This window comes from Somniosus microcephalus, chromosome 28 (genome assembly GCF_052327205.1).
Source record: "Somniosus microcephalus isolate GS21.2 chromosome 28, FLI_Smic_1.0, whole genome shotgun sequence".
Classification (NCBI taxonomy): Eukaryota; Metazoa; Chordata; class Chondrichthyes; order Squaliformes; family Somniosidae; genus Somniosus; species Somniosus microcephalus.
The window spans coordinates 24,481,078-24,608,228 of NC_141014.1; the positions used below are offsets into that span (position 1 = coordinate 24,481,078).

General features: G+C 49.2%; 1 protein-coding gene across 1 annotated transcript; it reads right to left on the reverse strand.

Annotated features, from left to right (window-relative positions):
- Positions 1–5,641: 5,641 nt before the first annotated feature.
- On the reverse strand, positions 5,642–102,774 carry tmprss6 (transmembrane serine protease 6). Its single transcript, XM_085969620.1, has 18 exons — positions 102,463–102,774; positions 92,289–92,403; positions 76,042–76,184; positions 74,747–74,814; positions 71,868–72,028; positions 52,694–52,735; positions 48,940–49,144; positions 47,205–47,341; positions 45,597–45,709; positions 43,344–43,453; positions 39,658–39,800; positions 37,610–37,708; positions 28,920–29,033; positions 25,406–25,522; positions 20,767–20,932; positions 18,251–18,522; positions 16,527–16,663; positions 5,642–6,021 (listed from the first exon to the last, which is right to left on the reverse strand). Exons 1-18 carry the CDS (start codon positions 102,547–102,549, stop codon positions 5,863–5,865), a joined length of 2,388 nt encoding a protein of 795 aa, XP_085825746.1. The 5' UTR covers positions 102,550–102,774; the 3' UTR covers positions 5,642–5,862.
- Between the last annotated feature and the right edge of the window lie 24,377 nt (positions 102,775–127,151).

Sequence of the window (127,151 nt, forward strand, 5' to 3'; positions counted from 1 at the left end):
TAGAAGGTTAAGGGGTGATTTGGGAAGTTTTCAAGATATTAAGGGGAACTGATAGGGTAGATAGAGAGAAACTATTTCCGCTGGTTGGGGAGTCCAGGACTAGCGGGGGGAGCATAGTCTAAAAATTAGAGCCAGACCTTTCGGGAGTGAAGTTCGGAAACACTTCTACACACAAAGGATGGTAGAAGTTTGGGACTTCTTTTCGCAAATGGCAATTGATGCTAGATCAATTGTTAATTTTACATCGGAGATTGGCAGCTTTTTGTTAACCAGAGGTATTGAGGGATATGGGCCAAAGGTGGGTGTATGGAGTTAGGTGGCAGATCAGCCATGATCTCATTGAATGGCGGAACAGGCTCGAGGGGCTGAGTGGCCTCCTCCTGTTCCTATGTCCTCCATACCGCTCCACCCACATTAAATTGGGGCCAACGCCTTTCTAAGATCTTCCCGCAGCTTCGCTCTGCAATCATCGAGTCTTATACCGCGAGGGAACCCCCCCCCCCCCACAAGGCATTTCACAATATGATCTCCAGTCACAATAAAAAGACCAAAACTCAGTCATTCTACAATTCCTTTTATACAAAATATACAGCAGCAGCTGCTTCAAGTATCGCAGCATCACTAAACACAGCAGCTTCAAAGGAACACAGATATTGCATTGAATCCCAGCACTGGAAGAGTTTCGAAAAGCTTTAAACTGTCAGCAAAATAATCCAATTTGGTGGGGGCTCCATCGGAGCGCAGGTTTCCAAGGTTTGCGGGACTGTACAGCAATATGCTGGGTTTTCCTCTTTCGTGCTCACCCTAGGGAAAGGACTGACACTCAACATCAGCAGGTCAGATCCAGAGCAGAGCTCCCTCTTACTCTCCTCCAACAACGCGCTTGAACCTCAATCTCAAAAGAGCGCTCCCTGCTGCAGTAGTTCCAACATTTCCATTTCCCGCACCAGCCACTCTGACTCAGATTGCCGGTATGCTGCCAAATGACACGCTGCAACCCGTGCCCGCTGGGAACTGGACTGAGACTACCTCAAACCCAGCTTGCCGACAACCCTGAAAGAAATTCTTGCACTTAAAAGAACACCTTGGGGTAGAATTTCTGTGGAGGGCGGGGGGAGGTTCTCCTGTCGTAACTTTGGCGGAAGATTGGTGCAAATTCCGGAGAACCGACTAAGAGTTACGGTGGGAGATCGGGAGAACCCACACGGAAATTCTGCTCCCTATCACCAAAATGTCCTGCAATGTGTTTGGAGTAAGTATACTTTTACTATGTAGGCAAGCGACTGCGGAGAGGGGCAAGACTTTCATCCCCATCTATCTGGGTTGGATTTAACCCAGGTCTTGGAGGTGCTCACACTCCACCAACCAGACCAGTAACATCATCTTTGGAAAAAAGAAAATAAGTGATTTCATATTTCTAGTCCCATAACAGGCAGCAGTGGGAGTCTGTACAGTTTTGGCCTCCTTACCTAAGGAAGGATGTACTTGCCTTAGAAGATTGACTAGACTGATTCCTGGGATGGGGAGATTGTCTTTTGAGGAGAGATTGAGTACAGAAGGCCTAGAGTTTAGAAGAATGAGAGGTGATCTCATTGAAGCTTGACAGGGTAGATGTTTTCCCTGGCTGGAGAGTCTAGAACTCGGGGGTCACAGTTTCAGAATAAGGGGTCGGCCATTTAGGACTGAGAGGAGGAGAAATTTCTTCACTCAAAGGGTTGTGAATCTTCGGAATTCTCTAACCCGGAGAGCTGTGGATGCTCAGTCGTTGAGTATATTCAAGGCTGAGATCGATAGAACGTGACAAGGATTGAAGAATTAACACCAGTCATACAAACAATCTTCAAAAATTGATAGATTTTTGGATGCTAAAGAAATCAAGGGATATGGGGATAGTCCGGGAAGGTGGCGATAAGGTAGAAGATCAGCCATGATCTTATTGAATGGCAGAGCAGGTTTGAAGGGCTGAAAGGCCTACTCCTGCTCCTACTTTTTATGTTATGTTCTGCGAGGTTAGTAAAAAGAGTTCTTTCTCTGAGCTGGATCAGTGTTTCCTTGTGATTTTTTTCTTGTATTACAGTAAGTAAGTGGACCATGTGCTGAGGAACTGGTCCATCCAATTAATCATCTACTCATCATTCAAAGTACCTGTAGCTTTATTTGCTTAAAAAAATGGAATTATCTAATACATTGAATGAAACAACTTTGAATTGATTGTAGACCTATGGAGATCCTCGGTCAGCTGACCTCAACTGAACTAACCTCAACAGTTAGCCTCAGTACCCCCGAGCTGGGGAGGGAAAAAGGCCAACCAAGATTCCTGGTCCTGCTCACCCTCGTGACCTGTGCTGGTAATGGTGTGCGTTGCTGTGATGACAGGTGTAATGTTCCTAATGGCTGAGTACACAGCCAACAATCACCATGTTGATCGGTATTCCTCAGAAAATCATCCAGCTCAATCCAAACTTCAGGTACATCATCGGTGTCCAAGAGAGTTAGGAAATAGCAACAAAAAAACTCACTTATTTTCCAAAACTTCTTTTTGGAGCATAGGAATGGGACCGTTGTGATCCATCTGCCTGATCTCAACAATTGCCAGACTATACTTTATCTCACACCCATAGTGACGTTCATGCCAACAAACTATCCAGCTCCCCATTGAATTTACTGACACTGTCTGCCTCCACTGTCTCCCCCGATAGCCTGTTGCACACACTCACCACCCTCTGTGTGAAGTAATTAAATCTAAACTCTGCATTTCGCTCTTACAAGCTTGACCTCCTTCCCCTGGTTTGAGTTTGTGGTAATGCAAAATCATTTTTTTCCATAAGGGTCCCTTGCTAAGCAGCAGTCGGCAGGAGCATTATCTAATTTAAACAAAGCCTCTCCAGTTCAAACAGACATGGAACTTAGGCTGGTCCAAATATCATTTTTACAAAACATTAAATCATTTGAGATGATCCTGCATGTTTTTTGATTAAAAAAAAACGGTACCAGGGATGAGGGACTTCAGTTACGTGGAGAAGCTGAGATTGTTCCCCCTTAGAGCAGAGAAGGTTAAGGAGAGATTTAATAGAGGTGGTCAAAATCATGGAAAAAGGAAAGAAAAGAAAGACTTGCATTTCTATAGCGCCTTTCATGACCTCAGGACGTCCCAAAGCGCTTTACAGCCAATGAAGTACTTTTTGAAGTGTAGTCACTGTTGTAATGCAGGAAATGTAATGAAGGGTTTTGATCGAGAAAAGAAGAAACTGTCTCCAGTGGCAGCAGGGTCGGTAACCTGAGGACGTGGATTTAAGGTAATTGGCATGGGAAGCAGCGGGAAGATGAGAATATATTTTCCGCAGCGAGTTGTTGTGATGTGGAATGCGCTGCCTGAAAGGGCGGTGGAAGCAGGTTCAACAGTAACTTTCAAATCGGAATTGGATAAATAGTGAAGGGGAAAAACTCGCCGGGCTATGGGGAAAGAATAGGGGAGCGGGACTAATTGGATCGCTCTTTCAAAGAGCAGGCACGGGCAAGATGGGCTGAATGGCCTCCTTCTGTGCGGTATGATTCTAGAGGGCAACTACAATTGAAATACAAGTGGCCTCAGTGGCAGAACACATTGGAGCATCAATGCATAGCCCTACCATGGAGACACGATAATCAAAAACCATGCACCTCTGGGGGTGCAGTGGGAAAAACCATATGTTTATATCGTGTCTTTCAGGACGTCTTAAAGCGCTTTACAGCCAGTGAAGTACTTTTGAAGTGTATTCACGTTTGTAATGTAGGAAGTACATCTGCCAATTTGCGCACCGCAAGTTCCCACAAACAGCAATGTGATAATGACCAGATAATTGAAGGATAAATATTGGCCAGGACGAACTCCCCTGCTTTTCTTTGAAATAGTGCTATAGGATCTTTTACGTCCACCTGAGAGGGCAGACGGGGCCTCGGGGTTTAACGTCTTATCCGAAAGACAACACCTCCGACAGTGCAGCACTCCCTCAGTACTGCACTGGAGTGACAGCCTACATTTTGTGGTCAAGGCTCTGGAGGGGGGGGGGTCTATGAACCCAGGACCTTGTGACTCAGAGGCGGGCGTGCTACCCACTGAGCTACAGCTGATACACTTCCTAGCATCTGGCTCCCAGCAACACTGGTAGAGGCCCATCCTCTCACTCGTAGAAGCAGTGTGGTCTGCAGAGATTGGGGCAATGGGCGGGGGATGAAAGAATTCAACATCAAGCTGGCTTGCATCATTTGATGAAAATAATTAGCCTGTGTTGCAGCAGCTGCTGTGTTCTCATTGGTCCTCCACCCGATCCCTCTCATCAGCCAAATCCCTCATCAGCCAGGATCTTGCCTCATTCTTTCTCACTCTATCTGAAATGACTAGCGAGAGGATCCCGGACACAAAACTGCCCCAAATTTCACAATATATGTCTGCTTCACTCAAAAGACCACAGAATAGAGACGATTCAGGGCTGATCTAATTGAGGTGTTTAAGATGATTAAAGAATTTGATTGGGTAGATCGAGAGAAGCTATTTCCTCTGGTAGGGGGGAGTCCAGAACATGGGAGCATAATCTTAAAATTAGAGCCTGGCCGTTCAGGGGTGATGTCAGGAAACTTTCTTCACAAAATGGCAGTGGAAATCTGTTGAGGCTGGGGGGTCAATTGAAAATTTCTAAACTGAGATTAGTAGATTTTTGTTAGGCAAGTTGTTTTAAGGGTTACGGAACCAAGGCGGGTAGATGGGGTTAAGACACAGATCAGCCATGATGTAATACCTGAACCGGTGAAGGCCCCGGAGCTCCATCTACCCACCCCCCCCTCCCTCCCCCGTCCACGCACTTACCATGGGCCCGGCGGGCGGCCTCAGCGCCACTCGGTGTACCCGCCGGTTTCCAGGTGTCGGCCGGTGGGATATTAACAAAGCCCAGCCATTAACGCTGGCTGAGGTTTGCAGTTCGCTAGCCCACTTTCCCGACCAGCCGTTAAAATCCCTACCAAGGTTGTCTGATATTGAAATCACGGCGAAGAGACGCGAGGTGTTCGGCGCCTTCCCCGGATGCTTCTCCTCCACTTTGTGCGGTCTTGGGCCAGGGATTCCCAGGTGTCGCTGGGGATGTTGCACTTTTTCAAGGAGGCTTTGGAGGGTGCCCTTGAAAGCATTTCCTCTGCCCACCTGGGGCTCTCTTGCCGTGTCGGAGCTCCGAGTAGAGCGCTTGCTTTGGGAGTTTCGTATCGGGCATGCGGACGACGTGACCCGTCCCTCGGAGCTGATCGAGCGTGGTCAGCGGAGGAGAAGCATCCGAACACCTCGAGTATCTTCGCCGGGAGCAAGCGGATGCCAAGCGCAAGCAGCGGAAGGACCGCACGTCAACCCAAGCACCGTACCCACCCGACCCTTCAGCCACCGTCTGCCCCACCTGTGACAGAGACTGTAGGTCCCGCATTGGACTCATCAGTCACCTGAGAACTCATTTTGAGTGCGGAAGCAAGTCATCCTCAGTACCGAGGGACTGCTAAGATATAGAAATGGTTCCTAATGTCCTTTGCCCTGAATAGTGCAAACCTCCCAAAAATACAGTAAGAATAAAACTGCTAAAACCGTCGCCGCCCCCCCCCCCCCCCCACCCTTCTAAACGTCCACCCAGTCAGCTTAGGCAACTCGGGTGTAGTTGGCTCATTAGGCTGCATAGCCTATTTACAGAGGAGATCACATCGCCATCTCAATGGTTGGCCACGAGGCTGGCGTCGTCAAAAGCTGCCGAAAACCCCGGTTTACCGATTTGACACGAGGCAGTCCCGTGGGAGCATGGGCCACGACGCTCCCAGAGTTCTCCGCTGTGGCACGTAGGCGATTCTCTTTGGTTACGAAACGGTGGTGTGAATCCAACCGATTAGTCTGGTCACCCGCGTGTAGACGCCGTAGGCGTCTGATTGGGCACAGCCGCTACCAAAGCTGACGATTCCGGCCAGGAACCACCTCCCGCTAGACTCTTCACACACGAGCGGCCCACCAGAGTCACCCTGTACAGAAAGGGAATTCACAAGTTGAATATATCGCTGCATTCATTTTTAAACAGTATTACTTGCTGATAGGGTGAGATGAAGAAGGGGCGGGAGGAGGCTGGTGTGGAGCATAAACGCCGGCACGGACCAGTTGGGCCGAATGGCCTGTTTCTGTGCTATACTTTCTATGTACCTTATTGCTTTTTCACTTTTTTATCCTTCTACAGTGTCTCTTTTTATTTCTTCTTCCTCTCAATGCATGTGGCTAATGCGAGCTTACAATTCTACATTTTTTATTTCTTTAGCTTCCCACCCGACCCCAACCCCTCCCCCCCCCCCCCCCCCCAATGGCCCTCTGATATCTCATCTGAGTCTCATGTTCTTCATGGGTGAGATACAAGGCCACCCGAATTTCTACCCCATACAGGGCTCATGACAGCCGAGTCTGATTCTGCCTTACCCGACATCCCCACGCACACACATTCCAGTGCAGCACTGAGGGAGTGCTGCACTGTCAGCAGTGCCGTCTTTCGGATGAGGCGCCAAAACCGAGGCCCCATCTGCTCTCTCAGAAGGACGTAAAAGATTCCATGCCACTATTTGAAAAAGAGCAGGGAAGTTCTCCCTGGTGTCCTGGCCAATATTTATCCCTCAACCAACATCGCTAAAAACAGATGATCTGGTCATTACCACATTGCTGTTTGTGGAAGCTTGCTGTGCACAAATTGGCTGCTGCGTTTCCTACATTACAACAGTGACTACACTTCAAAAAGTACTTCATTGTCTGTTAAGCGCTGTGGGATGTCCTGAGGCCATGAAAGGCGCTATATAAATGCAAGTCTTTCTTTCTAGTAGCAGCCACCAGATAGCGATCAGAGACAAAAGCCCTGGCCAATCCTCCTTCTTTCTATCCCAGGGGGGCAAGGCCCATTTTTATGCCCATCCCACCCGATGATAAGCTAACTTAACATAGATTGGAGTTTCACCGGAGATGTCGTTAGTTTGGCTCAGACTGGCTCTCCAGAATTCAGCATCCTCACACTCCATCATTCACTGTCAGTGTTTAATGAGCAAATGGGACCTTGTCACCCTGACTAAGCTCACTTAAATGGTCTTAAAAAATTATTATTGAAGAAAGAGGGGGATGCTGAGGGAAAATACTGCATTTTTCAGCTCAGTCCATTCAAAGGCTGACCGTGGAGTGGGCGACTGGCCCATTGGCTGAGGGATGTCCTGCTGTTCCAGAGATTGCAGGAGACTTTTAACCCCAAAAAACAGGTGGGTTGGGGTCGGGTGTGAATTCTGACCCCAACCCACCCACTTCCGGGTTTAACGGAGGCGGGATGGGATGGCGGGTGGAGCGGGCAGCCAACCCACTCCCAGGAGGCGGGTTGGCATTTTAAATATTGTGTAGAATGGGCCTATACTCTCTGGAGTTTAGAAGAATGAGAGGTGATCTCATTGAAACATACAAGATTCTGAGGGGGATTGACAGGGTAGATGCTGAGAGGATGTTTCCCCCTGGCTGGAGTGTCTAGAACCAGGGGTCACAGTCTTAGGAAGAGGAATTTCTTCACTCGGAGGGTTGTGAATCTTTGGAATTCTCTGCCCCAGAGGGCTGTGCATGCTGAGTCTTTGAGTATATTTAAGACTGAGAGCGATAGATTTTTGGACTCTAGGGGAATCAAGGGATATGGAGATCAGGCGGGAAAGTGGAGTTGAGGTCGATGATCAGCCATGATCTTATTGAATGGCGGAGCAGGCTCGAGGGGCCGTATGGCCTACGCCTGCTCTTATCTCTTATGTGATAAGGCTGGAAGCCTCTGCTTTCACCTGCTGTGCTGGTTTATAACTGTGGCTGGCCAGGGGGCCTGGAACAAAAAGCTTCAATTCCGGCCAAGTTGCCACAGACAAGGGAATAGAGAATCAGAATGTGTGTGAGTGAAAGCAATGTAACGAGACCACCCAGAACAGGGGTATGAAAGGGATAGAGTGAGTTAGACATTAATCTTTCACTGATGGGATGGCTTAGTTTCAGATTAATAGAATGATGCAGCACAGAAGGAGGCCATTTGGCCCATCGTGCCTGTGCCGGCTCTTTGAAAGAGCAATGATATTAGTCCCACTCTTCTGCTCTTTCCCCATATCCCTGCAAATTGTCCCTTTTCTAGTATTTATCCAATTCCCTTTTGAAAGTTACTATTGAATCTGCTTCCACCGCCCTTTCAGCCAATGCATTCCCGATCATAACACCTTGCTGCGTAAAAAAATTATCTTAATCTCCCGTCTGGTTCTTTTGCCAATTATCTTAAATCTAGGTCCTCGAATTATCGACCCTCCTGCCACTGGAAACAGTTTCTCCCTATTTACTCTCATCAAAACCCTTCATCATTTTGAACACCTCTACTAAAAATCCCCTTAACCTTCTCTGCTTATTTAAGGAGGGATATTCTTGCATTGGAGGCAGTTCAGAGAAGGTTCACGAGGTTGATTCTGGAGATGAGGGGGCTGACTTATGAAGAAAGGTTGAGCAGGTTGGGCCTATACTCATTGGAGTTTAGAAGAATGAGAGGTGATCTTATTGAAACATATAAGATACTGAGGTAGATGCAGAGAAGATGTTTCCCCTCATGGGGGAATCTAGAACTAGGGGACATAGTTTCAGAATAAGGGGTCGTCCATTTAAAACTGAGATGAGGAGGAATTTCTTCTCTCAGAGGGTCGTAAATCTGTGGAATTCTCTGCCCCAGAGAGCTGTGGAGGCTGGGTCATTGAATACATTTAAAGGTGGAGATAGACAGATTTTTGAACAATATGGCAGTGAAGGGTTATGGGGAGTGGGCAGGGAAATGGCGCTGAGGCCAAGATCAGATCAGCCATGATCTCATTAAATGGTGGAGCAGGCTCGAGGGGCCGAATGGCCGACTCCTGCTCCTATTTCTTATGTTCTTAAGGAGAACAATCCCAGCTTCTCCAGCCTCTCCACATAACAGAAGTCCCTCATCTCTGGTACAATTCAACAACAACAACAATGATTTATTTATATAGCGCCTTTAATGTAGTAAAACATCCCAAGGCGCTTCACAGGACTACCATAAGACAAAAAATTTGACACCGAGCTGCATAAGGAGATATTAGGGCAGGTGACCAAAAGCTTGGTCAAAGAGGTAGGTTTTAATGAGCGTCTTAAAGGAGGAGAGAGAGGTGGAGAGGTGGAGAGGTTTAGGGAGGGAATTCCAGAGCTGAGGGCCCAGGCAGCTGAAGGCTCGGCCGCCAATGGTGGAGCGATGAAAATAGGAGATGGGCAAGAGGCCAGAATTGGAGGAGCGCAGAGATCTCGGAGGGTTGTAGGTAACAGACACGATGGGCCGAATGGCCTCCTTCTGTGCTGTAAATTTCTATGATTCCAACGTTCCCTTTAAGCCGCGCGGCCAGTAAGCCGACTTTTAAATAGGAAAACCGCGCCTGCGCAGAATTCTGAATGGCCCACGCAGCCCGTCAAAGGAGCCGGGCAGGCCAAAGAAAAATTAGAGGGAACATTGGTTGTATGGCTGGAAGAGGCGACAGAGATAGGGAGGGGCGAGGCCATGGAGGGATTTGAACACACGAACAATAATTTTAAAATCGAGGCGTTGCCAGATCGGGAGCCAGCGTAGGTCGGAACGCACAGGGGTGATGGGTGAACGGGACTTTGTGAGAGTGTGTGTGAGTTGCCAGAATGAGGCAGGAGAGGAAGGGAGAAAGTGGAAGAAGAAAAAGCCCAGAGTTACTGATCTGCACATGTTAAATATCAGTAATGCAAGAATTCTTTCCAAACTGTGTGTGTGTGGGGTGGGGTGGGGGGAGGTCAGTGTTATAACAGTAAACAGTGCTTTCAAGGTTAACTGATTATCCAAGTGATCGAAAGTGCAACAGGCAACTGTATACTGCCACACAGCTCATGTCTGAGAGCGTCTGCACTCATTCAAAGGGGCAAATATGCCCAAACAGAGACAATTGTACTTAATTTTCTGTCAAATTCTCTTGATCTTTGCATGACGGTTTTTTAAGCTGTGGTTTTTGCCTATCTTGATCTAACATCTATTTCTGTGCCTGTTCTATCACTTCTCTCCAATCTCCCTCTCTCGGGCTCGCTCCCCACCCCAGCCCCCCCCCCCCACCCACCATCTGGTTAATTTTAACTTTTATGCTCACCAATCTGAGGGATGTTAGTGGAGGAACCTTTTCCATTTCAGGGGGAGCCAATCTCCGCGCCAAGCACTCCCGGGTCAGAGGTAAGCAGCGTTTCCAGCCAAGCTGCGCCAGGCCCCCACACAGGCCGCTCACCGACTTTCACATTGAAGGAACCGCGCGCGCGGGCAGCCAATTAAAGGGCCCACGCAGCCAGTTAAAGGGCCCATGCAGCCAGTTAAAGGGCCCACGCAGCCAGTTAAAGGGCCCACGCAGGGAATAAAAAATTAGAGGGAACATTGGCTATAAGACAGCTAAATGCAAGGTAAAGCTCCCTCCCAAACCGCAGTAGTGTCACCCATACTCCACCAATGTGACACTGCCCACACAAGCCTTCCTATGACTTCTAAGTAAGATCACTAATTAGTATTGAATTAGGGGCAGTTTTAAGCTATGGGCCCATCCCCACTGGATTGAAACTTCCCAAATTCTCTTCACAAAGGACCCCATCGCCAATTGGAAGAGGAGACCTTTAGCCCATTAGTCTAGGCTGGGTGCTAAACCTTGACATAAGTAACTGGTTGGGCCTCAGCTGGAGTATTCTGGGCACCACATTATAGGAAGGATGTCAAGGCCTTGGAGAGGGTGCAGAGGAGATTTTCAAGATGGCTCCTGGGCTGACAGCTCCTTTCTGAGCTGCTCTTCAACTGTATCCATGGTCATCCATCGCCAACTTTTGCATCTCCCCCCAACCTCCTCTCTTCCATGGCTTAAGATAACCTGGCTCTGACAGTAAAGGCATTTCAGCCCAAACTCCAAGTCTCCGGTTTCCTCCCACAGTCCAAAGATGTGCGGGTTAGGTTGATTGGCTATGATAAATTGACCCTTAGTGCTAGGGGGATTAAATACGTGGGGTTACGGGGATAGGGTGGGATATGTGTTGGTGTAGGGGTTACGGGGATCGGGCGGGATATGCGTCGGTGCAGGCTCGATGGGCCGAAATGGCCTCTATCTGCACTGTGGGGTTTCTGTGATCCTGTGATTTAAAGCTCCCCCTGCAGAGTCCACTGCCCACCCCCCGGCATGTCTTTGTTCTCACTGAGCTCCTTCAACTGCCGGAACTCTGCTGAAACTTGACCTCCATCACTGGATTCCTCGCGGACAGGACTTGGTTGACTACATGGTTTGACTCCGTGGCTGTGGCGCTGCTCTGCTTTTCGGTCGCTTCAAGTCTTATGCTGCTGAATTCTTTTGTCAAATTGGTTTCCGATCTCCTGGACCTCTCTGGACATCTAGACTACGTTTCTGCTTTGAACTACGCTGGATTACACTGTAAGACTTACCTGTATCGACCTTGGTTAGACCACACTTAGAGTACTGCGTACAGTTCTGGTCACCATGTTATAAAAAGGATATAGAGGCACTGGAGAGGGTGCAGAGAAGATTTACAAGGATGGTACCAGAAATGCGAGGGTATACATATCAGGAAAGGATGAACAGGCTTGAAAAAAGATGGATGAGGGGTGACCTAATAGAGGTCTTTAAAATTATGAAAGGTTTTGATAGAGTGGATACAGAGAGAATGTTTCCACTTGTGGGGAAGAGCGTAACTAGAGGCCATCAATATAAGATAGTCACCAAGAAATCCAATAGGGAATTCAGAAGAAACTTCTTTACCCAGAGAGTGGTGAGAATGTGGAACTCACTACCACAGGGAGTGGTTGAAGCGAATAGTATAGATGCATTTAAGGAGAGGCTGGACAAGCATATGCGGGAGAAGGGAATAGAGGGTTACGCTGATAGAGTTAGATGAGGAAAGACAGGAGGAGGCTCGAGTGGAGCATAAACACCGGCATGGACTGGTTGGGCCGAATGGCCTGTTTCTGTGCCCTATAGCCTATGTAATGTAATCCTATGTACCTGCTGTGTCTCTATCTTTGCTGCTAAAAGATTTTTACCTTTTAAACTATGGCTGTGTCTCTGCTGAACTGGTTCTACTGGTTTTTCAGCTCTGCTGCTTCACTTGCTGTCCGGTGACTCGCTCTACTGGTTTTCAGCTTTGCTGGTCGCTGGCTTGTGGTTTTACTTTTCCTCCGCCGCTTTGATCTACGGTGACCTCCAACTTGCGTCGATTTAGCCATCATCTTTCTGCATCGCTACCGGCTCTCATTCCTACGGCAACAACCTCCATCCTCGAACTCTCTACCATTCAAATAGCTTCTGGACTTCACTCGCCTGCTTTGGACAGCGGTTCGTCGATGCTTCATGCTGGCCCCATCCTGCTCATGTCGGCTTGTCCTGCCATGGGACCTCTGACTTTGACCCTGGTCTCCTGACTATTGTCTCCAACTTATTCCCTGCTACCAGGAAATATGTATCCCTTTAATTACTACATTTAACCAGACCTATGTAATCTGAGCTTTTCCCGTGTCCATTCGCGTGCGCACTTTGGCTGCTGCTCTGGACCCGAGCCATTCAATACTTTTCCACTTTTCCCCCCTCTTTTCCTTTTCTCTCTATCCCTCCCTGACCACTCTCTCCTGTCGTCATGCCTCCTTTCATCTCCTCTCTCGGATACTCTGCCCTCCCGAATACCTGCCTCAATCCTTCAATACTCTTCGACCGTCCTACTCCTGCCACCGTCCCAGGCTTGATTCCCTCTTAGATAAGCCCACAGCTTCCCTCTGTGCCTCTCTTGGCATCCTACGAAGGGCCCATCGAGGCACCCGTCGCTGCCTCCTTACGAACAGCAACCCCAACTGTCCCATCCTACTCGATCGCCGACCTTCTCACCCAGCGCACCCACTGGGGGGCAAATCTTGCCAATCTCCTCCCCATCCAACTCATCATCCCCAGCGCTGACCCTGTGAACGCTGGCATTGGGGCAGCCACCACCGACCCTCTCCGCATCTCCCTCCGGAATATCCGTTCACTTGCGAACAAGGCCCTTGCCATCCATGAGCTTATCGTGGATGACTGCATCGATATCATGGCCCTGACGGAAACTTGGTTGAGGGGTGATGACACCTTACCCTTAAATGAAGCCTCCCCGTCCCCGCTCAGACCGCCGTGGTGGTGGTGTGGCTCTCATCACCAAATAACACCTTGGTCTGTCCCCCTACTCCTCCGGCACATTCTCTTACTTTGAGCATCTCTCATTATTCCACCCCTCTCACCTCTCATTTAAAATTCTCATTCTCTACGGCCCACCCAAGTACCATAAAAATTTTATTACCAAGATATCTTCACTGCTTTCTTCTCTCAGCGTCTGCACTGAGTGACTTCTCATCCTCGGTGATTTCAACCTCCATCTCAATTCATCATGCTCTCTCTCCTCTGAGTTCACTACCCTCCTGTCCTCCCTTAATCTCTCTGTCCATGTAAACTCCCCAACCCATATTCACGGCCACCCCCTCGATCTTGCCATTTTTCATGGCCTCACTACTCCCATCATGTCAATCGCAGATGAGGCCATCTCTGACCACTTCCTCGTATCGCTCTCCACCCACATCCCCCTCCATCCCCCCACCCCCCAACCCTACTTCCTTCTGTGTTCACCCCTGCGAAAAACTCTCTCCCAACTCACTTACAACTGCACTTATGAAATCCCAACTGTCCAGCCTTTGGCCCGCCATTCACCACGACATTTCTGCAGCTACCGATCTGCTCAACCACTCCCTCACCACCACCGTTGATGCCCTAGTCCCTATTAAAACCATTACTCTCTCTCACCCTGGCCATTCCCCCTGGTACGGCCCTCATCTTCACTCCCTGAAGTCCAAGGGACGCAGACTTGAACGGATATGGCGGACAACTGGTTTAGCCATTCACCGCCAGATCTGGCTGGACCACATAAACCATTATCGGGTCCTGCTCTCGTCTGCCAAAACTGCTCAATATTCTAGGATCATTCTGGAATGCAAAGATAAACCCCGGCTTTTATTCTCCATTGCTAACCGTCTTCTTAAACCCCTCCCCCCTGTTTCCTCCACCCTCACCTCCGACAACAAATGTGAGGAGCTCATGGACTTCTTTGTCTCTAAGATTGAGACCATCCATTCAGCTGCCTCTGCCACTTCCCTTCCTTCCCCTAGCCCACCGGGCCAAACTTCCTCTAAGGTTCCCCCCTGCCCTAGCCCTGAACTCACATCTTTCTCCAGTTTCTCTCCGATCTCCCCTCAAAACCTCTCCATGCTCATCTTGTCCATGAGACCCACTTCCTGCTCCCTCGACCCTATTCCCACCTAACTGCTGACCACCCAACTTCCTTTTCTGACTCCCATGTTAGTGAACATTGTTAATGGTTCTCTCTCCTCAGGTACTGTCCCCCCTCCCTCAAATCTGCCGTCATCACCCCTCTCCTCAAAAAACCAACCCTTGACCCCTCCGTCCTTGCAAACAACCACCCCACCTCCAACCTCCCTTTCCTCTCCAAAGTCCTTGAATTTGTTGTTGCCTCCCAAATCCGTGCCCATCTTTCCCGCAATTCCATGTTTGAATCCCTCCAATCAGGTTTCCGTCCTTGCCACAGTACCGAAACGGCTCTCATCAAAGTCACAACTGACATCCTTTGTGACTGTGACAAAGGTAAACTATCCTTTCTCGACCTGTCTGCAGCCTTTGACACGGTTGACCACTCCATCCTCCTCCAATGCCTCTCCACCGTTGTCCAGCTGGGTGGGACTGCACTCGCCTGGTTCCATTCTTATTTATCTAATCGTAGCCAGTTTCTCATCCCGCTCCTACATCGTTACCTCTGGTGTCCCCCAAGGATCTATCCTTAGCCCCTCCTATTTCTCATCTACATGTTGCCCCTTGGTGACATCATCCGGAAACACAGCATCAGTTTCCACATGTACGCTGACAACACCCAGCTCTACCTCACTACCACTTCTCTCGACCCCTCCACAGTCTCTAAATTGTCAGACTGCTTGTCCGACATACAGTTCTGGATGAGCTGAAATTTTCTCTAATTAAATATTGGGAAGACCGAAGCCATTGTTTTCGGTCCCTGCCACAAACTCTGTTCCCTCGCCATTGACTCCATCCCTCTCCCTAACATCTGTCTGAGGCTGAACCACTCTGTTCGCAACCTTGGTGTCAAATTAGCTTCCGACCACATATCCGCAGCATAACTAAGACCGCATATTTCCACCTCCGTAACATCGCCCGTCTCCGCCATTGCCTCAGCTCATCCGCTGCTGAAACCCTCATCCATACCTTTGTTACCTCTAGACTTGACTATTCCAACACACTCCTGGCTGGCCTCCCACATTCTATCCTACGTAAACGTGAGGTGATCCAAAACTCGGCTGCCCGTGTCCTAACTCGCACCAAGTCCCATTCACCCATCACCCCTGTGCTCGCTGACCTACATTGGCTCCTGGTTAAGCTACGCCTCGATTTCAAAATTCTCATAATTGTTTTCAAATCCCTCCGTGGCAATGATACTTTGAGAAAAGTTACCACAAAAAATAAGTTTTGTATCCCAGATTTCCCTCCCCTCCTCCTCTCTGAAAAACGTCAAGCCCTGCTGGGGATCGGGTCAGTGGGCACCAGGCGGCCTCCAGCACCTTCCCAAAGTGGTCATTCTTCGTGTGCAAGCCTGGATAGTGAATGTCAGCCGGGTTTCTACCGCAGGTGTAGTACAGTCGAGCCCAATGCCTCGCCCAATATCCACACTTTGCAGCAGAGCTCATTCGACAGTATTCAGCAGCAAGAAACGTGGCTGAGTTCCCCCTCTCTAACCCAGAGAGATCGAGACCTATTCTGGTGCTGCAACAACCACCCTGACTGAGTTTGGTGAGCTTAGAATCGTATAGTGCAGAAAGGGGCCATTCGGCCCTTCGTGCCTGCAGTGGCTCTTTGAAAGAGCTCTCCAATTAGACCCACTCCCTGCTCTTTCCCCATAGCCCTGCAAATTGTTCCTTTTTAAGTATGTAGCCAATTCCCTTTTGAAAGCTTCCACCATCCATTCAGGCAGCGCATTCCAGATCATAATAACTCGCTGCATAAATGTAATTCTCCTCACCTCCCCTCTGGCTCTTTTGCCAATTATTTTAAATCTGTGTCCTCAGGTTACCGACCCTCCTGCCAGTGGAAACAGTTTCTCCTCATCTACTCTCTCAAAACCCTTCATAATTTCGATCACCTCTATTAGCTCTCCCCTTTATCTTCTCTGCTCTAAGGAGAACAGCCCCCAGCTTCTCCAGTCTCTCCACAGACCAGAGGCTGAATTGGGAATGTACGGACCTGTAACACACTTCCTTTACCAACTCAGGTCTTCAATGAAGCCAGAAAGCTGCCTTTACAATGTTTTACTTTTTTTGTAACACAGAACCACCGCACAATACCTGACAGGAATCCTTCTTCCCCTCGGCGTAGCCAGCACACAGCATTCTGGGAGTAATGGAGTAGGAATACACTTTATTGCAAGTAGACTGATCAACCAGTTTGACGTCTACTTTCTGAAGAACATTTGCAGCGGAACCTAAAAGGAATGAATAAACGAATGAATGGTCACCTTTGATTCCTTCCACACTTATTGTTCAGTACAGGCTCCCGTCTCCCCTGTGTTTGCAGTGATCCTACATCACGGCCAGTGCCATAATGATCAAAAAAGTTATGAATCAGGAACATAGGAGCAGGAGCAGGCCATTCAACCCCTCGAGCCTGCTCTGCTGTTCAATTCAATCAGATCAGGGCTGATCTGTAAAACAAACTATCCGGTCGTTATCACGTTGCTGTTTGTGGGTTAGCTGCTGCGTTTCCTACATTAAAACAGTGACCACTTATCAAAAAGTGCTCCATTGGCTGTAAAGCGCTTTGGGATGTCCTGAGGTCGTGAAAAGCGCTATACAAATGCAAGTTCTTTCTTATTTTGTTTAATTCTAGCCCATGTGAATTCAACATAGCCAGATACTTGCATTGGAGGCAGTTCAGAGAAGGTTCACCAGGTTGATTCCTGGGATGAAGGGGTTGACGTATGACGAAAGGTTGAGCAGGTTGGGCCTATACTCAATGGAGTTTAGAAGAATGAGAGGGGATCTTATTGAAACATTGTTGCCTCACAGCGCCAGGGACCCGGGTTCGAATCCGGCCTCGGGTGACTGTCTGTGTGGAGTTTGCACATTCTCCCCGTGTTTGCGTGGGTTTCCTCCGGGTGCTCCGGTTTCCTCCCACAGTCCAAAGATGTGCGGGTTAGGTTGATTGGCTATGATAAATGGACCCTTAGTGTTAGGGGGATTAAATACGTGGGGTTACGGGGATAGGGTGGGATATGTGTTGATGTAGGGGTTACGGGGATCGGGTGGGATATGTGTCGGTGCAGGCTCGATGGGCCGAAATGGCCTCTATCTGCACTGTGGGGTTTCTGTGATTCTGTGATTCTGAGGGGGATTGACAGGGTGGATGCTGAGAGGATGTTTCCCCTCATGGGGGAATCGAGAACTAAGGGGCAAAGCTTCAGGATAAGGGGTCGCCTATTTAAGACGGCGATGAGGAGGAATTCCTTCTCTCAGAGGGTCGTGAATCTTTGGAATTCTCTACCCCAGCGAGCAGTGGAGGCGGAGTCAGTGAATATATTCAAGGCGGAGATTGACAGACATTTGAACTCCAAGAGAGTCAAGGGGTGTGGGGAGCGGGCGGGAAAGTGGAGTTGAGGCCAAGATTGGATCAGCCATGTTCTTATTGAATGGCGGAGCAGGCTCGAGGGGCCGATTGGCCGACTGCTGCTCCTGTTTCTTATGTTCTTATATGTGAAGGGCACTAATGAAGTAACACTGCGCGAGTGCAGGACTGAGTGAAAATGGGATATGCAGAGCCAGGGCCCGTTATAGACTTGGGCCTGTCTGACTTGTCCTAATTATTTTGCACCCACTGCCAACCCCTTCCTTTTTACTCGGAGGTCACGTCTTTGCAAGCTGGCCTTACAGTGAGTGTAGCCCGATAGATACTGGAGCAGTTATACTGACAGCGCACAATCCATTGGGGGGGGGGGGGCGGCAGTTTCAATGGAGTAGGAAGTGGCGCACAAAGCTAAGGCTGCAGTGAAGGTCTGGCCTCCAGTGTCACTTACCATCTTCCTCGGTTAGTCCCCAGCCTGTGACCCAACATACTTTGTCTGTTTCGAAGATGTGCGTCTTGGCGGGCAGGCAGATGGGATACGAGGATGGCACTATGGGTACAGGCTGGTCTAACTGGAGCAGAGCAATGTCATAGTCAAAGGTGTTCTGGTCATAGTATGGGTGAGAGATGATTTTTAACACCTTGAAGGTGAGCTCATTTTTGCTGATGACGTTTAGCTTGAACTTGCCGAGGTAGACGGTCCAAGAACCTGGTGGGGCATAACTGTAAGGAAACACGGAAAGTAATTTTAAATTATGACGGGTCCTGAAAATCCACAGGCCTTTAGTCCCGGCCTGAATGCCAGGACCTCACGAAGTAGTACGGTGTAGGGCGCAACTTATGTCCATAAAATTAGGAAGGCAAATGACATGTTGGCCTTTATTGCAAGGGGGTTGGAGTATAAGAGTGAGGAAACCTTACTACAATTGTACAGGGCTTTGGTGAGACCACACCTGGAGTACTATGCACAGTTTTGGTCTCCTTATCTGAGGAAGGGTATACATAGATACATAGATACATAGAAGATAGGAGCAGGAGTAGGCCATTCGGCCCTTCGAGCCTGCTCCGCCATTCAATGAGATCATGGCTGATCATCCAAATTCAGTACCCAGTCCCTGCTTTCTCCCCATATCCCTTGATCCCTTTAGCCTTAAGAAATATATCCAACTCTTTCTTGAATATACTTAATGAACTGGCCTCCACCGCCCTCTGTGGCAGAGAATTCCACAGGTTCACCACTCTCTGGGTGAAGAAATTCCTCCTCATTTCAGTCCTAAATGGCTTACCCCTTATCCTTAGACTATGACCCCTGGTTCTGGACTCCCCGGCCATCAGAAACATCCTTCCTGCATCTAGTCTGTCCAGGCCTGACAGAATTTTATAGGTTTCGATGAGATCCCCTCTCAATCTTCTAAACTCCAGTGAGTATAAGCCCAATCGACCCAATCTCTCCTCATACGTCATTCCTGCCATCCCAGGTATCAGCCTGGTGAATCTTCGCTGCACTCCTTCCATGGCAAGAACGTCCTTCCTCAGGTAAGGCGACCAAAACTGCACACAATACTCAAGGTGTGGTCTCACCAAGGCCCTGTACAACTGTAGCAAGACATCCTTGTTCTTGTACTCGAACCCTCTTGCTACGAAGGCCAACATACCATTTGCCTTCTTAACCGCCTGCTGCACCTGCATGCTTACCTTCAGCGACTGGTGTACAAGAACACCCAGGTCTCTTTGCACTTCCCCTTCTCCCAAACTATTACCATTCAAATAATAATCTGCCTTCCTGTTTTTGCCACCAAAGTGGATAACCTCACATTTATCCACATTATAGTGCATTTGCCATGTTTCTGCCCAATCACCCAACCTGTCCAAATCGTGCTGGAGTTTCACGACATCCTCCTCACAGCATACCCTCCCCCCCAGCTTTGTGTCGTCTGCAAATTTGGAGATATTACATCCAATTCCCTCGTCCAGATCATTAATATATATTGTGAACAGCTGGGGTCCTAGGACCGATCCTTGCGGTACCCCACTAGTCACTGCCTGCCACTCGGAAAACGACCCGTTTATTCCAACTCTTTGCTTTCTGTCCGCCAACCAGTTCTCTATCCAAGTCAATACCTTGCCCCCAATCCCATGTGCCTTAATTTTGCACGCTAATCTCTTATGCGGGACCTTATCGAAAGCCTTCTGAAAGTCCAAATACACCACATCCACTGGTTCTCCCTTATCTATTTTACCAGTTACATCCTCAAAAAATTCCAGTAGATTAGTCAAGCATGATTTACCTTTTGTAAATCCATGTTGACTTTGTCCGATCCAGTCACTGCTTTCCAAGTGCTCTGCTATTACATCTTTTATAATGGACTCTAGCATTTTCCCCACTACCGATGTCAAGCTTACCGGTCTATAATTCCCCACCTTTTCTCTACCACCTTTTTTGAATAGTGGGGTAACATTAGCTACCCGCCAATCCATGGGTACCGTTCCAGAGTCTATCGAGTTCTCTTGCCTTGGAGTCTATACTTGCCTTGGAGGCGGTGCAATGAAGGTTCACTATATTGATTCCTGGGATGAGTGGGTTGTCCGAATGAGGAGAGATTGAGCAGATTGGGCCTATACTCTCTGGAGTTTAGAAGAATGAGAGGTGATCTCATTGAAACATAGAAGATTCTGAGGGGGATTGACAGGGTAGATGCTGAGAGGTTGTTTCCCCCTGGCTGGAGAGTCTAGACCTAGGAGTCACAGTCTCAGGATAAGGGGTTGGCCATTTAGGACTGAGATGAGGAGGAATTTCTTCACTCAGAGGGCGGTGAATCTTTGGAATTCTCCACCCCAGAGGGCTGTGGATGCTGAGTCGTTGAGTATATTCAAGGCCGAGATCGATAGAATGTGACAAGGATTGAAGAATTAACACCAGTCGTATAAACAATCTTTTCAACAATTTGACATTTTTTTTGTACCTACCTGCTAGTGAAACAGTGAGCTGCAGAGAGCACCCAGTGCTCATTGATGAGCATACCTCCGCAAATATGCTGGGAGCTAACTTGTAGACTGGCCTGCCATGGCCACTCGCCCGCGGTGGAATTGGTTCCACCCACGATTCTGTTCGTGGAGGTCTGCAAGCCACAATCTAAAAGAAGAACAGGCAACTCGTTAATCAGAAGAGTCCTGGTTTACAGCGTGTTAGGAGCTAGAGCAGGCCAGCAGACCTCACTCGTTGGTGCTGGATTTGAGACTGGCCCAGAGCGACGAGGCACAAGTCTCCCATTTTATTTCTTTATTTATTTTGAGTAGGCGGAAGGATCTAGAACAGAGTGCGTTTGGAGCAGCCTCGATCCAGCCCCTCGGACACGAGTCCACCTACAACCCCCCCTGCCCTCAACTTGGCAGAAACTGGCAGTCTCACTCAGAGATGCCTTACGATGACTTGTGCAAGAGATGGAAATATCACACTGGTGCAGTTGCTCTTGTTGGGTTAAGGCACACTGTTGAGCCAGTGCAGAGGGAGCAATGTTTGCTGAGGGCAGGGGGGGAAGGGAGAGGGTGGGTGGGCGGTGCTTGATGTTTACAGGGTTGCCCAACGTGACATCAACTTACACAAAAAGAAAATACTGCGGATGCTGGAAATCTGAAATAAAAACAGAAAATGCTGGAGATACTCAGCAGGTCAGGCAGTATCTGTGAAGAGAGAAACAGTTAACGTTTTAGGTTCTGACGAAAGGTCATCGACCTGAAACGTTAACTCTGTTTCTCTCTTCACAGATACTGCCTGACCTGCTGAGTACCTCCAGCATTTTCTGTTTTTAGTTGTGACATCAACTTAGATGAGGACCAAATTCACTTTCCCAAAATAAGACCCTTCTCGTTTATTATTGCTAAACCACAGCATAAACATTCTGGCCCCCAAAAACGCACAAAGTGCCCGGTGAGCTCCTGCCACAGCCCCCGGGGGGAGGCTGGGCTTGGGGCCCAGATATGCTTCTTTTGGGAGTTTCTGGGATGAGAGGGTGGAGGGAGGGGGGTGGCCTTGTCTGGGGCAGAATCTCCGTCTGTCCCAAACATGGTCCGCCACATCAACTGGGTTGGGACCGGGGGTGGAAGGACTCCCTTATGCTGGGAGTTCCTGCGTCCCTGGCCTCAGCGGGACCCAGTGTAAGTGTCGATGGAGGCCAGTACTCCCAGTGAGATTCAGCCTCCGAAGAGAAGCAGCCTGACACCATTTGAGAAAGGATGAATTTTTAATTAAAAATAAATAAATGATTAGCCTCTTTTTAAAGGGGCTGCAAAGGCCAACCCATTGTTTTCCGGAGGGGAAGCGGACGGGCAATTTCCACCCACCCTCCTCTCTCACCCCCTGCCCTCTCCTCTCCCACCGCATGCCAGGAAGGCGCTGGAGTTTCTAGCTGGGGACTGAGAGGCAGATGGAGGGTGTGAGTGCCTAACTCACAGTGGCCCATGGAAAGGACCCACCCTCCCGCTGACTCTGGGTACTTTGGTAGGGTTGGCGCTGAAAGTCATCAGTGGGCATGATCCTGGCACATCAGGACCCCACGCAAAATTTGCGGCCTCCAAGCCCCCTTTTATATCAGGTCGAGATCAGATAATTCAACATTATTCCATTTGTGATCCAGATTGGCCTCAACCAGATTGTGGACTCAAGTGCCCGTCACCCAGACTCTGCCAGTGGCTCAGTGGGCACATCGATGGCATGTTGGGGTACAGAGTTTTACTACCAGCTAGGTCCCAGGTGTGATCACTGGCCAATACTGAGTTAACTGAACTTAGCTGTGTTGCCAGTGGCTTCGACAGCACCTCCCAAACAAAGGGCAGCAGACGCACGGGAACACCACCACGTCCCAGTTCCCCTCCGAGGCACACGCATCATCCGGACTTGGACACCATACAATCCTAGAAATTTACAGCACAGAAGGAGGCCATTCGGCCCATCTTGTCCGCACCGGCCGACAAAGAGCTATCCAGCCTAATCCCACTTTCCAGCTCTTGGTCCGTAGCCCTGTAGGTTACGGCACTTCAAGTGCATATCCAGGTACTTCTTAAATGTGATGAGGGTCTCTGCCTCTACCACCCTTTCAGGCAGTGAGTTCCAGACCCCCACCACCCTCTGGGTGAAAAGATTTCTCCTCAAATCCCCTCTAAACCTCCGACCAATTACTTTAAATCTATGCCCCCTGGCTATCGACCCCTCTGCTAAGGGAAATAGGTCCTTCCTATCCACTCTGTCTAGGCCCCTCATAATTTTATACACCTCAATAAGGTCTCCCCTCAGCTTCCTCTATTCCAAAGAAAACAACCCCAGCCTATCCAATCTTTCCTCTTAGCTAAAATTCCCCAGCCCAGGCAACATCTTTGTAAATCTCCTCTGCACCCTCTCTAGCGGAATCACATCCTTCCTGTAATGTGGTGACCAGAACTGCACGCAGTACTCCAGCTGCGGCCTAACTAGTATATTTTATATAGTTTAAGCATAACCTCCCTGCTCTTATATTCTACGCCTCAGCTAATAAAGGCAAGTTTCCCGTATGCCTTCTTAACCACCTTATCTACCTGTCCTGCTACCTTCAGGGATCTGTGGACATGCACTCCCTCTGATCCTCTACACTACTCAGTGTCCTACCATTTATAGTGTATTCCCTTGCCTTGTTAGCCCTCCCCAAATGCATTACCTCACACTTCTCCGGATATATGTCGGCCATTCCTTCATGGTCGCTGGGTCAAATTCCTGGAACTCCCTACCAATGTTCCCTGTAGGCTGCGTGGCCTCGTGGCCGCACAGTGCTCCAGGGAACCCGCGCAGCCAGCTTTTCAATAGAAAAGCTGTGCATGTGCCGTATTTTGAATGGCCCACGCATCCCCTTAAAGGGGCCGCGCAGGGTCAAACAATATTAGAAGGAACATTGCTCCCTCCCTAGCAGCACTGTGGGAGCACCTTCACCACATGGACTGCAGCGGTTCAAGAAGGCGGCTCACCACCACCACCTCAAGGACAATTAGGGATGGCCAATAAATGCCGGCCTCGCCAGCGATGCCCACATCCCCAGAATGCATTAAAAATAAGTGGGTGACAGAGGGGAAAATTAATCAGAAGCGACAATCCTTGCTGTTATCTAGTGACTTCGCTGGAATGTGCGGGCTGGCCGTGGGGAAGGATCAGTTCAGCCCTGGTGGTTCTCCATGTCGAATATCCCGCTGACTGTCACTGCTTGGGCTCGCACGAGGCGCGGATGGGCTGCTAACTGTGGGACCATCCAGGAGAGGAGGAGTAAGAGAAGGTAACGGGGTCAAAAAAAAAGGTCCCCACACTTGGACTGCACGAGCCAGTTGCCAGGGCGGCAACAGAAGGGGGCGATTTTGCCAGCCCTGGGGAGGCGGGACTGCGGGGAAAATGGCAGAATCTGGGGGCGGGTACCTTTCCCGCCCCCAACCCGCCTCCGTGCCAACTTCCCAGGAGGCGGGCACCCGACCCACACTGGGAGCCGCCTCCTCAAGGCGGGAAGGGGATTAGTGCCAATTAACTGCCTGTTAACAGGCAGTTTTTTGGAGTATCCCTATTTTCAGCCCTGAAGTGTGGGCTTCCTGACGGCTCCGAACCTTGCCAGGGTCAGCGAGGCGGGCCGTGGGTCTGCGGGGTCGAGATGTCCAGTGTGCAGGTGAGTGATGAGTGCAAGTGTGGAGAGGTAAGTGTGTGAGGTGAGTGTAAAGTGTTTGAATAAGAATGACTTAACTTTACTTCTTCCTGCAGGCTTCATCCCTTCAGGTCTCGGGAGTCCCGCATCTCACCGGCACAGAAAGCAGAATGGCTGCTGAGCTGTCAAAAGCTGCAGCCTCTGCTTTCTGCTCAGGAGAGATCTCTAAGTGAGCCTGAGTGGAAGGGCTCAACTTAGAGGGCAGATTGTCAGTGTTTGACAGCTTCACAGAGCCGTCTTCTGATTCTGATTCCACAATATCTGGGAAATGTCACCGAGTTCAGAATGCCTTAACATCTACACGTGAGATTTAGGCCTTTATTTTAGGGGCTGCTGTTGTGTCTTCAACCATCGGGCTCCATTAGCCAGCGAAGATTACTTCATATTTTCGGTTCTACATCGGATATACGGCCCAGAAACAGGCCATTCGGCCCAACCAGTCCATGCCGGTGTTTATGCTCCACTCGAGCCTCCTCCCGTCTTTCCTCATCTAACTCTATCAATGTAACCCTCGATTCCCTTCTCCCTCATATGCTTATCTAGTCGCCCCTTAAATGCATCTATACTATTCGCTTCAACCACTCCCTGTGGTAGCGACTTCCACATTCTCACCACTCTCTGGGTAAAGAGGTTTCTCCTGAATTCCCTATTGGATTTCTTGGTGACTATCTTATCTTCATGGCCCCTAGTTTTGCTCTTCCCCACAAGTGGAAACATTCTCTCTGTATCCACTCTATCAAAACCTTTCATAATCTTAAAGACCTCTATTAGGTCACCCCTCAGCCTTCTCTTTTCAAGAGAAAGGAGACCCAGCCTGTTCATCCTTTCCAGAGATGTATACCCTCGCATTTCTGGTATCATCCTTGTAAATCTTCTCTGCACCCTCTCCAGGTTCTTACCACAATTTTTCTCGTCAGTTCCATCTTGACAATCTGACTCGTAGTCACACTGAGGGTTCGCTTTCTTCACACAGGAGCCATCGCTGCACTTATAGGTGAACAGGTCACACGGCACAGCTGCAGATGGAATACAGAATAACACACAATTATACAAAAACAACATTAAATCTCACAGCTGAACACACACACACACGCACACACACACAGGATATACACACACACACACACAGGATATACACACGCACACAGGATATACACACACGCACACAGGATATACACACACACACACACACAGGATATACACACGCACACAGGATATACACACGCACACAGGATATACACACACACACACACACAGGATACACACACACACACAGGATATACACACACACACACACACAGGATATACACACGCACACAGGATATACACACATGCACACAGGATATACACACACACACAGGATATACACACACACACACAGGATATACACACACACACAGGATATACACACGCACACAGGATATACACACACACACACACAGGATATACACACACACACACAGGATATACACACACACACACAGGATATACACACACACACACACAGGATATACACACACACACACAGGATATACACACGCACACAAATATACACACACGCACACACAGGATATACACACACACAGGATATACACACACACACACAGGATGTACACACATACAGGATATACACACACACACACACAGGATATACACACACACACACACACACAGGATATACACACACGCACACACAGGATATACACACACACACACAGGATATACACACACACACACACAGGATATACTCACACACACACAGGATATACTCACACACACACACAGGATATACACACACGCACACACAGGATATACACACACACGCACACACAGGATATACACACGCACGCAAATATACACACACGCACACACAGGATATACACACACACACACAGGATATACACACACACACACAGGATGTACACACACACACACACACACACAGGATATACACACACACACACACAGGATATACACACACACACACACACAGGATATACTCACACACACACACAGGATACACACACACACACACACACAGGATATACACACACACACAGGATATACACACACACACACACAGGATATACTCACACACACACACAGGATACACACACACACACACACACACAGGATATACACACACACACACACACAGGATATACACACACACACACAGGATATACACACACACACACAGGATATACTCACACACACAGGATATACTCACACACACACAGGATATACACACACACACACAGGATATACTCACACACACACACAGGATATACACACACACACAGGATATACTCACACACACACACAGGATATACTCACACACACAGGATATACACACACACACACACAGGATATACACACACACACACAGGATATACTCACACACACACACAGGATATACTCACACACACACAGGATATACACACACACACACAGGATATACTCACACACACACACAGGATATACACACACACACACACACAGGATATACTCACACACACACAGGATATACACACACACACAGGATATACTCACACACACACACAGGATATACTCACACACACACAGGATATACACACACACACACAGGATATACACACACCCACAGGATATACACACACACACAGGATATACACACACACACAGGATATACTCACACACACAGGATATACTCACACACACACACACAGGATATACACACACACACACACACAGGATATACTCACACACACACACACAGGATATACACACACACACACACAGGATACACACACAGGATATACACACACACACATATACAGGATATACACACACACACGGGATATACACACACACACACAGGATATACACACACACACACACAGGATATACACACACACACAGGATATACACACACACACACACACAGGATATACACACACACACACACAGGATATACACACACACACACACACACACACACAGGATATATGCCCACACACACACACAGGATATACACACACACACACACACACAGGATATACTCACACACACACACACACAGGATATACACACACACACACAGGATATACTCACACACACACACACAGGATATACACACACACACACAGGATATACACACACACACACACACACAGGATACACACACACACACACACAGGATATACACACACACACACAGGATATACTCACACACACACACACAGGATATACACACACACACACAGGATATACACACACACACACACAGGATACACACACACACACACACAGGATATACACACACACACACAGGATATACACACACACACACACACACACACAGGATATACACACACACACACACAGGATATACACACACACACACACAGGATATACTCACACACACGCACACAGGATATACACACACACACACACACAGGATATACACACACACACAGGATATACTGACACACACACACACAGGATATACACACACACACACAGGATATACACACACACACACAGGATATATACACACACACAGGATATACACACACACACACAGGATATACACACACACACACACAGGATATACACACACACACACACAGGATATACACACACACACAGGATATACACACACACACACACACAGGATATACACACACACACAAGGGATATACACACACACACAGGATATACACACACACACACAGGATATACACACACACACACACACACAGGATATACACACACACACAGGATATACTCACACACACACACACAGGATATACACACACACACACACAGGATATACTCACACACACACACAGGATATACACACACACACACACAGGATATATACACACACACACAGGATATACACACACACACACAGGATATACACACACACACACACACAGGATATACACACACACACAGGATATACTCACACACACACAGGATACTCACACACACACACAGGATATACACACACACACACACACAGGATATACACACACACACATAGGATATACACACACACAGGATATACACACACACACACACACAGGATATACTCACACACACACAGGATATACACACACACACACACACACAGGATATACTCACACACACACACAGGATATACACACACACACACAGGATATACTCACACACACACACAGGATATACACACACACACACACACAGGATATACACACACACACACATCAAAAAATAAATTGAGCAAAATGCATCAACCTGAGCTACAGGCTTGGCTCTAGATTCACCGATGCGCTAACTGAATTTTTGAAGCCACATGTTTGAAGAAAATGATGTCCTTTAGAAAAATAATGGTTGAAGCGCGCTAACAATCCGGCCGAGTGCTGTTGAAGCTGGTTCTTCACATACCCTCATCGCAGTTCTCCTCATCGTCCCCTGCCTCGCAGTCATCGTCCTGATTGCAGACCTTGTGAAGTGATAGACAGGTGGTTCCGTTGGTACACTGAAACTGTGCAGGGCAAACTAGGGAAGGAGAGAGAGAGAGAGGGAGGGAGGATGAAAGAGGGAGCAAGCACGAGAGAGATGGATCTTGATAGAGAAACAACAACAACTTGTATTTATATAGCACCTTTAACGTAAAACGTCCCAAGGCGCTTCACAGGAGCGATTATCAAACAAAATGTGACACATAGGGAGATATTAGGGCAGGTGACCAAAAGCTTGGTCCAAGAGGTAGGTTTTAAGGAGCGTCTTAAAGGAGAAGAGAGAGAGGCAGAGAGGTTGAGGGAGGGAATTCCAGAGCTTAGGACCCAGGCAACAGAAGGCACGGCCACCAATGGTGGAACGATGGAAATTGGGGATGCGCATGAGGCCAGAATTGGAGGAGCGCCGAGATCTCGGAGGATTGTTGTGGGGCTGGAGCAGGTTACAGAGATAGGGAGGGGCGAGGGCCATGGAGGGATTTGAAAACAAGGATGAGAATTTTAAAATTGATTTTAAAAGATGGAGCATGAGAGTAATCGAAAGGAAGCTTGGGAGAGAGATCCCAAGTGCACGTGGAACAGAAAGAAGGAACAAAAGGAAGAAAAACATTGAAAGCAACCAGTTAAGAGGTTGAAAAAGGGGAGTGAGAGAAAGAACAAAGTACCGAAGACAGGTTCAGAGAGTAGGTTCGACATCGGAAGATAATCACACCAGCAAATCATCATTGTCCAACACTTCAAATCAAATCAAATCAAATCAACTTTTATTGTCATTGTTAGTGCACAAGTGCAGTACAACGAAATGTAGGCTTGCGGCTCCCGAGAGTGTACATTTAGATTAAGACATTTAAACATTCAACATACATTTGGCTTGTAATACATTAACATAAACATAACCATAATAAAGTGCATTGGCAGATGTGCAGGCTTTAGAGTTTATTTGTGGAGTTCAGTAGGATGACAGCCCTGGGAAAGAAGCTGTTCCTAAATCTGGTCGTACGGGTGCGAATGCATCTGTAGCGTCTCCCAGATGGCAGGAGGGCGAACAGACTGTGGCTGGGGTGGGTAGGGTCTTTGATGATGGACCGTGACCTCCGTAAACAGCGTTTCTGGTATATGTGCTCTGGTCAACATTTTATCAACATTTACCCCCATAAAACTGAGGGAATACTGGATTTACCATAACTCTCCTATAACCGTGAATTCCTTATTTTGAAATAGTTGCCATACAAAGTTTATTTAGAGGACTGAGAGAGATGTGATGGACGAGAACCATATGGATTTTATGGTAATGTATGGAGCGAGGCACACAGCCGTGACCAAGCAAGGCAGAGCGAGACAAACCTGCGGTGAGCTTTCATGTATCTACCTTTTTTTCATTCGTTCATGGGATGTAGGCGCCGCCGGCAAGACCAGCATTTATTGCCCGTCCCTAATTGCCCCTCGAGACCGACTGTCTGCAGTGACCCAGCCACCATTTTGATTTTCTCACCCAGCACAGCTTGAAGTGGCCCCTAGCCGACTGAACTCAAGGGGCGCGATTTTGCCAGCCCTGGGGAGGCGGGTATGGAGGCGGAACCGCTGGGAAAATGGCAGAATCTGGGAGCGGGTACCCATCCCGCCCCCAACCTGCCTCCGTGCCATCTTCCCAGGAGGCGGGTACCCGACCCGCACTGGGAGCCGCCTCCTCGAGGCGGGAAGGGGATTAGTGCCAATTAACTGCCTGTTAACAGGTAGTTAACAGGCAGTTTTTTGGATAATTCCTATTTTGCCACCTAAAGTGTGGGCTTCCCGATGGCTCCGAATCTCGCCAGGGTCAGCGAGGCGGGCCGGGGGTCGGAGGGGCCGAGATGTCCGGTGTACAGGTGAGTGATGGGTGCATGTGTGCAGAGGTAAGTGTGTGAGGTGAGTGTTGAGTGTTTTAAAAGCTTTACTTACCTTTGCTTCTTCCTCCAGGCTTCATCCTGTGGAATTCCCTGCCACAGAGGGCTGTGAAGGCTAATTCAATAAATATTTTCAAGAGAGAATTGGATATATTTCTGAAGGCTAAGGGGATTAAGGGTTACGGAGAAAAGGCGGGGACGGGGTACTGAACTGGTAAGATCAGCTATGATCTCAGACGAAGATCAGCCATGATCTCATTGAATGGCGGAGCAGGCTCGAAGGGCCGAATGGCCTACTCCTGTTCCTATCTCTATGTTTCTATGTTTCTATCCCTTCAGGTCTTGGGAGTCCCTCATCTCACTGGCAGAGAAAGCAGAATGGCTGCTGAAATGTCAAAAGCTGCAGCCTTCTGCTTTCTGCTCAGGAGAGTTCTCTAAGTGAACCTGTGTCCCAGGTCTCAACTTAGAAGACAGATTGTCAGTGTTTGACAGCTTCACAGAGCTCTCAAACGATGACAATTCATCTGTCAAAAGCTCTTGACAGATGAAACGTCACTCGCTGACGTCACCAGTAACCGGCTTTCCCTTAATTGGCCTGTTGAGTCCGCTGGGTGGGCTCAACAAGGTCAATCAAGGGAAAATAGCGTGGGTTGGCCGGACGTTGATGGAGGCGGGACTAAAACCCGACAAGCAGCAGTCCCGCCTCCATCACATCCCCATTGGCAAAATCACCCCCCAAGAGTAGAACCCGACCCTCTGAATCACTACAGCGGAATCGAGAGTCAGCTGAACTCAAAGTTCTTTGTCAGCTGGGTTGAGCTCTATTAAAGATCAAGAACTCTGCAGAGGTTGGCCTTGCTGGGCAGTTGGATGAGGCTGATGCTGTATCGAAGGTGAGGAGTGGGTAGCACCATGGCCCTGAGTGCGAGAGGCAATGAGTCACAGTCAATTCCAACACTGCTCAGTACCTGATCGAAAAGTGCCAAGTGGGAAGAGTCTGGGTGACTTCTCCTTGTCGGGTGAAGGGAACACTGGAGGAAGAAATCATTCTTCCTTTCGGCAGGCGCATAGGAACACCATCTCCTCCGAGTTCCCCTCCAAGTCACACACCATCCCGGCTCGGACATATATCGGCCGATCCTTCATCGTCGCTGGGTCAAAATCCTGGAACTCCCTCCCTAACAGCACTGTGGGAGCACCTTCACCGCACGGAATGCAGCAGTTCAAGAAGATGGCTCACCACCACCTTCTCGTGGGGCAACTAGGGATGGGCAATAAATGCCGGCCTTGCCAGAGACGTCCACATCCCAAGAATGAATTAAGACAAACATGTACGGTCCCTCGCATCTCGTCAGTGGACACGGGCTAAGATCAGGCCGAAAATACGCCCCTTGGCAGGAGAGATGTCAAGGCCGGGTTGGCTACATCATACCCGAAGAAAATTCAAAAATGACGATTATGAAGTGGCAGCAGCTGGGTTGCTCCACAAGCCCGCACCTGCTGCTTGCAGACCACAGACTGGTACTGATCGCAACTCCAGAATGCATGATGTTGGTAGAACCAAAAATGGGGCGGAGGGGTGGTGGGGGAGGTGAAGGGCAGGGGTGGGTGCAAAACAATTAGGACAAATTGGACAGGCCCCAGTCTATAATGAGCTCTGGCCTTGCAAGTCCCATTTTCACCCTCAGTCCTGCACTGAAGCAGTTTTACTTCATTTGTGTCCTTCACATATCTGGCTGTGTTGAATTCACACGGTCCAGAATGAAACATAATAACAACAACAACCTGCATTTCTATAGCGCCTTTAACATAGTAAAACGTCCCAAGGCGCTGCACAGGAGTATTTTAAGACAAAAAATTTGACACCGATCCACATAAGGATAAATTAGGGCAAAAGTTTGGTCAAAGAGGTAGGTTTTAAGGAGCGTCTTAAAGGAGGAAAGAGAGGTAGGGAGGCGGACAGGTTTAGGCAGGGAATTCCAGAGCTTAGGGTAGAGTAGGAAACGCGGCAGCCAATTTTGGCACAGCAAGATCCCACAAACAGCAATGTGATACATAGACTGACCTAGACTTTTACAGAACAGGCCATTCGGGTGTTTATGCTCCACATGAGCCTCCTCCCACTGCTCTTCCTCTCCGCCATTTATATATCTAGCTGAGGGTTACTCACTAACCCCGATTAACACATGATTCGTGGGCTTGTAGCGGGAGCCTCCAGTGACTTGAAGGCTGGCAAAGATAAAATGGCGCCAGGCGGCAATGGAGGTAAAATCGTCCCTCGTGCTTCTGTTAGAAGACGGGCCCAGTATGATGGTGCTTCACGCTCTTGCCTTCTCTACCCTTCTTAGCATCGCTGCACTGTGCACAAGAGGCACAGCACAGGAAAGGCAGTTGCAGCCGTCGGCCTCGGGCTTTCAGGCTCTCCCTACTCTGGTTATGTGTCCTTTGTAAAGTCCCAATATTTACAGACAACTGAATAAATATAAGATGATCGTCACTATGTTGTAGCGTGGAACAAAAGGTCAGAGTCTCCTCATTGGAGCACACTGGGATGGCTAGAGCTTACAGAATGATGACTTTGATATTCCAGTGCAGTACTGAGGGAGTGCTGCACTGTCGGTGGTGCCGTCTTTCGGATGTGATGTTAAACCGAGGCCCCGTCTGCTCTCTCAGGTGGACGTAAAAGATCCCTTGGCGCTATTTTGAAGAAGAGCAGGGGAGTTCTCCTCGGTGTCCTGGCCAATATTTATCCCTCAATCAAAATCACAAAAAAAACCCAGATTATCTGGTCATTATCTCATTGCTGTTTGTGGGACCTTGCTGTGCGCAAATTTGGCTGCCGCGTTTCCCACATTACAACAGTGACTACACTTCCAAAAGTACTTCATTGGCTGTAAAGTGCTTTGGGACGTCCTGAGGGTGTGAAAGGTGCTATAGAAATGCAGGTCTTTCTTTTTACTGCTGTCTCCAAAACAACAATGACTACACTCCATAAATCATACGAACAACACTGGACAGGTAAAGACCCTCTGGTCCACCCAGCCTGTCCCACACGATTGCGATACCTTGTGTATCACAACATATACACACTCCCCGCTCCACCCAGAACCATGTGACCTCCTGGGAGAGGCGGAAAAAAAACCCAGGACAATTTGGGGGGGAAAAATCTGGGAAATTCCTCTCTGACCCTCCTCAGCGATCAAATCTAGTCCAGGAGATAAGTCTGGCCCTGATAATTCTACGCAGTACCTACCTTGAGGCGCTTTGGATGTTCTGAGGATGTGAAAATTGCTATATCAATGCAAGTTTTTTACTCATTCATTATTCTCCTGTACACACATCTGATGGTAAACATAGAAAAATAGGAGCAGGAGTAGGCCATTCGGCCCTTCGAGCCTGCTCCGCCATTCAATATGATCATGGCTGATCCTCTATCTCAATACCATATTCCCGCTCTCTCCCCATACCCCTTTGTCGCCTTTTGTGTCTAGAAATCTATCTATCGCCTTCTTAAATATATTCAGTGACTTGGCCTCCACAGCCTTCTGTGGTAGAGAATTCCACAGGTTCACCACCCTCTGAGTGAAGAAATTTCTCCTCATCTCAGTCCTAAATGTTCTACCCCGTATCCTGAGACTGTGACCCCTCATTCTAGACCCCCCAGCCAGGGGAAATATCCTCCCTGCATCCAATCTGTCCAGCCCTGTCAGAATTTTACATGTTTCAATGAGATCCCCTCTCATTCTTCTAAACTCTAGTGAATACAGGCCTAGTCGACCCAATCTCTCCTCATACAACAGTCCTGCCATCCCAGGAATCAGTTTGATGAACCTTCGCTGCACTCCCTCTATGGCAAGTATATCCTTTCTTAGGTAAGGAGGCCAAAACTGCACACAGTACTCCAGGTGCGGTCTCACCAAGGCCCTGTATAACTGTAGTAAGACATCCTTGCTCCTGTACTCGAATCCTCTTGCAATGAAGGCCAACATACCATTTGCCTTCCTAACTGCTTGCTGCACCTGCATGTTTGCTTTCAGTGACTGGTGTACAAGGACACCCAGGTCCCTCTGTACATCAACATTTCCCAATCTATCACCATTTAAATAACACTCTGCCTTTCTGTTTTTCCTACCAAAGTGGATAACTTCACATTTATCCACGTTATACTGCATCTGCCATGTATTTGCCCACTCACTCAACTTGTCTAAATTGTCTTGAAGCCTCTTTGTATCCTCCTCCCAACTCACAATCCCACCTAGTTTCGTGTCGTCAGCAAACTTGGAAATACTACATTTATTCCCTCATCCAAATCATTGATGTACATTGTGAATAGCTGGGGACCAAGCACTGTAAAGTTCCCTTCACTGTGGGAAAGGTGCTCTCTAAATCCTCTCTTGGAAAAGACGAGGGGCAGGATTTTCATTGGGTCGTGGAGGCGGGATTGGAGGCATGTGGGGGGTTAAAATCCCGAAATCGGGGGGCACGAACCCATCCCGCACCCAACCTGCCTCCATGCCAGTTTCAAAGGAGGCGGGTACCCGACCCGCGCTGGGAGCCGCCTCCCCGAGGCGGGTAAGGGGATTAGTGCCAATTAACTGCCTGTTACCAGGTAGTTAACAGGTGGTTTTTAGCCTAATCCCTATTTTTAATGTTGAAGTGTGGGATTCCCGACGGCTCCAAACCACGCCAAGTTAGAGGAGGCGGACCGTCGGGATGAAGGGCTTGGAGGGGTCGAGATGTCCGGTGTTCAGGTGAGTGATGGGTGCATGAGTGCAAAGGTAAGTGTGTTTGGTGTGTGTAAAGTGTTTAAATAAGTTGTACTGTACTTACGTTTACATACCTTTACAGCCTTCCTTCCTTCAGGTCTCGGGAGTCCCTCATCTCACCGGCACAGAAAGCAGAATGGCTGCGAGCTGTCAAAAATTGCAGCATTCAGCTTTCTGTTCCGGGGAGATCTCTAAATCAGCCTGAGAGGAAGGAATTAACTTGGAGTACAGATTGTCAGTGTTTGACAGCTTCCGACAGCTGTGAAACGCTGATATTTCATCTGTCAAAAGGTCTTGACAGATGAAATTTCAATCTGTGACGTCACCTGTTGCCGGGTGGCCCTTAATTGGCCTGCTGAGCCCGCTCAACAAGGTCAATCAAGTCAAAATTGCGTGGGTTGGCTAGAACTCGATGGAGGCGGGACTACAACCCCGAAAGTTGTAGTCCCGCCTCCTGCCCGACTCCTCAATGAAAATCCAGCCCGAGAGACTTGATCGACGTTGGACTTACGACGGCAGCTCAGCATCTTGCAGTTGCAGCTCCAGCTCCAGATTCCGGCCTCCTCCAACATTCCTCACTCTCAATATATTCATTTTCTCCAGCTGTCAGTGAAATTGGACTTGGGCAGGTCACAAAACAAGCAGAATCGCAATTGCCGCCCGATCTACGTCAAGGTCAGTGGAATATGAATATGGGGCAGAGCGCACAACGGGGGACTGATGCGATTCTGCCTGTCTTGCCAAGTCCAATTTCGCCCCCAACGTTTCACATTAGAACATAATCCCGTGATAGAGTGTCGAAACAGTGCCGTGGAATCTTTTACGTCCACCTGAGAAGGCAGACGGGGCCTCGGTTTAACGTCTCATCCGATGGCACCTCCGGCAGTGCAGAATTCCCTCGTTACTGGCAATGGAGTGTCAGCCTAGATTTTTGTGCTCAAGTCTGGAGTGGGACTCGAACCCACAACCTTCTGACTCAGAGGCGAGAGTGTTACCCACTCAGCCACGGTTGGTCACATTATTCCCTCATGTCAAAAGATTCAGGGTTTGAGCTCCACACCAGAGATTAGACCTAATCTAGGGCTGACACTCCAGTGCAGTACTGAATGTTGGAGGTGCCACCTTTTTGATGAGATGTTCGACACAACTCCTGATGTTTGAAGTGGATGTCCACTGTTTGAAAAAGAGCAGGGTGTTTCTCGCAGTGACCAACACTACTCCCTCACACAACATGACTAGAAACCTCCCACATTAAGAGGCCGTTCATCTCACTGTTTGTGTGACATTTCCGGGACCGAACGTCCACCATGTTATTCTCAACAGTAGCCCTACAGGCCAAAAAGGTCATCGATTGGGCAAAACACTGGGAGACATTTTGACATTAAAGGTGTGATGTAAATGGTAGGATTATTATTTTAAACTGCGTTGCCTATACTAAGAGAATTTTCAAGCTAATCTTTTACTTAACAACAGCAACTTATATTTACACAGTGCCTTTAACATAGTAAAACCTCCCAAGGTGCAACACAGGAGCGTTAGCAGAGAAAATTTGTCACCGAGCCACATAAGGAGATAGTAGGTGACCAAAAGCTTGGTCAAAGATGTAGGTTTTAAGGAGAGTTTTCAAGGAGGAAAAAGAGAGGCGGAGAGGTTTAGGGAGGGAATTTCAGAGCTTAGGGCCCAGGCAGCTGATGGCACGGCCACCAATGGTGGAGCGAAGAAAATCGGGGATGGACAAGAGGCCAGAATTGGAGGAGCGCAGATATCTCGTAGGGTTGTAGGGCTGGAGGAGATTACAATGCTAGGGAGGGGCGAGGCCACGGAGGGATTTGAACACTAGGCTGAGAATTTTAAAATCGTGGTGCAGTTTGGACATTAGCACGCACGTTATCTGACAGTGTCACCGACAGTGCTCGAGAATCACAATGACTCCCCCTACTTAACAATAGAAAGTTAACTTTTTTTACCACAATTTTTCTCGTCCACTCCATTGGTGCAGTCCTTCAAACCGTCACATTCTGGGACACACAGGCCAGATACGGAACATAAGACCTCGTCGGGGCAGGCTGCAACAGAGGGAATAGAGCAGTCAGTGGGATGATGCTGTGCAGTTACACACACAGCCAACTGACTGACCAATATGCATTATCGTAAAAAAGATTCACCCCCTTCCTGATGGTGCTGACCTCTCGCTGAATTTCAGGTTCCATTTTGACTGCTCTGGCCCCCACAAGGTAACCACAAGTCTCCCCCTGCCCTGGGCTTGCCCCTCTCTCCCCCCCTCCCCCACCTGCTATTAGCCTCCCTGAGCCCTCCGATCCACACACCACACTGAGGACCATTCCCCCCCGGATCCCCAGTTAGAGCCTCCAAGCTGTCTGATTTTAACTGGCAGAAAACCTAGGTTTGCCAAACTCTGGTTCAAGCTATCCCTGGAGGTGTCACCACGTGACCTCTTGCTGACCAACCGCCCCACCCCCCACGGTAGAAGGGTACAAGATTATGACGGGTTTGGATAGGCTAAACGGGGAAAGGCTGTTCCCACTAGTTGATGGTACAAGGGCTAGGGGACACAGATTTAAGGTTTTGGGCAAGAGATACAGGGGGAACGTGAGGAAAAACTTTTTTACGCAGCGAGTGTTGAGGACCTGGAACTCGCTGCCGACGGAAGTGGTGGAAGCGGAGACACTCAATGTTTTCAAGGGGAGACTGGATAGGCACTTGAGGGAAATAAACTTGCAGGGCTACGGGGATAGAGCAGGGGAATGGGACTGACTGGATTGCTCTACAGAGAGCCGGCACGGACTCGATGGGCCGAATGGCCTCCTTCTGTGCCGTTATGACTCCCGCCATTGGTCGCTCGACATGTCCACCCTCACAGTGCCCCGCCTTCCCTCACCAAAACCCAATTGGTTGATGCTTGACTCAGTCAAACAGCCTTTTTTCCCCCACGTCTAATATTTTTATAACTAAGTAAACAGAAGTGATTTTACTCCCGGGTGTTGCCCGAGAATGTCACACAAACAGTGGGACTAGACAGACTCGATGCAGGAAGGATGTTCCCGATGGCGGGGGCGTCCAGAACCAGGGGTCACAGTCTAAAGATAAGGGGTAAGCCATTTAGGGCAAAGATGAGGAATTTCTTCACCCAGAGAGTGGTGAACCTGTGGAATTATCTGCCACACAAGGCAGTTGAGGCCAATTCATTAAATATATTCAAGAAGGAGTTGGATATATTTTTTAAGGCTAAAGGGATCAAGGGATATGGGGAGAAAGCAGGGACAGGGTAATGAATTTGGATGATCAGCCATGATCTCATTAAATGGCGGAGCAGGCTCGAGGGGCCAAATGGCCTACTCCTGCTCCTACCTTCTATGTTTCATTCACGGGATGTGGGCGTCGCTGGCAAGGCCAGCATTTATTGCCCATCCTAATTGCCCTTGAGAAGGTGGGGGTGAGCCGCCGTCTTGAACCGCTGCAGTCCGTGTGGTGAAGGTACTCCCATAGTGCTGTTAGGGAGGGAGTTCCGGGATTTTGACCCAGCAATGATGAAGGATCGGCGATCTATGTCCATGTCAGGATGGTGTGTGACTTGGAGGGGAACTTGGAGGTGGTGGTGTTCCCATACGCCTGCTGCCCTTGTCCTAGCTGGAAGAGGTCGCGGGTTTGGTAGGTGCTACCAAAGAAGCCTTGGCAAGTTGCTGCAGTGCATCTTGTAGATGGTACACACTGCAGCCACGGTGCACTGGTGGTGGAGGGAGTGAATGTTTAAGGTGGTGAATGGGGTGCCAATCAAGCGGGCTGCTTTGTCCTGGATGGTGTTGAGCTTCCTGAGTGTTGTGAAGAATGGGAACTTGGTCAAGGTGCTAGAGCTTGGCCAGCGCCCATGGAACACCTCTCTTCTACACATCAGGAAGGGTGAAAGGCATTTCACAGTGTGATCAGGTACCATCTCACCCCCCGCCCCCCCCCCACCCCCAGTCCCCCGACAGGACAAAAAAGGATTCAGACGTACGGTCCGATTGGTTGAAGAGGCTGTAGTAGAACTGGATTCCAGGCCCCGTGAGGATCACCTCGGAGGTAAAGGTCACCGTTGTGCTGAGCGACACGGCAAAGATTCTCTGTATGTACGGCTGCAGCACTCTCCTTCCACACAGCCTGAGAAGAGAGGAGAAGCAGTGAGGGGGCGATATTACAGCGCAGTCAGGGGCAGGCCTCACTTGGGCCTGGTGGTGTTTAAAAAAGTATGTCTCTCCTGAAGGCAGTGACACATGTCGTTTCGTGGGCGCTGGCCACGCTCAAGCACTTTGACCAAGTGCCCATTCGTTACAGGCGAGTGTGAGCAGATTGTTCAACCGAGGGGGGCATCACAACTGAGCTCGATTCCGCCTCCACCGCAGGCGTGCCCCAAAACGGTTCAACACCCTAGCTGATTTTCTCCACTTTGGCCTGGGCAACTGAGGTCAATTAAGGCAACCCTGGCTGACGTCAGCGAACTCCGCACAGGTCGAGCAGTGAACCTGGAGGGGGCTTCCTTTGTTTCTAGGGCTCAGTACCATGCCACATGGTCCATTTTTGTTTTATTCGTTCACGGGATGTGGGCGTCGCAGGCAAGGCCGGCATTTACTGCCCCTCCCCTATCTCCTGACAGCCACCTGGAAGCCCTTTGGAATTGGGACGCGACACATTGCATTCTGGTGATTAACCTGGAGTGACCATATTGAGGCGCTGGAGGAGATCTGGATGCTTAAAGTTACTAGGGAGGACATTTGTGTTCTGAGAAAATCACTGGGGTCCAGTGAGGCTACACAGGACTGGAAGCAAGCAAATGTAATGCCAATATTTTAAAAAAGGGGACAAATCTGATCTAGGTAACTACATGTTAATTAGCTTATCAACAGCAATAGCAATCGTTCCAAGGATTAGCTTGGAGGAAAATATAACAATTTGTTTTAGCAAAACTAGAGGTTATCAATAGCAAAACTAGAGGCCATCAATATAAGATAGTCACTAATAAATCCAATAGGGAATTCAGGAGAAACTTCTTTACCCAGAGAGTGGTGAGAATGTGGAACTCGCTACCACAGGGAGTGGTTGAAGCGAATAGTATAGATGCATTTAAGGGGAGGCTGGACAAGCATATGAGGGAGAAGGGAATAGAGGGTTATGCTGATAGATTTAGATGAGGAAAGACGGGAGGAGGCTCGAGTGGAGCATAAACGCCGGCATGGACTGGTTGGGCCGAATGGCCTGTTTCTGTGCCGTATATCCTATGTAATTCTATGTAAAACTCCCCAGCTTTTATATAGAATATATATCATTTTATATTGCCACGAGAGACTGGGTGCAATAATCCAGCACTTGTTCTGAAATATTGTTGTCCCGTCATGTTCAAGTTCTTTCTAACTCTGTGTGGAGAGGTTGGTATAGTTAGACCTGTTCTCCTTGGAACAGGGAAGGTTAAGAGGTGACCTAATAGAGGTTTTCAAGATGATGAGAGGTTTTGATAGAGACGACAGAGAAAAACGATTCCCTCTGGCGAGTGGGTCAATAACCAGAGGTCACAGATTCAAAATCAATGGCAAAAGATCTCGAGGGGAGATGAGGAGACATTTTTTCACTCGGAGAGTTGTCGGGATCTGGAACGCTCGACCTGAAAAGCTGGTGGAAGCTTATTCCATCAATGATTTTAAAAGGGAGTTGGACGGGTTCTAGAGGATGAGGAACTGACAGGGTTACGGACAAAAAGCGGGGGCTGTGGGACTGAGCACGACTGCTCTTTCAAAGATCTAGCACAGGCACGATGGGCCGAATGGCCTCCTTCTGTGCTGTGAGTTTCTATGAATCTATGGAGGTTTTTAAGTAAACTTCGCTTTCGTTTCTCCTTAGGAAAAATGTAGCATGGAAAGCTAATTCTTTGAAGATATTACATAGAAGGTTTGGGGGCCAGATATTCCTACTCCCACCGCAGGATGGTAGGTTTGTGCCCACTTCCCCAACCCTGCTGTGATTCTGGCCCAGTTTTAGCCCCCTGGCTTGTTTAAGCACCGAGGGCTTCAACAGCGGAGGCACTGGGGCCATTATGGAGGGAGAGGAGGCTGTTCCTCGGCCCTCCAACTGATGAAGTAGGGGAGCCTAGCTGCTGGACAACATTCCCATGCTTTCTTTACGTCCGCTTTTAATTCAGCTCCCTGTTCTACTCTGCGTTCTTGTGGCTTACCCGGTCTGGCCTATGTGTGACTCCAATCCCACACCAATGTAGTTGACCCTTGATTGCCCTCAGAAGTGGCCGAGCAAACCACTCCGTTGTCCCACCACCACCTTCTCAGAGCAAAAAGGGATGGGCAATAAATGCCGGCCTTGCCAACCCGAGAATGAATAAAAAACAAGAAAGCGAAAGAGAAAAAAATATAGAGAAAAGGACTAACTAATTAGCATTTATATAGCGCCTTTCCTGACATCTCAAAAATGCTTCACAGCTAATGAAGTACTGTTGAAGTATAGTCACTGTTGTAATGTAGGAAAACGTGGTAGCTAATCTGTGCACAGCAAGATCCCACAAACAGCAATAAAATAAATGATCAGATAATCTGTTTTGGTCATGTTGATTGAGCGACAACTGTTGGCCAGGACACTGGGAGAACTTCCCTGCCCTTCCTCAAATGGTGCCACGGGATCTTTCACACCAACCTAAGAGGGCAAAAAGGACCTCAGTTGAACATCTCATCTCAAAGACAGCAAAGCTGACAGTGCAGCACTCCCTCAGTACTGCACTGGGAGTGTCAGCCCAGATTATGGGCTCATGTCTCTGGAGTGGGACTTGAACCCACAACCTTCGAACAGGCGAGGTTACCACTGAGCCAAGTCTGACACCTCAGTATACAGTCCTGGACATTTTCTCTTTTACGCTCTTTATGATCTTAGGGCCATTTTAGAATTTCCCAATTTTCTTTGTGGAGGAAGTTGGGCGCCATGCATGGATCAGCAAGATGCCAGTCCAGCTCTAGAGCTTGGGTTGGGAGCTATTTCTGATTGACAGGATGGAAGTCTCCCCTCTGCTAGCTGAACGGCTCCTACATGGGATGAGTTGGGAATTCTCAATCCAGTTCGTATTATTGGTCTACACTGCGCCAGCTGTGGCTCAGTGGGTAACACTCTCGCCTTTGGGTCAGAAGGTTGTGGGTTCAAGTCCCACTCCAGAGACTTGAGCACAAAATATAGGCCGACACTCCCAGTGCAGTACTGAAGGAGTGCTGCACTGTCGGAGGTGCCGTCTTTCGGATGAGACGTTAAACCGAGGCCCCGTCTGCTCTCACAGGTGGACGTCAAAGCTCCCATGGCGCTATTTCGAAGAAGAGCAGGGGGAGTTCTCCTCGGTGTCTTGGCCAACATTTACCCCTCAATCAACATCACATTGCTGTTTGTGGGAGCTTGCTGTGCGCAAAGTTGCTGCGTTTCCTACATTACAACAGCGACTACACTTCAAAAGCACATCATTGGTTATGAAGCGCCGTGGGACGTCCTGATGTTGTGAAAGGTGCTATAGTCGTTCCTTAATGTCCATAATTTGGCACGAATTTGACTGCCTCACTTACTAAGGACTCGGAAATGATTAAGGAAGATACTGGAAGGAGGGAGTGGGGAAAAAATAAGAATTGTACGAAGAATATAAATTATATTTAAGAAAGATATTGAACTTACTTTCTGTTCTGTACCATCCATTTGCCTTGGGAACAGGGTTGTGTGTAGGTTGGCGTATCCAGTTCATAACCATCAAACCACAGAGCAATTCCATAGTCAAGGGATGGCACCTGTGTATGAGATAGGAAACAGTGTAGAAAGGTGTAATGAAATCTGTTTGTCTTGATCCTGTATTCGTTTTGCACTCATGTATATTACCCTCCCCCACTGTGTATAGTTTCACTTCCTCTTTCCCGACTAACCTGGGAGGTTCCAGGTCTTGGCCCCTGACTTCTCTTACATAAAGATCCCAGGATCTGTATGACTCATTCCTGTGAACCAGTCGGCGTGTTGAGATGTTAGCTCTGATCTTAGTGATTAAAAGCCAACTTGTTTAAGTCTATAAATTCTAGTTTTGTGGTTATTGAAGGCCCATCAAAAGGTAAATCGGAACGCTTCAAGTTGGGCTCGACAAGGTAGATGCAGAGAGGTTGTTTCCCCTTGTGGGGAAATCTAGAACTCGGAGGTCATAGTTTCAGAATTAAGGGTCGCCCTTTTAGAAATGAGATGGGGAGGAATTTCTTCTCTCAGAGGGTCGTATATCTGTGGAATTCTCTGCCCCAGAGAGCCGTGGAGGCTGGGTCATTAAATACATTTAAGGTGGAGATAGACAGATTTTTGCAAGATAAGGGAGTGAAGGGTTATGGGGAGCGGGCAGGGAAGTGGCTTTGAGCCCGAGATCAGCCATGATCTTATTGAATGGCGGAGCAGGCTCGAGGGGCCAAGTGGCCTATTCCTGCTCCTATTTCTTATCTTCTTATGTAAGTTTAAATGGATCTTTTAGGTCCACCTGAGAGAGCAGACGGGGCCTCAGTTTAATGTCTCATCCACAAAACGGCACCTCCGACAGTGCGGCACTCCCTCAGCACTGCACTGGGAGTGTCAGCCTAGATTTTTGTGCTCAAGTCTTTGGAGTGAGACTTGAACCCACAACAATTCAGAGGCGAGAGTGCTACCCACTGACCTGGGCTGATTGATGTCCGTGCAAAGTTAAAGCACATGGGATTGGGGTAAGGTACTGTCTTGGATAGAGAACTGGTTGGCAGACAGGAAGCAAAAAGTTGGAATAAACGGGTCTTTTTCCGAGTGGCAGGCTGTGACTAGTGGGGTACCGCAGGGATCGGTCCTTGGACCCTAGCTATTCACAATATATATTAATGATCTAGACGAGGGAACTAGATGTAATATCTCCAAGTTTGCAGACGACACAAAGCTGGGTGGGTGTGTGTACTGTGAGGAGGATGCCGAGAAACTCCAGTATGATTTGGACAGGTTGGGTGATTGGGCAGATGCAGTATAATGTGGATAAATGCGAGGTTATCCACTTCGGTGGCAGAAACAGGAAGACAGATTATTATCTGAACAGCAATAGATTGGGAAAAGGGGAAGTGCAACGAGACCTGGGTGTCCTTGTGCACCAGTCACTGAAGGTAAGCATGCAGGTGCAGCAGGCGGTTAAGAAGGCAAATGGTATGTTGGCCTTCATAGTGAGAGGATTCGAGTACAGGAGCAAGGATATCTTGCTGCAGTTGTACAGGGCCTTGGTGAGACCACACCTTGAGTATTGAGCGCAGTTTTGGTCGCCTTATCTGAGGAAGGATGTTCTTGCCATGGAGAGAGTGCAGCGAAGATTCACCAGACTGATACCTGGGATGGCAGGAATGACATATGAGGAGAGGTTGGGTCGATTAGGCTTATATTCGCCAGAGTTTAGAAAAATGAGAGGGGATCTCATTGAAACTTATAAAATTCTAAAAGGACTCGACAGACTAGATGCAGGAAGGATGTTCCCGATGGCGGGGGAGTCCAGAACCAGGGGTCACAGTCTAAGGATAAGGGGTAAGCCATTTAGGACTAAGATGAGGAGGCATTTCTTCACCCAGAGAGTGGTGAACCTGTGGAATTCTCCGCCACACAGGGCAGTTGAGACCAATTCATTTAATATACATTCAAGAAGGAGTTGGATATATTTCTTGAGGCTAAAGGGATCAAGGGATATGGGGAGAAAGCAGGGACAGGGTACTGAATTTGGATGATCAGCCATGATCTCATTAAATGGTGGAACAGGCTCGAGGGGCCGAATGGCCTACTCCTGCTCCTATCTTCTATGTTTCTATGTGCTCATCATCGTACTTGTATTGGATACTGTGAGAAACAAAATCTGTTGTAAACTTAGGAGAGGACATGCCGTTCGTTAACATGCACTGTACTTACAGTAAAATGCCAGGTGCAGTCTGTGTTGGGTGGGTAGTAGCTAGGGAAGTAGGGGGTGCTTGCATTCCCTTGGATCTCCCATCCTTCTGTCAGAGTAATATTAGCGGAGCAATCTGGAAATAAAAGCAACAAGAATTTAAATTGCACACAGCTCTTTTCCTAATTAGGATAGACGATTGCAGCACAGAAGGAGGCCATTTGGCCCATCATGTCCATTACCTCTAGACTTGACTATTCCAATGTCCTCCTGGTTGCACTCTCCATAAAATTCAGCTCATCCAAAACTCTGCTGCCCGCACCCTGACTCGCACCAAGTCCCGTTCACCCATCACCCCTGTGCTCGCTGACCTACATTGGCTCCTTGGCCTCGCTCACTGCCTATCTCTGTAACCTCCTCCAGCCCTCCGAGATCTCGGCACTCCTCCAATTCTGGCCGCTTGCCCATCCCCTATTTTAAAATCGCTCCACCATTGGTGGCCGTGCCTTCAGCCGCCTTGGCCCGAAGCTCTGGAATTCCCTCCCTTCAACCTCTCCGCCTCACTCTCCTCCTTGAAGATGCACCTTAAAACGTATCTCTTTGACCAAGCTTTTGGTCAACTGTCCTAATATCTCCTTATGTGGCTCGGGGTCAAATTTTGTCTGATATCGTTTCTGTGAAGCGCCTTGGGATGTTTTACTACATTAGAGGCGCTGTATAAATGCAAGTTGTTGTTGTTGCTGACTCTTTACTGGAACCACAGCCTTACTCTCTCCCGGTACGCTCGAATCTTCCCCTGCTTCCAATAGTCATCAAGTTTTCCTTGAAAAGATGCAATGGTCTCTGGCCCAAACGCTCCCTGTGGCAAAACATCCCACCCTCCAACAATATTCCACGCAAAGAACTTCCTCTTAACTTTCTACTCACTCACAGTTACAATTTTACATTTTTTGAGCTGTTACTAACTTCCCAACCAGAGGATATAATGGCCCAGAAACTGGACCATTTCTCAGGCATTACGCGACCTACTAAGCCCTCCTAATGGCGGGCAGGATGCGGGCGCACCCTTCTAGGCTGGACCACCACATTGGATAAAGACAAACAGGAGGCGTCCTTTACCCATGCCTGAACCAGGTGTTGGGACCTTTGCATATTCAACGCCTGTTTCAGGTCCCCCGCTCCTACACTGGTTTGCCCTGAGGCAGCCAGCGCCATCGAGGGCTGCCCTCGGGGAAGCCCGCACGAGGGATTGGCCAACATCCAAATCTGCAGATTGTGCAGCAGGGGACACTGGTTAAGGACCAGGAGTGGAGACCCTGGCTGACACGGGAACATCACCACAGCCAAGTACCCCTCCAAGTCACACACCATCCTGACTTGGATATATCTCGGCCGTTCCTTCATCGTTGCTGGGTCAAAATCCTGAAACTCCCTCCCTAACAGCACTGTGGGAGTACCTTCACCTCACCGACTGCAGCAGTTCAAGGCGGCGGCTCACCACCACCTTCTCAAGGGCAATTAGGGATGGGCAATAAATGCTGGCCTTGCCAGCGACGCCCACATCCCATGAATGAATAAAAGAAAACTCTCCGAGTATTGGGTGTCAAGGTGATGTGCACTGATTCTCTTACCGAGCATTGGCAGGACCTGTGCAGTTAGCTCAAACGGGTCGTAGTAACTGTACTGTCCCTGTTTCCAAATGATCGCCATCGCATTGGCAGATGAGAAGATCTCCACCATTGGTTCCTGCCAGCTGCACTTGTAGAGCCTGGACCGAGAGAGAGAGAATAGAGTCCATGAAACCGGCAGAGGGAAAGACATAGGAACAGGAGGAAGCCATTCATGCCTCGAGCCTGTTCCGCCATTCATTAAGATCATGACTGATCTGTATCTTAACTGCATCTACCCGCCTTGGTTCCGTAACCCTTAATATCCTTACCCAACAAAAATCTCAGTTTTGACATTTTCATTTGACCCCCCAGCCTCAACAGCTTTTTGGGGGAGAGAGTTCCAGATTTCCACTACCCTTTGTGTGAAGAAGTGTTTCCTGACATCACCCCTGAATGGCCGAGGTCTAATTTTAAGGTTGTGCCCCTTTGTTCTGGGTCCCCCCACCAGAGGAAATAGTTTCTCTCTATATATCCTATCGAACCCTTTGAACACCTCAATTAGATCACCCCTTAATCTTCTATACGCAAGGGAAAAGAAGCCTAGACTGTGCAATCTGTCCTCATAATTTAACCCTTTTAGCAAGACCTGTTCTAATGTTAAATAAACATGATTGGCAGATATTGGTGTTGGTGCTCCAATGCGATGCATCAGAAACACTGCCTAAGTGTGTGGGGATCAGAAATATGATGTTGATGGTACAAGGACCAGGGGACACAGATTTAAAGGCTTTGGGCAAGAGATACAGGGGGGATGTGAGGAAAAACTTTTTTACGCAGCGAGTGGTGAGGACCTGGAACTCGCTGCCGACGGAAGTGGTGGAAGCGGAGACACTCAATGTTTTCAAGGGGAGACTGGATAGGCACTTGAGGGAAATAAAGTTGCTGGGCTACGGGGATAGAGCGGGGGAATGGGACTGACTGGATTGCTCTGCAGAGAGCCGGCATGGACTCGGTGGGCCGAATGGCCTCCTTCTGTGCTGTTATGACTCTATGGGGGAAAAATGGAGTCGTGCCCCCTTTGGGGCACTGACTTTGCTGGGGTGCTACTTTTAGCACCCGAACAAATTAGTGCCCCCGCGGCCAAAATTCATCGGCAGCGCCACAAGAGGGAAGCTACTGGAAGCGCCCCACCTCCCTCTTGGGGTGCTGCGAGGGAATATCACGGCGCTACATGCTGTGGCATGTCACGCCGCAGTATTGCAGACCTTCCTCCCCTTCTTAAAGGGGAGGGGCCTTGCGTGCGCGACCCGGGGTCTAGCTGGGCCACCGGGGATCGGGAGTGTTGGCAAAAGAGCCCGGCACTCAAGAGAAGTGCCGGGCTCATGGAGAGCAGCCGCAGTGGGGGGGGGGGGGGCGGGTCAGAAGGCCGGGGACGGCAGCGGGAGCATGGCCGCCTGGCGCCCTGCCTTTAATTAGCGCCGCCCCGGCCGCAGGTAGGCCCCCCCCCCCTGACCCCGTTGTACATAGCGTCCGGCGGTAAGTCAGGGGGCGCTACTGAAGATCGCGCCCTCTAACGGGAGGCGCAAAGCAACCGACTTTTTCCCCCAATGACTATGATGTGCAACCTGTCCTCATAATTTAACCCTTTTATCCCCGGTGTATCAGAAGGGAGCGATTTATCAAGAACTGGCTTTATGGCCTTGCCTCACATAGCAACAAGAAGTAGTAAATGGGAGAACAATTCCGAACTACTCACGAAGTTAAGAGTGTGCGGTCAGTGGCCGTAACCTCGTTGTACACCACGATCCGGTCTCTGCAGCCCTTGTGTAGCCATTCCAGTCGCAGTTGAATCAACAGGCCCGCTGGGCCCTGCAGGTGCCAGAAGCAGCTCTTGGAATTTGATTTGGGTCCGTCCAGCGTGATTCTTCGGCCGGGGTCGATGAACTTGTAACTGTGGCACTCTAAAGGCAATGAAACAGAAAGAAACGGCGAGTTCAGGAGGAGAATAAAGCATCAATCCCACGATTTTTCAGCGGGCTCATAAAATTGAGTGGGTAGGCCTCAAGCCTATTTCGGGCCTGATTCCTCCCATTAATTTCCAATTCCAAGAGGGTTGTGCTTTCATGCCTTTAAGACCCTAGAATTTACTTAAAACCTGTAAAGTAATCCTTGACACAATTTGTAGTCTTTTTGTTGCCACTGTTGCCTTCTAAAAGAAAGCCTTTCATGACCACCAGACGTCTCAAAGCGCTTTACAGCCAATGAAGTACTTTTGAAGTGCAGTCACTGTTGTAATGTGGGAAACGCGGCAGCCAAATTGTGCACAGCAAGCTCCCACAAACAACAACATGATAATGACCAGATAATCTGTTTTGTTTGTTATGTTGATTGAGGCAGAAATATTGGCCAGGGCACCGGGGATAACTCCCCTGCTCTTCTTCGAAATAGTGCCATGGGATCTTTTACATCCACCTGAGAGAGCAGACAGGGCCTCGGTTTAACGTCTCATCTGAAAGACGGCACCCCCGACAGCGCAGCACTCCTTCAGCACTGCACTGGGAGTGTCAGCCTATCGGAGTGGGACTTGAACCCACAACCTTCTGAGTCAGGGGCAAATATGCTACCAACTGATCCACAGCTGACACTGAACGGACTTAAGGCGGAGCTCCGTATGCAGCGGAACTCTTGAGGATTTTTATGGGTTTTTGCACCTGCCTCAACCAATGCTACATCCTCAAGCTTCCTCTGGGACTTGTCTGCCTGTGCTAGCTGTCGGTGAGAAGGGTGCGTGGTGCAGTCTTGCTCTGGGCGACTGGTAGTGACAGCAGGCCGCATTTCTACAAAAAGGGAAAGATGTTGCAATGCCGGGTACGGTAGCATAGTGGTTATGTTACTGGACGGGGAAAAGCTGTTCCCACTAGTCAGTGGTACAAGGACTAGGGGATGCAGATTTAAGGTTTTGGGCAAGAGATACAGGGGTGATGTGAGGAAAATCTTTTTTACGTAGCGAGTGGTGAGGACCGGAAATTCGCTGCACAGCAAGCTCCCACAAACAGCAATGTGATAATGACAAGATAATCTGTTTTTAGTGATGCTGTTTGAGGGATAAATATTGGCCGGGAAATCGGGGAGAACACCCCTGCTCTTCTTCGAAATAGTACTGACATGAATCAGTCATTCATGAAAGAAAGACTTAGGAAATAATACTGAGCGGCCTACGGGTGGCGCTGTCCAGGGAGAGTATAAATACTCGGGCACGGGCCCAGCTTGCGCAGGACATTCTTAACAGGATCTAGTGAAGGACACAACTAGACCTTCATGTTGTAAAACAGTTGATTAAAGCTTTGTTTAACGCTTAGACCGAGTGCCTAGTAGTTTTCTTACTTCAAGTACCGTGGGATCTTTTACGTCCACTTGAGCGGGCATGCGGGGCCTCGGTTTAACGTCTCATCTGCAAGACGGCACCTCCGACAGTGCAGCACTCCCTCAGCACTGCACTGGAAGACACGGCATTGGTCACATAATCCATTGCGTGGCTCCATGTGGGTTTTTTTTAAATTTTGTTATCTCTTACCCTCACCCCTCTCCCAAACAGCCTTGGCAAAAACTGCCACAAATATAAAAATCCATTTGCGTCATTATGAACAAGGTTTGCCTCATACACAGCAAATTATCTTGAAAGGATCACATCCATTTAAATTTGACCCTCATCCTTTAAAGGTTGCAGTCCTGTGGGATTTTTCCATGCCCCCAGCCCCCGTACTCCCCAACCCCCGCATCCTAGATTGAGCCCCCGCCTGCAGGTACAGGCTAGGTCAGGCACTCATATTTAAATTGCCTGACCCTGGAAAATAGCAGCAAGTGATACGGTAATTCAGCAAACATTGCGTGCGCCGATTACCCAGGCTTCACTTCGCTGGGACCAGAAAATCTACTCTTCCAGTCCAAATATTTGCTAATCCTCTAAATACGTGGTTATCACTCTGCTTCATACTGTGCAGGGCTCCCCGTCGTTCACTCAAAAATATTCTTGAATATGATGACTTACATCGAATTTACAGCAGAGAAACAGGTCATTCGACCCAACTGGTCTATGCCGGTGTTTATGCTCCACACGAGCCTCCTCCCACCCAATTTCATCTCATCCCATCAACATAACCTTCTATTTCTTTCTCCCTCATGTGTTTATCGAGCTTCCCCTTAAATGTATCTGTGCTGTTCGCCTCAACTACTCCCTGTGGTAGCGAGTTCCACATTCTCACCACTCTCTGGGTAAAGAGGTTTCCCTTGAATTCCTTGTTGGGTTTATTAGTGACTGTCTTATATTTGTGACCCATAGTTCTGGTCTCCCCCACAAGTGGAAATATCTTCTCTACGTCTACCCTATCAAACCCTTTCATTATCTTAAAGACCTCTATCAGGTCTTCGTCCACCTAGAAGGACAAGGGCAGCAGGCGCATGGGAACACCACCACCTCCACGTTCCCCTCCAAGTCACACACCATCCTGACTTAGAAATATATCGCCGATCCTTCATCGTCGCTGGGTCAAAATCCTGGAACTCCCTGCCTAACAGCACTGTGGGAGTACCTTCTACCACCACCTTCTCAAGGGCAATTAGGGATGGGCAAGAAATGCTGGCCTTGCCAGCGACGCCCACATCCCATAAACGAATAAAAAAAAGGCCACCCCTCAGCCTTTTCTTTTCTAGAAAAAAGAACCCCAGCCTGTTCACTCGTTCCTGATAAGTATATCCTCTCATTTAGTATGGGTTTAGTGAGGGCTGAGTAACAGATCATGGCAACACACCATGGGTAGATTTTATGAATTTTCACTCCAGACCTCAAAGCCTTTGCACGCTGGCAGCTCATAATCAGAAAAGCCCACAGGATTTTTCACCCATGCCTCCCCCTCACACCATTGATCAAGCAGCCTGTTCTGGGCTCCTGGAAGTAGAATAGCCACCCAGTGATGTACCAGAGAGCTGCCCCATGTTTTCAAATCGCTCCACGGCCTCACTCCTCCCTAGCTCTGTAACCTCCTCCAGCCCCACAACCCTCCAAGATCTCCGTGCTCCTCCAACTCTGGCCTCTTGCGTATCCACGATTTTAATCGCTCCACCATTGGTGGCCGTACCTTCAGCAGCCAAGGCCCTAAGCGTCCCTCCCTAAACCTTTCCGCCTCTCTTTCCTCCTTTAAGACGCTCCTTAAAACCTACCTCTTTGACCAAGTCACCTGCCCTAATATCTCCTTATGTGGCTCGGTGTCAAATTTTGTTTGATAATCGTGCCTGTGAAGCGCCTTGGGATGTTTTGTTACGTTAAAGGCGCTATATAAATGCAAGTTGTTGTTGACTGGTGAGGCCCATGGAACCATATCTGAGCTTGCGCCGCCATTGACAGATGAAGAGGGGAAGACAGTTGTAAAGAACTTTTCTGAAGTTGAGTTGCTGGCTTGTAATTCAGCCCCAGCTTTCAAAACTGACCCAACAAGGACTCTTGCATCCGTTACCTGCTGCTGCTGCCAAGATTTTCAGGTCCTTTTTCGATACTTCTGTAAAAGCAAAAAAAACCAGAAAGAGCTGATTAAAGTCAGTGGCATTTTGTTGCAGGGGGAGCAACAAAAGGGTAAACCCTGGTGTCGGAGAGAAGAGCTATCTATGAGCGACTACTTGTAGATGAGCCACTTTGAGAACCTACGTGTTCTCCATTACTGCTTCCCATCACCGATTAACCTCGAGATGTCTCAATTAATTAGAAATTACATTTATATAGTGTAGTGTATGTACCTTTAAGAGGAACTATGTTTTTGAAGCCCCTGTATACTGTAGTACCAGTAGTGACCACTCGGGTATATAAGCCTGTATAGCGTCTTGTGTAGTTTAGTTCACCTCCAGATTTTTTCAGTAAACACTTGTTAAAACAACTCCTGCATTCCGTGTCTCCATTAACACACGGATCTAACAGTGGCGACGATTTAGAAACGAACTTACCTGCAATTCGGCAGCACCTCAAGGGGATCGATTCCTCAGACGAAGGTCGAAGCCAGAAGCAAGAAAAAAAAAACTGGTTTCACCAGCTAAACGGGCTGGTGGCAGGTAGTGCACTGATCCTTCCTGGGCTGCGGCGGGCTAGAGCTCGATCGGGTGGCTCTGCAACGGGGCCGGGCAGCGAGTCGGGAAGCAAAAGCAAAGAAAGACAGAGGGTGGAGCACTCAGGGGGCGGCCGGTGCTGCAAAGCAGGTCGGCGTTCGGAACGAGTAGAGGGAGGGGAAAGTCCCAGAGGGTCTGCTCCACGACGGGAACGGTTCTCCAAGTAACGGAGAAACTATTGAAGAGATATATAAAAAAAAATAAAAAAAATAGAAATACCGCGAAAAGCTGCAGGTCGCAACGGGAACCGCGGAGAACAGCGTTGGCAGCAGCGGCAGCGGCGGGAAAGCGTGGGAGGCGCCATCTTAAGAACATAAGAACATAAGAAATAGGAGCAGGAGTAGGCCAATCGGCCCCTCGAGCCTGCTCCACCATTCAATAAGATCATGGCTGATCTGATCCTAACCTCAAATCTTCTATCACTGTGCATCCACCCGAACCCATGTGATCTCCCGGGAGAGGCGAAAAACCAGATAAAGACCCAATGGCCAATTTGGGAGAAAAAAATCTGGGAAATTCCTCTCCGACCCATCTAGGCGATCGAAATTCTTCCAGGAGATCACTCTGTCCCTATATTTTCTACAGTACTTACCTTCTGTAAAGGCGATCTCCACCCCAGCCAGGAACAGGAATAAAACCATCTCCTGAAATCTAACACAGAATTAGAACACAGTAGGAGCAGAACCAGGCTACACGGCCCCTGGGCCCACTCTACTACCCACAGGGCCATGACCATTCCGAACCTAGACTCATGTCCAATTTCCTGCCCGCTCCCCGTAACCCTTAATTCCCTTTACTTCTAGGAAACTATCTATTTCTGTTTTAAATTTATTTAATGATGTAGCTTCCACAGCTTTCTGGGGCAGCAAATTCCACAAACCTACCACCCTCTGAGTGAAGAAGTTTCTCCTCATCTCAGTTTTGAAAGAGCAGCCCCTTATTTTAAGATTATGCCCCCTAGTTCTAGTTTCACCCATCATTGGGAACATCCTCACCGCATCCACCCGATCAAGCCCCTTCACAATCTTATATGTTTCAATAAGATCGCCTCTCATTCTTCTGAACTCCAATGAGTAGAGTCCCAATCTACTCAACCTCTCCTCATATGACCACCCCCTCATCCCCGGGATTAACCGAGTGAACCTTCTTTGTACTGACTCGAGAGCAAGTATGTCTTTTCTTAAGTATGGACACCAAAACTGTATGCAGTATTCCAGGTGCGGTCTCACCAATACCTTGTACAACTGCAGCAATACCTCCCTGTTTTTATATTCCATCCCCCTAGCAATAAAAGCCAACATTCCATTGGCCTTCTTGATCACTTGCTGCACCTGCATACTAACTTTTTGAGTTTCGTGCACCAGGACCCCCAGATCCCTTTGTACTACAGTACTTTCCAGTTTCTTGCCATTAAGATAATAACTTGCTCTATGATTTTTCCTGCCAAAGTGCATAACTCGGCGGGGAAGAAAGAAAAGCGCTGGAGGCGCCATTTTGATCCATCGGGGACGGAGGAAAAGCGCGGGAAACGTCATTTTAGATTTTCAAGATGCCTAAGACTGGCAATATTACTGCTTTCGATAGTGTTATAGAAGATTGGACCACATATGTGGAAAGAGTGGAGGTATATTGCAAGGCGAATGAAGTAGCGGATGATAAAAAGGCATCGATACTTCTAAATCTGATGGGCGCAAGGGCATACGGGCTGTTACGAAACTTGATCACTCCAGCCAAACCGATGGACAAGAATTTTAAGGAGATTGTTGATACCTTACAGGAACACTTAAACCCAACACCGCTGCTGATAGCGGAACGATTCAAATTCTTCAGGAGGAATCAGCACAAGAATGAAAGTAACGCTGATTACCTCACCAAATTACGAAAGCTGTCAAAGCACTGCCAATTCGGGGCAGGACTGGCAGATTCTCTACGAGACAAATTCGTCTGCGGTCTCCTAAGCGAAGGAACACAGAAGAGACTACTTTCTGAGAAAGATTTGACACTGGACAAGGCTTTCAGTGTGGCTGTATCATACGAAGCAGCAGCAAGAGGAGCTGCAGAGATACAGCAAAAGCCACAGGACTTCGGCACCCATGAAATGACACGGGGTTTCGAGAGATGTTATCGCTGCGGCAGATCCACCCATGACCAGAAGGACTGCTGGTTCAAGGACAAAGCATGCAGGCAATGCGGAAAGATGGGATACATTGCACGTGTATGCAGATCTGGAAAAAAATCCGCTGACAGTAAAAAGGTCAATAAGGAAAAGTACAGAAAGGTACAAATGATGACGGACAGTAGCTCCGAAGACCAGAAGAGCGATAGCGACTCCGGAAACAAGAGACTAAGCTGTCTCAAATTACATAATGTAATTGCCAAAGAAGATTACCAGACCATTTGGGTTACCCTCACGACAGCGGGGTCCCCAGTCAAAATGGAGCTAGATACAGGATCAGCTCTGACCGCCATGAGTCGACGGGATTACGAGCGGCTATTTCCGCATATACCTTTGAAAGACACATCCATTGTCTTGAAGACATATACGGGGCAGAAAGTATACCCCAGAGGGAAAATAAGGGTGCCTGTTGTATACAACGGCAAGGAATACAGAAGTTGTATTTATACGTTCTGCAAGATGGTGGTCCACCGTTGTTGGGACGTGAATGGATCAGAAAGATACGTTTAGACTGGCACTCCATTCAGGCACTGACGGTGACCAGTAAGAAAAAAAATGATGATGACGTCATACCTGGACGATTAAAAGAAATCTTGGCTAACGCCAAAGAAGTGTTTCAACAGGAACTAGGAACCCTGAAAGGCGCCACCGCCTCAATAAAAGTGGAAGATGCGGCAATTCCCAAGTTTTTTAAGGCAAGGCCGGTGCCATACGCAATTCGTCCAGCCGTCGAGGCAGAGCTGGAGAATTTGGAAAGGACAGGCGTGTTATCCAAGGTAGATTGGAGCGAGTGGGCAACACCCATCATCCCGGTCATGAAGAAAACGTTGAATAATGATAAATCTGAAGAACAGAGAAAAATTTGCATCTGTGGGGACTTCAAGGTGACTGTAAACCCGGTTCTTCACACGGTACAGTATCCTCTTCCGAGGATAGAAGATATTTTCGCCTCACTATCCGGAGGGAAACGTTTCACCAAAATTGACTTAGCACAGGCATATCTACAGATGGAGGTTGAGGAGGCCTCTAAAAAGTATCTCACGATAAACACACACAAAGGCCTGTACCAGTACAATCGACTGGTTTTCGGAGTGGCATCAGCTCCGGCTATCTGGCAAAGAGCTATGGAGCAAGTCCTGCAAGGGATTCCGGGGACTCAATGCTACCTAGACAACATCCTTGTAACAGGAGAAAACGACAACGAGCACCTTGCCAACTTGGAGCAGGTGCTCACGAGGCTGAGAGAACGGGGCCTACGAGCAAATCGCCCCATGTGCGAATTTTTCCAGAAAACAAATATCATATTGTGGCCATGTCATTAACGAAGAAGGGTTGCATAAGTCACCTGAAAAAATTGAAGCGGTCGTAAAGGCCCCAGCGCCTGAAAATGTCTCACAATTAAGGTCGTTCCTGGGATTAATAAATTATTATCATAAATTTTTGCCAAACTTGTCTACGGTTCTGCACCCTCTTAACGCACTGCTACAAACGGGAGTAGTTTGGAAATGGAGCGAAGACTGTAAACGTGCCTTCCATAAATGCAAAGGCTTGATCACGTCCAGGGAAGTGTTGGCTCATTACAACCCATCACTGCCAATCAGACTGGCGTGCGATGCATCCCCTTACGGCGTGGGAGCGGTATTATTGCGTAGATTCCCTGATGGCTCGGAGCGGCCGATAGCTTTTGCGTCACGCTCATTGAACTCAGCTGAGCGTAACTATGCCCAGATCGACAGGGAGGCACTCAGCCTGGTGTGGGGGGTGAAGAAATTCAACCATTACCTACACGGACAAAAATTTACCTTGTTGACTGACCATCAACCCCTCGTCTCCATATTCAACCCTAAAAAGGGCGTTCCCATTATGACAGCGCAAAGGCTACAGAGGTGGTCCCTTTTCCTAGGAGCACACCAATATGACATAGAATACAAAGGAACAAAACAGCATGGGAATGCTGACGGGTTATCGCGCCTACCGTTGCCAACGGTAGAAGAGGCGCCTACAGTGGACCCAGTGGAGATGTTCCACTCGACCATAGTGGAATGTCTACCGGTGACAAATTCTACCATTGAAAAGGAAACGCGAAATGACCCGACTCTCTCACGAGTCTGCGATTTAACGGTGAAGGGATGGCCAGCACATGGCGAACCACTGTTGCCAGCATTCTCGCAAAGAAGAGAACAGCTGTCAGTGTGCCGAGGAACCTTGATGTGTGGATCCAGAGTGGTGATTCCACCCAAACTCAAGGATAAAGTGCTAAAGGAGCTTCACGAGGGGCATCTGGGTGGAGTGAAAATGAAGAACTTAGCCAGAGTGTTTGTGTGGTGGCCAGGTATCGATGGAGACATCGAAGAAATGACCAAGAGCTGTCTAGGATGCCAGAAGGTCCAAAACGCCCCACCACAAGCCCCTCTACATCCATGGGAATGGCCCTCATCTCCATGGCAAAGGGTACATATCGACTTTGCTGGTCCATTTATGGACTCAATGTTCTTAATCGCGGTGGATGCACACTCCAAGTGGCCGGAGGTAATAAAGATGTCCTCCACCACCACGGAAAAAACCATCACAGTATTAAGGACCATATTCGCCAGGAATGGGCTGCCTGAACAGATCTGTTCTGATAATGGACCGCAATTTGTATCCGAAGAATTCAGGAAGTTCTTAAAAAACAATGGGGTTAAGCACTACACGTCCGCCCCATACCATCCCGCCACCAATGGATTAGCTGAAAGGTTTGTCCAGACCTTCAAGAAGGCCATAAAGGCCATGGGTAATGAAGACATAAATCTACAACATAAGGTAGATAACTTCTTGTTTGCGTACAGGAATGCAACACATGTGGTTACAAACCAAACCCCCGCCATGATGTTTTTCAATAGAAGACTAAGATGCCGGCTGGATTTGGTCAAGCCAAACGTCAGAAGGGACGTAGAGAACCGGCAATTTCAAAGCATGAATGAAAGGCCAACTAGAACCTTCCAGATAGGTCAACCAGTTTTGGCCCGGGACTACCGTACCGAGAAATGGCAGCCTGGAACTATTTGCACACGACTAGGACCGCTGATGTATACCGTGGACATTGGTGAAAGCATAATAAGGCGCCATGCTGACCAGATCATAGAGTCATCCGAAAAGGGACAACCTACACCACAACTCTATACGCCTAATGATGAAGCAGAGATACCCATAGTATCTACCTCCGATCCGGTGATACTGGAACCAGATGAACCCGACACTGGCATTGAAGCCGAATCGACCTTGCCAAAAGAACCTACTACACCACCGAAACCTACTACACCACCGAGGCGTTATCCAGACCGAGTCAGGAAGCCTCCAGAGAGACTGAATTTGTAATTGATTAACTTCAGCAAATGTGTAGATTATTGTTCTTGTAAAAATGTTATTTAATGATTACTTAAAATGTTATGTACTATTTATCTAAAAGGGGAGGAATTGTAGTGTATGTACCTTTAAGAGGAACTATGTTTTTGAAGCCCCTGTATACTGTAGTACCAGTAGTGACCACTCGGGTATATAAGCCTGTGTAGCGTCTTGTGTAGTTTAGTTCACCTCCAGACTTTGTTCAGTAAACACTTGTTAAAACAACTCCTGCATTCCGTGTCTCCATTAACACACGGACCTAACATATAGCGCCTTTGAACTGGTAAAAACATCCCAAGGTGCTTCGCAGGCGAGTTAACAGTCAAAAAAAAAGAATTGACACAGAACCACCAAAGAAGGAGATATTAGGACAGGTGACAAAAAGCCTAGGTGTTAAGGAGCGGCTTACAGGAGGAGAGAGAGATGGCAAGGCAGAGAGGTTTAGGGAGGGAAGTCCAGAGCTAAGGGCATAGACGGCTGAAGGCACGGCCGCCAATGGTGGGGCAGCACCATTTAGATAGATAAAATACATATAATGGGATAGAACAAGTTGACCCAAGACATTACTTTCAGATACAAAAGGAAGAGAGGTCCCGGGTTCAGTGTGGGAAGAACACATGTAGGAATGACCTTGGTTAGCATTCTTTACTGAGAGGATGATTAATGGCTGGAACAGGTTATTAGGGAGAGCGGTTGAGTAGTTCAGGACACTGAACTCATTTGAACTTTACATAAGAACATAAGACGTAGGAGTAGGTCATTCGGCCCATCAAGCCTGCTCCGCCATTCAATATCATGGCTGGCCTGATCTTGGCCTCAACTCCACTTCCCTGCCCGCTCCCCATAACCCTCGACTCCCTTACCTTTCAAAAATCTGTCTATCTCCATCTTAAATATATTCAATGACCCAGCCTCCACAGCTCTCTGGGGAAGAGAATTCCAAAGATTCACGACCCTCTGAGAGAAGAAATTCCTCATTTCCGATTTAAAAGGGTTTCCCCTTATTCTGAAATTATGCCCCCTAGTTCTAGATTCCCCCACGAGGGGAAACATCTTCTCTGCATCTATCCTGTCAAGCCCCGTTAGAATCTTATATGTTTCAATAAAATCCCCTCTCATTCTTCTAAACTCCAATGAGTATAGGCCCAACCTGCTCAACCTTTCCTCATAAGACAACCCCTTCATCTCCGGAATCAACCTCGTGAACCTTCTCTGAACTGCCTCCAATGCAAGTATATCCTTCCTTAAGTAAGGAGACCAAAACTGTACGCAGTACTCCAGGTGTGGTCTCACCAACGCCCTGTACAGTTGAAACAGGACTTCTTTACTTTTATACTCCATTCCCTTTGCAATAAAGGCCAACACTCCATTTGCCTTCCTAATTACTTGCTGTAACTGCATGCTAACTTTTTGTGATTCATGTACAAGGACCCCCAGATCCCTCTGTACCTCAGCATTTTGTAATCTCTCCCTATTTAAATAATGATTTTCTTTTCTTTTTTCCTACCAAAGTGGATAACCTCGCATTTTCCCACATTTGAAAAACAACTAGCTGTTGTAATGGGAAGAAAGTAGGGATGGTGTTCTGGAAGGATGAAATCAAATGGGCTTGAAGGTCCTTTTCACCCAAAACAATTGTACAATTTCAAAGTAGGATAAAGGCAATGTAGAATGAAGTGACCAGGCTCGTAGCAGTCTCGTAGGTTGAAACCTTGCAGTGCGTTATAAGTAATAAGCACGCCTATTGCTATTTTAGTGAAGCATAAACCCCTTTAGAAACATAGAAGAATAGGAGCAGGAGTAGGCCATTCGGCCCTTCGAGCCTGCTCCGCCATTCAATATGATCATGGCTAATCCTCTATCTCAATACCATATTCCCGCTCTCTCCCCAGACCCCTTGATGCCTTTTGTGTCTAGAAATCTATCTATCACCTTCTTAAATATATTCAGTGACTTGGCCTCCACAGCCTTCTGTGGTAGAGAATTCCACAGGTTCACCACCCTCTGAGTGAAGAAATTTCTCCTCATCTCAGTCCTAAATGTCCTACCCCGTATCCTGAGACTGTGACCCCTCGTTCTAGACCCCGCCCCCAGCCAGGGGAAACATCCTCCCTGCATCCAGTCTGTCTAGCCCTGTCAGAATTTTATACGTTTCAATGAGATCCCCTCTCATTCTTCTAAACTCTAGTGAATACAGGCCTAGTCGACTCAATCTCTCCTCATACGACAGTCCTGCTCTCCCAGGAATCAGTCTGGTGAACCTTCGCTGCACTCCCTCTATGGCAAGTATATCCTTTCTTGGGTAAGTATATGGCAAGTATATCCTTTTTTATTTTTATTAAAAAGCGGAGAGGAATTTCATACTGACGTGTTTGTTACTAGCACCGTACAGCAGGATTTCAACCACCTTTCTTCCTTCCATGTGGTGCTGTAGGCCGTGCGTGCTTTCATCACAAGGCTTGCATTGCTCTCCTTTATGGTGCAGGTGCCATGGGGGAGGATTGTACACAGTGGGGAAATGGACAATACACCAGGAAAGAGGCAATGTCACCTTCCCGGAGGGTTTTCCAGGATGGAGAATAGGAACATAGGAACAGGAATAAGCCATTCATCCCCTCGAGCCTGTTCCTCCATTCAGTGGCTGATCTGTGACCTAACTCCATATACCCGCCTTTGGCCCATATCCCTTAATAACTTTGGTTAATAGCTGTCAATCTCCGATTTAAATTTAACAGTTGATCTCGCATCAATTGCCGTTTGTGGTAGAGAGTTCCAAACTTCGACCACCCTTTCTGTGTAGAAGTGTTTCCAAATTTCACTCCTGAAAGGTCTGGCTCTAATTTTTAGACTCAGCCCCCTCGTCCTAGAATCCCCAACCAGCGGAAATAGTTTCTCTCTATCTACCCTGTCTGTTCCCCTTAATATCTTGAAAACTTCAATCAGATCATCCCTTAACCTTCTAAATTCTAGGGAATACAGCCCTAATTTGTGTAATCTCTCCTCGTAACTTAACGAGGTAACTTAATGAAGTCCGGGTATCATTCTGGTAAATCTACGCTGCACTCCCACCAAGGCCAATATATCCTTCCTAAGGTGTGGTGCCCAGAACTGCTCACAGTGCTCCAGGTGTGGTCTAACCAGGGTTTTGTATAGCTGCAGCATAACTTCTGCCCCCTTGTGTTCTAGTCCTCTAGATATAAAGGCCAGCATCCCATTAGCCTTTTTGATTATTTTCTGTACCCGTTCATGACATTTTAATGATCAGTGTACCTGGACCCCCAAGTCTCTTTGGACCTCCACTGTTCTTAGCTTTTTACCATTTAGAAAGGACCCTGTTCTATCCTTTTTAGGTCCAAAGTGGATGACCTCACATTTGCCTACATTGAAATCCATTTGCCACAGTTTTGCCCATTCACTTAATCTGTCGATATTCCCGTGTAATTTTATGCTTTCATCTGCACTGCCCACAATGCCGCCTATCTTTGTGTCATCGGTAATTTGGATATGTGGCTTTCTATGCCATCATCTTAAGTCGTTAAAAAATACTGTGAATAGTTGAGGCCCAACACAGATCCCTGCGGGACACCACTAGTCACATCCTGCCAATTAGAGTGCCTGCCCATTATCCCTACTCTCTGTCTCCTGCCGCTCAGCCAATTTCCGAACCAGGTCAATAGTTTGCCTTCAATTCCATGGGCTTCAACCTTAGTTAACAGTCTCTTATGCGTCACTTTATCAAATGCCTTCTGGAAGTCCATATAAATAACATCCATAGACATTCCCCTGTCCAACAGACAACTTCTTCTTCTTCTTAGGCAGTCCCTCGGAACCGAGGATGACTTGCTTCCACATTAAAAATGAGTTCACAGGTGACTGATGAGTCCAATGCGGGACCTACAGTCTCTGTCACAGGTGGGGCAGATAGTGGTTGAAGGGGCGGGTGGGTGGGGTGCTTGGGTTGACGTCGCTCCTTGCGCTGCCTGCGCTTGGCTTCCGCTTGCTCCCGGTGAAGAGACTCGAGGTGTTCGGCGCCTTCCCGGATGCTTCTCCTCAACTTTGTGCGGGCTTGGGCCAGGGATTCTCAGGTGTCGGTGGGGATGTTGCACTTTTTCAAGGAGGCTTTGAGGGTGTCCTTGAAGCGTTTCCTCTGCCCACCTGGGGCTCTCTTGCCATGCCGGAGCTCCGAGTAGAGCGCTTGTTTTGGGAGTCTCGTATCGGGCATGCAGACAATGTGATCCGTCCATCAGAGCTGATCGAGCATGGTCAAAGCTTCGATGCTGGGGATGTTGGCCTGAGCAAGAACACGGACGTTGGTGCGCCTATCCTGCCAATGGATTTGCAGGATCTTGCAGAGGCAGCGTTGGTGGTACCTCGCCAGTGCTTTGAGGTGCCTACTGTACATGGCCCATGTCTCTGAGGCATACAGCAGGGCGGGTATCACTGCTGCTCTGTAGACCATGAGCTTAGTGCCAGGTTTGAGGTCCTGGTCTTCAAACACTCTCTTCCTCAGGCGACCGAAGGCTGCACTGGCACACTGAAGGCGGTGTTGGACTTCGTCGTTGACGTCTGCCCTTGTTGACAGTAGGCTCTCGAGGTATGGAAAATGGTCCACGTTCAAGGCCTTGTCGTGGATTTTGATAATTGGGGGGCTGTACTGTGTGGTGGGGGCAGGTTGGTAGAGGACCTTTGTTTTACGGATGTTTAGTGTAAGGCCCATGCTCTCGTACGCTCAGTGAAGGTGTTGACAACAGCGAGGTCGAGCGGACCACAATGCATCCTATGAAACCCAGGCAGAGAGGACCTGCGGGAAGGAGGGAGGAGGACAGAAGCATTATGTGTGTGTGTGCTGGGCCGTTGTAGCAGAGCCTGGTCTCCAATCGTCTTGGATCCCCTTGCCATTGGACCAAGACCTTGCTTTGTCGAGCCCGTGTGGTAGCTGGTGTGCAACGGCCACCCCACGTTAAAAGAATTCATGCACAGGCATCTTCCACCCTTTAAAATGAAGTTCGGGACCTGGAACGTCAGGACCCTCATGGACAACCCCAACAGTGACAGACCGGAACGCCGTATTGCTATCGTTGCCCGAGAGTGATGTGCCTTCTACGAAAAAAATCCCAGGCACCTTTTTAAAGCTTTGGGATTGTGTGGCAGGGGCAGTTCCTTTAGGGGGCGTAATCGGTCAGGGTCCGGTCCAATTACCCCATCTTCCACCACACAGCCGAGGATACAGAGACGGGTTGTGTTGAAGACACATTTGTCTTCGTTGTAGGTTAGATTCAGCTTTAGGGCAGTTTTTAAAAATCTCGCAAGATTTAGATCGTGGTCTTGCTGGTTGTGCCCGCAGATAGTGACATTGTCCAGATAGGGGTAGGTAGCTTGTAGTTTATTCTCGTCAACCATGCGGTCCATCTCACGTTGGAAGAGCGAGACCCCATTTGTTACCCCGAAGGGCACTCTGAGAAAATGGAAGAGGTGTCCGTTCGCCTCAAAGGCGGTGTATGGGCGGTCCTCCGTTCTAATGGGGAGCTGGTGATACGCGGATTTGAGGTCAATAGTCGAGAAGACTCGGTATTGCGCAATCTGGTTGACCATTTCTGATATGCGGGGTAAAGGGTAGGCGTCCAGCTGGGTATAAATATTAACAGTCTGGCTGTAGTCAATTACCATCCGTTTCTTTTCGCTATTTTTAACTATGACTACTTGGGCACGCCACGGACTGGTACTGCATTCAATAATGCCTTCCCGCAGGAGTCTGTCCACTTCCGCCTTGATAAAGTGTCTGTCTTCCAGACTGTACCGTCTACCTTTGGTCGCTATGGGCCTACAGTTCGGAGCGAGATTAGCGAATAAAGAGGGCGGGCTGATTTTTAAAGTTGATAGGCCACAGACTGTGAGTGGCGGCTGGGACCCGCCATATGCTAGCGTGACACTTTCGTGGTGGCACTGGAAGTCCAGGCCCAAGATTACATTAACACAGAGTTCTAGCATCACGAGGAGTTTAAAATCCTTGTAGTCCGTGCCTTTTACAGTTAGTGTTACCACACAGTAGCCCAAAATGTCCGAAGTGTGGGGCTTAGCAGCCATAGCAATTCTGCTCCGTGTAGGGGTTACCGTTAATGAGTGCCGCCGTACCAGGCTAGGGTGGATAAAACTCTCGGTACTCCCACAGTCAATTAAACATTTCGTTAAATTCCCGTTTACCTGTATGTCCATCATGGATTTTGTCAACGGGTGTGGCCTGGATTGATCCACCGTGATCGAAGCCACTGTTGGGCCCTGGGCGGCCGTTGAGTCGGGAAAAGATGGCGGATCCCAAGATGGCAGCCCGCACGGCACGCACGAGGCGGTGACGGAGTTGGAAATCGGATTCCCCCTGCAGACTTTGCTAAAATGTCCCTTTTTCTTACATTTGAAGCATGTAGCGTCCTTCGCTGGGCATCGTTGTCTGGGGTGCTTGGCCTGGCCGCAGAAGTAGCATTTCGGGCCTCGAGACATTGCCGCTGTAGTAGGCCTCCTGGGTGAACTTCTGTGTGGGGACTCCGGCGGTGTAGAGCTGGTCTGAGACCTGGATGGGGAAGATGGCTGATTCCAAGATGGCGGCCCGCTCGGCGCGCACGAGGCGGTGAGGGCCGCATGGCCGGAAGAATAAGAGTCAGAGTTTTTCTGGGCCACGTCCAGCGATCGCGCAGTGGCCACTGCCTTTTTTAAGTCCAGGACCTCCTTCTCCAGCAGTCTCTGCCGGATATAATTCGATTTGAGGCCCGTGATGAAGTAATCGCGGACCAATTCGTCAGAGTACACGTTGGCCGTCACGGCCTTGCAGTTACAGTCCCGGACCAAGTCCTTTAGGCCCTGTAAGAAATCGTCCATTGATTCCTCAGGTCGCTGCCTGCGTGTAGCCAGCAGATGTCTGGTGTACACTTCGTTTACTGGCCTCTGGTATTGGGCCTTCAGGATAGTGATGGCCTCCGTGTAAGAGGTGGCGTCCCGGATGAACGAATAAATCCGATGACTAACGCGAGTAGTCAGTAGACTCAGTTTATCTACCTCGCTAGCCGATGAGGCCCTCGCGAAGAGTTCGAAGCATTTGAGCCAGTGTCCAAATTGATTTGATGCTTCAGCAGAATGTGGATCCAAGTCCAGACGCTCTGGTTTTAGGAGTCGATCCATCCTAGTATTCTTTAGTGATTAAAATTGATGTGCCTTCAATAACCACAAAACTAGAAGTTAATGGGCTAGATTTTCAGTATAGACAGTTTTGGGGCGCTAACCTTAGCGCCCGCCCGAAGTTAGCGCCCGCCCCAAAGTAGCGCCCCGTTGCCGGAAATTCAGTGGCTTCGCCCTAAGAGGTTGGTGGAGCGCTAAAAGAGGCGTTCCACTACTATCTTTAGGCGCTAAGCCGGCGGTGCAGAGCGCAACACCCGCGCTCGGGCGCAGCGCACAGCAGACACTCTGGTGCCAGTGAGCTCTTAAAGGGGAAGGGTGCATGTGTTTTTTTCAAAGGCAGAGTCTGGGGGGAAAAGAGGAGGAGGAGGAGGAGGAGGTGGTGGTGGTCGGAAACATAAATAAACCGTTCACAACAACACACTGGATCCTTCCACACAACACATGCAGACTGCCTTTTATAGTGCAGGAGGAGTGCCCTTTAATTTGCGCTCCCCAGGGTGTGTTGCGTTCCATTTTACAAACGCTCTGGACGCCAGCCGCACAATCGGGCGGTCCGACTGAAGTTTGGATTCGGGGCGGCCAAAGGGCGTTGCACGAGGATGTGACGTCATTTTCTGCGTGCGCATCCGGGCGGCCGCTAAACTTTGCGCCGGCGCTAACGGGCAACTTAATTTGGGGCGGGGCGCAAACTGCGCTGCGCCCGGGCGCTACACGCATAGTGCCCGAAAATCACTTCTCTTAAGGCGCTAACTGCTGGCGCAAGCAACTGAAAATCTAGCCCGTTGGCTTTTAATCACTAAGATCAGAGCTAACATCTCAACACACCGACTGGCTCACAGGAATGAGTCATACAGATCCTGGAATCTTTATGTAAGAGAAGTCAGGGGCGGAGCCAAGAGCCAAGACCTGGAACCTTCCAGGTTAGTCAGGAAAGAGGAAGTGAAACTATACACAGTGTGGGGGAGGGTAATATACATGAGTGCAAAACGAATACAGGCAAGACAAACAGATTTCATTACAGAGAGCTCAGACGTTTTGACATTGACATCGCTGCCCTAAGTGAGACCCGGCGGGCAGGGGAAGGCCAGCTCAAGGAGCAAGGTGGTGGCTACACCTTCTTCTGGAAAGGCAAACCTGAAGAAGAATGTCGCCTCCATGGGGTAGGCTTTGCCATAAAAAATGAGCTAGTTGGGCGTCTCAGAGACTGTCCTAGCAGTATAAACGAGCGCCTCATGACTCTTCGGCTCACCCTAGTCCGGAACCAGTGCGCTACAGTCATCAGTGCGTATGCCCCAACACTGGAAGCCACAGACGAGACCAAAGAGGAATTCTACTCCAGCCTCGAACAATCCCTGTCCCAAGTCCCAACGGGCGACAAGCTGATCCCCCTTGGCGACTTTAACGCCAGAGTTGGAAAGGACACAGACCTCTGGGGAGGTGTGATCGGCAGAGAGGGGGTAGGGAAAGCCAACTCCAACGGTACCCTCCTCCTGTCGAAATGCTTAGAACATGGCCTTGTCATAACCAACACCTTTTCCGTCAGAGGGACAAGTACAAGGCTTCATGGCAGCACCCTCGCGCCAAGCACTGGCATCTGCTGGACTACGTCATCGTCCGAGCGAGGGACCGCAAGGACGTCCGCATCACCCGTGCCATGACAGGCGCTGACGGCTGCTGGACAGACCACCACCTAATCCGCTCTGTCATCTCCATCAATGTAGCCCCAAAACAGCGGCAGCAACAGAAACAGTGCCGCAGGAAAATTAATGCTGGAGCACTCAAAGACCCCGTTAAGAAAGCCCTATTCAGCCTGCGCCTCACAAACAACCTGACGACTCCCAGTGATGCAGAGACACAGAGTGCCCACAGCGCCTGGCCTGCACACAAGGCCTCCATAATCAGCACCTGTGAAGAGACACTCGGTCACTTGACCAGGAAACACCAAGACTGGTTCGACGAGAACAACCAGGAGACCCAGGAGCTAATAAACCGCAAGCGCAAGGCATTCCTGATCTGGAAACAGCAACAGAACTCGAGAGCAAGAAAGCAGCTCTACAGACGCCTGAAGGCCAAGGTCCAACAAAAAACTCGCGACCTAAAGAACAGATGGTGGGTGGAGAAATTGCAGGAGATCCAGCAGCTAGCCGACAACCACGACATGTGTGGATTCTTTAGCGCAGTCAAGACCATCTACGGCCCAAGCACCCAAGGCACTATCCCACTGAGGGCCAAGAATGGAGAGGTACTCATCAAGGACAGAGAGGCAGTCAGTGGCCGCTGGAAGGAGCACTTCGAAGATCTCCTTAACCGTGACTCTGTCTTCGACACGAGTGTCCTCAACTCCATCCCACAGCATGCTACCCGCCACCGTCTCAGCACAACCCCAGCCCAGCATGAGGTTGAAAAGGCCATCCGACAACTGAAGAACAACAAGGCCTCAGGAGCAGATGGAATCCCTGCTGAGGCACTAAAGCATGGTGGAGAAGCACTACTGGCGCGAATTCATGAACTCATTTCTCTTATCTGGAAGGAGGAGAGCATGCGAGGGGATCTCAGAGACGCTGTAATTGTGACCATCTTCAAGACAGCTGACAAGTCCGATTGCAGTAATTACAGAGGAGTTTCCCTGCTGCCTGCCACAGGGAAAGTCATCGCAAGAATCCTCCTCAATCGCCTTCTCCCAGTGGCCGAAGAGCTCCTCCCAGAGTCGCAATGCGAATTCCGCCCACTAAGGGGCACAATGGACATGATCTTCACCGCACGTCAATTACAAGAGAAATGCAGGGAACAGCACCAACCGCTGTACATGGCCTTCTTTGACCTCACAAAGGCCTTCGAAGCTGTCAACCGTGAGGGATTATGGAGTGTCCTCCTCAAATTCGGCTGCCCTCAAAAGTTTGTCACCATCCTCCGCCTGCTTCACGACGACATACAAGCCGTGATCCTGACCAACGGTTCCACCACAGACCCAATTCACGTACGAACCGGGGTCAAGCAAGGCTGTATCATCGCACCAACGCTCTTCTCAATCTTCCTTGCTGCAATGCCCCATCTCACCCTCAGTAAGCTCCCCACTGGAGTGGAGCTAATTTACAGAACAAACGGGAAACTGTTCAACCTCCGTCGCCTCCAGTCCAGATCCAAGGTCGTCTCATCCTCTGTCGTCGAATTACAGTATGCAGACGACGCTTGCATCTGTGCTCACTCGGAGGTCGAACTCCAAACAGACAACATGGGAACGGTAGCATAGTGGTTATTGTTACTGGACTAGTAATTCAGAGGCGTGGAGAAATGATCCGGAGGCATGTGTTCAAATCCCACCATGGATGCTTTATAATTAAATAAATCTGGAATTAAAAGTTAGTATCATTAATGGTGACCATGAAACTATTTGATTGTTGTAAAAACTGGTTCACCAATGTCCTTTAGGGAAGGAAATCTGCTGTCTTTACCCAGTCTGGCCTATATGTGACTCCAGACCCACAGCAATGTGATTGACTCTTAACTGCCCTCTGAAATGGCCTAGCAAGCCGTTCAGATGTACCAAACCGCTAGGAAAAACACCACACGGACTGCAGTGGTTCAAGAAGGCGGCTCACCACCACCTTCTCAAGCGCAATTAAGGATAGGCAATAAATGCTGGCCTTGCCAGCGACGCCCACATCCCATGAATGAATAAAGAAAATAAAAAGAAAGCAGATGGAATCCACGTATCCTGAGGAAACCCCACCACGATATTAATTTGAGAAGAGTTGGAAAATGTAACAAACACCAGTGAAGCATTTTTACGATGGTTGTTATTAGTCTGAATTCTCCCTTATTCCTTCGTGCTCTCCTCAATGTGTGTACACCATCCTCCCACCCCCACATCATTGTCGGGATCACTGACTGACTTCCGAAGCACGGACAGTACAATAGAACTGAAAACTAGTCAGAGGATGAATTCACTTCCAGGTTTGGTTGAGCTAAAAAAATCAAAGAGAGTTGCCACTTTGTGCATCTCTCCTCCATCCAATGTTCTCTTTCTCTGATCCTTCAGAGCTTGCTGTAGTTTCAACAAATCCCAGCATGCTTGCTGAACCATGGTCCCATTTTATTCAAGCTCAAGGTAACAATATTATGATGAGTGACTATTAATTGGGTTGAGGTCAGGAACTGACCTACTGAAGGTGGAACTGTGGCCCAGTTCCAGCACACTCTGCCATTCTACACAGGTTGGCTTAGACTGTTATAGGAGGCAGGTGGGATGAAGGCCCATTACTGACAGTTGAGCCAGAAAAAGGGGGCATAACCTTAAAATTAGAGCTAGGCCATTCAGGGATGATGTCAGGAAGCACTTCTTCACACAAAGGGTAGTGGAAATCTGGAACACTCTCCCCCAAAAAGCTGTTGAGGCTGGGGGGTCAAATGAAAATTTTAAAACTGAGATTGATTAGATTTTTGTTAGGCAAGGGTATTAAGGGTTACGGAACCAAGGCAGGTAGATGGAGTAAAGGTACAGATCAGCCATGATCTAATTGAATGACGGAATAGACTCGAAGAGCTGAATGGTCTCCTCCTGTTCCTATGTGTTTATGTTCCTTCCTATGATTCAATGTTCCTTCCTATGTTCCTTTCGATGTTTCTATGTTTCTTTCCATGTTCTTCCTACATTTCAGTTTCTTCCTATGTTCCTATGTTCTTTCCTATGCTCCTTTCGATGTTCCTATGCTCCATCCGATGTTCCTATGTTCCTTCCTAAGTTCCTATGAATGCAATAAGAGCATAAGAAATAGGAGGAGGAGTAGGCCATTTGGCCCCTCGAGCCTGCTCCGCCATTTAATAAGATCATGGCTGACCTGATCTTGGCCTCAACTCCACTTTCCCGCCCGCTCCCCATAACCCTTGACTCCCCTGTAGCTCAAATATCTGTCAATCTCCGCCTTGAATATATTCAGTGACTCCGCCCCCACAGCTCTCTGGGGTAGAGAATTCCTAAGATTCACGACCCTGTGAGAGAATTAAAAGCAATGTTTCTCCTCACAGAAACTAAAGTGGTTAACGGTGAATCAATCGACACTTTTATAGAAAAGCTGGGAAAGTAACTGATTAAGATCTAGATTGACGGTTAGAATAAATGTAAACCGAGATAATTCTAAACTGCGCGGAATATGCTGGGAGTGTTGCTTCAAAGAAGGGAAGTGGTGAAGGATCAATAACGTAGGGCGTCAGGTTAGAGAGACATTCTGGAGTTTGGCTTGACCTGCCCCTGGAAGGTCCTGAACAAAACTTGCAGAATCTTTCCGAAGGAGATAATTCCCGGCTTGACTCAAACCTTCAATGGAGTAGATTGTAAATGGCCATTGGGCAGAAGACCTTTTACGAGCCAAATGCCCTTTTTCTCATTCTGTACTTTGTGTTTTTACGAGTCACTCTGGAGGCCACTCTCTGGGCTTCCAAGACACCGGTTTCGCAGTAACGTTGACAGAGGCATGGAAGGAGGTGTCTATCTCCTCAGAAGAGGACTCTGGATTTGGGAACCTAAAAGGAGCGGGGAGAGAAATGGAAATTTGAAGAATAAGAGAAGGGTAAAATGAAAAAGTCAGTAAGAGGGAAACACAAGAAAAACAAGAACAGCAGGAGGCCATTCAGCCCCTTGAGCCTATTCCACCATTCAGTTAGCTCATGGCTGATCTGTATCTTAACTCCATCTACCCGCCTTGGTTCCGTAACCCTTAATACTTAATATCCTTAATGCTTTTAATACCCTTGCCGAACAGGAAAGTATCTGAAAACACATTTTAATACAATGATGTGAAACTACTGACTGGTTATAACGGTGGATTCTGGCTGTATCTGGTAGTCCGTCGATTCATCAGCATCAAAGTTCTTGTTGAGCGACGACTTCACCAAATCCTCGGTCAGCTTTTTCCGTTCTGCTGCTGTTACTCGAAAATCCACCCAGAAATAGGACAGGAGGCTACCTTTACTGTGAGAACAGAGGTCTATTTGAGAGAGGCTTGACTTGTGAGCAACATTAAATAGTAAAAGTTTCATTTTTGATCCTGTGCATTCCTTGCCCCGGAAGTAATCAACTCAAGGTATGAACTTTAAAGAAAAGAAAGACTTGTTGTTATATAATACGAACAACAACTTGTATTTATATAGCGCCTTTGATGTAGTAAAATGCCCCAAGGTGCTTCACAGAAGCGTTATCAGACAAAATTTGACATCGAGCCACATAAGGAGACATTAGGACAGGTGACCAAAAGCTTGGTCAAAGAGGTAGGTTTTAAGGAGCATCTTGAAGGAGGAGAGAGAGAGGTAGAGAGGCGGCGAGGTTTAGGGAGGGAATTCCAGAGCTTATGGCCCAGGCAGCTGAAGGCACGGTCGCCAATGGTGGAGCAAGGAAAATCGGGGATGTGCAAGAGGCCAGAGTTGGAGGAGCGCAAAGATCTCGGGGGATTGTAGGGCTGGAGGAGGTTACAGAGATAAGGAGGGGGGTGCGGGGGGCGAGGCCATGGAGGGATTTGCAAACAAAAATGAGAATTTTAAAATCGAGGCGTTGCCAGAGCAGGAGCCACTGTAGGTCAGCGAGCACAGGGGTGATGGGTGAACGGGACTTGGTATGAGTTAGGAAACGGGTGGCAGAGTTTTGCATGAGCTCAAGTGTCAGTGGGCAGCACCCTCACCTCGGAGTCAGAAGGTTGTGGGTCCAAATCCTACTCCAGAGACTTGAAGCACAAAAAATTTAGGCTGACAGTCCAGTGCAGTGCTGAGGGATTTCTGCACTGTTGGAGGTGCCGTGTTTCAGATGAGACATTAAACCGAGGCCCCGCCTGCCCTCTCTCAAGTGGACATAAAAGATCCCATGGGGCTATTTTGAAGAAGAGCAGGGGAATTCTCCTCCTGGGGCCAATATTTATTCCTCAACCAGCATCACTAAAACGGATTATCTGGTCATGATCACATTGCTGTTTGTGGGAGCTTACTGTGCGCAAATTGGCTGCCGCGTTTCCTTCACTACAACAGTGACTGCACTTTGAAAAGTACTTCATTGGCTGTACAGCGCTTTGGGACGTCCGGTGGTGGTGAAAGGCGCTATACAAATGCAAGACTTTCTTTCTATGGAGGGTGCAAGGTGAGAAGTCGGCCAGGAGAGTATTGGAACAGCCGAGCGCAGAGATGACGAAAGCATGGATGAGGGTTTCAGCAGCAGATGAGTTGAGGCGCACCTGATCACCTCTCTCAGGGAGACCCGTTGACCAGGGCACCAGGAGAACTCTGTGCTCATCTTCAAACAGGTGCATCTTTAACATCTACCTGAACATCCAGATGGAATCTCAGTTTAATGTCTGTTCCTCAACGCTGCACTGGGGGATCAGCCTAGATTATGTTCTCAAACTCTAGAGTGGGGAACCCACAGCCTGCGAACTGAGCCAAGCTGACACATCACATTTACCACAATGCACTGGTGAGCTGAGGTGTAGAGTCATCTGTTGACTTAAAAAACTAAGATGTTTAAAAGTTGTAAAATCACAACTATTCCCAACAAAGAAATATGTCATTATTCCCCATGGGACCATAACATAACAGGCATAACGCAGAGAGAAGACTGAGCTTGAATGAATCTTCCTCCTCTTCTTCTAAAGCTTGCGTCACATCATGGGGTGAAGCTCCACAGACACCATAAGCCCTTCCGTGCCTAGTCTAAGCAGCCATTCCTCAGATAGTGATTGTCGACAGGCTATTGGAGAGAGGAGAGCGTCGAGATGAACCTGTCCTCAGACTCCTCACATAAGAACATAAGAAATAGGAGCAGGAGTAGGCCATTCGGCCCCTCGCGCCTGCTCCGCCACTCAGTAAGATCATGGCTGATCATCGATCTCAATCCACTTTCCCGCCCGATCCCCATATCCCTTGATTCCCCGAGAGTCCAAAAATCTATCTATCTCAGCCTTGAATATACTCAAAGTCTCAGCAGCCACAGCCCTCTGGGGCAGAGAATTCCAAAGATTCACAACCCTCTGCGTGAAGAAATTCCTCCTCTCCTCGGTCTTAAATGGCCTACCCCTTATTCTGAGACTATGCCCCCTAGTTCTAGACACTCCAGCCAGGGGAAACAGCATCTACCCTGTCAATCCCCTTCAGAATCTTCTTTGTTTCAATGAGATCACCTCTCATTCTTCGAAACACCAGAGAGAATAGGCCCATTCTACACAATCTCTCATCATAGGACAGCCCTCTCATCCCAGGAACCAGTCTAGTGAACCTTCGTTGCATCGCCTCCAAGGCAAGTATATCCTTCCTTAGATAAGGAGACCAAAACTGTGCACAGTACTCCAGGTGTGGTCTCACCAAGGCCCTGTACAATTGTAGCAAGACTTTCTCACTCTTATACTCCAACACCAGCCCCCCCCCCCGCCCCCCGCCTTGCAATAAAGGCCAACATGCCATGCCATACCCAATATCCACATGGGCACTTTACAACAGGAGTCAAAGGATGATGATTCGAAGCCGGGACCCTCCCTAACCCGAGTATTGTGTTGTCGTGCCCGCGAGATCACCCAACTCACTGAGGACCAGGCTTTTCCTGATCTGTAGGGTTGACAAGCACCACACCAGACGGTTTGAGCCTAGCCACACTGTGGCTTCAGTACTAAATGGGGGGAAGAGAGGAAATGTAAGAAATAAAAGCCTTTCTTACCCAAAAGTGAAGACCATCGATTTATTGTAATACGATTTGATGTCTGAAGCGGTGAAGGCTTCTTTGATCTAAAAAAGAGAAACATTTGCAGCAACTCAGCCAGTCACTTTTTTCGTTGCAGGTTTCCTTCATGTTTGTCATCCCAATCAGGACTGATGGAGCAGCCCGCAGTCACGGGGGGGGGGGGGGGGGGAAAGAAATTCGACTCACGGCTGTCCGACTTGCGCCTGATAGGTGGACGGCCAGGAGTTGAAAATCGAGGCTCAGTTAATACTGGTTCTCAATCGTGGACACGTGGGGGGAAAAAAAACAACAGCACCCAACTAAGTAGAAATACTCAAGACAGAGACCGATAGATTTTTGGCTACTAAGGGAATCTTCTCTTCTTAGACAGTCCCTCGGAACCGAGGATGACTTGCTTCCACACTAAAAATGAGTTCGCAGGTGACTGATGAGCCCAATGTGGGACCTACAGTCTCTGTCACAGGTGGGGCAGACGGTGGTTGAAGGGGCGGGTGGGTGGGGTGCTTGGGTTGACGTGCCCTCCTTGCGCTTGGCTTCCGCTTGCTCCCGGCGAAGAGACTCGAGGTGTTCGGCACCTTCCCGGATGCTTCTCCTCCACTTTGTGCGGTCTCGGGCCAGGGATTCCCAGGTGTCGGTGGGGATGTTACACTTTTTCAAGGAGGCTTTGAGGGTGTCCTTGAAGTGTTTCCTCTGAGGGAATCAAGGGAAATGGGGATAGGGCGGCAAGGTAGAGTTGAGGTCGAAGATCAGCCATGATCCTGTTGAATGGCGGAGCAAACTCAAATGCCTTGCTCCTGCTCCTATTTCTTAAGTTCTTAGAAATAGGAAAGAATTTGGAGAAAAAAAAACCCCCACACAAGTTTAAAAGGTTCAAAAATAGCCAAGGATTGCTGCTATATATCACATGACAGCACGCCCTAGCAGGCCCAGGTGCCATTTTATATGGGCGGGAATGTTGTACTGCCGCCAAATGCCCGCAAATCCCTGCAAACTTCGAAACGATGTGGGCAGGGCCTCATTTTAATATAATTAACTGACAGGTGCTTCTGGGGGGGGGGAGCGACACCAAATGGTCTGAACCCTGATGTGAGGGATCAACCCCCATTTTTCCGATGGATCCAGGCGACCCTAATCGCCAAAACCGTTCCGATAACCTACCCTCCAATTCCATTCGGCAGACTTCGCTTGACAGCGGCCTTTAAACTTCTGAAACAGGTGAAATATCAGTTGGAAAAAAAAAATCAAAATCAACGTATTTTTTGTAACCTCACCGTTTTACCGATATCCTTAGTTTCCGTTTTAAACATTTCAGACTTTTGGTCCTTATGCTGGTCGCCAAAATCTTTGTTCAAGATGTGCAGGCGACCCACGTACTGCACTCCGAATTTCGGGTTGTCGATCTTTGGCTTCTCAACTGAGAAAGAGATTTCCAAAAAAAAAGCTTTTGTTAGGCTATCATTGGACTGGGCCAGATATCTTGGTTGGTTCAAGGCTGCCCCACAATGTTGGTGAACTTTTGCCCTGGGGCAATGTCATACACAGGAGCAGTCTTCCTGCAATATAGAGCCTCAAGCACCAATGTACTGTTTTAAAATGAAAACACAGAAATATTTGAGGGGAGATTTGATGGAGGTGTTCAAAATTGTGAGGGTTTTAGGCAGAGGAAAAACGGTTTCCAGTGGCAGGAGGGGCGGTAACCAGAGGACACAGATTTAAGATAATTGGTAAAAAGCCCAGGGGGAAAAATGAGGAGAATTCTTTTTCCAAGCGAGCTGTTATGATCTGGAATGCACTGCCTGAAAGGGTGGTGGAAGCAGATTCAATGGTAACTTCCAAAAGGGAATTGGATAAATACTTGAAAAAGAGAAGTTTGCAGGGCTATGGACAAAGAGCGGGGGAGTGGGACTAATGGGATTGCTCTTTCAAAGAGCCGGCAGAGGCACAATAGGCCGAATGGCCTCCTTCTGTGCTGTATAATTGTATGACTTATCGCAACTAGGTGTCAACCATGCCTCAGTCTGTAGCACTCTCTCACCTCTGAGTCAGAAGGTTGTGGGTTAAAATCCCACTCTGGAGACTTGAGCACAAAATCTAGGCTGACACTCCCAGTGCAGTGCTGAGGGAGTGCTGCACTGTCGGAGGTGCGGTCTTTCGGATGAGACTGTTAAGCCGAGGCCCCGTCTGCTCTCTCAGGTGGATGTAAAAGATCCCACGGCCGCTATTTCGAAGAAGAGCAGGGGGGGTTCTCCCTGGTGTCCTGGCCAATATTTATCCCTCAAACAACAGATTATTTGGTCATTATCACGTTGCCGTTTGTGGGAGCTTGCTGTGCGCAAATTGGCTGCCGCGTTTCCTACATTACAACAGTGACTACACTTCAGAAATTACTTCATTGGCTGTAAAGCGCTTTGGGGTGTCCTGAGGTTGTGAAAGGCGCTATATAAATGCACATTGCTTTCTCCTGGTGTTGCCGGAAGATACTTTTTTATTTTTGATTCTGAGAAAAATCAATTTTTTTAAATGACCGTGCGGTTCTAGTGACTGTTGGGTGAATGAAGGCAACTGTCGAGACCTTGACCGCTGTCCACTGACTCCCTGCGGGAAAGGGTGCTAATGTTGCCGTAAGGACAGGATTGAGCTTGGTTGTGATACTCTTTGCGTAATCTTGATGACACTCAGGGTCTGAAATTCGTCTGAGACTACGCTGATAAATTGATGGATTGCTTACTCTGCAAATGTACTTTTTCCTTCTTTAACCCAGCATAATGTGGGCAAGGTGGGTGTGGAATATCGGGCGGAGGGACATTCCCTCGGCTCCCTGCCCCCTGACACCATTTCCGCGATTTTCCACTTCAAGCACTAACTTCCAAATGTGGGCAAGTGTATTATAATGAGATGCAAATGACTGTAATACGGGCAACGATGCCTCTCATCTCATTTGTACCTTGGCAACACTGGGCCCATAGACAGCCAGTGTATCGCTGGTGCCCAGTGTTGCTATGGGCCGTCTTGCCTAGTGCCATTGATCGCAAGGCATCTCTAATCTTCAACCGGCTTAACATAGAACATAGAAAAAGAGGAGCAGGGGTAGGCCATTTGGCCCTTCGAGCCTGCTCTGCCATTCAATATGATCATGGCTGGTCCTCTATCTAAATACCATATTCCCGCTCTCTCCCCATACCCCGTGACACCTTTTGTGTCTAGAAATCTACCTATCTCCTTCTTAAATATATTCAGTGACTTGGCCTCCACAGCCTTCTGTGGTAGAGAATTCCACAGGTTCACCACCCTCTGAGTGAAGAAATTTTTCCTCATCTCACTTAACTATTCGACCATGCAGCCCTCACACTCCCTATCACTGTGATGCAATGACAACAACTTACAACACACAGGGAGGGCCCTTTGTCTCCTTCTAAGCATCTATGCTATGGATTCTCTACACTCCTTCATTCTCACTCAAACTCCACTTGTGTCCCTCATTGCAGGAAAAGAGAGCCCACAGTAAGAGGGAAAGAGCGAGGACAGGGGAAGGGCCACCCTCAGTAGCCCAGCTCACCACCTCTGGAAATCGCCAGTGTCGAGAACGATTTGCAAGTGGGAGATGGACAGACGGGCGCATCACAGCAAGCTGGTGACAGAATAGTTTGACATCCCTCTCATTGACATTGCATGAGTGACTGATAATGATTCTGATGCTCTAACAGATTGACTTATGATCATCTGCATAATTCAATGTGCGTGGAACTTTTACCTCACATCTCTAACTCTTTCCTTTACTCCCCCACAGGACCATCGAAAGCCCCATTCCCACAGTCCAGGAGGAACTGCCTGAGCATCAAGACTCCTCAGAGGAAGCTGCAACCTCTGAGGGCGCAGCGTCAGCAGAATTCAGCGCACCCAGCACCATCGCAGACACTCACACCTCAGTGGGACCTTCGTGAGATAGAGTAGTGTTGTCACCTGGTGTATTACAGCTCACAAATAAGCATCAGCAGATGGTGGAGACAGGGACAGCCGTGGAGAATCCTCGTCGGAGGGCGCAGGACTCTCCCAGCTCGGCTGAGCTGCATGTGGACCCTGTGCCTCTGGGTCCATCCAGAAGGAGAGCGGTGCTGGAACTCCAGGAACAGATGCAGGAGTCTCTGGTAGGTTTTGTCACCAGGGTTGCTGCAAGTGTGGAGCGAATGGAGGAGTCCAATGCATGAGCAGAGCCTTTGTGGAGGCATTGGCGCATGAACGCATCACCACGGAAAGGATAGCAACCTCCGTGGAAAGGATGGCTACTGTAAAGGAGAGGATGGCTACGGCCATGGAGGAGCTAAGTCGCCAGAGTGTTGAAAATATGGTCATTGTTCAGAATAGACTGACATCTCTTGAGGAGCGATGGTCAGCTATTGAGCAGAGAATCCAGACCTTCATGGAAGTCCTCTGGAGTAGGACTTAGTGCAGAAACGGGTCCTCATGGCCCCCCTGAAGTGCAGCAAGGTGCTGTCAAGCCACTTGCTAGCTCTGAAGTGGGGCTGACCCATGAGAGGGATGTTGGTGGCAGACAGCAAGGAAGTGGAGGCTCCTCTCCAAGCGCTCACACGACCATGCCATTGCAAAGCCCTCGGTCAGAGCCCCACCAGAGTCCTCACCCAACTGAGATAGGCGTCTCAGCCCCTGCACAGCCGCAGGAGCAGCAGACTGTTGCCGAGCCCTCACAGGCTCGCAACCCCAGAAGACGCCCAGAAGACGCCCGCCAAAGGTGTCGAGACAGGAGCAGCAAGAAAGTGAGCAAGGGGCTGCCACATCTGCTGAAGCCACAGGGGAAGCTCCACGTAGGAGCACATGTAAAAGGAAGATAAAGCACAAGTAGTCACAAGGGTAGTTACTTGGATGTTCTGTTGTATTGTTTTTTGACAAGCCATCCTTGTAATGTTATGATAAACAGATTTGATGGCAAACTGTTGAAGTTGTGGCCTGTGTCATCTCGCAAATGGGACTTCCACATTGAGGGCTTAGGGCGACTTGCAATTGTCAGCATGGCGGTCAGAGTGATAGGAATCCGCAGCTTCTTGTCCATTGTTGATGCTCTGATAAGAAGGTGCGAGGCAAAAATGTTTGAATGTGCAGGCTAAGCAAATCTGGCCAACATGAGTGCGTGCATTGCATCCCGGGCAGCAATGTGGTCGCGCGCTGGTGCCTTCTGGCCTGTGCAGCTTCAGGTGGGTGAGCAGCAGTTTGGCGCTCTTGTTGTTGCTGCTGCTGTTGTTCATGGTTCTGCTGGTCTTCGTCCGAATCTGATGTCCAGGAGGAAAGGAAATAAATGGTTCCCATGCTTCTGGTATATACCTCAGTCAAAGTGGGGAGAGGGGTTTCCCAGGAGGTCACACTGGAGATGGGTGTCAGGCTCCAAACTTCCACAACAATGGGTATGCCTGCTAAAAGTTCCCCCAGACCTGAGACAACAAAGATCTGCCACCTGCAAATGATGATTGCTGAAAACTCCTTTTTAATGGTGGAGCTGCAGCTGTTAGTAAGCCATCCACTTGTGAGGCCGCCAGGATTCACTGGCGTGTTCCAGAGGAGACGTGCAGGACGAGGGAAATGTGTTAAAATCAGAAAGGCCAATCAAAATGGGATTATAGAGGCAATTAAGTGCTTGTTAAGGACCTATCCCACCTCTTGGAGGCGGGATGGAAATGGGGTCTGAAACCTCGATTCTGGGAAAATTGCTCGGAGGCGGGCTGGAGGAAGGATCGGAGCCGCCCACCATTTTTTGCGATTTTAACACCTCACGCCTCCAATCCCGCCTCCTCGGGCCTGGCAAAATTGAGCCCTTTAGGTCAGTATGTTAAAAGAAAGACTCTCATTTATATAGCACCTGTCACAACCTCAGGACCTCAGCCACTGAAGTACCTTTTGAAGCGTAGTCACTGTTGTAAGGTAGGAAACGCGGCAGCCAGTTTAAGCACAGCAAGCTCCCACAAACAGCAATGTGATAATGACCAGATAATCCGTTTTTTTAGTGATGCTGATTGAGGGATAAATATTGGCCAGAACACTGGGAATAACTCCCCTGCTCTTCTTTGAAATAGTGACATGGGATCTTTTACGTCCGCCTGAGAGAGCAGACGGGGCCTCGGTTTAACGTCTCATCCGAAAGACGGCACCTCCGACAGTGCGGCACTCCCTCAGTACTGCACTGGGAGCGTCAGCCTAGATTTGTTGTGCTTAAGTCTCTGGAGTGAGACTATGAACACACAACCTTCTGACCCAGAGGCGAGAGGGCTACCCACTGAGCCACGGCTGACACACTAGCCCTAACTAACTCAATGCCCAAATCCTTACAAAATTTATTTTTTTCCCCGTTTGTGTGCTTGCGATCAGACAGATTTCTCAAGTGGAACGAGGGACTGAGACTCGGTTGAAATTACATTCTTGGCTCATCTGTGAAACAGACTCGCCAAAACAAATTTAATGGGCTGGCTGAATTTGTTATTGCTAATGATGGAATCACTCATGCAGTGATTCAATTCCTGACAGTCAGCCAATTTAGGGTGGAATCGGGGGCAGTAGCGACTTGTTGGAATATTTAAATCAGGGTCGTTATGACATCCATGGGAGCCCCGATGCCCTTTTTTTGGGGACTGGGCTGATCGTGGGCCGTGCACACTCCCGCCAGTATCAGCTGGCATTCGGGTAGCCGATCTTCCGGGATTGGCTTGGCATCTCCAGGAATTAAAGATTAATCTCCAGGAAACCGCTGCCCGCAACGGCCAAGAGGAAAATCATCGAGGCATTAAACGGCAACATCTGTTTGTCTCATTTTCTTTGAACCCTTAAACTTATTAGTTAAAAACATATTGGAAATGGGGAAAAGAAAGGCTGTTTGACCAACAGTAAAGTTAATCCAATCGGGTAACATCTGTTCACTTTCCAATATTTTGATAGCTAATAAACAAAAGTGTTCAAATTAAATGAAGAAGAAACACACACAATCTTTTTTTAAGTGCCCTTCCCTTCTTAGGCAGTCCCTCGGAACTGAGGATGACTTGCTCCCACACTAAAAATGAGTTCTCAGGTGACTGATGAGTCCAATGTGGGACCTACAGTCTCTGTCACAGGTGGGGCAGACGGTGGTTGAAGGGGCGGGTGGGTGGGGTGCTTGGGTTGACGTGCGCTCCTTCCGCTGCTTGCGCTTGGCTTCCGCTTGCTCCCGGCGAAGAGACTCGAGGTGCTCGGCACCTTCCCGGATGCTTCTCCTCCACTTTGTGCGGCCTTGGGCCAGGGATTCCCAGGTGTCGGTGGGGATGTTGCACTTTTTCAAGGAGGCTTTGATGTATGCCTCAGAGACATGGACCATGTAGAGCAGGCACTTCAAAGCACTGGAGAGGTACCACCAATGCTGCCTCCGCAAGATCCTGCAAATCCATTGGCAGGATAGGCGCACCAACGTCAGTGTTCTCGCTCAGGCCAACATCCTCAGCATCGAAGCTTTGACCACGCTCAATCAGCTCCGATGGATGGGTCACATTGCCCGCATGCCCTATACGAGACTCCCAAAACAAGCGCTCTACTCGGAGCTCCGGCACGGCACGAGAGCCCCAGGTGGGCAGAGGAAACGCTTCAAGGACACCCTAAGTGCCCTTATGGTGTTGCTGGCAGCAATTACTTGGAGATTGACCTTTCAGCCCTGGTGCCCCCTGGACAACCCTGGAGTGTTGGCGACCACGTGTGGCTTTGCTGTCTGCTCACCTGTGGACTCACCCCGTCTCATAGGCAACAAGAACAGGTCAAAGGCTGGGTATTCTGCGGCGAGTGTCTCACCTTCTGACTCCCCAAAGACTTTCCACCATCTACAAGGCACAAGTCAGGGGTGTGATGGAATACTCTCCACTTGCCTGGATGAGTGCAGCTCCAACAACACTCAAGAAGCTCGACACCATCCAGGACAAAGCAGCCCGCTAGATTGGCACCCCATCCACCACCTTAAACATTCACTCCCTCCACCACCGGTGCACCGTGGCTGCAGTGTGTACCATCTACAAGATGCACTGCAGCAACTCGCCAAGGCTTCTTCGGCAGCACCTCCCAAACCCACGACCTCTTCCACCTAGAAGGACAAGGGCAGCAGGCACATGGGAACACCACCACCTGCAAGTTCCCCTCCAAGTCACACACCATCCTGACTTAGAAGTATATCGGCCGATCCTTCATCATCGCTGGGTCAAAATCCTGGAACTCCCTCCCTAACAGCACTGTGGGATTACCTTCACCACACGGACTGCAGTGGTTCAAGAAGGCGGCTCACCACCACCTTCTCAAGGGGCAATTAGAGATGGGGAATAAAGGCTGGCCTTGCCAGCGATGCCCAGATCCCATAAGCGATTAAAAAAAAAAAACATGTGGGACAGGCGACACGAGAGTGGCTGGAAGTAATCACAACAAGCTGCTTTGTGTTATTTTGGTGCGGAGCGGTTGCAAAGGCTTGTGTGCTCATTGGTTACCACGGCGACGTAGCTGTGAATGGGCCTTTTGCTTTACTTTAGCAGAGCGTAAGTCAAGCTCAGGGACTCACACACCTGCACGCCACAACCCCAGAGGGATACCCATTGGTTGTTTATTCCACGGTTGTCTACCCTAAAGGTCTGACAAACAAAAGCAAAGTGCACTGGTGTCAAAAACAAGTGACACACGTAAATGCCGGAGATGCTTACGGTATGTTGTGAGCTAGTGTGAAAATATTTACTGATCGTAACTGAAAATAAAACTTGCAAGGCGGTATGTCCACGCACCATGTGTCGCGGTGGGCTGATGGATCTGGCCCTCACACTGGCATAGAATCATAGAATAGTACATCACAGAGGGAGGCCATTCGGCCCATTGAATCTGCGCCGGCTCTTTCGAAGAGCAATCCAGTCAGTCCCACTCCCCTCGCTCTTTCCCCATATCCAGGCAATTTTTTCTCCTTCAAGTATTTATCCAATTCCCTTTTGAAGGCTGCTGTTGAATCCATATCCACCACCCTATCAGGCAGCGCATTCCAAATCCTAACCCCTCCGTTGCGTAAGAAAGTTTTTCCTCAAGTTGTCTCTGGTTCTTTTGCCAATCACCTTAAATCTGTGCCCTCTGGTTCTCGACCCTTCAGCCATTGGAAACAGTTTCTCTTTATTTACTTAGATCTAAACACTTCATGATTTTAAACACCTCGATCAAATATCAAATCACCTCTTAGCCTTCTCTGCTCTAAGGAGAAAAAGAAAGAAAGACTTGCATTTCTCTAGCGCCATTCCCGACCTCAGCCAATGAAGTACTTTTTGAAGTGTAGTCACTTGTAATGTAGGAAACCAATTTGCACACAGAAAGCTCCCACAAACAGCAATGTGATAATGACCGGATAATCTGTTGTAGTGATGTTGAAAGATTGGTCAGGACTCCCCTGCTCTTCTTCAAAATAGTGCCATGGGATCAAGCTTGTCTGTGATGCTCTTCGTGGTTGAATAGCCTGCCAACACTCACTGTCCAGGAACATAAGAACAGGATGGCTATCTCTGCACCACAGGGAGTCCTATCTGTACAAAAGCCTCAAAGGAACCTAGGAGCAGGAGTAGGCCATTCAGCCCCTCGACCCTGCTCCGCCATTCAGTGAGATCATGGTTGATCTGTGATCTAACTCCATATACCCGCCTTTGGCCCATATCCCTTAATACCTTTGGTTAACAGAAAGCTATCAATCTCTGATTTAAAATTAACAATTGACCCAGCATTAGTTGCCGTTTGCAGAAGAGAGTTCCAAACTTCTATCACCCTTTGTGTGTAGAAGTGTTTCCTAATTTCACTCCTGAAAGGCCTGGCTCTAATGTTTAGACTCTGCCCCCTAGTCCTAGAATCCCCAACCAGCGGAAATAGTTTCTCTCTATCTACCCTATCTGTACTCCCTGTTGCTCAGATTGATCTCCACTTAAGTGAGACACTCAATATTTTGGATGAGGGAACCAAATGTAATATTTCCAAGTTTGCTGAACACTAGGTGGGATTGTGAGTTGTGAGGAGGATGCAAAGAGGCTTCAAGGCAATTTAGACAAGTTGAATGAGTGGGCAAATACATGGTAGATGCAGTATACCGTGGATAAATGTGAAGTTATCCACTTCAGTAGGAAAAACAGAAAGGCAAAGTATTATTTAAATGGTGATAGATTGGGAAATGTTGATGTACAAAGGGACCTGGGTGTCCTTGTACACCAGTCACTGAAAGCAAACATGCAGGTGCAGCAAGCAGTTAGGAAGGCAAATGTTGGCCTTCATTGCATGAGGATTTGAGTACAGGAGCAACAGTTTTACAGGGCCTTGGTGAGACCACACCTGGAGTACTGTGTGCAGTTTTGGTCTCCTTACCTAAGAAAGGATACACTTGCCATAGAGGGAGTGCAGCGAAGGTTCACCAGACTGGTTCCTGGGACGGCCGGACTGTCGTATAAGGAGAGATTGGGTCGACTAGGCCTGTATTCACTAGAGTTTAGAAGAATGAGAGAGGATCTCATTGAAACGTATAAAATTCTGACAGGGCTAGTGTTAGATCCGTGTATCTTGATGTGTTTCCTTCAATAATGAGACAAGAGACTGCAGGGAACAATCAACAGGTGTTTACTGGATGAGGGTTACTCTAAACTAACTGTACAGATCCCTATTCAGGGTTTATATACAGGTGTGGTCACTGCCGGTACTACAGTATACAGGAGCTGTAAAAAGTAGTTCTCCCCTGAAAGGTACATACACTACAATTCCTCCCCTTTTAGATTAACAGTACCATAACATTCATTTAACAATTAAATATCAGCTAATTACAATTAACACTTTTAACATGCAACATTAACTGAAAATAGCCTATTTATAAATTCAGTCTTTGGGGAGGCTTCCTGATCCTTTCTGGATAGCGCCTTTCCTGAGTGTCTTGCTCTTGGTGCGGGGGCGATTCTGGCCCCCTGTCGTCGGTTGGTTCATCAGCTTCCGATGCTACTGTTTCTGGGGTAGATGCTACCGGTATGTCGGGTTCATCACCAGGTACGTATGGGCGAGACATGGGGTTGACTCGTTCCTGTGACTCTAGGATCTGGTCAACATGGCGTCTCACAATGTTCTCCCCAACATCCACTGTGTACATTAGTGGCCCCTGCCGTGTGCATATCGTTCCTGGTTGCCATTTCTCTGTTCGGTAGTCGCGGGCCAAGACTGGTTGCCCTACATTGAAGCTCCTTGTCGGCTTCTCATTGATGTGCTGGAATTGCTTATTCTCAACATCTCTTCGTACATTTGGTCTGAGCAAATCCATATGAGATCTCAACCTTCGGTTAAAGAACATCATGGCCGGGGTCTGGTTGGTGACTGCATGTGTCGCATTTCTGTAGGCCAACAGGAAATTGTCCACCTTATGCTGCAGTGGAATGTCGTCATCGCACATGGCCCTTACTGCTTTCTTAAAGGTTTGTACGAACCTCTCAGCCAATCCATTTGTGGCTGGATGATACGGGGCGGATGTGTAATGCTTTACCCCATTCCTTTTCATAAATCTTCGAAACTCCTCGGACACAAACTGTGGACCGTTATCAGAGCAAATCTGCTCTGACAAGCCGTTCCTGGCAAATATGGTCCATAGGACTGCAATAGTTTTCTTCGTGGTGGTGGAGGACATTTTGATCACCTCAGGCCATTTCGAGTGCGCATCCACGGCTATTAAAAACATTGAGTCCATGAATGGACCAGCAAAATCAATATGCACCCGTTGCCATGGAGATGAGGGCCACTCCCATGGGTGTAGAGGGGCATGTGGTGGTGCATTTTGGACCTTCTGGCATCCTGAGCAGCTCTTTGTCAGGTCCTCGATTTGCTGATCGATCCCCGGCCACCACACATAAGCCCTAGCAAGGCTTTTCATTTTCACCCCTCCCAGATGGCCTTCATGAAGCTCATTGAGCACTCTCTCCCTTAACTTGGGTGGAATTACCACTCGGGATCCACACATCAAGGTCCCCTGGCATACTGACAGCTGTTCTCTTCTGGATGAGAATGCTGGCAACAGTGAGTCGCCATGTGTTGGCCATCCCTTCACTGTCAAGTCATATACCCGAGACAGTGTCGGGTCATTTCGGGTCTCCTACTCTATATCAGCGTTAGTTACAGGCAAGCGTTCAATTATAGTTGAATGAAATATTTCGACAGGGTCCACTGCTGGTGCTTCCTCCGCAGTAAGCAGTGGCAGGCGTGATAGCCCATCAGCGTTTCCATGCTGTTTCGTGCCCTTATACTCGATTTCATATTGGTTCGCCCCTAGAAAAAGGGACCATCTTTGTAGCCGTTGCGCAGTCATCACCGGAACGCCCTTCTTTGGATTAAAGATGGAGACAAGTGGTTGGTGGTCAGTCAGCAAGGTGAACTTCTGCCTGTGCAGATAGTGGTTGAACTTTTTCACTCCCCGCACTAGGCTGAGGGCCTCCCTGTCAATCTGGGCGTAGTTACGCTCGGCTGAGGTTAGTGATCGTGACGCAAAGGCTATTGGCCTCTCTGAGCCGTCCGGGAATTTGTGTGACAGCACCGCTCCAATGCCATAGGGTGATGCATCACACGGCAACCGAATTGGTAGTGCTGGGTTGAAATGAGCCAACACCTCTTTTGACGTGATCAATTCTTTGCTCTTCTGGAAAGCTCGTTTACATTCGTCATTCCACTTCCATGGTACCCCCGTTTGCAGTAGGGTGTTCAGTGGGTGTAGTACGGTAGACAAATTTGGCAAGAACTTATGGTAGTAGTTCACCAGCCCGAGGAACGACCTCAGTTGTGACACATTTTCCGGTGCTGGAGCCTTGACTACTGCCTCAATCTTTTCAGGGGACTTATGTAACCCTTCTTCATCAATAACGTGGCCACAATACGAGATCTGCTTCTGGAAAAACTCGCATTTGTGGCGATTAGCTCGGAGCCCATATTCCTTCAATCTAGTGAGCACCTGCTCCAGGTTGGCGAGGTGATCACTGTCATTTTCGCCCGTGACCAGGATGTCATCCAAATAACACTGGGTCCCTGGAATCCCTTGCAGGACTTGATCCATTGCCCTTTGCCAAATAGCCGGAGCTGATGCTACCCCGAACACCAGCCGGTTGTATTGGTAGAGACCTTTATGAGTGTTGATCGTGAGGTACTGTTTCGAGGCTTCTTCTACCTCCATTTGCAGGTACGCCTGGGCCAGATCAATCTTAGTGAAGCGTTTCCCTCCAGATAGGCGAAAATATCTTCAATCCACGGAAGCGGATATTGTACCGTGTGAAGGACTGGGTTCACTGTCACCTTAAAGTCCCCACAGATGCGAACCTTCTTTGGTTCCCCAGGCGTATTACTCAACGACCTCTTCATTACAGGAACGATGGGTGTAGCCCACTCGCTCCAGTCCACTTTGGACACTACTCCTGAACGTTCCAAACCTTCCAGCTCTGCTTCGACGGCTGGGCGGATCGCATAAGGCACTGGTCTGGCCTTAAAAAACTTTGGGCTTGCGTTTTCCTCTATTTTGATCATCGCTGTTATGCCTTTTAGTGTTCTGAGTTCCTCCTGGAACACTCCTTGTGCGTCAGTTAGCATTTTTGACAGTCGTCCAGGTGTGACGTCGTCATCCTTTTTGGCATCTACAGTCAGTGCTTGTATGGAATGCCAATCTAGCTGTATCTTCCGGATCCATTCACGTCCTAGTAGTGGTGGTCCTCCCTCTGGCAATACATATAGGTCCATTTTTGGTGTTTCCTTGCCGTTATATATAACGTTCACCCTTATTTTTCCTTTGGGGTAGACCTTTTGCGCCGTGTACGTCTTCAAGACGACCTCTGTATCTCTCAAGGGTATATGTGAGAATAGCCGCTTGTAGTCCCTTCGGTTTATGACTGTTAGGGCTGATCCTGTGTCCAATTCCATTTTCACTTGGTCTCCGGCTATCTTGAGCGTGAACCAGATAGTTTGGTGATCCTCCATTTTGATCACATTATGTAGTTTCAGACAACCCAGCTCCTTGCTTCCGGAGTCTGTATCACTTTTCTGTTCGTCTGAACTACTCTCCGTCACTTTATGTACCTTCTTGTACTTCTCTTGTGGAGATTTCTTGCTGCTGGTTTTCTTTTCCGACCTGCAGACTCTTGCTATGTGTCCTACTTTTCCACACTGTCTGCACACTTGGTCCTTGAACCAGCAATCCTTATGGTCGTGTGTTGCTCTGCCGCAGCGATAGCACTTCACTGTTCGGATGACATTTCATTTGTGCCATATTCTTGCGGTCTCCGTTGTATCTCTGCCGCGCCCCATGCTGCTGCTTCGTGTGATACTGCCATGCTGAAAGCCTTGTCCAGCGTAAGATCCTTTTCTGATAGAAGCCGTTTCTGGGTTCCTTCACTTTGAAGCCCACACACGAACTTGTCCCTTAAAGTATCTGCTAGTCCCGTACAAACTGGCAGTGTTTCGATAGCTTGCGCAGTTCCGTTAAATACTCAGCATTACTTTCATCTTTATGCTGGTTCCTTTTGTGAAACTTAAATCTTTCTGCTGTCAGCAGCAGTGTGGGGTTTAAGTGGTCCTGTAGGATTGACACTATGTTTTCAAAATTCTTTTCCACTGGTTTCTCTGGGGTTACTAGGTTTCGCAGTAAGCCATACGTTTTTGCACCCATTGAATTCAACAATACCAGTGCTTTCTTGTCATCTGGCACTTCATTCGCCTTGCAGTATACTTCAATGCGTTCGACATATGTCGTCCAATCTTCGACTTCATTGTCGAACGCTGTGATACTGCCACTCTTCGGCACTTTTGGGTGTGGTTAGACTGGCTCAAAATGGCGTCTCCCACGCTCTCCCTTCTTCTCCGCTGCGGCTCAAAATGGCGTCTCCCGCGCTCTCCCTTCTCCGCTGCGGCTCAAAATGGCGTCTCCCGCGCTCCCTTCTTCTCCGCTGCGGCTCAAAATGGCGTCTCCCGCGCTCTCCCTTCTTCTTCGCTGCGGCTCGGCCCTTGCACACTGGCTGCGCTCTGCGCGTTTTCCTGTGCGCCTCTCTCTCTCGTTGCCGCTGCTCGGCCCTTGAACACCGGCTGCGCTCTGTGCGCTCTACCCTCTCTCTTCTCCCGTCGACGCCGCTCGGTCCTGAACACCGGCTGCGCCCTGTGCGCTCTACCCTCTCTCTTCTCCCGTCGACGCTGCTCGGCCTTTTCTGTGCCGTCGGTCGGCTCTAGCCGCCGCTGTCCGGGAAGGGTCTGCACCGTACCTGTTGGCAGCCCATTTCGCTGGACCACCGTGACTGGAGAACCAAGCCCAGCTCTCAACAGCCTCCCCTGCGATGCTCAAATCTCCGCTGGATGGTCGACGCCCGTGCTTCTGGACTCGGCCTTCTTCTTTCACTGTTCTCCAGGAGCGAATCCCTGGGAGGTGATGCAGAGTTGCAGGTAGGTTTGAATCTTCTCGTCGCCAATGTTAGATCCGTGTATCTTGATGTGTTTCCTTCAATAATGAGACAAGAGACTGCAGGGAACAATCAACAGGTGTTTACTGGATGAGGGTTACTCTAAAACTACTGTACAGATCCCTACTCAGGGTTTATATACAGGAGCTGTAAAAAGTAGTTCTCCCCTTAAAGGTACATACACTTCGGTGCAGGCTCGATGGGCCGAAATGGCCTCTATCTGCACTGTGGGGTTTCTGTGATTCTGTGACTACAGCTAGACAGACTGGATGCAGGGAGGATGTTTCCCCTGGCTGGGGGTTCTAGAACGAGGGGTCACAATCTCAGGATATGGGGTCGGACATTTAGGACTAAGATGAGGAGACATTTCTTCACTCAGAGGGTGGTGAACCTGTGGAATTCTCTACCACAGAATGCTGTGGAGGCCAAGTCACTGAATATATTTAAGAAGGAGATAGATAGATTTCTAGACACAAAAGGCATCAAGGGATATGGGACGAGAGCGGGAATATGGCATTGAGATAGAGGATCAGCCATGATCATATTGAATGGCGGAGCAGGCTCAAAGTGCCGAATGGCCTACTCCTGCTCCTATTTTTCTATGTTGCTGTTGCTTTATATATTCTAATTACTTTTACCACCTTTACCATGCTTTGATTGTTAATGTAAAGCGTGGTAAATTCATTAGCTCATATCGCTACCCAGTGGCCCACCAGTGCCGTTCTCTCATGGTCCAAGTGGCAGGAATGATCAGTCTAGCGTTCGTTCAGTAAATTCACGATCACCATTGACTTGAACTGGGGGAGCACGGAGCTATTAGCTGTTTCCTGTTTCAGCGAAACGGTGCAAAACTCCCAGGAAATTATGGCGCAGTGCAGATAATAATTGTGCCACAATTTCTTGGGACTTTGGCGCCATAAAAATGGCCTCATGACGTAGACACGTCTTTGCAATGGCGTAAGTCTCCAGCAAGGTCTGGGCCCACGGTCATTTTGAATAAGTGTGACACTTTATCAAGGTGGGATGAAGGTGTCAGTGATTGGGAATGGACAATACTCAGCGCCCCCAGGTGCCTAGTATATGTTAGATGTGAAACAAAGCTCTCGCTGCTCAACTTTAACAGCAACAACAGCAACCTGCATTTATATAGCACCTTTAACATAGCAAAACGTTCAAGGCGCTTCACAGGAGCGATTATCAGACAGGATTTGACACTGAGCCAAATAAAGAGATATTAGGACACGTGACCAAAAGCTTGGTCAAAGAGCATCTTAAAGGAGGAGGTAGAGAGGCGGAGAGGTTTAGGGAGGGAATCCCAGAGTTTAGGGCATCGGCACCTGAAGGCACGGTGGCCAATGGTGGGGCGATGAAAATCGGGGATGCGCAAGAGGCCAGAATTGGAGGAGCGCAGAGATCGCGGAGGGTTGCATGGCTGGAGGAGGTTACTGAGATAGGGAGGGGGTGAGGTCATGGAGGTTATTGAACACGAGGACCAGAGTTTTAAATTCGAGACATTGCCGGACCGGGAGCCAATGTAGGTCAGTGAGCACAGGGGTGATGGGTGAACGGGACTTAGTGTGAGTTAGGATACGGGCAGCAGAGATTTGGATGAGCTGAAGATTACGGTATATCCCAGTGTGCGTATATAGGAACAGGAGGAGGCCATTTAGCCCCTTGAGCCTGTTCCACCATTCAATGAGATCATGGCTGATCTGGGACCTAACTCCATACACCCGCCTTTGGCCCATATCCCTCAATACCTCTGGTTAACAAAAATCTATCAATCTCAGATTTAAAATTAACAATTGATCTAGCATCAGTATATCCCAGTGTGTGTCACCGCCTTTGGGGGAGAGAGAGAGGGAAAACTTTGGGGGAGGGAAAGGGAGTAGAAAAAATAACTAATATTTCACAGCACGTTACTAATAAGTTATTCACTGAACAGGAAGGGAGTCTACCTCATGACAATTTTGAAGACATTCGATGGCAATCAGCTCTTGTTGACGCACGGGAGGCGGATTTTTGCTGTCAGGAGCAGGTAGATCACTTACCTAGGAAGTACCAGAGAAGAATCCCGACTATGGTCAGGATTGTAGCGCCTAGCAGAAGAGAAGCAATCACTCTCATCTTCTTACCATTGCCTGGAAGTTTTGCAGGTATTGCCACCTGGGGGTGAGGGGGGGGGTGGGTGGAGGGAGAAAAAAGAAACCATCATCGTCACCGCAATATTTTTATTTATTTTGTTCCGTCGAGCTCGCCTCACAGCCAGGATTAGGGGTCGCCAACTCTCCAGGATTGCCCTGGAACAATGTTGCCCCCCCAATTTTGTTTTGGGCGCGTGGCCCCCTTTAAGGGAATGCGCGGCCCATTCTCCGTGCGAAATCTAACATTGAAAAAGCCGGTCCCGGGTTACGCGGGACCAGCAGAGAGCTGCGCGACCACGCAGCTTATAAATAAATAAGACTTGCATTTCTATACCGCCTTTCATGACCACCGGATGTCTCAAAGCGCTTTACAGCCAATGAAGTACTTTTTGAAGTGTAGTCACTGTTGTAATGTGGGAATCGCCGCAGCCAATTTGCGCACAGCAAGCTCCCACAAACAGCAACGTGATGATGACCAGATGATCTGTTTTTGTTATGTTGGTTGAGGGATAAATATTGGCCAGGACACCGGGGCTAACTCCCCCTGCTCTTCTTCGAAATAGTGTCATGGGATCTTTTACGTCCACCTGAGCGAGCAGACGGGACCTTGGTTTAACGTCTCATCCGAAAGACGGCACCTCCAACAGTGCGGCACCCCCTCAGCACTGTGCTGGAGTTTAGAGGGAACTTAGAGTTTAGAGTCTCCAGGAATTGAAGATTAATCTCCAGAACGCTGCTGCAAGCAACAACCCGGGAGAAGAATCATAGATAGGGCGACAAACAAAATGGTGTACTTTTTTTTTAACATTTTCTTTACATGCTTTCATTTGTTATAACATTTTGGAGATGGGGAAAAAAGGCTGTTTGAAAAACAAGAAGCATCCAATTGAGTAACAAAGAGTCTGTTCGCTTTCCTTTCAAGCGCCGTGGGACGTTTTACCACGTTATATTAGGCACCATCCACCACCTTAAACATTCACTCCCTCCACCACCGGCGTACCGTGGCTGCAGGGTGTACCATCTACAAGATGCACTGCAGCAACTCGCCAAGGCTTCTTCAACAGCACCTCCCAAACCCGCGACCTCTTCCACCTATAAGGACAGGGGCAGCAGGCGCATGGGAACACCACCACCTCCAAGTTCCCCTCCAAGTCACACACCATCCTGACTTGGAAATATATCGGCCGATCCTTCATCGTCGATGGGTCAAAATCCTGGAACTCCCTCCCTAACAGCACTGTGGGAGCACCTTCACCACACGGACTGCAGCGGTTCAAGAAGGGGGCTCACCACCACCTTCTCAAGGGCAATTAGGGATGGGCAATAAATGCCGGCCTTGCCAGCGACGCCCACATCCCGTGAACGAATAATAAAAAAATATAAATACAAGTGGTTCTTGTTTCCAATTGGGCTGGGAAGGTGGTGCACCGTGAGGGTAGACATGTCGGCCGACCAATGGCAGGAGTGGGATGGTGGGAACCTCCAGGAATACCGTCCAACCGAACACCTGCCGAATGGCAAGAAGATGTGTGCTATCCCGGCAGGGGGTGAATCACAGCTCTCAACTGGCCGCGATGACGCACTGAAAGCCGATGGCGTCAGACCGAGTCCGAGGGGCCATTTTCAGCCACTAGCCATGTTCCTGAGGCCATTTCCCTCTACCACAATCGCAAACATGGCAAGGAGTGGCAAGCTGGCACATGGGTCACGGGGGCAGCTGTGTGGCACTAACCTATTCTCTCTTGCATTCTCTTTCCCTGCTTTCCTCTCTTTCTTTTCAAGGGTTTTGGGATCTCGGCCACCCCGCTGAGCGCCGACACTGGTGAACCTCCTGGGGTCAGGCTTCCTGCCCGTTGCCGGCACACTCCCCGCATGCCGAGGCGAGAATCCCATGGCACTATTGTGTAGAAGACAGGGTGGCACTCTCTCGCCTCTGAGTCAGAAGGTCGTGAGTTCAAGTCCCCCTCCAGAGACTTGAGCACAAATATCCAGGCTGACACTCCCAGTGCAGTGCTGAGGGAGCGCCGCACTGTCGGAGGGACGGTACTGAGGGAGCGCCGCACTGTCGGAGGGGCGGTACTGAGGGAGCGCTGCACTGTCGGAGGGACGGTACTGAGGGAGCGCCGCACTGTCGGAGGGGCGGTACTGAGGGAGCGCCGCACTGTCGGAGGGACGGTACTGAGGGAGTGCCGCACTGTCGGAGGGACGGTACTGAGGGAGCGCCGCACTGTCGGAGGGGCGGTACTGAGGGAGCGCCGCACTGTCGGAGGGACGGTACTGAGGGAGCGCCGCACTGTCGGAGGGACGGTACTGAGGGAGCGCCGCACTGTCGGAGGGGCGGTACTGAGGGAGCGCCGCACTGTCGGAGGGACGGTACTGAGGGAGCGCCGCACTGTCGGAGGGGCGGTACTGAGGGAGCGCCGCACTGTCGGAGGGGCGGTACTGAGGGAGCGCCGCACTGTCGGAGGGGCGGTACTGAGGGAGCGCTGCACTGTCGGAGGGGCGGTACTGAGGGAGTGCCGCACTGTCGGAGGGGCGGTACTGAGGGAGCGCCGCACTGTCGGAGGGGCGGTACTGAGGGAGTGCCACACTGTCGGAGGGGGTCAGTACTGAGGGAGTGCTGCACTGTCGGAGGGGCAGTACTGAGGGAGTGCTGCACTGTTGGAGGGGCAGTACTGAGGGAGCGCCGCACTGTCGGAGGGGCAGTGCTGAGGGAGCGCCGCACTGTCGGAGGGGCGGTACTGAGGGAGTGCAGCACTGTCGGAGGGGCAGTACTGAGGGAGCGCCGCACTGTCGGAGGGGCGGTACTGAGGGAGTGCCGCACTGTCGGAGGGGGTCAGTGCTGAGGGAGTGCTGCACTGTCGGAGGGGCAGTACTGAGGGAGCGCCGCACTGTGGGAGAGGCACTACTGAGGGAGCGCTGCACTGTCGGAGGGTCAGTACCGAGGGAGCGCCGCACTGTCGGAGGGGCAGTGCTGAGGGAGCGCCGCACTGTCGGAGGGGCAGTACTAAGGGAGTGCCGCACTGTCGGAGGGGCAGTACTGAGGGAGCGCCGCACTGTCGGAGGGGCAGTACTAATGGAGTGCCGCACTGTTGGAGAGGCAGTGCTGAGGGAGTGCCGCACTGTCGGAGGGGCAGTACTGAGGGAGTGCCGCACTGTCGGAGGGGCAGTACTGAGGGAGTGCCACACTGTCGGAGGAGCAGTGCTGAGGGAGCGCCGCACTGTCGGAGGGGCAGTACTGAGGGAGCGCTGCACTGTCGGAGAGGCAGTACTGAGGGAGTGCTGCACTGTCGGAGGGGCAGTACTGAGGGAGTGCCGCACTGTCGGAGGAGCAGTGCTGAGGGAGTGCCGCACTGTCGGAGGGGCGGTACTGAGGGAGCGCTGCACTGGCGGAGGGGCAGGACTAATGGAGTGCCGCACTGTCAGAGGGGTAGTGCTGAGGGAGCGCTGCACTGTCGGAGGGGCAGTACTAAGGGAGTACCGCACTGTCGGAGGGGCAGTGCTGAGGGAGCGCTGCACTGTAGGAGGGTCAGTACTGAGGGAGCGCTGCACTGTCGGAGGGGCAGTACTGAGGGAGTGCTGCACTGTCGGAGGGGCGGTACTGAGGGAGCGCTGCACTGTAGGAGGGTCAGTACTGAGGGAGCGCTGCACTGTCGGAGGGGCAGTACTGAGGGAGTGCTGCACTGTCGGAGGGGCAGTACTGAGGGAGTGCTGCACTGTCGGCGAGACAGTTCTTCAGATGAGATGTTAAACCGAGGCCCCGTCTGTTCTCTCAGGTGGAGATAAAAGATCCCATGGCTTTATCTTGAAGAAGAGTAGCGGGCGGGGTGGGGGGGGGTTCTCCAGTGTCCTGGCCAATATTTAAATCTCAAACAATGCCACTAAAAAACAGATTATCTGGTCACTGTCTCATTGCTGTTTGTGGGAGCTTGCTGTGCGCAAATTGGCTGCTGCGTTCCCTACATTACAACAGTGACTACACTTCAAAAATACTTCATTGGCTGTAAAGCGCTTTGGGACGTCCTGAGGTCGTGAAAAGGCGCTATAGAAATGCAAGTCTTTCTTTATAGATTCATGTGTTACAGTGCAGGATCAGAGCACTCGGTCTATTCAGTCTGTGCTGGTGTTTCTCTTCACATGACCCTTGTTCATAACCACACGTTCCTGCTCTGAAAGGACTGACCTTAAATGTGAGCCTGCCGTTCGTGGCCCATCAATACAATGTTTGAGTAATAATTTACAGCCGGGGTGAACATCCTCCTGTCGATAGATTTGCCGAGTGTCTGTTCTTTCGATTTACAGATATCCCTGCGGGTGGTCAGTTGGGTGATATGACTGCAGGGTTTGCTTGTCTGTGCCTGTGACTGGCAATCAACATCGGAGACACTCGGCCCCTCCTCCCCACTCCTGCTCAGTCCCTCCGCCCCACTCCTGCTCAGTCCCTCCCCCCCACTCCCGCTCAGTCCCTCCGCCCACTCCCGCTCAGTCCCTCCGTCCCACTCCCGCTCAGCCCCTCCGCCCACTCCCGCTCAGTCCCTCTCCCCCACTCCCGCTCAGTCGCTCCGCCCACTCCCGCTCAGTCCCTCCGCCCATTCCCGCTCAGTCCCTCCGCCCCACTCCCACTCAGTCCCTCCGCCCCACTCCCGCTCAGTCCCTCTCCCCCACTCCCGCTCAGTCGCTCCGCCCACTCCCGCTCAGTCCCTCCGCCCCACTCCCGCTCAGTCCCTCCGCCCACTCCCGCTCAGTCCCTCCGCCCCACTCCCGCTCAGTCCCTCCGCCCCACTCCTGCTCTAACCCTCCGCCCCACTCCCGCTCAGTCCCTCCGCCCCACTCCCGCTCAGTCCCTCCGCCCCACTCCCGCTCAATCCCTCCCCCCCACTCCCGCTCAGTCCCTCCGCCCCACTCCCGCTCAGTCCCTCTGCCCCACTCCCGCTCAGTCCCTCCGCCCCACTCCCGCTCAATCCCTCCGCCCCACTCCCGCTCAGTCCCTCCGCCCCACTCCCGCTCAGTCCCTCCGCCCACTCCCGCTCAGTCCCTCCGCCCCACTCCCGCTCAGTCCCTCCGCCCCACTCCCGCTCAGTTCCTCTGCCCCACTCCCGCTCAGTCCCTCCGCCCCACTCCCGCTCAGTCCCTCCGCCCCACTCCCGCTCAGTCCCTCCGCCCCACTCCCGCTCAGTCCCTCCGCTCCACTCCCGCTCAGTCCCTCCGCCCCACTCCCGCTCAATCCCTCCCCCCCACTCCCGCTCAGTCCCTCCGCTCCACTCCCGCTCAATCCCTCCCCCCCACTCCCGCTCGGTCCCTCCGCCCACTCCCGCTCAGACCCTCCGCCCACTCCCGCTCAGTCGCTCCGCCCACTCCCGCTCAGTCCCTCCGCCCCACTCCCGCTCAGTCCCTCCGCCCACTCCCGCTCAGTCCCTCCGCCCCACTCCCGCTCAGTCCCTCCGCCCACTCCCGCTCAGTCCCTCCGCCCCACTCCCGCTCAGTCCCTCCGCCCCACTCCTGCTCTAACCCTCCGCCCCACTCCCGCTCAGTCCCTCCGCCCCACTCCCGCTCAGTCCCTCTCCCCCACTCCCGCTCAGTCGCCCCGCCCACTCCCGCTCAGTCCCTCCGCCCATTCCCGCTCAGTCCCTCCGCCCCACTCCCACTCAGTCCCTCCGCCCCACTCCCGCTCAGTCCCTCTCCCCCACTCCCGCTCAGTCACTCCGCCCACTCCCGCTCAGTCCCTCCGCCCCACTCCCGCTCAGTCCCTCCGCCCACTCCCGCTCAGTCCCTCCGCCCCACTCCCGCTCAGTCCCTCCGCCCCACTCCTGCTCTAACCCTCCGCCCCACTCCCGCTCAGTCCCTCCGCCCCACTCCCGCTCAGTCCCTCCGCCCCACTCCCGCTCAATCCCTCCCCCCCACTCCCGCTCAGTCCCTCCGCCCCACTCCCGCTCAGTCCCTCCGCCCCACTCCCGCTCAGTCCCTCCGCCCCACTCCCGCTCAGTTCCTCTGCCCCACTCCCGCTCAGTCCCTCCGCCCCACTCCCGCTCAGTCCCTCCGCCCCACTCCCGCTCAGTCCCTCCGCCCCACTCCCGCTCAGTCCCTCCGCCCCACTCCCGCTCAATCCCTCCGCCCCACTCCCGCTCAGTCCCTCCCCCCCACTCCCGCTCGGTCCCTCCGCCCACTCCCGCTCAGTCCCTCCGCCCCACTCCCGCTCAGTCCCTCCGCCCCACTCCCGCTCAATCCCTCCCCCCCACTCCCGCTCAGTCCCTCCGCTCCACTCCCGCTCAGTCCCTCCGCTCCACTCCCGCTCAATCCCTCCCCCCCACTCCCGCTCGGTCCCTCCGCCCACTCCCGCTCAGTCCCTCCGCCCCACTCCCGCTCAGTCCCTCCGCCCCACTCCTGCTCAGTCCCTCCGCCCCACCATCGCTCAATCCCTCCCCCCCACTCCCGCTCAGTCCCTCCGCCCACTCCCGCTCAGTCCCTTTCCCCCACTCCCGCTCAGTCCCTCCGCCCACTCCCGCTCAATCCCTCCCCCCCACTCCCGCTCGGTCCCTCCGCCCACTCCCGCTCAGTCCCTCCGCCCACTCCCGCTCAGTCCCTCCGCCCCACTCCTGCTCAATCCCTCCGCCCCACTCCCACTCTAACCCTCCGCCCCACTCCCGCTCAGTCCCTCCGCCCACTCCCACTCAGTCCCTCCGCCCCACTCCCGCTCAGTCCCTCCGCCCACTCCCGCTCAGTCCCTCCGCCCCACTCCTGCTCAATCCCTCCGCCCCACTCCCGCGCTAACCCTCCGCCCCACCCCCGCTCTAACCCTCCGCCCACTCTAGCTCTAACCCTCCGTGCCTATCCCCCCTCCGCCCCTCGATCCTGTTCTGCCATTCAATTAGAATGTGACTGATCTGTATCTTAACTCAGTCCACCCGCCATGTTTCCGTAACCCTTAATACCCTTGCCTAACAATTTCAGTTTTGAAATTTTCAATTGACCCCCAGCCTCAACAGCTTTTTGGGGGAGCGAGTTCCAGATTTCCACTACCCTCTGTGTGAAGAAGTGTTTTCTGACATCACCCCTGAACGGCCTGGCTCTAATTTTAGGTCCCTTGTTCTGGACTCCCCCCACCAGAGGAAATCGTTTCTCTCTATCCACCCTCTCAAATCCTTCAATCATCTTAAACACCTCGATTTGATCACCCCTTAATCTTCGATACTCAAGCGAATACAGGCCTAGTCTGTGCAACCTGCCCCTCATAATTGAACCCTTTTAGCCCCGGTATCAGTCTGGTGAATCTACGCTGCCCACCTTCCAAGGCCAGTATATCCTTCCTGAGGTATGGTCCCCTGAACTGAACGCAGTTACTTCAGCCGTGATCTAACCAGAGCTTTATACAACTGTAGCATAACTACCCCCCTTTTTGTATACCAGCCTCCTTGAGATGAAGGCCAATATTTCATTAGCCTTTTTAATTTTAATAATATTAACTCTGGAAATGTGAAAGCATGATCTGAGAGTGTGGGGGGGGGGGGCGGAGGAAATCTCACACACTTTGCCCGCATTAGCTGTATGTTAATAGCTCATCTTTAGAAAGGCATTTACATGTAAGTTGCCAGGACAGGCATTGGATTTTGTTGAGATTATCAGTGAAACACCAGTGGCGATAGATTTTTGGACTCTAGGGGAATCGAAGGATATGGGGATCGGGCGGGAAGGTGGAGTCGAGGTAGAAGATCAGCTATGATCTCATTGAATGGCGCAGCAGGCTTGAGGGGCCGAATGGCCGACTCCTGCTCCTATTTCTTATGTTCTTATCCCAACTGCACTGCTTGGTAAATGATCCCAAGGTTTTCGGCTGCACTGCTCTAACAGGGTTGCCAACTGTGGCTGGAGGTATTCCTGGAGGTTTGACCACATGTCCAGTCGCCTCGCCCGGCCAAACAGCCTTTTTTTCCCCTCCCATCATTTTTAAAGCTAATAAACAAAAGCGTTGAAAGAAAATGCAAGAAACCGCCCCCCGCAACCAAAAAAAAACTCTTTTATTGGGCGTTGCTCGCAGCAGTTTACTGGGGATTAGCCTTTCATTCCTGGAGACATCAGGGCAATCCTGGAGTGTTGGCAACCCGGGAGATCAAGCAAACCCATTTTGGGGTGTCGATCACTCTTTATGTTAAAAAAACCCGCCATCAGCCCTGAATTTGCTATCGTTACCTTGACACTACAGTTCCTCGTTTTACTGTCACAATCCAACATAGAAAAATAGGAGCAGGAGTCGGCCATTCGGCCCTTCGAGCCTGCTCCACCATTCAATGCGATCATGGCTGATCCTCTATCTCAATACCATATTCCCGCTCTCTCCTCATATCCCTTGATGCCTTTTGTGTCTAGAAATCTATCTATCTCCTTCTTAAATATATTCAGTGACTTGGCCTCCACAGCCTTCTGTGGTAGAGAATTCCACAGGTTCACCACCCTCTGAGTGAAGAAATTTCTCCTCATCTCAGTCCTAAATGCCCGACCCCGTATCCTGAGACTGTGAAACCCCTCATTCTAGACCCCCCCCCAGCATCCTCCCTGCATCCAGTCTGTCTAGCCCTGTCAGAATTTTATACATTTCAATGAGATGCCCTCTCATTCTTCTAAACTCGAGTGAATACAGGCCTAGTCGACCCAATCTCTCCTCATACGACAGTCCTGCCATCCCAGGAATCATTCTGGTGAACCTACGCTGCACTCCCTCTATGGCAAGTATATCCTTTCTAAGGTAAGGTGACCAGAACTGCACACAGGTGTGGTCTCACCAAGGCCCTGGACCCAGAGATTCTATGCTGCCCACCAGGGGCTCCATTCTGGGCCTAGTGAAGGCCCCAGGATGCTGGAGGGAGCGGGTAAATTGATCCCGGAGGCTCAAGGGGTGCAATGATTACGTTGCTAGCTCTGCGGGCAGGTGCAGAGTCGAGGCTGCACCTGGTGGGGTGGAGCAGCAAGGATCACATTCCGAGGGAAGAAACTGCGAGCTCGGCACAGAGACTCGCGAAAGGCGGACGTGTCCTTTCTCCGCAGTCTTTGGGGGGAAAAAGAAAATGATGTACAATCTGTCGATTCTCAAAACATTCCCGCATTTAAACTGCAATTGCAGGCAAATGCACCAGAGCATTCAAACCCTGGGGAAAAGTGTGGAAAAGGATCAGGAGCCCACTTAGACACAGCGGTGTAATGTTGAAGAGTGAAAAGAAGTCACGTTTTAAAACCAGAATGAATGCAGTCTTGCTTAAAATGAGTCAGATAGCAGACTCTGTGCTTGAACAGGGACCTCAGCACGTCCCAAAGCACTTTACAGCCAGTGAGGTACTTCTTTTTCGAAGTGGAGTCACTGTTGTAATGTGGGAAACGCGGCAGCCAATTTGCGCACAGCAAGCTCCCGCAAACAGCAAATGTGATAATGACCAGATAATCTGTTTTTGTGATGTTGATTGAGGGATAAATATTGGCCCCAGGACACCGGGGAGAACTCCCCCTGCTCTTCCTTGAAATAGTGCCGCAGGATCTTTAACAGCCACCTGAGAGGGCAGACGGGGCCTCGGTTTAACGTCTCATCCGAAAGACGGCACCTCCGACGGTGCGGCCCACAAGCAGCAATGTGATAATGACCAGATAATCTGTTTTAGTGATGTTGATTGAGGGATAAATATTGGCCCAGGACACCGGGGATAACTCCCCTGTTCTTCTTTGAATAGTGCGTGTGCGATCTTTTACGTCCACCTGAGAGAGCAGACGAGGCCTCGATTTAATGTCTCATCCAAAAGACGGCTCCTCCGACAGTGCAGCACTCCCTCAGCACCGCACTGGAGCGTCAGCCTAGATTTTTTGTGCTCGAGTCTCGAGTGGAGGGGCTTGAACCCACGCCCTTTTGACCCAGAGGTGAGAGAGGGCTGCCCACTGAGCCACGGGACCTGCTCGAAGCATTCAACAACACCTAAGTCTGAATCGCATTAAACGTCGGAGACCGGCAGCTCGGTGAAAACTGGAAGCGACGGTGAGATAAACGCACGGGTGATGGAGCACCCTTTCAGGAAGGTACTTGACCAGAATCGGTATTCAGACTTACAATTTCGGCGTTGGGGTCCCAGTCGGCGCCTGTGTTCACGGAGCCCGATGGAGGCGTGATGAAACTGCACGGTTCTTGGACGCTCATGATCGTTCCTCGGATGCACCCTTGGCTATGCCCCCCGGCTGCGTTCTGTCCCGCTAGGAATCCACGGTGCGGGTTTCAGTTGACAGAACTTTCGGTGCAACTACAAAAAAAAACCCTCATCTATTGTGCAACCAGGGTCCAGCAGAGATCGATGCTGTAAAGTTAGGTCACTGGCCGTTTTTTGGCCAGCGTCTCTGTCCGCTTGCCTGGATTGCGACGCAGAGGATTCCTCGCTCGGTGCAGAGCGAGCGAAAATGTCCTTATTGATAAAAAATAAGTGCACACCTGGGTCCCAAACTAACGACGGGATAAACAGCTGCACTGCTTGGTTTCCGCTGGGTCCTATCGCCCCTGGGATGCCAAGTGCTGAAAGCAGAGGCTGGAAATGACTGTGACTGGGATTTTAATCTCTTATCTCCTTTTTGAGCATCAGAAAAATTCTCCGCCCCGCATCCTCCTCCCCTGAAGAGAATGAAAGGTTTACATTCATATAGCGCCTTTCATGACCGCTGGCCGTCCCTAAAGCTCTTTACAGCCAATTAAGTATTTTTTGAAGTGCTGTCACTGTTGTAACGTAGCAGCCAATTTGTGCACAGCAAGCTCCCACAAACAGCAATGAGATAATGACCAGATTGTACTGGCAAGGACAACTGCGGGGGGAAGAATTCCCCTGCTTTTCTTCGAAATAGTACCATGAGATCTTTTATGACCATCAGAGAGAGTTTCGGTTTGACGTCTCAACCGAAAAGCAGCACCGCCGACAGTGCAGCGCTCCCTCAGTACTGCAATGGAGTGTCAGCCTAGATTTTGTGCTCAAGTGTCTGGAGTGGGACTTGAACCCATGACCTTCTGACCCCGAGGCAAGAGTGCTGCCAACTGAGCCACAGCTGACACCTTTTGTACTGTTTCAATACGTTTCGAAGTAGAAACATAGAAAAATAGGAGCAGAAGTCGGTTATTCGGCCCTTCGAGCCTGCTCTACCATTCAATATGATCATGGCTGATCCTCTATCTCAATACCATATTCCCGCTCTCTCCCCATACTCCTTGATGCCTTTTGTGTCTAGAAATCTATCTATCTCCTTCTTAAATATATTCAGTGACTTGGCCTCCACAACCTTCTGTGGTAGAGAATTCCACAGGTTCACCACCCTCTGAGTGAAGAAATTTCTCCTCATCTCAATCCTAAATGTCTTACCCCGTATCCTGAGACTGTGACCCCTCGTTCTAGACCCCCCCAGTCAGGGGAAACATCCTCCCTGCATCCAGTCTGTCGAGCCCTGTCAGAATTTTATACGTTTCAATGAGATGCCCTCTCATTCTTCTAAACTCTAGTGAATACAGGCCTAGTCGACCCAATCTCTCCTCATACGACAGTCCTGCCTTCCCAGGAATCAGTCTGGTGAACATTCAAAACTGACTGCAGGATAATGCAGCTTTAGAACTCTTGGTGTATCTGTTTTGTCTGAATATGATCCAGTGCTGGGTTCTAGTTAGTGTATAAACTATGACAACAGACAAATCAGGCCCTCCATTGCTTGGCATAAAGGCAGCATCAGTATTGGTGCCCTTCATGGTGGAATATCTAGTTGATATGCTGTCAGGCTGACACAGGGAAATTGGCTGCTTGAAGGAGGCTGCGACAATGGGACAGGATCTCCATCATCCGTCAGTGCCTTCAGGGGAAACTGGTGACCTCACCCTGTGGGCCATTGCCTGTACGTTGCAGATTTTCTCCCCCTGATGGGCAAAAGTAGGATTTCACTAGAGTATCACAGGACTCTGCCGTTCCCCAGCACTGCATCTCAGCTCTTCAGTGCTGTGCCTTTCGGGTGAGACGTTCAACAAAGAGGTAGGTTTTAAGGAGCGACTTAAAGGAGGAGAGCGAGTTAGAGAGGCGGAGAGGTTTGGGGAGGCAATTCCAGAGCTTAGAGCCCAGGTATTAAAATTCTCATCCATGATTTCAAATCCCTTCAGGGCGTCGCCCCTTCCTCCAGCTCCACAACCCTGCGAGGTCTCTGCGCTCCTCCAATTCTGGTCACTTTTGCATCCCCGGTTTTCATCGCTCCACCATTGGCGGCCGTGCCTTCAGCTGCCTTGTCCCTAAGCTCTGGAATGCCCTCCATAAACTGTAACGTCCGTGTGTAATTGAGACACGGACTGCAGAAGTTGGTTATAACAGGTGTTTACTGAATGGAGACAAAACTGGAACTACTATACAAATATATACTATCCTTTTTACCAGCCACCGTCAGTGCCTGAATGGAGTGCCAGTCTAAACTTATCTTTCTGATCCATTCACGTCCCAATAACGGTGGTCCACCATCTTGCAGTATGTACAGATACAATTTCTGTATTTCCTTGCCGTTGTATTCAACAGGCACCCTTATTTTCCCTCTGGGGTATACTTTCTGCCCCGTATATGTCTTCAAGACAATGGATGTGTCTTTCAAGGGTATGTGTGAGAATAGCCGCTCGTAGTCTCGTTGATTCATGACGGTCAGGGTTGATCCTGTATCCAATTCCATTTTGACTTGGGACCCTGCTATCGTGAGGGTGACCCAAATGGTTCGGTGATCCTCTTTTGTGATTACGTTGTGTAGTTTGAGACAGCTTAGTCTCTTGTTCCCGGATTCACTATCGCTCTTCTGGTCTTCGGAACTACTGTCCGTCATCTTTTGTACTTTCCTGTACTTTTCCTTAGTAGTCTTTTTGTTGTCGTTAGTCTTCTTCCCGGACCTGCAAACTCGTGCAATGTGTCCCATCTTTCCGCATTGCCTGCATGTTTTGTCCTTGGACCAGCAGTCCTTCTGGTCATGGGTTGTTCTGCCGCAGCGATAACATTTTTCAAATCCCCGTGTCATTTCATGGGTGCCGTATTCCTGTGGCTTTTGCTGTATTTCCGCAGCTCCCCTTGCTGCTGCTTCGTACGATACTGCCACACTGAAAGCCTTATCTAGCGTCAGCTCTTTCTCTGAGAGTAACCTCTTCTGGGTTCCTTCACTCAGGAGTCCACAGACAAATTTGTCCCGTAGGGTATCTGCCAGTCCTGCTCCGAACTGGCAGTGCTTTGATAGCTTGCGTAGTTCCGTAAGGTAATCAGCATTGCTCTCATCTTTATGCTGATTTCTCTTGTGGAATTTAAATCTTTCTGCTATCAGCAGCGGTGTAGGATTTAGGTGTTCCTGTAGGATATCAACAATTTCGTTAAAACTCTTCACCATCGGTTTGACTGGAGTGATCAGGTTCCGCAATAGGCCGTACGTTCTTGCGCCCATTAAGTTTAGCAGTACCGATGCCTTTTTCTCATCGGCTACTTCATTTGCCTTGCAATATACTTCGACTCTTTCCACATACGTGGTCCAGTCTTCTATTGCATTATCGAAGGCAGTGATATTGCCAGTCTTCGGCATCTAAGATGGCGCCTCCCGCGCTTTGCCTTCTTCCCCGATTGAACTAAATGGCGCCTCCCGCGCTTTGCCTTCTTCCCCGCTGGATTACGATGGCGCCTCCCGTGCTTTCTGTCTTTTCCGCTGCTGCTAGCGCTGTTGCTGCCGTTTTTATGCCTTGATGGCGACGCCCTATGGTCTTCGCGCAGTTCCCCCCCGCGCTGCTGCCAACGCCGCTCTCCGCGGTCCCCGTGGCAAACTGCAGCTCCTCGCGGCTTTCTGCACTTCTAATTTCTTTTATTTTAATTACTGTTCCCGTTGTCAGAGCAGACCCTATGGGACACTTTCCTCCCTCTTCTCGGGTCTGTACGCTGCCTGGCTTCGTAGCACCGGCCGCGCCCTGTGTGCTCCACCCTCTCTCTCTCCTCTTCCCGACAACGCTGCTCGGCCCCGTTGAAAAGCCACCCGATCGAGCTCTAGCCCGCCGCAGCCCAGGAAGGATCAGTGTACTACCTGCCACCAGCCCGATTAGCTGGAACACCATAGACTGGATAACCAAGCCCAGCTCTCGACAGCCTCTCCTGCAAATCTTCGAATTCGATGAATCAGAGGGTGGTTGCCCACGGTCGACGCCCGTTTCTTCTGTTTTTTTTTCTTTTTTTGATTTCTTCCTTCTGGCCTCGACCTCTAACAACTTCGCTTCAGGGATGGATCCCCGTGAGGTGGTGCAGAACTGTAGGTAAGTTCGGATCTGTTCGTCGCCAGTGTAACGTCCATGTGTAATTGAGACACGGACTGCAGAAGTTGGTTATAACAGGTGTTTACTGAATGGAGACAAAACTGGAACTACTATACAAAGTTACTACACAGGCTTATATACAGGGGTGGCCACTACTGGTACTGCAGTACACAGGGGCTGCAGAATATAGTTCCTTCTTCAAGGTACATACACTACATAAACCTCTCCGCCTCTCTCTCTTTGTTTAAGACTCTCCTTAATACCTACCTCTTTGACCAAGCCTTTGGTCACTTGTCCGAACAGCTCCTTATGCGTCTCTTTGTTAATTTTTGTCTGATAATCGCTCCTGTCAAGCGCCTTGGGACGTTTTACGAGGTTAAAGGCGCTATATAAATGCAATTTTTTGTAGCTGGCTGATAACTAGCTATTATCAGTGTATTTCCTGTACCACACCTTCAAATAATTCAACAAAAGCAAAATACTGCGGATGCTGGAAATCTGATTAAAAAAAAAACAGAAAATGCTGGAAATACTCAGCAGGTCAGGCAGCATCTGTGGAGAGAGAAACAGAGTTAATGTTTCAGGTCGATGGCCCTTCGTCAGAACTGGAAAAAGTTGGAGATAGAACAGGTTTTTAAGCAAGTGTAGGGGCAGGGAGAGGGGGGAGGGGAGGAAAGAACAAAAGGGAAGGTCTGTGATAGGATGGAAGGCAGGAGAGATTTAAAGACAAAAGGGATGATGGTGCGAGGCAAAAGGAGACGGTAATGGGACAAGTAAAGAAACAAAAGATGGCTCTAGATGAAGTGTAAATGGCGATGGCAGAATGAAAGACAGCTGCCATGTGAGAGAGAAAAAAAATGAATGAAAAAAAAGATAGGGGCAGAGGATATGGTCTGAAATTGTTGAACTCGATGTTGAGTCCAGAAGGCTGTAAAGTGCCTAATCGAAAGATGAGGTGCTGTTCCTCGAGCTTACGCTGAGCTTCATTGGAACAATGCAAGAGCCCGAGGACGGAGAGGTCAGAGTGGGAATGGAGCGGTGAATTAAAGTGACAGGCGACCGGAATCTCGGGGTCACCTTTACGGACTGAACGGAGGTGTTCCACAAAGCGGTCGCCCAATCTGCGTTTGGTCTCCCCAATGTAGAGGAGACCACATCGTGAGCAGCAAATACAGTATATTAAATTGCAAGAAGTACAAGTAAATCACTGTTTCACCTGGAAGGGGTGTTTGTGGGGCTCTGGACAGTGGGAAGGGGGGAGGTAATAGGGCAGGTGTTGCATCTCCTGCGCTTGCACGGGGAGGTGCCAGGCGAAGGGGAAGGAGTGTTGGGGGTGATTGAGAATTCAATCCTGTTTAGAACGCTGCTCGTCCATGGCTCCAAATTGGCGACAGCTCCTCTTATACTTTCTGGCTTCATTAATGGCGATTCCAGTGTGCCTTTTCCTGACCGGTGTGTTGCTCAAATGTTTAAACTACTAAAAAAAAAGACTTGCATTTCTACAGCGCCTTTCACGACTACCGGATGTCCCAAAGCACTTTACAGCTAATGAAGTACTCTCACTGTTGTAATGAGTCCAGTATAAATAACATTAACATTAAACGTAAATAGCACCGTTCTGGGAGAAGCAAAACCGCTGCGTCTGTGCGCGCCGCCATTCCATTTCCACCATTCCTCCTGTCCGACAACCTTCAGCCCAACGCCCAGGCCTGCTCACCAGCCGCCCCTCCCGGGGCTCCTTCCATGACCTTCTCACCAACCGTCCCTCCTCGGGGCTCCTTCCGGGACCTTCTGCACCTGGTCTTCCCTGATGGTCACCCCTCCAGGTACTAACCAGGCCTGGCTCTGCTTAGCTTCCAAGCCTTGCCAGTGACCCTGTCCCTAGTCCCAGGAAAAGGTGCTATATAAATGCAAGTTGTTGTTGTTTTTATTGGGAGATCTAGGTTACCATGGATACTCCACCTAGACAGGCAACTCATTTTTGGACCATTTCCCTTGGTTCACCCACACTAAGCACACTGTGTTGGAGGAACGGGCTATTCTTAGCTTCTCAGTTCATAGAATAGAATCATAGAAATTTACAGCACGGAAGGAGGCCATTCGGCCCATCGTGTCTGTGCCGGCCGACAAAGAGCTCTCCAGCCTAATCCCACTTTCCAGCTCTTGGTCCGTAGCCCTGCAGGTTACGGTACTTCAAGTGCATATCCAAGTACTTTTTAAATGCGATGGGGGTTTCTGGCTCTACCTTCTTCTTCTTAGGCAGTCCCTCGGAACTGAGGATGACTTGCTTCCACATTAAAAATGAGTTCTCAGGTGACTGATGAGTCCAATGCGGGACCTACAGTCTCTGTCACAGGTGGGGCAGAGGTGTTCGGTGCCTTCCCGGATGCTTCGCCTCCACTTTGTGCGGTCTTGGGCTCTCTTGCCATGCCGGAGCTCCGAGTAGAGCGCTTGTTTTGGGAGTCTCGTATCGGGCATGCGGACAATGTGACCCAACTGTGTTCTTGCTCAGGCCAACATCCCCAGTATCGAAGCTTTGACCACGCTTAATCAAATGGGCACGGCAAGAGAGCCCCAGGTGGGCAGAGGAAACACTTCAAGGACACCCTCAAAGCCTCCTTGAAAAAGTGCAACATCCCCACCGACACCTGGGAATCCCTGGCCCAAGACCGCACAAAGTGGAGGCGAAGCATCCGGGAAGGCGCCGAACACCTCGAGTCTCTTCACCGGGAGCAAGCGGAAGCCAAGCGCAGGCAGCGCAAGGAGCGCACGTCAACCCAAACGCCCCACCCACCCGCCCCTTCAACCACCGTCTGCCCCACCTGTGACAGAGACTGTAGGTCCCGCATTGGACTCATCAGTCACCTGAGAACTCATTTTTAATGTGGAAGCAAGTCGTCCTCAGTTCCGAGGGACTGCCTAAGAAGAAGAAAGTAGAGCCAGAAACCCCCATCGCATTTAAAAACTACTTGGATATGCACTTGAAGTGCTGTAACCTGCAGGGCTACGGACCAAGAGCTGGAAAGTGGGATTAGGCTGGAGAGCTCTTTTTCGGCCGGCACAGACACGATGGGCCGAATGGCCTCGTTCTGTGCTGTAAATTTCTATGATTCTATTCTATGAACTGAGAAGCTAAGAATAGCCCGTTCCTCCAACACAGTGTGCTTAGTGTGGGTGAACCAAGGGAAATGGTCCAAAAATGAGTTGCCTGTCTAGGTGGAGTATCCATGGTAACCTAGATCTCCCAATAAACAAAACAACAACAACTTGCATTTATATAGCACCTTTAATGTAGTAAAACATGTAGTAAAATATGTAGTCAGCTGTAGCTCAGTGGGCAGCACTCTTGCCTCTGAGTCAGAAGATTGTACATGCAAGTCTTGAGACTTGAGCACAAAAAGCTAGGCTGATACTCCAGTGCAGTACTGCGGGAGCGCTGCACTGTCGGAGATGCCGTGTATCAGATCAGATGTGATGTTAAACCAAGGCTCTGTCTGCTCTCAGGTGGCTGTAAAAGATCCCACGGCCACTATTTCGAAGAAGAGCAGGGGGAGTTCTCCCCGGTGTCCTGGCCAATATTTATCCCTCAATCAACAGCACTCAAAACAGATTATCTGTTCATGATCACATTCGCTGTTTGTGGGAGCTTGCTGTGTGCAAATTGGCTGCCACGTTTCCTACATTACAACCGTGACTACACTTCGAAAGTACTTCATTGGCTGTAAAGCGCTTTGAAACGTCCGCTGGTCTTGAAAGGCGCTATAGAAATGCAAGTCTTTCTAAAACGTCCCAAGGCGCTTCACAGGAGCGTTATCAAGCGAAATTTGACACTGAGCCACATAAGGAGACATTAGGACAGGTGACCAAGAGCTTGGTCAAAGAGGTAGGTTTATAAGGAGCCTCTTAAACGAGGAGAGAGAGGCGGAGAGGTTTTAGGGAGGGAATTCCAGAGCTTAGGGCCTCGGCAGCTGAAGGCATGGCCGCCAATGGTGGAGCGATGAAAATCGGGGATGTGCAAGAGGCCAGAATTGGAGGAGCGCAGATAACCCGACCGAATAAAGGCCGGACAGCAAATGAGGGGGGCAGGCAGCATCTCACATGACAGTGGAAGCTCACAAAGCCTTGGTATCAGGGCAATAAAACTCAATGGAATTTGATACAGACCGACATCTAAATACTAATGGAAGCCATCAGATGCACTCCCCTGGATTCTGTCCCATACCCTACACTCTGATGTAAACCTCCTACCGTGAGATCAATGTATGAACGTCTGCGCAACCTGTTGTGACTGAAGAACAATTGCAATATAAAAGAAATATATTCCTGAGCTACTCGAGCCTTCACGGGAGTACCGCTACTGCCAAACTGGCCAGGCCTCTGCTCCCCAGGACTTGCGACTGCATAATCTTCCAAGTACATATCTGCCTCTTATTTTTGAAGATATATTTTAATGTGGTTGGGAGGCTGGTGGTGTTGAAATGGTGAATGTCCCATCAAGTGGTTAAAAACAAAGAACTTGCATTTATATAGCTCCTTTCACCACCTCAGGACGTCTCAAAATGGTTTACAGCCATTGGAGTGCTTTTGAAGTGTAGTCGCTGTTGTAATGTAGGAAACGCGGCAGCCAATTTGCGCACAGCAAGGTCCCACCAACAGCAATGTGATAATTTCCAGATCATCTATTTTAGTGTATATATGTGTCAGCTGTGGCTCAGTGGGCAGCACACTCGCCTCTGAGTCAGAAGGTTGTGGGCTCGAGTCCCACTCCAGGGACTTGAGCACATAAAGCTAGGCTGACACTCCAGTGCAGTGCTGAGGAGTGCTGCACTGTCGGAGGTGCCGTCTTTCGGATGAGACGTTAAACCGAGACCCCATCTGCTCTCTCAGGTGGATCTAAAAGATCCCATGGCACCATCTCGAAGATAGAACAGGGGAGTTGTCCCCGGTGTCGTGGGACAATATTTATCCCTCAATCAACATCACAAAAACAGATTATCAGATCATTATGACATTGCTGTTTGCGGGAGCTTGCTGTGTGCAATTTGGCTGCTGTGTTGCCTACATTACAACAGTGACTACACTTCATTGGCTGTAAAGTGCTTTGGGACATCCTGAGGTTGTGAAAGGCGCTATATTTGGTTAAGGGGTGAATATTGGCCAGGACAACCAGGTATCTTGTCACTAGCTGTGAGCGAGTGAGCCTTTGGCGCAGTGGTAGCACTCCCCTCTGTGGGCTAGAAGGTGCAGGAGCTCAAACCCCACTCCAGACAGTCCTGGCGAGTGAAGTCGGAGCTCTGGCCCTGAATTCTGGGTTGATGTTCAGCCAGATACTTGTGTCTGGTTCTGGTGGGTATGGGTGGCACCCCCCCTCCCCACTCCACAAATGGGTTCTGGGAGCCCATAAAACCCACCCACCGTATAGGACTAACCACCTCATTGACTGGTATAAATATGGCTACGACCATGGAAGGAGTGTTAACACGACCAGTTGTTAGTCAGCCTGCAACTATTTCACACTGTTCCCCATAGTGGAACAACAACAAGACATGAAAAGAAGAAGATTAGCTATGGGAGCAGTCACAGGCCAAGCTAATCCAGCTGCTCCAGTAGCCAGTTACAGAGATACAAGCTACTTGGCAGCAGGTTGGCTACCTTTTCAGCTATGGACAGCGGTAGGGACCTAAAGAGGTATGAAAGTATATTTGCTATGTATATTGCACTGTCGGAGGTGTCATCCTTTGGATGAGACATTAAATGAAAGCCCCGTCTGCGCTCTCAGGTGGATGTAAAAGATCCCATGACACTATTTCGAAGAAGAGCAGGGGAGTTCTCCCCGGTGTCCTGGCCAATATTTATCCCTCAACCAACATCACTAAAACAGATTATCTGGTCCTTATCACATTGCTGTTTGTGGGAGCTTGCTGTGCGCAAATTGTCCGCCACGTTGCCTAATTACAACAGTGACTACGCTTCAAAAGTACTTCATTGGCTGTGAAGTGCTGTGTGAAGTCCTACATTCATGAAAGGCGCTATATAAATGCAAGCCCCTTCTTCCTTCCTCGGACGTCACCATTCTGTGACACAGTCCTGCCTTTTGCAACACATTTCTACCACTAGATGGAGCTTCAAGATCGTGCGAGGCTGCAGATCCCCACACAAAGACCGAAGTTGGTTTTGATCTGACTTTCCACGGACCAGTAAGAATTCAAAAGTAAAAGGCTCATTCTTACAAAGACCGTAAATGTAAAACCCCACTTACCAACCCAACTGGGGGTCAGGCTGGGCAAATTATTTTCTTGCATGGTGAAGCTGAACAGCATATCACATTCCTAATTCACACAGCACTCTCTCCTTCCATCTTCAATCCTTCCTTGAGTCTCCTCTTCCCACTGCCTCCCTTTCCTTGGTGATCTTTCTCACTCTTTCTCCCATCTTAATTTCCTTAAATCTAAAAGTATGCTCAAGAGTAGGGTTCTGTAATATTCCACATATGATTATAGCACCCCTTCATGGAATAGAATCATAGACTGAATCATAGAATGGCTAAAGCACAGAAGGAGGCCATTCGGCCCGTCGAGCCCATGCCGGCTCTCTGCAAGAGCACTTCAGCCAGCCCCAATCCCCCTGCCCTTTCCCCGTAGCCCTGCAAATTTTTTTCCTTCAGGTACTTATCCAATTCCCTTTTGAAAGCCACGATTGAATCTGCCTCCACCACCCTCTCAGGCAGTGCATTCCAGATCCTAACCACTCGCTGCGCAAAAAGTTTTCCCTCACGTCGCCTTTGGTTCTTTCGCCAATCACCTTAAATCTGTGTCCTCTGGTTCTCGACCGTTCCGCCAATGGAAACAGATTCTCTCTGTCTCGACCCCTATATATTTTGTATTTCCTGGGTTGACTTCACAGCAGTCCGTGCGTGCATGCAACAAGGCCTGGAGAAAATTCATGGTTGGGCTGAGAAGTGGCAAGTAACCTTCGTGACACACAAGTGCCAGGCAATGACCATCTGCAAGAAGAGAGAGTCTAATCACCTCCCCTTGACATTCAATAGCATTACCATCGCCTTGTCCCCCACCATTTATATCCTGGGGGTTACCATCGCCTTGTCCCCCACCATTTATATCCTGGGGGTTACCATCGCCTTGTCCCCCACCATTTATATCCTGGGGGTTACCATCGCCTTGTCCCCCACCATTTATATCCTGGGGGTTACCATCGCCTTGTCCCCCACCATTTATATCCTGGGGGTTACCATCGCCTTGTCCCCCACCATTTATATCCTGGGGGTTACCATTGACCAGAAACTCAACTGGACCAGCCACATAAATGCCTTGGCTACTAGAGCAGGTCAGAGGCTGGGTATTCTATGGCGAGAGGCTCACCTCGTGACTCCCCAAAGCCTCTCAACCACCTACAAGGCACAAGTCAGGAGTGCGATGGAATATTCTCTTTTTGCCCGGATAGGTGCAGCTCCAACATCATTCAAAAGGTGGACTCTATCCAGGTAAAGCAATCCGCTTGATCGGCACCCCATCCACCACCTTAAACATTCACTCCCTCCACCACCGGCGCACCGTGGCTGCAGTGTGTACCATCTACAAGATGCACTGCAGCAACTCGCCAAGGCTTCTTTGGCAGCACCTTCTAAACCTTCGACCTCCGAAACCCAGAAGGACAAGGGCAGCAGGCGCATGGGAACACCACCACCTCCAAGTTCCCCTCCAAGTCACACACCATCCTGACTTGGAAATATATCACCGTTCCTTCATCGTCGCTGGGTCAAAATCCTGGAACTCCCTCCCTAACAGCACTGTGGGAGCACCTTCACCGCACGGACTGCAGTGGTTCAAGAAGGCGGCTCACCACCACCTTCTCAAAGGGGCAACTAGGGATGGGCAATAAATGCTGACCTTGCCAGCGACGCCCACATCCTGTGAACGAATAAAAAAAATGAGAACAGAGCCTCTGTGGGGAAAAAAGAATTTCAAACATGATGTCATTGGAATCACTCTTCTGTACTATTCCCATTTAAGGCTTAACTGTGTATCTGACTATTATCATTTTAATAATGTATTGTCACTTTTAGGAATTTTTGGCAATTTTTTAACAGAACTGATTCTTTAAAAAATAGACTACCCTAGTGGGTGCCACCAAAATGTGATTGGTTTCTTGGGATAGATTGAATGAGGACTGCAACATAAGAACATAAGAATTAGGAGCAGGATTAGGTCATATGGCCCCTCGAGCCTGCTACGCCATTCAATAAGATGGCTGACCTTCTACCTCATCTCCACTTTCCCGCACTATCCCCATATCCCTTGATTCCCTTAGAGTCCAAAAATCTATCAATCTCAGCCTTGAATATACTCAACGATTCAGCATTCACAGCCCTCTGGAGTAAAGAATTCTGGAGATTTGCAACCCTCTGAGTGAAGAAATTCCTCCTCATCTTAGTCTTAAATGGCCTACCTCTTATCCTGAGACTATGCCCCCTAGTTCTAGACTCTCCAGCCAGGGGAAACAATACCTCAGCATCTACCCTGTCAATCCCCCTCAGAGTTTTTTATATTTCAATGAGATCACACCTCATTCTTCTACACTCCAGAGAGTATAGGCCCATTCTACACAATCTCTCATCATAGGACAACCCTCTCATCCCAGGAATCAATCTAGTGAACCTTCGTTGCATCGCCTCTAAGGCAAGTATATCCTTCCTCAGATAAGGAGACCAAAACTGTGCACAGTACGCCAGGTGTCTCACCAACGCTCTGTACAATTGTAGTAAGACTTCCTTACTCTTATACTCCAACCCCCTAGCAATAAAGGCCAACATACCATTTGCCTTCCTAATTGTTTGCTGTACCTGCATGCTAAATGTGTGTTGGGCCAGTAGGGCCACTGTTCTGAAAATGAAGGCTGAAGCATAAGACCTTTTCTTGTCTTGACTCCATCTCTATACAACTGTAGTTGGTCTTTCATTGAAGTTTCTGTCTAAAGCAAAACTGCCAGGAGCTACATCTGCTATGCCAGCCCTAGGCATAACAGCTCTTTACTGTGTTGACCCCATGCTGTACCAGGTCTGTGCGCGAGGTTGCTACAATGCACTTGTCCCACTTGATACTAGTCAGGGATGGGGGAGCTCTAAGATATAAAGGGCTGGAGCTTGAGAATCCCACACTATGTTATGACAGGCTCTATCAGGCAGTGTGAAAAAGGAAGATGTTTAATTCCTTGATTTAGAGATCGGCCGTGGCTCAGTGGACAGAACTTCCCATCTCTAGGTTAGAAGGTTGTGGGTCTGGAGTACACAGTCTAGGCTGACACACCCACTCCAGTACTGAGGGAGTGCTACACTATCAGGAGGTGCCGTCTTTCAGATGAGACATTAAGCTGAGGCCTAGTCCGCCTTCTCAGGTGGACGTAAAAGATCCCTTGGTCACTATTTCAAATAAAAGCAGGGAAGTTCTCCCCGGTATCCTGGCCAATATTTATCCTTCAACCAACACCTAAAATACCGATTATCTGGTCGTTATCACATTGGTGTTTGTGGGAGCTTGCTGTGCACCAATTGGCTGCTGCGTTTCCTACATTACAACAGTGACTCCACTTCAGTACAGTCCTTCGCTGGCTATGGGACGTCTCGAGGTTGTGAAAGGCGATGAACAAGTCTTTCTTCTCTTTGATGGTTTGATCCTCGCACTTTGATGAGCAAAAACCCTTTCCCCTCCCCTCCACTGCCACAAGTGCAGAGTCTAACTGAGCGTGGAAAAGAGATGATTACTCACTTCTCGATTACATAGCAGCCAAAGGTTATAAACTTTATTGAAATTGCCATGCCATCACAATACACATTAATTCCTAAATATATGAGTATAGTCTTTGCTTAGTTCGCTGAAGAACATTGGGAGTTATAAGGCTGATGTAAAACAATATTCATGCTGTATTGCATAAAAGATTAAAAAAATAATGATCTTTGTCAATTTTAAGTTGAAATTCAAGTTGTATAAAATGAACGTAGCAAACTAAACAAATATTAAACATCACAAACTAGAAGGGTTAGGGTTGGGGGGCACAGTGAATCATACTATCTACCCTTGCACATCTTCAGCAAGACTACATCGGTTATACGGCACAGAAACAGGCCATTTGGCCCAACCAGTCCATGCCGGCGTTTATGCTCCACTCGAGCCTCCTCCCGTCTTTCCTCATCTAACTCTATCAGCGTAACCCTCTATTCCCTTCTCATATGCTTCTCTAGCCTCCCCTTAAATGCATCTGTACTATTCGCTTCAACCACTCGCTGTGGTAGCAAGTTCGTTACTTAGAAATTTGTCAGTAACTGTTACCTTTTACAAGGCAATTATCAGTGCCGACAAAATCCATCTGAAACCATCAATAAATTCAACTATCTATAAATTCTGAATACCTTTAATTTTATTGCTGAACGTTTGTTGGTTGCCCCCCCCCCGTGCGGTCAATGGATTGTTCTGACGATGATGTCGTGTGTCGAATCTCAGCTTTTCTGTTCAATTTATGACATCATCCGATGGGAACATTCCATATGAAAGAAGGGGATTGAGGCCTTTTTGGTCCTAATATTGGGGTTTGGTTTCAAGAGCCCCATTGATTGGAATTCTGAATTTACATTGTGCTGCTTTTGTGTTATGACTTGGTGAATGACACAAAAGTGGTGGAAGATAAACAGACATCATAGCTCTCACCTTACAGTAAGACCCGACCGGATTAACCCTGGGTAACTTTGCTTCTCATCCTGAGGAGGTCTCTGTGTTTAAAGGTCACACTCACAATTGAAGAGAGAAAGTGTGAGAGAGGAGCAGAGAGAGTACGGGCCTTGCGCATACAAGTGGAAGTTTCATGCCAAGCAACGGATATTTTGAATTTTGCTTTTAAAAATAAACATGGTGGCATGGCTGTAGAGTCATAGCAGCTGTGAGCCCATAAAGCACCCTTATCTCATGTTATTTTGGGATGGGGACGGACAGCTCGGCCACCTCCGGCACTCGATGGAAGTCTTTCACTTCACAACAAGGCAAAGCCTTCCATCAGCTGGTTAATTTGCAACAGTTAGAGAGAGATAGCTTGCTGTGGACCTGCCACGTGCTTTCTTCTGGACGCCTGGACTCAAAAAGTGGCCCAAGATACAGCACATAAATTTCATTGAAACTACGACCATGACCTGGAAGATGAGCATGGACCAGGCTCTCATCTTTAATTAAAAAAAACACAATTCATGAATCTAGAAACAGATATAACACTACAAGACCATGCATGCCATCAACTGGACATACATTAATCCTAATATTTGGCATTCGGTTTTTGTCCTTGTTCTTTGAACGTTCATCTGTGAAACACAAGTACATAAGCAGCTATTTATTTCAACAAGTATTTTCTGGCCTAAAGTTGCTGAAGTATTACATAAGAGCATAAGAGATAGGAGCAGGAGTAGGCCATTCGGCCCCTCGAGCCTGCTCTGCCATTCAATAAGATTATGGCTGATCTTCCACCTCATCTCCACTTTCCCGCCCGATCCCCACATCCCATGATTCCCCTAGAGTCCAAAAATCTATCGATCTCAGCCTTGAATATACTCAGCGATTCAGCCTCCACTGCCAAATGGGGCAGAGAATTCCAAAGATTCACAACCCTCTGAGTGAAGAAATTCCTCCTCATCTCGGTCTTAAATGGCCCACTCCCTTATCCTGAGACTATGCTCCCTAGTTCTAGACTCTCCAGCCAGGGGGAAACAACCTCTCAGCATCTAACCTGTCAATCCCCTTCAAAATCTATCGCTTAAAAAAAAAAAATTGTCTGTACCACTTGGTAAATGTGGAAATAATGGTTAAATACGTAAAAGTGTAGAATTAGGTGGATCCGCAGAAGCTTCACTTTTCCTTTATTATGGAGCAGATCTTTCTTTTCAGCTCCTGTGACATCTGTCATCTGTCTTTTCAGACATAAGACCACCAATCGTCCCTTCAGAGCAACACTTCAAAAGTACTTCATCGGCTGTAAAGCGCTTTGGGACGTCCTGAGGTCGTGAAAGGCGCTATAGAAATGCAAGTCCTTCTTTCTTACAGTAAATTCATGGTGTGGAGATGCCGGAGTTGGACTGGGGTGGACAAATGTAAGAAGTCACACAACACCAGGTTATAGTCCAACAGCTTTATTTGAAATCACAAGCTTTCGGAGCGCTGCTCCTTCTTCAGGTGAAGTGGAGAAATGCATAAAGACACAGCTTATATAGTCAGAGAATCATGTCAGATGTTTACAGGTAACCTTTCCAACTGCCATTTATCACACCTCGGCAGAGAGATAATCACAGCAGTCAAAGGTGTGAATGGTGTCCAAACAGGTCAGTCAGCGAAACATTACATCAAAGAACAATGAGGTGGGGTCACAAGGGGTCAAATATTGCAGATGCTGGGGTCTGTATGAAAAACAAAAAAACAGACAAAAAACATTTTTTTTGGCTGGAAATCACAGCAGGTCCGGCCGCATCTGTGTAGAGAGAACAAGCCAATGTCGACTCGAGTCTGGATGACCCTGCATCAGGTGGGGTTACATGTAGCGTGACATGAACCCAAGATCTCGGTTGAGGCCGTCCTCATGGGTGCGGAACTTGGCTATCAGTTTCTGCTCGACGATTTTGCATTGTCGTGTGTCTCGAAGGCCACCTTGGAGAATGCTTACCCGAAGATCGGAGGCTGAATGTCCTTGACTGCTGAAGTGTTCCCCGACTGGGAGGGAACACTCCTGCCTGGTGATTGTTGCGCGGTGTCCGTTCATCCATTGTCGCGGTGTCTGCATGGTCTCGCCGATGTACCATGCTCCGGGGCATCCTTTCCTGCAACATATGAGGTAGACAACGTTGGCCGAGTCACATGAGTGTGTACCATGTACCTGGTGGGTGGTGTCCTCACGTGTGATGATGGTATCTGTGTTGATGATCTGGCATGTCTTGCAGAGGTTGCTGTGGCAGGGTTGTGTGGTGTCGTGGTCGCTGTTCTCCTGAAAGCTGGGTAATTTGCTGCGAACGATGGTCTGTTTGAGGTTAGGCGGCTGTTTGAAAGCGAGTAGTGGAGGCGTGGGGATGGCCTTAGCGAGTTGTTCGTCGTCATCGATGACATGTTGAAGGCTGCGAAGAACATGGCGTAGTTTCTCCGCTCCGGGGAAGTACTGGACGACGAAGGGTACTTTGTTGGTTGTGTCCTGTGTTTGTCTTCTGAGGAGGTCCATGCGATTTTTCGCTGTGGCCCGTCGGAACTGTCGATCGACGAGTCGAGCGTCATATCCCGTTCTTACAAGGGCGTCTTTCAGTGTCTGTAGGTGTCCATCGCGTTCCTCCTCGTCTGAGCAGATCCTGTGTATTTGCAGGGCTTGTCCATAGGGGATGGCTTCTTTAACGTGGTTAGGGTGGAAGCTGGAGAAGTGAAGCATCGTGAGGTTGTCCGTGGGCTTGCGGTAGAGTGAAGTGCTGAGGTGTCCGTCTTTGATGGAGATTCGTGTGTCCAGGAATGAGACTGATTCTGAGGAGTAGTCCATGGTGAGTTTGATGGTGGGATGGAACTTGTTGATGTTATCATGTAATCTTTTCAGTGATTCTTCGCCGTGGGTCCATAGGAAGAAAATGTCGTCGATGTATCTGGTGTATAGCGTTGGTTGGAGATCCTGTGCAGCGAAGAAGTCTTGCTCGAACTTGTGCATGAAGATGTTTGCGTATTGGGGTGCGAATTTGGTCCCCATGGCTGTTCCGTGTGTTTGGGTAAAGAACTGGTTGTCGAAGGTGAAGACATTGTGGTCAAGGATGAAGCGGATGAGTTGTAGGATGGCGTCTGGAGATTGGCTGTTGTTGGTGTTGAGTACTGAGGCTGTCGCAGCGATGCCGTCATCGTGGGGGATACTGGTGTAGAGTGCCGAGACGTCCATCGTGGCGAGGAGTGTTCCTGGTTCAACTGGTCCGTGGGTGCTGAGCTTCTGTAAGAAGTCTGTAGTGTCGCGACAGAAGCTGGGGGTTCCCTGTACGATGGGTTTCAGGATGCCCTCGACATATCCAGAGAGGTTCTCACACAGGGTTCCGTTGCCTGATGCGATAGGACGTCCAGGTGTGTTGGCTTTGTGTATCTTTGGGAGGCAGTAGAAGTCTCCCACGCGGGGAGTACGTGGGATGAGAGCATGTAGGATGCTTTGAAGGTCTGGATCGAAGGTTTTGATCAGTCTGTTGAGTTGGCGGGTGTGTTCTTTGGTCGGATCTGCGGGTAACTGTCTGTAGTGTTCCTGGTTGTCCAGTTGCCGGTATACTTCTTTGCAATAGTCCGTTCTGTTCTGTATGACGATGGCACCTCCTTTGTCTGCTGGTTTGATGACGATGTTGCGGTTGGTCTTGAGAGCGTGGATGGCGTTGCGTTGTGCTCGGGTGACATTCTGGACTGTCTTGTGAGTGCGGCTGATGAATCTGGCGTTGATGCATCTCCTGACAGCTTGAGCATACATGTCAAGCTTAGGGCAGCGACCCTCCGGAGGGGTCCAATTTGACTCTTTCTTCTTCGGTTGCTGCACTGCGGATCCCTCTGCTGTTCCGGATCATTGATTGTCTCATTGGGTTCGCTGCTGACATCTTGGGATTTGTGGAAGAATTCCCGGAGCCTCATTCTCCTGATGAATTCCTCTGTGTCTGCCGCGAGACCGATGGGGTCCATTTTGGTGGTGGGGCAGAAATTGAGCCCTCGGCTGAGAACTTCAATTTCGTCTGGTTGAAGGGTGTGGTCGGACAGGTTGACGATGGATTTCCCTGTGGTTTCAACCGTGGTACCGGGGGAGGCTTGGTTGCTGCTGCTGGTGATGCCAAGTTTCTCAAGCTTCCTGTTCTTGGTGTGCATGTAGGTAGCGTAGTTCCGTTGCCTTGTTTGCCGCGTACTCCCCGCGTGGGAGACTTCTACTGCCTCCCAAAGATACACAAAGCCAACACACCTGGACGTCCTATCGCATCAGGCAACGGAACCCTGTGTGAGAACCTCTCTGGATATGTCGAGGGCATCCTGAAACCCATCGTACAGGGAACCCCCAGCTTCTGTCGCGACACTACAGACTTCTTACAGAAGCTCAGCACCCACGGACCAGTTGAACCAGGAACACTCCTCGCCATGATGGACGTCTCGGCACTCTACACCAGTATCCCCCACGATGACGGCATCGCTGCGACAGCCTCAGTACTCAACACCAACAACAGCCAATCTCCAGATGCCATCCTACAACTCATCCGCTTCATCCTTGACCACAATGTCTTCACCTTCGACAACCAGTTCTTTACCCAAACACACGGAACAGCCATGGGGACCAAATTCGCACCCCAATACGCAAACATCTTCATGCACAAGTTCGAGCAAGACTTCTTCGCTGCACAGGATCTCCAACCAACGCTATACACCAGATACATCGACGACATTTTCTTCCTATGGACCCACGGTGAAGAATCACTGAAAAGATTACATGATAACATCAACAAGTTCCATCCCACCATCAAACTCACCATGGACTACTCCTCAGAATCAGTCTCATTCCTGGACACACGAATCTCCATCAAAGACGGACACCTCAGCACTTCACTCTACCGCAAGCCCACGGACAACCTCACGATGCTTCACTTCTCCAGCTTCCACCCTAACCACGTTAAAGAAGCCATCCCCTATGGACAAGCCCTGCGAATACACAGGATCTGCTCAGACGAGGAGGAACGCGATGGACACCTACAGACACTGAAAGACGCCCTTGTAAGAACGGGATATGACGCTCGACTCGTCGATCGACAGTTCCGACGGGCCACAGCGAAAAATCGCATAGACCTCCTCAGAAGACAAACACGGGACACAACCAACAGAGTACCCTTCGTCGTCCAGTACTTCCCCGGAGCGGAGAAACTACGCCATGTTCTTCGCAGCCTTCAACATGTCATCGATGACGACGAACACCTCGCTAAGGCCATCCCCACGCCTCCACTACTCGCTTTCAAACAGCCGCCTAACCTCAAACAGACCATCGTTCGCAGCAAATTACCCAGCTTTCAGGAGAACAGCGACCACGACACCACACAACCCTGCCACAGCAACCTCTGCAAGACATGCCAGATCATCAACACAGATACCATCATCACACGTGAGGACACCACCCACCAGGTACATGGTACATACTCATGTGACTCGGCCAACGTTGCCTACCTCATACGTTGCAGGAAAGGATGCCCCGGAGCATGGTACATCGGCGAGACCATGCAGACACTGCGACAACGGATGAACGGACACCGCGCAACAATCACCAGGCAGGAGTGTTCCCTCCCAGTCGGGGAACACTTCAGCAGTCAAGGACATTCAGCCTCCGATCTTCGGGTAAGCATTCTCCAAGGTGGCCTTCGAGACACACGACAACGCAAAATCGTCGAGCAGAAACTGATAGCCAAGTTCCGCACCCATGAGGACGGCCTCAACCGAGATCTTGGGTTCATGTCACGCTACATGTAACCCCACCTGACGCAGGGTCATCCAGACTCGAGTCGACATTGGCTTGTTCTCTCTACACAGATGCGGCCGGACCTGCTGTGATTTCCAGCCAAAAAAAATGTTTTTTGTCTGTTTTTTTGTTTTTCATACAGACCCCAGCATCTGCAATATTTGACCCCTTGTGACCCCACCTCCTTGTTCTTTGATGTAATGTTTCGCTGACTGACCTGTTTGGACACCATTCACACCTTTGACTGCTGTGATTATCTCTCTGCCGAGGTGTGATAAATGGCAGTTGGAAAGGTTACCTGTAAACATCTGACATGATTCTCTGACTATATAAGCTGTGTCTTTATGCATTTCTCCACTTCACCTGAAGAAGGAGCAGCGCTCCGAAAGCTTGTGATTTCAAATAAAGCTGTTGGACTATAACCTGGTGTTGTGTGACTTCTTACAGTAAATTCAGGCACAGTCTAAAATAACATACAGTGGATTTCAGTTTACAGTAACAGTCCCCAAACAAGCAAGTTTTGGGGTTTCTCCATTTTTTGTTGTTGAAAACAGGCACAAATTAAAAAATAATAATGTAGGAATTGACGAATTCCTAACTAATAACTGAGGTCGACTCAGGAGATCAATCAAACAGGTCTTTAAGACTAAACGAGTTCAAACAGTTTGTTGAGATCGATACAGGAGAACCACGAAAACAGGTCTTAACAAGATGGAGATTCCACGAGGACTGCCCGGGCAGTCACGTGGTTTGTGACATGACGTCATCGCATTTACCCGCGTTTTCCCGCGTTCTTAAAGGGGCCACGCCCCGTACATACAAAACACTATATACAAAACGAAGTAATGTCTAACACCCTGGTACAGGCCTAAGCTGGTGTTAGAACATCGTTAAAGGGAATTATATACAGTTGCCCAGAGTCATTCAGTGGCTCCGCCACAATAATGGGCGCTTGAGGGACCCCTTCAATCTCGCACATTGGTTACAGTTCCTTCATTAATAGAGAAAATATCTAAACTACACAACATGCTCATCACAAAAGCAGACATTTTGTTGTGACAGTCTCATAGGCAATTTTGGGGATAAGGTCCTGTTGTCACCCAGGACGAACGCAAGTAGATGATAAAATCCAGAAGCATTTGCTTAACGCATTAAAGTAGTGAACAATTTGTTCATTTGCCGTGCTACTACTGATGTGACTGTCAGGGCGACAGTTTAAGTTCTCGGTCACCTTTTATGCTCATTCAGGAGATAAATAACCAGTCCTGGAGAATCAGGTCTGCTTTTGGAACCCAGGGTGGACATTAAGCACTCCAGGTCATCTCAAATGAAGAGTCAAGCTCCCTTGACTTTATTCTTGCAACGTTCTTTTAACTCCTGCTGCAGACGAATAACCCCTTGTTGCAACCTGTGTGGAACACTTTTTTTTATTCATTCCTGGGATGTGGGCGTCGCTGGCAAGGCCAGCATTTATTGCCCATCCCTAATTGCCCCTCGAGAAGGTTGGTGGTGAGCCGCCTTCTTGAACCGCTGCAGTCCGTGCGGTGAAGGTACTCCCACTGTGCTGTTAGAGAGGGAGTTCCAGGATTTTGACCCAGCGACGATGAAGGAACAGCCGATATATTTCCAAGTCAGGATGGTGGTGTGTGACCTGGAGGGGAACTTGGAGGTGGTGGTGTTCCAAAGCCAGTTTAGTGCGGCACTGTGGACCTGCACCTATTAGAAGCTGGGTTGAGATTGCAGGAAGGATTCCTTTGCTCACCATATTGAGTCATATTGGAAGTATGTGAATAAAGAGCACCTGTGTGGATTTTTCTACAAATAACAAACAGTGGAACCTTTCCTCTTCATCTCACGTAAAGGTCTTACAGTGTAGACTGGATTGCCTCTGAGGTGAAGTGCCAGTATCTTACCCAAGTCTGACATCCATTCCCACAAGGTGATATTTTAAAATATTTTTTGAACGTTGATAGTGTAGAAGTGCCTTACTTCTTAGCTCTGGGTAATGACTCAATACACACTTGGATTCGTCAGACGGACAGGCCTTTTATTTTCCTTTTCTTGCAAGGGGAATCAGCACCTCCACTCAAGGGGTGAGGCTACTATTCCAATGATACAGCGTAAGCGTTCCATATTTATACAGTGTAACAAACAAGTTTGATTGACATTCCTTTGTTCCTCTATCAGGATACATTATAGGTTAATCATCAGGTAGAAATAACATATTGACAGAAGGATCCTGGACACATAAGTCAACCGTTAATCTATAACAGGGCATGAATCGTGTAACCGGAGGTCCTCTTTAATCATATATAGGGAGGCTAGCTTTGCTTTCGGTCACAAGTTATCAGGTCATTGGTACATCAAAGAAACTCATTATTTCACTTCTACATTCTCATTAGGTGGGCAGGCATCTGTTCCTGGCTGCAGTCCGAGTACTTACAATAGCTCTAGTTACACATCGACACTTGCCCAGTGTCAAGTCTGAAAACTTTTACCCAGCAAGCACTTGAAATTAACCCCTTATATCATGTAGATTTCCTCATTCCCCCCTTTTGTCCTTTCTAAGGACAATCTATTTCGCTAAGTTTAAAAAACTCTACATCAAAGGTCTCACCCTTAATATCCTCATATTCAGACATCATTGGTACTGGAGGAGTTGACGTTAATAAGGAAAGGACTTTTGTACACAATAATTTTAAACAACCAATCAATAAACTAATTAAAATTATTATCATCACAATTGCGATAAAAGCTTCCAAAATTTGCTTTCCCAATGCTCCTCCCCATCCTGAAATCCAATCCCACATGGACCATGGTTCAGGTTGACGTAGTTTCTCTACAGCCTTCTTTATGTGGTTTACCAGATTGGTGATATTTTCTGAGCTATCTGGGATATAAGTGCAACATTCGGTTTTTATGATTGCACATGTGCCCCCTTCTTTTGCCAACAAATAGTCCAGAGCCATGCGGTTTTGTAAAGCAACAGTGCGCAAAACCACCATTTCTGCGTTTACATCACTAAGAGCATCAGCAGTATCATTGGCTATTTGTTCCAACACTGCTGCCATGTTTATAGATTCTCTTGCTAACTTCCCTGTTCCATACCAGGGAAATGCTATAGCAAAGAACCTTTCAGTTTCTGTAATGGTTCGTTTTGCTCGTGTCCCAGGGTGTCTATCCAAAGATGAAATGTGATGTATATAAGGCACTACATATCCCAAATAACATGACCCAGTCCAATTTTGTGGTAACCAGGGGTATGCTCTATGCCCACAGATGAAATAGGTGTTATTATAGGCTTCAAATTTGTTCCATATCTGGTGCATCATTCCTATTCCTTGTTCTCCTTTCCAGATTTTTTTGTACTGTGGACAGGTTCCACCGTCCCCAATAGGGCCATTCGACTGCGCCCGGTGGTTTAGTAGTAGTTTTAGTCAAAGTGTAGTTACATTTGCACTTACTCCATCTATCTTCTTCTACTATCTTATCCTGCCTAATCCTAAGACTCAGGGGTTGATACGGGGGTACCTGCATAGTGTGATCCTGAAGCTGAACCTTCATAGTCTCGTTATAGCATATAATATAAAAGAAATCACTGTTTAAAAGTACACATTCTTCTATGCATGGTTTGCCCTTCAGGGGATCTGATAAATCAATATGGCAGTTTCAATTATCGTTAACAAAGGGAACAGTCTTATTAGAGTCCAAATCCAGTTCATCTTGGCAGTGTATCGTCTTCAACTGATGCCTTCTTACAATGGGACACGTGTATCCATGTTGGTCGCTCCTTTACTTTTACAGCGGTGTTTGTGGTCAGGAGTACTTGGAAGGGTCCCTCAAATCTGGGTTGAAGGCCATTCTTTCACTTGAAGATTTTTATGTAGACGTTATCTCCTGGCTCGAAAGTATGGCACTTTCCTTCAGCGGGATCGACCTGGGCTTCCTTCACCTGT

Excerpts from the sequence above, each read along its gene's own strand:
- tmprss6 (XM_085969620.1), bottom strand. The coding sequence starts at position 102,549 with ATGAGCGTCCAAGAACCGTGCAGTTTCATCACGCCTCCATCGGGCTCC. Across the intron at positions 72,029-74,746 it reads TCGATGGTCTTCACTTTTGG|TAAAGGTAGCCTCCTGTCCT; the intron begins GTAAGAAAGGCT and ends CTGTTCTCACAG. Across the intron at positions 49,145-52,693 it reads AATCTTGGCAGCAGCAGCAG|AGTGCCACAGTTACAAGTTC; the intron begins GTAACGGATGCA and ends CATTGCCTTTAG.